Here is a 144,179-nt window from a genome sequence, read left to right on the forward strand (position 1 = left end):
CAAGAGGAATGTGGATTGGCCAGCCGCAGAACCAGCAAGGGATAGAGCTAGAGGAGCACCGTCTCCTGAGGTAATGAAGTATTACTATAACGTGATTGAAATCCTGAAACAGAGAGTTTCGCCACAGAATGTTGATTAGCAAAAGATTGACCTGACAGCACAGGATCCCAAGGAGTCGATACATGCCTATTATGAGAGGTTGTTGAAAGCGTTCAAGAATTCCAGCAGTACAGAGGTTATAGAGGTGAAGGACATGAATCCCCTTGTGTTCAGATTTGTTGAAGGGTTGAGACCTGAGATTAGCCAGATGATTAAGAATCATTTGATCTGTTGGCAAGCAAAGCCAATTGACAAGGTATTGCAGTATGCGAAATACTGTAGTGACGAGATTGAATTTAAGCAGTGGAAGCTGAAGGAGAAAGCAATAGTAATGCAAATTAAGGCAGCACAGTCAGGGTTGCAGGGAGGTTGTCTACAACAAATGGTGCAACAGCCGCAAGGAAACGGGATGTTTCAGGCACAAGTGAGAGGCAGAGGTCGAGGAGGTTTTGTGAACAGAAGCACAGACCTGAATACTGTAATGGTTCAAAATGATGTGCAGGGGATGAAGAAGATGTTACCTTGTCATGCTTGTGGGGGCGTCGGACATTGGAAGCGGGAGTGCCCGATGATGGTGCAGGAGGGTGTTGTTCAACAAAGCAATGATGTCAGTGCATTTCAAAATGTGAAGGGACTGAGAATGAGAGGTCCTAATCCAAACTTTAAAAATAACGTGGTTCAGATGCAGGGTCTCCAACCCATGCAGCAGGTGCAGATGCCACGTGTACAACCGATGCAGATGTAGCAAAGGCCACAGCAGATTCCTATCATACATAGACAGCAAATGTAGTTGCCCTTAGCGACAATGGAACAGCAACAGGTGATACTTCCTCAACAGGTCACAGGTCAAAGAATGAGTCAAAGTAATGCAGTACAACAGTTCCCATTACGTGGTGAGAATGGACGATGAATGGTCGAATGAGAGTTCAGATGGTGAGGAGTGCAGGCTTGCAGCATCCCTAGAAGTAGATCAGAGAGGGCCCTATGTTCAGGGGAAGGTGATGGGTCACAAGGTTTCATTCTTGGTTGACACAGGAGCTACACACTCTACAGTTAGAAGCGCAGAGGTTCCGAAACTGCCTCTTTTGGGACGTACAGTCAAAGTAGTAGGAGTGGCAAATCAACTCCTGACTAACCCGATCACAGATCCGGTTCAATTTGAGCTTTGCGGCTTTCAGGGATTGCACAGATTTGTGGTTTGCGATTCGAGTCCCGTGTCCCTACTGGGAAGAGACTTACTGTGCAAGACAAGGTGTTTGATCACCTGTTCCAATGAGGGGATTGAGGTTCAGACAAACAGTGACGATGAAGGAGATGAATGGCAGGTTTCAGAGCCTGAAACAGAGACCACAGACGAGGAATACCCTCTGATTAACTTCTTCCCAATGTTTACAGTCACTGATCTGCCAGCAGACTTGCAGGGGACAGTAAAGGAGAAAGTCTGGGACCAGACAGGGAAAGAAGTAGGGCTGATAAAAGGAGTAGAACCGGTCAAAGTCAGTGTGAAGCCAAATGCTGTGTTCCCCCAGGTACCGCAGTACCATATGGCGCAAGATGTCCTTATAAAGGTGTTGAAGTTAATTGCAGACTTTGTGAAACAGGGAGTCTTGAAAGAAGTGATGAGCAGCCCATGTAATTCACCAATAATGGGACTGAGAAAGCCTTGTGTGAAAGTTCGAATTGTCGAAGACTTGAGAAAGATTAACAACATAGTAGTGAAATGTTGCCCAGTGGTGCCAAATCCAGCTGTGATCATGTTCCAGGTTCCATGTGATGCAGAATGGTTCACAGTGGTTGATTTGTCACAAGTGTTCTTTTCTGTGCTTCTTCATGAGGACAGCCAATTTCTTTTCAGTCTCAAATTCCTGGATAAGGTTTACAATTGGTGTCGAATTCCTCAAGGGTTTTCGGAATCACCTTCCATATTCAAACAGATACTGAAGAAGGATTTGGAGTCATTGGAATTGCCTTTTCAATCGACTCTAGTGCAGTACATTGATGATCTGTTGATCGCATCCAAAACGAGGGATGATTGCAAGTATAATTCGATTGCCTTACTGAACCATTTGGGAAAGAATGGACACAAAGGGGGTCATTCCGACCCTGGCGGTCCATGACCGCCAGGGCCGGGGACCACGGAAGCACCGCCAACAGGCTGGCGGTGCTTCCAGGGCCATTCTGACCGCGGCGGTAAAGCCGCGGTCCGAAAAGGGGAACCAGCAGTTTCCCGCCGGTTTTCCCCTGGCCCAGGGAATCCTCCATGCCATGGGGATTCCGACCCCCTTCCCGCCACCCTGTTTCTGGTGGTTCTTACCGCCAGGAACAGGATGGCGGGAACGGGTGTCGTGAGGCCCCTGGGGGCCCCTGCACTGCCCATGCCACTGGCATGGGCAGTGCAGGGGCTCCCTAACAGGGCCCCATGAAGATTTTCACTGTCTGCTTTGCAGACAGTGAAAATCGCGACGGGTGCAACTGCACCCGTCGCACCCCTGCAACTCCGCCGGCTCCATTCGGAGCCGGCTTCCTCGTTGCAGGGCCTTTCCCGCTGGGCGCCCTTTTGGCGGTCGCCCGCCGGCCCAGCGGGAAAGCCAGAATGGCATCCGTGGTCTCCTGACCGCGGAGCGGCCATTTGGCGGTGACCGCATGGCGGTCAGAATGACCGCCAAAGTGTTCCCAAAGAATCTGCAATATTGTCAGAAAGAAGTAAAATACTTAGGTCATCAAATCGAGAAAGGGTCAAGAAAGTTGTCCAGGGAAAGAGTGACTGCCCTGTTACAGATGAATCCCCCAACGACACGGAGAGATGTTAGGATGTTTCTGGGAATGGTGGGCTACTGTCGTCAGTGGATCCCGAATTTCTCAGTCATCTCCAAGCCATTGGTAAGACTGACAGTTAAGGATGGGCCAGCTGTCATAGTGCTGTCAGAGAAAGAAATGAAGGCATTCACTGAATTAAGGGAGAGCATGTGCAGGGCTCCAGCTTTAAGTATGTCTGACTACACAAAACCTTTTGTTCTGTTTAGTCATGAACATGATGCATGTTCTTTGTCTGTCCTGACACAGGTCCATGGAGGTGTAAACCGACCAGTAGCATATTTTTCAGCTACTTTGGACCCAGTTGCAGCAGCCTTAACGGGTTGTCTGTGTGCAGTAACAGCAGTTGGTCAAAGCCTCACGCAGTGTGAAGGCATAGTGATGGGACATCCTTTAACCGTCATGGTCCCTCACTCATGATTGCAAGTATAATTTGATTGCCTTACTGAACCATTTGGGAAAGAATGGACACAAAGGGGGTCATTCCGACCCTGGCGGTCCATGACCGCCAGGGCCGGGGACCACGGAAGCACCGCCAACAGGCTGGCGGTGCTTCCAGGGCCATTCTGACCACGGCGGTAAAGCTGCGGTCAGAAAAGGGGAACCAGCGGTTTCCCGCCGGTTTTCCCCTGGCCCAGGGAATCCTCCATGCCATGGGGATTCCGACCCCCTTCCCGCCACCCTGTTTCTGGCGGTTCTTACCGCCAGGAACAGGATGGCGGGAACGGGTGTCGTGAGGCCACTGGGGGCCCCTGCACTGCCCATGCCACTGGCATGGGCAGTGCAGGGGCCCCCTAACAGGGCCCCATGAAGATTTTCACTGTCTGCTTTGCAGACAGTGAAAATCGTGACGGGTGCAACTGCACCCGTCGCACCCCTGCAACTCCGCCGGCTCCATTCGGAGCCGGCTTCCTCGTTGCAGGGCCTTTCCCGCTGGGCCGGCGGGCGCCCTTTTGGCGGTCGCCCGCCGGCCCAGCGGGAAAGCCAGAATGGCATCCGCAGTCTCCTGACCGCGGAGCGGCCATTTGGCGGTGACCGCATGGCGGGCGGTCAGAATGACCGCCAAAGTGTTCCCAAAGAATCTGCAATATTGTCAGAAAGAAGTAAAATACTTAGGTCATCAAATCGAGAAAGGGTCAAGAAAGTTGTCCAGGGAAAGAGTGACTGCCCTGTTACAGATGAATCCCCCAACGACACGGAGAGATGTTAGGATGTTTCTGGGAATGGTGGGCTACTGTCGTCAGTGGATCCCGAATTTCTCAGTCATCTCCAAGCCATTGGTAAGACTGACAGTTAAGGATGGGCCAGCTGTCATAGTGCTGTCAGAGAAAGAAATGAAGGCATTCACTGAATTAAGGGAGAGCATGTGCAGGGCTCCAGCTTTAGGTATGCCTGACTACACAAAACCTTTTGTTCTGTTTAGTCATGAACATGATGCATGTTCTTTGTCTGTCCTGACCCAGGTCCATGGAGGTGTAAACCGACCAGTAGCATATTTTTCAGCTACTTTGGACCCAGTTGCAGCAGCCTTAACGGGTTGTCTGTGTGCAGTAACAGCAGTTGGTCAAAGCCTCACGCAGTGTGAAGGCATAGTGATGGGACATCCTTTAACAGTCATGGTCCCTCACTCAGTTGAGATCTTGTTGACCCATACCAAGACGCAACACATGACAAATGCAAGGCTGGCAAAATGTGAAACGATTATACTGGGGTCACCAAATGTAACGTTAATAAGATGTACAGTGCTGAACCCGGCAACTTTGCTTCCAAATGAAAACACAGAAGTTGAAGATGTTGACGATGTAGAACATGATTGTCTTGAGGTAACAAAAATGTGCACCAAACTGAGACCTGATATTAAAGATAGCCAATTGGAAGAAAATGACAAAATTATCTTTGTTGATGGTTCATGCTTAAGAGACTCAGTAGGAGTGCTGGATACGCTGTATGTACGATCTCAGGTATCCTTGAAGCGTCTTGGCTCGAGAGAGTATATTCTGCTCAAGTGGCTGAATTGGTTGCTCTTACTAGAGCATGCCATGCTTCTGCCCAGCTGAAAGTAACTATCTATACTGATAGCAGATATAGGGGGTGATTTTAACCTTGGCGGACGGCGGAGGCCGTCCGCCAAGGTACCGCCGTGAAATGACCGCACCGCGGTCAAAAGACCGCGGCGGCCATTTAAACATTTCCGCTGGGCCGGCGGGCGCTCTCCGAAAGAGCGCCCGCCGGCCCAGCAGAAATGCCCCTGCAACGAGGACGCCGGCTCAGAATTGAGCCGGCGTAGTTGCAGGGGTGCGACGGGTGCAGTTGCACCTGTCGCGTATTTCAGTGTCTGCAAAGCAGACACTGAAATACTTTGCGGGGCCCTCTTACGGGGGCCCCTGCAGTGCCCATGCCATTGGCATGGGCACTGCAGGGGCCCCCAGGGGCCCGCTGCACCCCCTACCGCCATCCTGTTCATGGCGGGTTTCCCGCCATGAACAGGATGGCGGTAGGGGGTGTCTGAATCCCCATGGCGGCGGAGCGCGCTCCGCCGCCATGGAGGATTCAATGGGGCAGCGGTAAACCGGCGGGAGACCGCCGGTTTACCCTTTCTGACCGTGGCTGAACCGCTGCGGTCAGAATGCCCTCGGGAGCACCGCCAGCCTGTTGGCGGTGCTCCCGTGGTCGGTGACCCTGGCGGTCACCGGCCGCCAGGGTCAGAATGACCCCCATAGATTTGGAATTGTCCATGATTTTGGCCAACTATGGTCACAGAGGGGTTTCCTGACCTCTTCTGGTTCTCCAGTGAAAAATGGTGAAAGAATTAAGGAGTTGTTGTACGCGATTCAGTTACCTCATGAAATTGCTGTGGTGAAATGCAGTGCTCATTTGAAATCACAAGACTTTGTGTCAATGGGGAATGGATATGCGGATCAAGTCGCAAGATTTTGCGCATTGAACTGTATATCGTTTAAAGATCAGTGGGAATTGTTACCTGAAACAGAAAATGAGACATGCACAGGTTACGCATTGAGGGTGATTGACACATTAGAAGAATTAAGATTGTTGCAGGGATGTACCAGCAAGGATGAGAAGCGTTCTTGGGTCAGGTTGCAATGTGTATAAAGACCAGAGGACTTATGGGTCTCAGATGAGGGGAAAATGGTTTTGTCCAACAGTCTCCTGTCACAGTTTGCAAGGTTTTACCATGGGCAAGCACCTATTGGGAGAGATGCCATGATTAGGGTGTTCAAAATTGAATGGTTTAACCCGACGTTCAGACAAGCCGCAGAAGTGATTTTTCATAGGTGTATTATCTGTCAACAGATGAATGCGGGGAAAGGGACAGTGGTGAATTTGAGCCACATAGAGAGAGCAGGAGGTCCATTTAGCAGAATGCAATTGGATTTTATTGAGATGCCTGTGTGTGGAGGTCTGAGATACGTGTTAGTGATTGTGTGCATCGTTAGTCACTGGATTGAAGCATACCCTACATGTAGGAATGACAGTCTCACAGTAGCGAAGCTGCTGCTTAGGGAATTAATATCACGTTTCGGGTGTCCGATCTCTTTAGAATCAGATAGGGGAAGTCACTTCAACAACGAGGTGGTTAAGCTATTGTGTGCAGCATTGAACAGAAGTTGCATTGTACTTACCGCCCTGAAGCATCAGGGCTAATGGAGCAGATGGATGGTACCCTGAAGTTGAGAATGGCAAAAATGTGTGCAGCCACGAATTTGAAATGGCCTGATGCGTTGCCCTTGGTGCTAATGTCAATGAGAAATACGCCCAACAAGAAAACAGGACTGTCTCATGAAATACTCATGGGTCGAACCATGAGACTGCCCGCAGTGCCTGCGAATGCTCTTCTGAATATCACGGATGATATGGTGTTGGACTACTGCAAGGGTCTGGCGGACGTGGTCCGCTCTTTCTCTCACCAGGTGGAAGCTCCCACCCTGCCTCCAACAAATGATCCAGGGCACAATCTGAAGGCAGGTGACTAGGTTGTCATCAAGAAACACGTAAAGAAGTCGTGTCTGGAGCCACGTTGGAAGGGGTCATATCAAGTGATACTAACGACTACTACTGCTGTAAAGTGTGCGGGAATTCCGAACTGGATCCATGACAGTCACACGAAAAAGGTGACGTGTCCAACTGATGAGGAAGTTGAGTTGTTGAAAGTACCAACAACAGAGAAGGGAGTCTCAGGGCCGGAGAGTGATCGAAGGGGAACTGAGAAAGAAGGAGAGCCAGTTGAGGACGGCTTGGTCACTCTAGTAAGAGATGAAGGAGAAGAGACCCAGAGGGGTGACGGTGAGCCTATCTCAACTGAGGCACCAGGAGGACCAAGTCAGAAGGAGGTTCTCCCAGAAGCAGACAAATGTGGAATTGAGCTAGAGCCCCTGACAAACCCAGAAGGCGAAGGAGTTGAGGCGGAAGAGAGTCAGAATGTCCAGACTCCTCCTGAGCAAATTGCAGGTCCATCAAAAGAGAACACCATAGAGTCAGAGGAGGGCGAATGATTGCCCCAGGAAAGATTAAAGACCAGAGAGCCGCTGAAAGGAGATAAGTGGCCGGAATTGCAAGTGACAAAGGGAAAGGTGATCTTCGAAGATGCAATAGAGGAAGAGCTTGATACAACAAAGAGAGAAGATCTGAGTGAAGGAGAGTTGCAAGGTGATCGCAAATTGAAAAGAAAGAGAGTAGCAAGCAGAAGGTACGCAGGTCCTGAATGGGCGTATGCAACATCAGCTGAATGGCAACAAGAGTTCTTGGCGTTTTGCTTTGACCGAGAAGTCCCAGGTCAGTACTTTGGTACCTGAGTCTGGCCGAAGAATTGAATTAAAGAACGAAATTAGGAAAAGAGACTGATATCTTGCCGGATGTGACACTGCTAACTGCAATTGACTTTTGAAAAATGATTTTGAGAAGCTTCTAACCAAAATTGACAAGGATCCTGGGAGTGAAACTGAAAGTTGTAAATAATTGCTGAAGAAAGACTTTTCGCTTGCTTTAATTGTGCTGAAAGAAAAAAAAAGAATAATAAGTTTTAACCATCCTCTGTTGGTTGTTGTTTGAACTAATCATCCTTCACTTTCTGATTCTTTAAAGATCATGGCTAACATTAGAGATGATAATAGGGGAAGTAGGCGTTGTAAATGTTTGGGTGTTGGTTTGGGTGTCGCATGTGTGATATTCATCATAGTTGTGATTGTGGGTATGCCATTGGTGGGAAAGAGTGGAACTAACAATGCTACAAATCCTGAGACCGCTACTGCACTAACAGCTTGGGAGAGGTTTGAGCAGGATACAAAATATTGCATGAGGGAACTAACGCAAAAGGGGAATTATCGACTAGTGTTTTCTATTGTTTGCTGAGTGAGTATGTTGACACAATGGATGCGAAAGATTGTTATGTGTGTACGCAGATCCCTGTTTCGGTACAAGAAGGGGTTACCTATCATAGTTTGCCTTTAACATATGGGATAAGCTGTAGTCTGTTACTAACAAGATTCTATAACCAGGAAGAGATTCAATATTTTTACTCCAATCACAACCTTGTGTTTTCTTATGTGCCTATCATAGAGGATTTGAGTAGTGTGGCTAAATACTATAGTATCAAGTTAGTTAAGGGATTCTTTGAGGCAACACTAATGATTAGTACATCTTATGAACACTGCAATAATTTGACATGTTTGCTTACACCTGTAGAAAAAAGCTTTTTAGATCACACGGAAGATAGAAGGAGGGCATTGAAGGGGAAGTTAGAGAAAGGATTGCAGCAGCAAGCTTTTGCTAGTAGTGAGTGTTACAGTGCGGTTAGGGAACAGGGGAAGTTAGCTTTAGATGCACTACACGTAGGGAAGCTTTGCATATCTAGGCCGAAGTCGTACTATGACAATGTGTTTGTGGGAATGAGTGAATGTAAGCATGTGTTTTTGTTTCAGAGTAAGTGGATGTTCATGTTAAATGGACAGGATCCAGCGATCCCTGGGATCTATTATATATGTGGACTTAATGCTTATTACCGTCTTCCAAAGGGATGGTATGGGACACATTATTTGGGGATAGTTTTCCCAAAGATATATCAATTAGTGGACTTGAAAAGGGTTCCGAAATTGTCTGAATTACATCGTACTAGACAAAGGAGAGAGACTGCTGCTGGTGTAGTAGGAGGCATATTTGGTGCGATAATTCCTTCAGTGGGAGTTATCTTAAACTCCATAAAGATTCAAAAGTTGTCTAAATTTGTGGATAACATGCTGACAAATTTCACAGGGGCTATACTCCTGATGGATACTGAACTTGCTGCGGAGAGGGCTATGACTCTTCAAAACAGGCTTGCTTTAGACATTCTTTTAGCGAAAATGCTTAATGAGCGTCATTGTTGTGCATATTTACCTGACAATAGTAATGAGATTAGAAGTATGCTTTGAAAGAGCCAGGTGTTTGGGAAAAGGTTGGAAAAGGACTTGCTTCAGTGGGAAGTTGGTTTAGTAGTATTTGGCATGGGATATTGGCAAAAATAATGCAGGGAATATTAATTGTTATAGCTTGTTTATTTGGATTATGGCTGTCATGCAAAACTAGTAAAAGAATTAAATTGAAAATGGTGAAAAATAATAAGAGGAGGGAAGAACAGAAAAGGGAAAAATTGTTCAGAGAAAAATCACAGGGGGAAAGATTGATAGAGGAAATTGAGATGAAGGAATTCTAAAACGTAAAATGTAAGGGGAAAGGTTTGTGTGATGACAAGAGTCATCAGAGGAGGGATTGTTGGAGTGTCACCTTTTAAACTAATATTAACATGAGAGACTTGCAATATATTCTGTAATGATGCTGCATAGAAAATGTGTTAATGTAGAAAATAATGTACGCGTCTGAAATGTGCCCACGGGGAATGGCCTCCAAAATGTATATGTATGTAAACTAATGAGACAACTTAATGATGAATTAATAATGTACTAATGTATGGTTTTGTATTAGTGTATCTTAACTAGAGTCATGTATCAGGGTTTGTCAGCTTAAATTATTAGGCCTTAGTTAGCGAGTGTCTTGGCCTAGCTGCCTGATCTCATATTAAACTGTGTTTTTCCTAACGTGCAATGTGCTGTTTTTATAAAGGACACAAAGCTGTACTTTTCCAGGAGCTAGAGATACCTGTGTAGCCGTAGTAAATTCTTTCTCATGAGACGCGACTTGCTCAAGGAGACATTCTTGCCGAATGCAACAGTGTAATTCGTAACAGGTACAAGGTTGTCTAGACTAGGAGAAGACAATGGGACTACTGACTAGAGTGTAAAGTGTAACTTTTCTTACCTGACATTCCTGCCGATGAAGACGTCAATAACAGGAGCCAATCAATTGCATGAGAATTGTGTTTCATGGAAGATTCGAGTAAGGCATGTGGAAAATTATTGGACAGGGATAATGATGCACCAAAATTGATCCAATAGGGAATTAAGGACTAGTTCAATAGTTTTGATATAACAGCTTGACCCGAGGAGAAATCAGCCATTCTCCATTCCTTACTGCCTCTTGCCACTCTATCGAGAATTATTATACTTTGAGACTTTACTGATATCTTAATCATCCTATATTGAATCATTACCTGATACTTACTTCTCCTCCTTATGAGGGAAGTGCCTTATTCTTAGCTATGCCATACTGAGACTTTGCCCTGTCCTGTCTTTGCTGATGCTGAACCGACTGATGTCCTGAGGATGAAGACTGACGCTGATTGCTGAATCATTGGAGGGATAACTATCTGATGATAATTGTAAATTATCTGTTTGCCTTTTCTTTCTAGGTACCAACTGCTCTTTTGATAGAGGCCATAGTTAGATGTTTTCCAAATTTGTGTTGCTAAATTGTTTTGCATTAAGCCCGACATACTGATGCTAATTCAAAGTTAGTTAAGGAGTTCACTAAACTGATGCAAATAGACAAATGACAAGATTCTTGCTTTGTTGAATAATGTACTAATGATACTTTCATACTAAAGTTGATTCACATTAACGTTGTGCTTCATTCTAAATGTTTATGATCTATGCTTTGATAAAGTTTTGCTCTGATTGCCAAGTCATGGTGGTTTTGATTTGCTTGTTGATATTAAAACTAATAAATATGATATTAGATTGTAACTAATAGGGAATACATATCCTAACACTTACTAGATTTGTGTGATTATTCATGGCTGAAAGGTCATGGTGTGTTCATTGTATTGATCTATACTAATGTTATTGATTAGTTTGATTAATTAGTTATTGTGAATATTGATGGGGTTATTGACCTATTGATTGTGATGCCAAAAAGACATCTCGTTCTGGGAAGTCTCCAAACGTGGTCAAAATGTTCATCGGTCTGGGCGTGTCTCCTTGTAAGTTTACTTATCAAGGTTCTGACGTGCTATCACCTCCATTATCTAGCTCAAAAAATGAAATTACTAAGTGCGACTTAGAAGCTCTATAAAAATCTCCTTCTCAGGCCTCCTTTTTTCAAAAGGAAAAAGATGTTGCCAGAATTATTTCTGGTCTCTAAAAGTGGAAACTGAATCCCTCACACGACCTGTACAAATACTTCCTTTCCAGTATTTGACAGACGTAACCGGACTCTTACAAGTGCCTCACAGAGACTCTATGGACCCAACTCCTCTTACCTGATCACTCCTACTGGGGATTGTATCACATCACAAAGGATAGATCGGGATTAAGGAAGAGGGTCTTGAAGTAGGTGGTGCCTTGAGGAAGTTCTGTGGAAGCTGTTGAACGTTTAAGAAAAAGAAGACTCTAATTAAGGCATAAGTCTTCCGTGGTCTTGTATCTTTGTCTTGTTTCCCACCCTCACTCCCATGTCCCAATATATAACTGTGAGCTAGTTTTCATTAGTCCTGCATCAATTGTCTTTTAAATCATGCTCTCTCCTATGGTTGGTATAGTGGTAGCGATAATTCTCACTGCCATGTCTTTCTGCACCATAGGATGTGGCAATTCTAGGGAACCATACATAAGTTTTACAAGCTTTCACACTGCAAACTGTTATACATTAATATATCTAAAAATGTTATGCATTAGTTTTGAAAAACATTGTGCCTATAATTCAGTACCTTTTAGAACTAGCAGACTCTTTTGTACTACATTCAGCAATGTTTCTTCACATCTATGTCTCTTCGTTTGTTGCAAGATTATTTTTAATCTTTACTGTTGTGCAGGGCATGGCTGTCCAGGTGTGGTTTAAGTAGTGCCACACCCAAGATCGCCGTTAAGACTTGTCAAGTTCTCATGGGATTTCAGCAATTCTCTTACTTTAAAGCTGGCACCAATGCCTCACAGAGATGTTATGTAAGAGGGTTTTGAGGTAGGAAGTGCCTTGAGGAAGTCCAGTGGAAGCTGTTGATTCTTTAAGAAAAGGAAGATTGTGATTAAGGCCTAAGTCTGCCATGGTCTTAAAACATTCACAAATGCTGTTGAGATAGATGCCTGCTTTTGTGAATTTCTTTATATGTAAAATGAATCTAGTACTGCTGATAAGTATCAGAACGTCCCATGTATTGAGGATTTTTTATAGCATTCCTTCAGCATGTTTTCAACCCACATCTGAATAAATATTATTGTGGACTTCTCTCAAGGGCTGACATTTGTGTGGAAATCTTATTTTTTATAGGAGTTGCCTTACAGACTATTGGGAGTTAGGTACGTATGTGCAATTTTACCCTGGTTTTTCCAAATATATTCCCAAAGTAATCTGGACAATATATTAAGATCTTCAAATACATTGCTAACTTAATGCCAATGTATATTGTGCACCCTTCTGGAACCCTCATTCTGCAGTGGCCAGATTTTTAGTGGGGTTCTCCCGGGGATTAATGATTCACGGTCTCGGGTTGCAGGGAGTACTACATGTTCTCTGGCCATGTGGAAGGGCTTCGGTGGAGGTTGGGCCAAGCTTATGCCCCATACTGCAGGAGTATTTGCCAGGTGTGTTTTACAGCCATTAAATTTTCATCTGTTATCCACAGACCCATAATTTTGGCTGTACGAACATTGGGCCATTCAGAATTCATAGGGGCAGTACCCCCCAGGGGATATCACCCAGCCAACTTTAAATGAGGGCCTAAATGACAAGCAACGGAGTCATAGTGAATGTGATAAAATATTCTAATTTGATGTAGTGCATCAAGCAAAAATTTAGGACCTAATTACGAGTTTGGTAGTCCGAGGACTGCCAAACTCGTGGTGGCCATCGGACTGCCTCACTCATGTTGGTCCGACCGCCAGATTACGACCCTGGTGGTCAGACTGCCAGGGGACCACTGTCACCTTGATGGTCAAGGATCACACGGGATGGCAGTGGTCAGAATTGTGGTCAGCCATGGTGGCGCTGAATTCAGCACCTCTGTGATGATCACAAGTCCTTTTTATGCCAGCCTTTTCATGGTGGGGTTCCCTCCATGAAAAGGCTAGCAGCAAACCAGTGCCGGGGTAAACAGGGGGCCCCATGGCATGGATATTGCAGGGCCCCCCTGCAGACAGTGTGCTTTCCATGGGTGCCGTTGTGTGACGGCATTGGACTCAGGTAGCTTAAGGGAGCCGAGGCTAATGATGAGGCACTGTTTCCATCAATGCTGTGACACTGTTTGCGCTGAAATGGAGCAAGCCCTCAAAAAATGTCTTAATGCCTGGATGCCCACATCATGCTTAGTGCTAGTATGGAGACTTCCAACGTTGAGAGTCATTAGGGTGTAATTATCTTCCAAATGTATGTTTTCGGTTAATGTTAGGAAGTGTGTAATGTTCTTTATGTAAGCAGGTGATGCAGTAACAAATGGCATAAGGAAGTAATGATTGTCCATGGAGGTATTCTCCAAAAGGGATTCAATAGCAGATACAGTGGGCCCACCCGGAGGATTCAATACATCTTTATGCAGTTTTGATAGTAGATGCAGAACGGTAACCTAGGTTGGGGGCATCTGAATTAAGAGTATTCCTCCCATTCAAGGAGCCCTCTCAATTGCATATAAAATATCCAATCACTATTGGTGATTATTTTGTCTGTGTGGGGGTGGTAATATAAGTGCTTACGCATTAATTGTATGCACACTATTCCATTTTCCGTGCTTCTGCGTTACTGTCTGATGGAGGCTTTTGAAGTAACATGTAGTTACTTGTTATATTATATTTTTTCTCTTCATCTGATTTTCAGCTATTTTGGTTTTGACAGAGTGGCGTACAGGCTATTTGGGAGATATTACGTATATTGACTGTTAACTGGGCAATCATGGCTGCTGCCATCGAAGGTGTCATGACTTTCACATTTTGTTTGATGTCTGTTTTTGATATTCATGAAGGTATGTAATGACCACATCAGTTCCTTTTGTGAACTGCTGTGATCAAGGCTAAGTCCGAAACGCGTTGGTAAGGACATTTTGGGTAAAATATCACATATTGCATCTTGGTGGTGCCCATGGCGTCTTTGATTTATGGATGCCAATTGGTGATTTATCGGCGTTTTCCGGGATCCGACACGGACTGCTGTGACTTGAGCTCCAAGACAACAGAACTTTGTGTGATATGAATGTAATTGTGGTAGGGCTTAATGTGTACAGCTAGTTGTGTATATGCATTTTAAGTTGAGAAATAGTTTGTTTATATATGTTACTACTATGTAATGGATATTTGGAGCTTTTTGTAGGTATAGTATGTTTTTATGTTTTGAGGGTGAGTATATATGTTCTCGGGTTGTTTTATGCTTCGGTCAGATGACTTTTGAATAATATATTTTTTTATATAAGGAGAATCATTTTTTTTTTTCTTCCAATGCTAAAAACATATTTTCCATGGGTTTTGTGGGACTGCTGGAGCATTTATTTGTTGTATTAATATTTATTGGGTCTGCACTGTGTTAATGGAGAAGATATGTCTTTCTCTGATTGAATAAGTATATCTTTTCTAAGCTATTTTTGTATTTGAGGATACCTTGTTTTTACTTTGTTTTTAATGGATTGTGTTTTTTGTTGACATTATAATATTGATCATGGGCTTTTGCTACTGAATAGTAAGTATCTTTTTTTGTTTGTGGAAATTTTAGATAGTATCTGTTTTTAATATATAAGTAATATGTGTATGAATTAATGTATAGTGTAGTGTGTTATGATTTTAAATATTGCATATTTCAAAAATGTTTAATTTTATGAAGGTATGTTTCGCTGGTGTTTAATGATGTTTCCATATTTATTATTTTTTTGGAGTTGTTTGATAAATATTTGTACCTGTGTTCTACTTTGTTTATTTTTTAGTAATTATTAGATCATTTTTTATTTTATTTTTGCAATTCTGGGTGTTTTATCGTTTTTGTTTTAAAGTTTTTATTTTTTTCGCAATGCTAAAAACTAAAACGTAATGGCATTATAAGTCTTACAACATTTTTTGATATGATGGATTGTTTTGGGGATTTTGTTTTGTTTGTTAGTGCAACATGTTAGTTCTATGTGAAGAGTAGGAAAATTGAATATTTTGTGTGCTAGCACTTTTTGGATCTATATATATTCGTTGCTTCAATATTTTGGGTATTTTGTTGCATCAGGGATTGTGTTATTCTAATATTTTTGAAGCTTTTATCTTTTTTTAGTATCTCTACAAATTTACATAGTGTTGGGGGGGTCCTTACAAGTGTTTCCTGGAAGGAATTGTGTCATCCATCTACAGCATTATTGAGTTTTGATCAGGAGGGAATTTGAAACTTGGATTGGCCCCTGTGACGTGTGTAGTGCATGCTGTCAGGGATAAGAGGTCATGTGGAGAACCCCGTTTGTTTCCAGGAATAGTAGTTGTATAGAATCTGTATTAGAAGGCCTGTGAGTTTTTTGAGGACTGACCTATGGTGGCTAGGTTGTCAGTAACACCAAAGGTGAAAGTCAAGTGGAGGAACTTTCAGGTCATGAGTGATAGCAGACTTTATAAGCAGTCCACCACCATTAGGAAGTTGTTGGACAAATTTCAACGTTGTGTTGGCTCCTTTGTCATTTCTTTTCACTGTATTTGTGCTCCTCACTTTTGCTGCCCTTCTCATTTCCTTTGGTTTACTGATCCTGTTGCCTGAAATCTGACTTGTCGATGGATTACCATCTCATATCGGTTGATGTCCTTGTTGCCTGTTTACTAGGCCGCAATGCTCTTCAACAGGAGATCTGAAACAACTCCAAAGCAGATCATGGCACAGCCATTACAGATATTCTGGAAGATTTAAAAACTGTTCGTAATGTGTGAGCCTGTTTACTCAGTCTCCTGAATCAAGTTTCTTCCAAATTCCAGTAATCAGGCTCCAGATTCTTCCAGTTCTATTCTACCTTGGAATTCACATCACCACAGTTATCCTCCCACGTTAGGACTCCTAACCCGACACAATTTACCAAATTCACAGGGGACCAACATTTTTTTTAGTTCTTTTTGGCACAATGTAATCTACATTTCTTAACATGATGAACTTAAACTTCCACTGAGACCGCTAAAGTTGCTTTTGACTAAGGATGCTTTAATTTGGGCTAAGCCTTTAATCTGTAGTAGAAGTACATGGATTCATCAATACGCAACCTTTCTAGACCAAGTTTAAGTGTCATTAGGTCTCAGGGGGATTGCAGAAGCACTGCATTATGGCTTATGAACCACTGGACAGCGGTTGAAAGATAGTATCACTTACATTATTCATTTTCTTCAATTACAATAAAAGGCAGCTTAGACAGTTGATAATTAACCATGGATTAAGAAGGAACTTAAAGACATTCTTTTGTTGGTAGCAAATATATCAACTAACTCAAATGCATAAATTGATTTTGTGCTTCAGATTGACCATGAACAAAAGAAGCAGTGTGCTAAAATACACTGAAACTGTTGTTGAGGTCTTCAGCCTGCTCCGGCTGATCCACTACAAATGTTTTCCACCCAAGAGTCCATGCAGTTCAGAAAACTGCATGAACCATTTTATTTATAAGAAAAACATCAGAGAAGAAAGTGGCACTTTTTTTTAGAGGAAAGTTGGAGGGAACCAGAAAACACTTGACTTAAGTAGCAAACCCCCATTGAGCAATTCCAATGTACAAGTGTCTGCTAAAAGTAGAGCACTTTTTTTGCTCAAAGTTATGCTATCTGCTTCTTCTAGTCCAATGGAGGGGTGGGTATTTCTAGACTTGGGACTCAGCAGTTTTATGGATCATCTGCATGATAGTTCCACAAGAGAAAAAGAAACCCCTGAATCAATTAAAGGCATAGATGGCACACCATTGACTTCAGAGAACAGGTGTGAAGAGACTTTTGATCTCGTAACGGCCACTGATCTTGGACACTATAAACATTTCTGCTTCGTTTTGACTGTTACTCCCAATGTTCATGTAATTTTAGTAATCTCTTTCTTATGACAACGAAACCTGGCAATTAATTGCAAATCTTCTGAAGTACAGGTCACCTTTTCATTATTGCAAAGGTCATTGTCTTCACAAAGATTGAAGTCCTCAATTACATCTATTATTGGTATGTTCGATTTTAACCACAATTAAAAATGGAAATAACTCTCCGGAAGCCATTGCATTGTCCTAAGCTGTATTCAATTAGTAGAATAAGAATTCCTATCCTCCCCACAGAGAACAGTGCCACTGAATTAATTCCAAAGGATAAAGTTCTGCATGGGTGGATATATTATTTCACCTTTAAAGAATATGAACATTTAAAGAAATATACTAGGGAGACGTAGCTAGTGAACGGGGTCATTAGGAAATCTGCATTGTCTGCATTGGTTTCTATATTTTTGTCCTGAAATCCAATGGAGACCATGTGTAAACCACCAATAATTGAACCGTCATAGTAAATAATTATAACCCTTTACCACTGAATTCAGATTTGCTTGATCAAGCCTATACTGTTAAAATCAAGGCAGCTGATGAATTAATGGGAAACAACCTTCAATATTAGCTACAGTCTTTTGAGTATCTGAACACACAAAAGGATTTGTGAGCAATGCTTGCAATACATCTAACCACATGCAATCCCTCGGGTAGCATTCCAACCCTCTGTTCTTTTGCCCACCATGCCACTTCTGTATTGACCAGCCATATGAAAATTAGGCTTGATCCTCTTTCAATAGGAACAGTCCATCCCAAACTGTCAGGCCAGGTCCTCCTGGTTATAAAACGCAAGGTATTCCAGGGCAGGTTTGCCCTGATTGGGGCTTGTTGGTCAGGTGTTGCTTGGTTCCAAACTTAGGATGCTAGGCCATCAGCAGTTAGTTTCCTTCTCCCATCGTTCCCAACCTTTTCTCACTCCAACCATTCACTTCTTGTCTATTCTACCATATGTGCGCCCCTCAAACATGTGCGAAGATAAACTTTCTTACTTCATATCCTACCTAATTGAGCCCATTCTTTGTGACACAGCTCTGCATTTGCTGAAACTGGACTAGGGGCCAGATGTAGCAAAGTATTTGCACGTCGCAAACGGCGAAAATCGCCGTTTGCGAGGTGCAAATGCCTCTTTGCTATGCAGAAATGCATATTGCGAGTCGGTACCGACTCGCAATATGCATTTCCGACTAGCAAATAGTAAGGGGTGTTCCCTTCCTATTTGCGAGTCTGAGTGGTATGCAATACCATTTGCGACCGCATACGCAGTCGCAAATGGCATCGCAGTTACCATCCACTTCAAGTGGATGGTAACCCACTCCCAAATTTGAAGGGGTCCCAATGGGACCCCTTCCAGTTTGTGACTGGACCCACAAATATTTTTTCAGGGCAGGGAGTGGTCCAAGGGACCACTCCCTGCCCTAAAAAAATACCGAAACTAAAGGTTTCGGTTTTTTTTTAAGTGCAGCTCGTTTTCCTGTAAGGAAAACGGGCTACACTTAAAAAAAAAAAAACTGCTTTATTTAAAAAGCAGTCACGAACATGGAGGTCTGCTGACGACAGCAGGCCTCCATGTTTACGAGTGCCAATACTCGCTATGGGGCCGCAAATTGCGACCCACCTCATGAATATTCATGAGGTGGGTCATTGCGACCCCATAGCGAGTTGCAGTCGGTGTCTGAGACACCGTACTGCATACCAATTTGCGAGGTGCAAAGTGCGAGTCGCATGGACTCGCACTTTGCACCTCGCAAATTTTAAATTTGCTACATCTGGCCCTATATCATTTACTTAAAGATAGAGGTCAACACTACCTGAAGAGATTGGAAGACAAGCCTGAGGAATGTCCATGGTGAACAAAGGAGTAATTGGCGTGTGAAGATATAAACAATAATGTAAAAACCACAGTCAAAATATTGATAGTGTCCAAATGCAGACCTTTCTGGGGGGGAGTGTGGAGGGTGGGATCTCTGTAAGATGTGACATTTATATGTATTTTCAGTGCTAGGCACACAGACAGCATTCAACATAAACTGCCCCCAACTACAAGCATATGGTTTCATCCTTGGTATCCAGTATGTTTTATGTCAAATGTACTCATTTGTGAAGCATTGAAAGAAAGTGTGCCATGGACATGACTGCAGTTTCTTATTGAGGGATCTGTGAAGTTAGTTGTCATGTTCTCTTTTTTATCATTAATGCTCTGAGGCAGCCCCCTGATAGTCTGAGTGGCTTGAAGAAAAAAAAAAAAGGTTTGCACACATGAAAATAAGAAAAACACGTTTACACATATTATAACCTATATGTTACTGGGAGATTAATTTTTAAGTGACACAGGGGACAATATTATGGAACAAAAGGAAGATAAGAAAAATTATATTCTCACTGTGTTTGTTCAGAGATAAAATGTTTTCACACCAACACCTAAGAATGAAAGAAGGCTTTAAAGTGTGGCCAAATACTTGTCTTTCATGGGACCTTCAGTTGCGCTTATCCAACTATTTCCCACCTTATTTCAGAGATCAAGCAATGCCGCGTGCCTGGCAGTTCTGTGTGGAGCCTGCAAATTAAAATATTTCCTTTTGTCTTTTGCAGTCCTGCCACACTCCCACAACTCATCCTTTGTCTCACAACACCTGCTTCTGTATATATCCTGAGAGGAACTTATGACCCCCCGAATGCCTGAGGAGTGAACATTGTGTATATTTGTTGGGAGGAGGGCGAATGGGAATGTGCATGGGATCTGTGTGTAGAGTAAGGGGTTATAATTAGTGTGTCTATTTTTTAATCTTTATTTATAGTTTTAAAAGAGATACAAAGATAAGCGAGCTTCAACACGCTCCAGCCTCGTGACATGAGTGCATACAAAAAATTCAGAAAAAGGACTCTTAAATAAATAACAAATAACACATCCTCAATGCAAGTAGAGAGGTAGGACATGCCATGAAGAAGCAGCAAAGGCATGGCTAACATCCACTTAGGGGGTCATTCCTACTTTGGCGGGCGGCGGTCGCCGCCCGCCAAGCGGGAACCGCCACTTGGCCGCTCCGCGGTCAAAAGACCGCGGAGGCCATTCTGACTTTCCCGCTGGGCCGGCGGGCGCCCGCCAAAGGAGCACCTGCCGGCCCAGCGGGAAAGGCCCTGCAACAATGAAGCCGGCCCTGCACTGCCCATGCCAGTGGCATGGGCAGTGCAGGGGCCCCCAGGGGCCCCACGACACCCGTTCCCGCCAGCCTCTTCCTGGCGGTGAAAACCGCCAGAAACAGGCTGGCGGGAAGGGGGCCGTAATCCCCATGGCGGCGCTGCAAGCAGCGCCGCCATGGAGGATTCTCCCAGCAGGGGGAAATCCGGCAGGAAACCGCCGGACCCAGCTGGGCGACCGCGGCTTTAGAGCCGCGGTCGGAATAGCTAAGGAAGCACCGCCAGCCTGTTGGCGGTGCTTCCGTGGTCGTCGACCCTGGCGGTCGATGACCGCCAGGGTCAGAATGACCCCCTTAGTGTGTTAGGTTGGGAGGGTCTAAACGGTTTAAACAATGTGAGATTAACAACAGGAATTGGTATAAATAAGGAGGAAAAGAGAGGAAACTTGGTTTCTTGGTTTGTGTCTTGAGTGTGGCAGAGGGCAAGATCATATAAAATGCATCAGTGTTGAAGACATGTTGCAATGCATTTATCGTCCTGCTCAGCGAACAATGCTGATAAGCACAATTAAGTCAGGCAGCCCCTTAACTCACCATCCCCTTAACAGGACAGTCATGTGTGGAAAAAACGTTTTATGTGCACAGCTTTTGTTTTGGAATTTGCTGGTAGCACAATAGATATATTATGCAGACACTATGCCCAGTGGTTTTGAACAGACTCCATGGGAACTCACAGTTTTCCTATATGCAGTGAAAGTATCCACAAACTGCAACAGCTGTCACTTTTGTATCGTGTGGGGTTGGTTTTATTGCGTGCATTGCAATAGGTGCATTCTAACTTGAATATTGCAATCTGCATGCCTATTGTAAAAGTTCTAGAAATATATAGAAACAGAGAGAAAGAAAACATTGCATGTGTTCAAACACTTGTGAAGTTTTTGTCTGAGGGACACAATCCAGCCGATTGCTACACCAGGTGCAAGAACGGTCCAAGGAGGACCGCCTTATCTACTCCATGTCCGCAGCTGTGACCTCGGGTTGCTACTCAGCCAGAGGGTGTGTGACAGTTCCTAAGCAGTTAAGAATGTGTAAGTAAGTTAAGATGCGTGTAGGCTAAGGAATGTAGCAGGTGATGGTCACCTTATCCCAAAAATGCAGAGGAGGTATTTTGAGGCACCCGAACACTACATCCCCCAAACACTCACGCACACTCCTGCAGACAAGTAGTTTTAACCAAATATCTGCTACCGAGCGGGCATATCTTTACCATACCTATAGCTATCAATGGTGCAGCAAGGGCTTTGGCATCAGGATCCAAGGACCGTAGGGGTCCACCGCATCCCAATTACAGCTGTTTTTACTTCCAGATGAGGCAGTTGGGGACCATTTTCCTTGCTTGTACAGGAGTTTATGGCACTTTTGCTACATCATTGTAGCATCAGATACAAAATTTGATAGGCCTTTTATAACCAAAGTCATGCCTCCTCTAGGCTGGACGTTTCATAGTTTCATAAACATTAGCACTCTTGCTTGTAGCAATCACTAACAGACTAACATAAATCACCCCAAGCAGATTGCAAAAGTACCTTCAAGAGAGACAGGAGGTGGGCGGAGCATCACATGTAAATAATGGCCAGGGAAGGGATGGAATGTAAACGACCAAGTTAGAATAGGAAACAGGTGAACTTCATGTTGCAGCCTATTTTGTTGTTTATGTCCTAACATGCAGTTGAAATTAAAAAAGCGTATTAAAAAACATATCAACTACTTAGCTCAAATACTGATATAGCAACTTGTGTACTCAGCTAGTGGGTAACGGGAAAAGAAAATCGTAACTTTTCAAAGGTTATTTAAATTCACACATATCCCCGTCTTCACTTCTTTGATCATTGGTAGAACGCTGCATAACCTGTGGGTAAAGTGCTTGGGAAACAATTGAAGAAGTGGCGGTCTCTGCCCATAATACATCGGAGTGACAGAGACTCTTTGCAGAAAGTTTGCATAAATTACCTTAGTGTGACGAAAGAGGCACAGGATTGCTGAATTCTGAAACAAGGCTCTTCCTGCAGGCTGGCCATTTATTACTCACAACCCAAGTGTTCCCTTACCCATCATTCTCCTAGCCATGGCCTCATTACAAGTTGCAAACCAAACCAGTGCTGGAATTAGAAAAAAATGCACTCCAGATTGAAGGTGTGGCAGAGGAAAGAGGGTGGGGCCAAGAGGGGCGGAGCTTAAAAGCCAGAGTCTGAAAGTCATATTTATTTAAAAAAAATCTCCTGCAAAGACATTGGCAACAAGGACAAGTGTGACAGTAAATCTGTTTTAGCTTACTTAATTGGTCAGAAAGAAGCTGCATTTTAAAATACTTTAAAACCCCTGCTGCAGAGATCTTTGTGTGCCTTGCACTTTCGAGGAGATTATAATAGCATTAGGATAACTCTGGTGGTTGCTGCGGTTCTGGGAGAGTTCTGTGTTTTGTCCATTCACAGTTTTGACTCATAAAGTAGCATAGAGGGTTAATGTTCCTGCTTCAAACCACATTGTGTAACATGCAGAAACAGATTTGTATTTTATGTAGAAAGGTAGGTGGTCTACTACTTTCGGCATTGAGGTAATTTTGTTACTTTCAAATTATGAGGTGCAAGCCTTCTAATAGAGCACAATGATCTATTTACCAGCATCAATAAGCTGTATGCAAACTATAGGTCATGAGTTTAGATCCTTATTGTTTTTTTTCAATATGTTGTTATCCTAAGAATGTAAAGAAGAGTTTCGTGGGAAGTAATAAAGTCTTGATAGTGCCTACAACCCCAATCACTATGTTACATTTTATATTTAGACTCTGGGCCTCATTACGAGTTTGTCTGTCGGACCGCTAGACTGCAACAGTGGTGGCCGCCAAACGACCGCCATGTTGGTGGTCTTAGAAACTGCCATATTACGAGTTACACAGGCCGGACCAACAAAAGACAACCAAAAACCCAACACCGCCAGGACTCTGGAGGGCGGGAAACAGGCGGTCCGACCACCGGCACCGCCAGGCCATCAACCAACCACTAAACCTATTTTATTATAAGTCGAAAATCGCTATGGCGGTCTTGGCATGGCAGTCGTCCAATGGCAGTTTGAACTGCGGCGGACAGCCATCATCACAGTAATACACAATACTTCATTGGATACATTTGAAAACAACACAGCTGACACATATTCCCAAACTCGACACACATGCAAAGCACTCTATAAAACACACCCTTTCACACACCACAGTCCTTTGCAACTCCCATGCAAAAAACACCATTCAGCGTGCTCACCAATACACATTTTCCAATTAAATAGGCACCCCTGCATCTCTCAATCAGCAAACATCCCACACCCTCAACACCCCCATATCAGACACATTTGCAGATCTCCACTGTACATACTCCCCATCACCTGTTTAGCACTCAGCACTCACCCGTTTTGTTTTCCATCACCACCATTTCATCCCCAGAAAAACCCCTGTTTCACAGATGACGAGTTAAGAGTCATGGTGGATGAAATCATCAGAGTACAGCCACAACTATTTGGAGCCCAAGTCCAGCAAACTACTATGGCTAGGAAAATAGAAATGTGGCAAAGGATAGTTAACAGAGTGAACTCTGTAGGCAGCTTCCCACGCACAAGGGAGAACATCAGAAAGAGGTGGAGCGACCTCAGCTGCAAGGTCCATTCCATGGCGTCCAGGCACGAGCTTGTGGTCCTGAAGACTTTCAGTGGTCCCCAGCTCCTTCCCTACAGCTCACATCGTGGGAGGATAAGGCCTTGGCCACCATGCATCCTGAGGGCTTGACAGGAATACCTGTGGAATGGAGCTGGGTAAGTCACTACTATACTAACGGCACAAAAATGTACTGGCATACATACTCACTGATCATCTTTGACCACCTTCACTGTCAACCCACTCACATGGGAACTAAACCCCCCTTGGGGAACTACGTCTTCTTATTCTGGACGTAGCACAGGGAAATTACTGCACCACAATTCCCAGCAGACACTGTACTACCATGAGTAAAACCAGAACTGTGTACCACACTTAAGATTACCATGTCCTGCAATTCCCTAGTGAATTGCCCAGGGGGCAAATGTAGAGTTACCACCCCAGCCAATATAGTGTGCCTAGATACGAAACACCCTTCTCCCTCTACTCACCCATGGAAATGTACTCACATGAAAGGAAGACATCTGCACAGTGTGTGTGAGTGGGACATGAACTGGCAGGAGTGCCAAGGCCAGGGGGCACATGTACTGTCACCCACCCCCAGCAAATTCAGAGTACACCCATGCAAAACACACTTCCCCCCTTCCTACCCATTGAACTGTACATCAGACAGTGGAACAACTCTATAGTGTGTGGGATACAGGGAGTGAAATGGTTAGTACTCATAAGAGGATACCTTACCCACACTCTAAGCAACAGTACACTATGCACCCGCCAAAATACCTTTACATGGGAACACACACATGACGTGCACAGACCAGGGAGAGTCAAATTGAAAAACTGCACGTAGTACAGGGAGTCACATGACTTCTGAGGCCTGGAGTCTTTGTCTACCCAATCCAATTGCCCAGCCAACTCTGTTTATGGTCCAATATCCCTGTTGGTATGCCTGTTATGAAAGTCCACTCACCTCAGAAGATGGGCGATGTGAACTGTGAGTTGTGATAACAGTAACATCTAAATAAATTCAAAGAGGACCAGGCCATGCAACCACAAACACCAGCCCACAGTCCATATGGCATTGTGCCACAGTGCCCAAACCCACTAATGAACATGACACACGTGGGAGAGACAAGGATACAGATCATGGTACACCCTGTGATGTGGCAACACACCCAGATCCATCTAGAGGTGCGATGCCAAGATGAAAATAATGTAGACAGGAAGGACAGCTCAAAATGTTTGGAAAGAACTTCCTACACAGATCAAAGGTCCCAAATTGTCTCTGCTGTGTGGCATTGGCAGCAGTCACATCAACAATGCACTGACCACAGGATGACAATTACCACATATCATTCAAGGTCCTGACAATGCCTGCATGACAAACAAATAGCTTTCAAGATGACTCAAACACCATCCTGCCCAGCCAATGTCGTGCCTAAATTGCTGGCAACATATGGAACTATTACCATCCTTCCAACAACGAATGATTCCAAACAGTGTAAGGCTAGGTCACTGAACAGGAATTGGTATGTGGCAACAATGTCAGCTCACTACAAATGACAATATGTGTACCTGTCATATAATGGAAATCAGCAAACACAATGTGAACATTGCCCTAGCCCAATGGCACACTCAACTATTGGAAGTAGATTTCACAATACAACCACTAACATGGTCTCTCCTGATCAACAGGTTGTGATGCCACTGCAACTGTTACTGCTACTACTGACACCACAGTGGAGACTGCCACTACCTCATGGATGAAGCCCCAGTGAGGAGAACATTCCTGGACTGCTGGACATTGAGGATGGTTCTGGGCCATCTGGGCAACCTGGCCAGACAACACTGGTCAGCCTCAGCCTGACCACATCAACTCCTCCCAGCCCTGTGGCCTCTACATTAGAGGCAGCCAGTCACTCCCAGACCTGCGTCCCTACAACAGTCACCAACATCTTGTGACCCCTAGACTAGGTGCCAGAGTCACAACCTGCCAACCCCGACAATGATGGACCTGGAAACAGTGGAAGGAGGTAGGCTGCACCAAAAGCACAGGCACATGCGGGTTGGGTGTGTGGGAGGGATGGTGTGGTACAGCAGTAAGAAGCTGCTGGTGATGCCCCTGGCCAGGATACCATCAGCCAGGTTTTGGGAGCATACCAACAGTCCCAAGGCGTGATGGGCCAAGTACAGACAGAACTCAGGGAAATCAAGGAGCTACAGGGGGATTTCCATAGTGAGATGCGGGAATAGTGGTAGGCCCACAATTCCAACATGGCCTCCCTAAAAGGGGTGCTGAGGGACATTAACAGTACCATGAGCAGGGATAGGCAACAACATCCGACCCCTTCCTTTCGTGCATCCACACCAGGTCCTTCATCAGTGCCAACCATGGAAGGGAGGCCCTGTCAAGAGAAGCACCTGCCTCAGGCACCCCTGCCTCTGTAGTTCATGAAACCCCCCCCCTCCGCAAGCGGGGACGTCCAGCCAAGCATCCAGGAGGTGTGGATGGCAAAACACCAGCCAGTGTCGCCAAGTGACCACTTCCTGATATCACTCCTTGGTGTGCCATAGACTCACTCTTTTGACTGTTCCTTAACCACTTTTCATTTTCCATGGTAGTAGGACACTGGACTCTGGACCTCAAATGTTGTGGCTTCCTCTCTACTGATTGCATCTACCATGACTGTTCCCTTCACCTCATCAATTTTTGTTTTTTCCCATTATCACTAATGAGTTCTGTTGTAATGTACATAAACACACCCACCACTAAAACACTGCCTACTACCTCTTTTTTATAACTGTCTGGAATGTAGAAAGCTAATCACATGTAATGTACATGATTAAGACATAAGAAGGCAATGGATGGTGGGAGATGCCTCAGGTAGTCTCATGCTGAGGATGACTAGCAACACAATGTCACAAGTGTCTGGTCACAGCAAACATTTATTTTATTATACTGTATTGCACATAATGTGTTAAGAATGTCTGCACAGTCATAGCCAAGAATGTCCTAGCCATGTGGAGTCAGTCCAGAGATCCTATTACTTCTGTGCCCCAGACCACATCAGAAAGGGCTTGTACGGCATTGTCCTATAGATTAGGCCAACAGAGTATGGGATGCTTTCTCCAGTTTGACCCTTATCACATACCAAAACCAGCCTACCAACTTAACATTAAGCATGGAACAGACAGAGGGCAGTACAACAGTCCCTGAGTCCAGGCCCTTTCCATAACAATGAGCAAGCATGTGGTGGAATGTCACAAACCTTTTTTAGTGTTGTGACACAGGCACACTGTCCTGCAATGAGGAAATACATTGACAACCACTAACAGGTCATACAGGATCAGTGCCAACACAATGTGTAGGGAGCATGCATGGATTGCACAGGAAAACATGTTGCAAGGCAACATGATCACATACATAAGACCATTGGACCAACACACTACAGCAAAAAGGTATATTGTGTAGCTCAGATTCATGCCATCACATTGTCCAGGCAGCCTGGGCATGGACTCATACACCACAAATTTGCGACCAACATGGATCGATCTATGTCCACTTCACATGTCAGACCAGCAACAGCCACCTACCAATGACACAACAAGAAGTTTAGGCAGGTAACGGCATACATAAGACACAAACTTCAGTTGCTTCACTGACAGAGCAATGTGAATGCCCCAAACAGAGGAGATCATTAAGAAAGTCTAATCTTCAGGTCTGCTGTAGCCAGCAAACATTGGCTGTATGATGTATTGCATGAGATACCCTATCCAATGGTGACAGAGATACTCTACCCAACAAATCCTGACCCCTACAGTACCCCATTCAGTCACACTAATCACAGAACATCACATACTTACACTCAAGTCAAGACGTGATTGATGAGATCTGCCTGCATGTCTCAACCTTCATCCTCATCACTGTCATCCTCACTTGGTATTTCAGGAGGCTCACCCAGTGACACTGCCAGCTCCCCCTCATCAGGGATGTAGGGGATGTTTCTCCTCACGGCAAGGTTGTGGAGCATGCAGCAGCCCACAATGATCTTGCACACTTTTCTGGGTGAGTAGAGGAGGGCTCCACCAGTCTTGTCAATACTACGAAATCTGGCTTTCAGGAGTCCAAAAGCCCGCTCCGCGACATGGCGTGTCCTTCTATGTGCCTCAAAGAAGCAGAGTTCCCCTGTCTTAGTTGGGTTCCTTACCGGTGTCAACAACCATAGACGGTTTGGGTATGCAGAGTCCCCTGTAAGGAAAAGCAATATGTGTGCAACCATGAATCCCAAGTATCTTCTCTCTAGCAGCAGACATAACATATAAACACACATGACATACATGAACACACATGACATATGGAACTTACCAACCAGCCAGGCCCTCTCTGGGTACAGTTGTGTCATCAGCTGTGGAAAAGCTCTGTTTCGCATGATGAAGGCATCATGGACTGAACCCGGGTAACAGGTACCTACTTGGGAAATGTAGAGGTCCACCATACAGATTACTTGGACATTGATGGAATTGTGGTTCTACCTAGTCCAATAGACCTGTTCATTGCCATGTGGTGGAACCAATGCTACATGGGTATAATCAATGGCTCCCACCACATGTAAGATGTGTGCAAAAGCATAGAACTCAGCCTTAACATGGGCAAAATCCTCACGTTGAGGAAACCGGATGTAGCTGTCCAGGTGTTTTAACCTTGCTGAGAGGACATCCCTCAAGAAAAGACAGAGCTTAGGCTGGGACATCCCAGCAGTTAGGACCACTGTATTTTGGAAGGACCCTGTGGCCAGGAAATGCAACACTGACATGACTTGTGCAATAGGTGGTATGCTATTTTGATGACTGATGGCTGGCAGCAGATCTGGCTCCAATTGCAGCAAAGATCCACAATTGTCTGCCTCTCCATGCAGTATATTTGGATTACACGTCTGTCCTACATGGCCTGCAGATCTATCAGTGGACAGTACACAGGAGGTTCTCTGATCCTTCTCCTCCCAGGGTAACTATGTTGAACAAAAGGAGACTATGGCTGTCATTCTTTGTGTCCATTGTGATTTATATAACACATGTCATACATGAACTGTGATGTCATGTGATTCACTGAGGACATGATACACAGCACACATCACCACTAACAATTACACATTAGTAACTCGTTACCCCCTTGCTTTTCCATGTATGTGTACACATCATCCATCTGGCTAGCAACACTATGTGCATGTAACTTACCACTCGGACTGTGATTCAATGCTGCAAATTCAGAATTGCCCATGAGGGAGGGGGTGGTGGCTGTGCCCCCAATTATGTTGTCATATGCGCTTGACCATTTACCGATATGATCACTAAAATGATTGACATACATGAAAGGACAAGGCCAGCGCTCAAGGTTCGTCAGGGCAACATTTTCCGAATTGTGACGCATTAAAAATAAGCATTTAATTGCATTGTATGCCTCTAAGATGGCAGCTGCTTTACCTGCTCAACTGGGCATTAGGAACGGTCAGCGACCACCGGCGCAAGTTGTCACGGTGGTAGGCGGATGCTTCTGCAATGGACACTGCCATAGGATAACATTGCTGCCTGTGGCGGTCTTGGGCCAATGGCAGTGTCCGCCAGCGGTGACGGTCACATATGTGACCAGCATCTTCTGCTGGATCCCTCACTTAACTCCTGCCACTGCTGCCAGGAAGGCCTCCAGCACCAGAGATGCTGTGTACCGCCTCTGGGAGCAATCATGCCACGTCCTACAGTTGATAGGGCCCCTGCCTTCCCGTCAATAGAGCTGGAGAGGCTTGTGGATAAGGTCCTACCCCTGTATCGACAGCTCTGTGGTGCACCAGAGGAGCAGGTAAGTGCCCCATGTGCACACTTTTCTCAGTACTTTTACTTAACTTAGATTTAGTTAGCATAGGCTTAGGTTAAGATTGTCAGATTGTGTAGTCAAAGCCTTGTATGAGTTGTCAGTGTGCATTAATGGGTGAGTCAATGGGCATGTTTGTATGTCAAGTGACAGATTTGGAGCCCTGAGACAATGTGATGCGTGTGTATTGAGTGTTACCCAACCCAACTAGTGTTGGATGCACATGACTAGGTGAAGTGTCATGACAGTCGTCTCCAGGCAACTCTCCAGGAGATGTAATCAATGTGTGGTCACATGTAATTGCATGACAGCAGGAGGGGTTAAGGCATGTTGTATGTGTTCTTGATCACTATTTGAGTTCTGTCTATGTTGGCACAGTACTCTCAGGCAACATCTGGCCTTGTTGGCCTGTTGTTCGGAAGCCAGGTAATGACTCCCTCTGCCACTCATCTCTGCACATAGACACCCAATGGCAATTGGCTGTAGGCTACATGATGTTCTGTGATCCATGTGATTGTTGGATATGAGTGTTTGTGTAGGTCTGTCTGCTCTGATGTTTATCTTAAGGTACTCTAGGTTTAGTGAACACATGTGAGGAAGTGTGTATTATAATGTTGATATGACACACAGATACCCACCCCCTGAAGCAGGTGGCGCATCTATATCTGCACAGGTCCACACATGGACAGGCTTCACTTTTTTATGCCAAACATGTCACTCCCTTCATTGTGGTCCAAGAACGATGGGTCAGTCTGTAGGCTGACTGTGACCTGTAGGGACTGTATGCAGTGGGTAACATTCAAAGGTAGTGGATGTTTGTGTGCATTATTTGCTGGGTGGTTTACCTGTCACTTTCCACTTTATGTGATGTTTCCCATAGTGTGCCTGTTCAATGTCATGTTGCTAGTTCATGTCCCACAAAAGTCACAGTTGGCCTGCCTAGTCAGTGCAGGGCCTGAGCTGGGGGTTGAGTAGGGCACTGTATTGAGGAGTGTTTGTTGTCATGTCCCTGTGTCCAATTACTGCTCTGTGCCACAGGTAGACAGGATGGTCAAGACAGAATGTTATTATCTTTCTGCACTGACATGTTTGTGACTCAGCCATTTTGTATGGGGCTTGTGGACATGATATCCTGTCTTTTGCATCCACGCAGGTCCACGCCATCAGAAGAAGGGGATCTGGAGAGCCATTTCCAAGAAAGTGCGGAACCTGGGGATCCACAGCCAGCGGAGCGTCCACTGTCGGAAGAGGACACAAGAAAGTGGAAACCTGAGATGCTGGGCCCAGAAGACCACAGAAGCCTAGCTGGGACTAGGACGGGGTGCCAGTCGGACAATGGCCCCCCTAATTACCTGCATTTTGGCCGTGGCCTACCCGACCTTGGATGCGTGTTTGAGGGCAACACAGCAGCCACAAGGGGTTAAGTACAAGGCAAATTCATTCTTGACCCTTTGCCAGGTGATTGAGTGAGGGACTGACTGCTCCCCTTGACAATGTAGGATGTGTCATGTGTCACAGATAATCTGGGATCAAATTGGTATAAATGGACCAATTGTTTCAAACAAGTGTGCTCATCCTTTTGAATCTGGGACCTAGGACTAGGTGTCAGGAAGCCGATCTAAAAGCACAGGTTATCTTTCTTCGCAGGATGGAGGTCAGAGTCAGCAGTGCTGCATCTCAGTCACAGTGGTTCCATGTTAATTCAGCATGAAGTGCTCCTCACAACAAGTGTATCAAGGAAGCTGTTTATATAATAAAACACTTTCCTTACCACATTTAGTTCATCTAGCATAAGCAGGTTGTCTCCGAATGAGCACAGAATGAGAAAACAAGGGCATCACATTCTGATTGTATGTCCCTGGACTGAATGTGCAGACAAGAGGGAAACAAAACCTAACAAGAATAAATGCATGTGTGGCACATTCTTGTGTTAGTAAAAAAATATGCAAAAGGTCATCATCAGTAAAAGATGTCAAGCTAAAACTAAAATCTAAAATGGAGACTAAGTGTAGGCCTCACAACAGGCTATCCAATTAAAACCCAGGTTGTGCTTCTTTTATAGTAACCATTTGAACTCATCTTGAGCATGTGTTATTTTACTGAGCTAAACATCTGTCTGTGTGCAAAAGTTGTGTAATTTTCCTAAGAAACTATTTTGATAAATAGTGACACTCTTGTGCCACTTTGAGAATACCGCTTCAATGTGAGGAGGTGCTGATTCTGCTAATACACATTTGAGTCTTTGCTAGTTTCCTCAAGATGTTTCATGGACCAAATTTTAAAAAATCCCTTCTAGATCTGTATTCTTGTCTGCTCTGAAGGATGACAACCCAACTGATCCCCTGATGAGAGCACAGTCTCAGAAGTAAGGAGGAACTTGCCTCACTTCACTTGTCTCATTTAGCTTTATCTTTTCTTTTTCCAAATAAGTTATGAAAATGGCCACTGTTGTCAAATTGCATGATACGTCCCCTATTGTCTTCTCTGCCAACTGACCAGAAATTAGCAAAGTGCTAATTGCCCCTGCCGCCATGCCCCTGGTGATAGCACATCCTTTGGATTAAGTATATATGCATAGGTCATGCCCCCGCGACCAAGAAAGGAAAGAAACATGCCAGTTTACAAATCATTGATGTCTGGCGGTCTCTTTTAGGGCATGACCTCCCTGAAACACTGCCCCAATATTGCTTATAGTGTTCCTAAATTAGGTTACTCCAAGCCTGTAATTGTACTGTTAAGGACACTTTACCATTGAGGCAATGTGTTGTTGACCCCTAAACTACACTTATTTGGTCTATCATACTCTTAGGCTTTTTTAGTAAATTTACTACTTTTGACTGCTCATCTTTTCCGGGTGTAGATTTACTACAAAGTGTAGACTCACATGTCTCCACCTACTGACACAAGGGATGGAGCCAATTTACAAGCGTAAACTTACTAATAGTAACTTTTCACATCTAGGTGGAGGTATCAACCACTGAGGTGGAGATTTCCCTTTGGTAAAATTCGGCCATTATTTTCTATGAATGGGTGTTGCGCTACAGGTGGTTGGCCAAGTGTTGTGCTCAGTGTACTCCATGACTTAGCTAGAGAACATTCATGACTGTTTTGTGTCCTTTTTGGCTGTAGTAACTTTAGGTGTACAGTTTGTGAATAGGAATGGGTTTATTTTGTGGGGTCGAGTGCATGTCCTCTTCCTTAACCTTTCCTAAATCCTTCCTTGCTGCTCCCTAAACTCCTCTCATTTTGTTGTAACTATTCCCCACTTTCAGGTCACTCCCCAGTTCCTCACAAATTCACTATTAAAACATAGGCATATGTGTGCAAAGATCTCTCCAGTTGGGGTGGACATAAAAGATACCAGAGACACAGAGAGCGAGACCTCCATAAATAAGTTAGTGAAAAGCATTTTGTAACATGTGGCTAATTTTCCTGTAGTACTACTAAATGTAGTACAAAATGTAGTTTGCAAATAGGCCGTTGTTTGGCTCACCTGGACCTCTGGTGACTCAGCAAGCATCTAAATGCCCTTACTAGGGGCACTTATCTTTGTCCTTCTGGCCACCAGTGAAAAGCTGCTTTAGGAGTGATGCAGAAGGTCTGTGCCTCACCCTATTTCTGTTGTTACAAGATGGACGACTATTGGGCCACAGGGGCCGTAGGACCCACAGGCAGATATTGGGGCTCCCAAAGGATGGCCATATATTTTCAATTTCATACATCTTACTACAACTGCTGCCAACTGCTGCCTTATCTGGGGCCCATTCTCACTGTTCACCTTTCTATTTTCAGGTTCCCTCAAAGGCATTTTAAACTTTAAACAGTACAGTATTGATCAAGTACTAATATTGTTTCACAGTGTTGTATGGTTTTACCTTACACTGAAGTATCTGCCCCAACGTTCGAGCAAAAAAAAAAATTTCATTCTACACACAGGACAATGGTAAACTGAAGACTTGAACACTTGCTGTCCACACTGATCACAAGCCATTGTTGTTAAAAGGACACTGTTAGACCTTGAATCCTTACAGTCGGTCCTACCACAGAGCCTTTACCTCCTGTTGTGTTGCTTTATCTTTTTGTTGGACTTGGGACTCTGAACACTTTACCACTGCTAATCAGTGCTAAAGTGCATGTGCCTCTCCCTTAAAACATGGTAACATTGGTGTATCCACCATTGGCATATTTAATTTACCTGTAAGTCCCTTGTAGAGAGTGGTATACCACATACCCAGGGCCTGTAAGTTAAATGCTACTAGTGGGCCTGCAGTACTGATTGTGCCACCCTAGTAATTAGCTCTGTAAACATGTCTCAGGCCTGCCACAGCACAGCCTGTGTGTGCAGTCTCACTGCCACCCCGACATGGCCTCAAAAACCTCTTGCGAAGCCCAGAACTCCCCTTTTCCTACATATGTCACCCCTAAGGTAGGCCCTAGGTAGCTCATAGGGTAAGGTGCCTTGTAAGCAAAAGGCAGGACATGTACCACTACGTTTTTCATGTCCTAGTAATTAAAAAATCCTAAAGTCATTTTCATTACTGTGAGGCCTGCCCCTCTCATGGGCCAGCATTGGGAATTCCTCATAAAACCTTTAAGCTGTAATTCCTGATCTGAGAGGAGTAGCTGCACCATGTTTTGTGCCATTGGAATGGTAACAATAAATCCTTTTTGCTGGTAAAGTTGGATTTATTATTACTATTTTAGAAATGCCACTTTTAGGAAGTGGACATTTCTCTGCACTCTTCCTGTGTGCCTACAGCCTATCTCCAATACATGTCTGGCTTGGGCAAGGTGGTAGCTACACTTGTGTATTCCATTAATACACCCACAACACAGGATACTCAGTTACATCTGCATTCATCTGCAAACTGATGGGTCTTCCTGGGGAGGAGGTTGGGAAGAGCGCACACACACATTTCAAAGAGTAGTGACTATAGTCCTCACAAAGGGGCTGATTACCTCCCACTTGTAGTCTGGAGCTAAGGCTGACTTGAAAGAAGAACCTGTGTACTTCACAAGAACTTTTTTGTAGTCACCCCCCACATGAAAGGCACTTGCCAGTATAATTACTGGGTCTCTTGACCCACTCAAGAAGTACACTATTGGACCTGTAAGAAACTCCACTGGAGTAGAGGCTGTTGCAATAGAAGGATTGCCACTCAGCCATTGCCTGACTGTTCCCAGGAACTCCTGCCTTGCTCTGCTGTGCCACCCTATTGACCCCTGCCCTGCAAAAAGGACCTAAAGACACCTCCAGAAGTGACTTCAAGTGCTTGCTGGCTTGCCCCCGTTCTCATCTAAGTCTCCGGACCATGAAAGACCTCACTTTTAGTCTCAACTATTTCACCCCTGCCAAAAGACTGTCTAAAATAACCCCGGCGCTCTGCTCTGGGAGAATCAGGAACCTAGCATTGGACTCAGCACGCTGTGGATGACTTGGCAGAGATTCTGCGTGGCAACCTCCTTGTTTGTCCATACACAGCCTTGCCCTCAGAGATGAGCGGCCCAGCTAACCTGAGTGCTGAATGAAAATACGGCCTACCGACTTCCCTAGCTGCCGCCACATTGAGGGGATCCCGCAGCTTGGCCTCTTCTGCCAAGCAGGCAGGACCAAATGACCGCTGCCCCTCAGGGATGCCCCACTGCAGCACCCTTCAACACCCTAGGAGAGATTCTGCTTGGTGGCCCTTCGCTTTCTTGTGACTTCTTACCCCAGAAACGCACGTCCCATCAACCTGGGGGCGAAGTGAAGGCACAGCCTGCCCACGTTGCTAGCCACTGCTGCAATAAGCAGATCCCACTGCGCAGCCTCTTCTGCCAAGCAACCAGGACCAAAGAACCGCTGCCCCTCATGAATCCTCCAGCACACCCCCTTTCAACGTTGTGGGTCCCCCTGTAACCATCAGAGCTGTTGTTGTGCCACAGTGCCCCGGAACCAAGCATCGGCATCAGGACAATAACGGTGTTGAGTGTGGTGGGGGGCCTCAGGGTGATCACCTTTGGCTCGCAATGATCTCCCGGCCTGCACTGAATTGCTTTAGCAAACTACGTGGGTTGCGGTTCTAACAAGTCTCTTTCCTGTTTCAATGCTTCTTGAAGTTACTGCACGCTCTTTGCACCCAAACTGAATCTGTATTAGTGATTATAGCACTGCTCTTCCCTGGCCGCATTTGAGAAAAACGGCTAGTGATATTACTAAGTGGATCTTTGTCAATTTGATAGTAATCACTTTTACAACTTTAAAAAAGTGCCTATTTTTTATGTAATCCTGTGTGGAGCCTCTCTTTCTTTTGTGGTGTCTCACTGCAAATATTGCCTGCATGTTACACAAAGACTTTACACATTGCCTCTTGAGTTAAGCCTGACGACTCTGCGTCAAAATACCAGAGAGTGGGCACATGTTAACTTAGGGTGTGTATCTGACTTACCCTGATTAGACTGATGGGTTCTGCCTGGTTTAGGTGTATACCCTAGCCAACCAGAACCCCATTTCTAACAGACTCTCACCCAAAAAGCAATTAGAAAAGTAAGACATAAATTAATGTAAGATGTGTCTCAAATACAGTAACCAAGTTTAAAAGTACCCATGCCACCACCAAACAGGTTGCCCCAAGTACACTTTAAAATGTTTTATGTTGCCGTTTAGATCCACACTCCACCCCTCAGTTCCAAGCCTGTCACCCATACCTCACCCACATTGACACGACACATAACAAAGCATCAGCCAATACAGTGGTTGAGAAATGCACCAAATCAGCACACACCTCAGGAAGCAATAGACAAAACCAAACTGACATACGGCTGCCAGACGATGCAACAAATGCATCATCCAAAGTAGACACTATGCCAATTGATAGAGATGATGATCAGAGCTATAAGGAGACAGGCAAACAAGAAAGGCTTCCAGTATCTTCAGTACTTTCCAAAATGTTTTTTCCTTTGACATAAAAACATATGAAATGCAAGAGGTCTGCATCCTGGTATACCTAGGACTTGCATTATGAGAAAAAAAAACTTTTCTTGATTACACACTCATGGCATCTTAATCCATCCAAAGCTAACCTGCGTACTGCAAAAATGTCTTACAAAACATGTTTTCTATGCTAAATCCTCACCCACCAAAGCTCATATTGAGTTGCTTAAAAAATGCCTAATACACTCTTACAGGTAAATTAATTCACTGTGCATACCATACTAATGTTTTGCCTTTGGTTACTACTGAAGAACATCAATGGAAACGTGAAAAAATAATAGATATGTTTTTCTCTCAAGTTAAAGCTATTGAAGGGTCTCTCCCCTCTCTCTCTTTTATTCTGCATTTGAAGATAGTGGCAGAAAATCTCCAAATATTTGTCTTGATTTTAGGTAATCTCTCAGTCTGAGCTTTTATACATCATAGCAAATCTGAAATCTAATCCTGTGAATAATCCAATATGTGCTCACCTTTCTAAGGTCATGCTTTCCAGCCTGAACCATATTAGGTAAAATTGATTAGGCTGTATTTCTCTCAAGGGACTTTTCTGTATTGTTTAAAGCCAGGAAATTCACCAAGCTTCTAAAAACAATTGGCCAGCTGACCAACGAGACCTTAATAACCGCCCTGTTTCCCGCCTTCCTTTTTTACCAACATTCTGGGAAGTTGTGTCAATAACAAATTAACAACATTGTTCAGGAGAATAAGCTCCTGGATTAGTTCCAATCTGGTGTCACTATAGGATGCAGTACCAAAGCATTCTTGTTACAAATTATTGGTGATGCATTGTGCACTGTGCATTCTAGAAAAAGGGAACTACTGCTACTTAATCCTATTAGATCTCTCTGCAGCATTTGACATAGTCAGTCATGACAACCTCATTCTCACTATAAAGAAACACATTGGCTTCAATGATAAAGTTCTACACTGGTTCAAGTCTGATCCTACAATCAATCCCAAGTGACCATAATGCTGCTACCTCAAGGCATCCCACAGATGTCTGTGCTAGCATCAGCTCTTTTCAATCTCTACCTGGGAGCTCTTGGATAAATCACCAAATAGTCTGGGATTTCATATCATCAATATGACTGCAACACTCAATTTTACCTTAAGGCCACCACTCTTAATGTTATTACCTTATCCACCTGACTCAAGTTGGGTGAGCCACTGAAAACTTGAGCCAGGCTTGAGCTATATGCCTGGCTCTGGCTCAGCTTAATGTCCTCTAGGAACCTTTAGCCCAAAATGAGGTGAGCTTTACGGGAAGCAATTCTGGCCTAATGGCTACAGCTCAAAACCATCTAAAATGTGGAACCAGGTTTCCCAACTCCTAAAAGCATCCTGTGCCTCCCCAAAAATGTACATGTGCTTAAAAAAAGGTGTAACATAGTCTATGCCTGTTGTGAAGTGCTCTTACCTCCATGCGCAAAGTTCACAGTATGAAAAAGTGGTAAAATATATGCATTCTGCTTGTCACCCACACTCTCTTATGCCGACAATTAAACACCTTTGATGTGAGAAAGAGATTCCCATCTAGTGACTGATTGTACAGAATCAAACTGGAAAATCTGGGATCAATTCCAGCGACCCTGTTTGACCAAACTGTGTGATCATAGGCAAATAATTTATCTCACCGAGCCTCCTTTTTGTTCATTTTCATATATGAGAGCACTTTCAAATATGTGAGTTTTAGAGGTGCGCTATTCAAAACTTTTCATGTTTAATTTAATATTCTATAATGTTGCTCCATCTATAACAAGTATTGAATCCACATATAGGGTACACAAAACAAATAATGTGTCTCGTAATTCACTAGGAGCATTGTCATCAGGGCAGTGGCAGGAATATCTCTCAGTTCATTTTTAAAAATGCTCACTTTTAATAAACACTTCTCAATGCAGAGATATAGGGGGTGATTCTGACCCCGGCGGTACTAGACCGCCGGGGCCAGGGTCGGCGGGAGCACCGCCAACAAGCTGGCATGCCCCGCAGGGCATTCTGACCGCGGCGGTTCAGCCGCGGTCAGAAGAGGAAAACCGGCGGTCTCCCGCCGGTTTTCCGCTGCCCTTCTGAATCCTCCATGGCGGCGTAGCTCGCTGCGCCGCCATGTGGATTCAGACACCCCATACCGCCATCCTGTTCCTGGCGGTTCGCCCGCCAGGAACAGGATGGCGGTATGGGGTGTCGTGGGGCCCCTGGGGGCCCCTGCAGTGCCCATGCCAATGGCATGGGCACTGCAGGGGCCCCCGTAAGCGGGCCCCACTTTGAATTTCACTGTCTGCATTGCAGACAGTGAAATTCGCGACGGGTGCAACTGCACCCGTCGCACCTTCCCACTCCGCCGGCTCAATTCTGAGCCGGCGTCCTTGTGGGAAGGGTTTTTGCACTGGGCTGGCGGGCGGCCTTTTGGCGGTCGCCCGCCAGCCCAGTGCAAAAGCCAAAATACCCTCAGCGGTCTTGCGACCGCGGAGCGGTATTTTGGAGGGGGGAAGTCTGGCGGGCGGCCTCCGCCCCCCGCCAGACTTAGAATGACCCCCATAATCTGATATATCGGGGGAAACACTTCCGCATGTTATGGAAATGCACTTTTTAAAAATTTTTAAGACAACTTACTATAATCTAACCCATGGGTACTCACAAACATTTTCACAGGGGCCAAAAAGTTTGGTCTGTGACGTGCCTGGGGCCGCATTGATGGCAGGGCAGTGGCGGTCGGGTGGGATGACTAGGGGGATTGGTGGCAAGGTAGGTGTAGGGGAAGCAAAGAATATACATCTAGTTGCTGAAATAAACAATGGGCAACCAGAAAACCTGGAATTAATCCCGGCTTACCCACTTTTCCAAATTGTGTGATCCTAGGCAATTGTTTAGAGTCACTTTCCTTCCTTTTTCTGCATTATCACATTTAAGATGACCTCGAAATACATGATTCATGGTGTGTGCTGCACAAAACTTGATTCTGCGTTTGATTTAATAAACTATAATGTTGTTTATGTAGGATAGGAACCCAGGCCACCCGTAAAGTGCACATACCAAGTGACTTGCCTCTTTAGTTTATTATCAGTGGTGTTCTCAGCGGAAGAGGAATAATTCATGTTTTCCAATTTATGTTTCCAAATTTATGTTTGAACACTATCACTTATAAATGAATACATCTCAATGCGCTGATAAAACAAATTGTACTAAGGCGAAAAGGTTCTGCATGTTAACTAAATACACCTTTTTAATTTTGAAGAGACTGTCTTGGTTTTACACTTATGCTGCAAGATGTCTTTAAAAATGAAGGCGTTTCTAAAATTAAGTGCAGGAGTCCATAGTTACTTCCTTTCTTTAACACCAGTTAAGTTTGAAATAAATGATTGTGGGGGTCATTCAGACCCCGGCAGGCGGCGGGCGCTGCCCGTCGGGCGGAGACCGCCAGAAGACCGCACCGCGGTCAAATGACCGCGGCAGTCATTCTGACTTTCCCGCTGGGCGGGCGGCCGACCGCCAAAAGGCCGCCCACCCGCCCAGCGGGAAAGCCCCAGCAACGATGAAGCCGGCTCCGAATGGAGCTGGCGGAGTTGCTGGTGTGCGACGGGTGCAGTGGCACCCGTCGCGATTTTCAGTGTCTGCTGGGCAGACACTGAAAATCATTATGGGGCCCTGTTAGGGGGCCCACGACACCCGTTCCCGCCATCCTGTTCCTGGCGGTTTTTACCGCCAGGACCAGGATGGCGGGAAGGGGGTCGAAATCCCCATGGCGGTGCTGCGAGCAGCGCCGCCATGGAGGATTCTTTGGGGCAGGGGTAAACCGGCGGGAAACCGCTGGTTGCCCTTTTCTGACCGCGGCTTTACCGCCGCGGTCAGAATTGCCCATGAAGCACCGCCAGCCTGTTGGCGGTGCTTTCGCGCCACTCTGCCCTGGCGGTTTTCAACCGCCAGGGTCAGAATGACCGCCTGTGTGTGTGTTTAATATTTTTGAGCTAACAGCTGGTCCGTGCTCCTGTTCTCCCAGGGGCCGCATGTAAAGGTCAGAGGGGCCGCATGAGGCCCGCGTGTCGTACTTTGAGTATCCCTGATCAACCTGATGTTTTTTATGTGATTTACATGTCAAATATTTTCAAGGCTTAGCTAATGCACGGGCTCTTAAAACCAGAGCCAAACATTTGCTCGATTCTCCCTCTTTAATCGTTAGTTTACCCACAACTACACCTGGCACTTGATCATATTCAGAAGTGGATGGCTGCACATCCTTCCCATCTTTCAAGGGAGCAGTTTTCCCCTTCCTCTTTATACCCATGACCAAGTCTAGCTCTTATGTGCCTTTGAGCCCGCCCAGATATTTGCTATTCGGGTTTCTCTGTGATTTTACTTCCTCAACAGGATAATTGGCATACTCTTTGTCACGTATTAATGGACCTGAATATAATTATGTTTTTTTCAGTTTCTGTTTTACATAATTTGTTGTATTAGTTCTCACTACAGATACTGGTATGTTACTATTGCAAATACCCACTGATCATTGATCTTAGTATTATGTATGCTATTGTTCTACTTATTCTGTATCAAGTGTTTTGATTAGGGTGGCCAGGTGGCTCTATATCCCCAGGATACTGCTTTGATTTTACATGTTATTGTTGACAGGTGTATTGATCCAATTGGCTAAAAATACCCAAGACAACTCCCAGAATGCACTGATATATAAAAGCAAAGTATTGGAATCGAAAAGTGGTGACATTGAGCCATCTAATCACCCTAGCTTTGATGCACCCGTTTTTTGCTCATGACTCCTGGGCCCATATTTACACTTGTTTAGCGCCGCGTTTGCGCCCCTTTTTGACACAAAAAAGGCACAAACTTACAAAATAACAATTGTATTTTGCACGTTTGCGCCGCTTTTGCCTCACAAAATGACGCAAATGCGGCGCTAAAAAAGTATAAGTATGGCCCTTGATGTTTTAAATCTAGTCTTTAGTGTGACATCACTTCCTCGAGGTCTCTCCTGTTACAAAACCACCAAAGCATAGAAATGAGCCCCTCGTATAATTAACTTTTCCATATATTTCCATAAGGTTCCTTATATAACCTTTTCATTATTTTGTTTCTCGTTTTAGCCAGTAAAAGCTTGTGGCATTATCAGTCACAGTAAAAATTCAGTGCCTCTTTGAAAAAATATATTTCTATTCTAAGGAAATATATTAACAGAACAACTGTGAGGGCACTCTAACAACTTGTGAAAGTTGTGATTGTCATACTCACTTCCCTGTAGAAAAACATCATTGGCATGATTATGTAACAGTTATTGAAACAGAAATAGACATCTTCAGATGGTGGCTTCCTTTACAATTTTGAGAAACATATGTTTGTTGATATCAAGATTAATCAGAATTGCCAAGTACTTGAGAAACGAGAGATCTAGAAAGAACACAAAAGAAAAAGGCAAAGTGTTCAATTATTTTAAAAAAAACTAAAAATGCGACCTGAAAAGTAGCACCTTGGTCGATTTCTAAATGTGCTCCTTCCCTGATGTGAAGAGTGGCCCTATTGAAACAAAAAACACACTTCACTGCCTATCGCATTCGTTTCAACCCAGGGGCTACTGATTATGAAAGGAAGCGCAAAACAGAATAAAGTGTCAAAAATGGCATCAAGTCCATACATTTGCACAACTACAGTAAATTAAATCACGCCCTCGTTTCTTTTTTTTGACCAGTGCAAATACACAATTTGCCCTGATGCGAGATCTGACTTGTGCCCTGGTTGGGCGGTTTTTCATGAGCTGATTCACTCAGTAGGCCATCAATCTCCGGGTATAACAATAAAGAAGGGATGCCTGTGGTAAGAAAGCGTTTGCATCCAATTTTAAGTGCAGCCTCAATTAGACCCAGGGTGCGGGTGCAGTTTACTAGTTAATTAGCCCAGGGATGTGGTCCTTTCATGTGTAATTCAGAACAGGAACACCTGGTGAGCAGCACTTCAAAGCGCAGGGGGAGGGGAAAACACAAACAATGCAGACGAGGTCACAAAAGAAGCTGCAGCAGAAGAACAAACCCAGTCTGCGTCTGACCTTCACCCTGATGTATTTAAAGGGCACCTTCCTCCCCGCCCCACCACGTCCCCCTCCTCAGCCTTCAGAGAGAAGAAACCGCGCAAGGCCCGCTGAGGAGCTTCCGAAGAATATTGCGTAAGCTAATTGTTTTAAAACCTAATTAAAAAGAAAACAGAATGAGACAAAAAGGCCTATCATGACTGAAATAATGGCTTCCAGTCTAGCAGGAAAGCAGGGCGCTCTGTCTATTAAAGCGCCACATTTTGCCTCGCGCGCGCCGGGGAGTGCTAGAATTTTCCCACACCTGCCAGTGCTAACTCCAGCTTAATTTGGAGGAAAGGCACTGTCTCATTTCAGCCCTTTGTTTTTATTGTAATTGTATCTATATAGCGCAGGGTTTACTACTCCTGATGAGGCGATTCCCGACAGAATCCATCGACACCGGTGCTAGGGAGTTAATTATCTGGACAAGGCAAAGAACAAGTAAAAACTTTTCCTCACTACCAACGTAAAGCTGCATGAGTCTGCTGAAAACAATATACCAAACAAGAAAGCAAGAAAAGAATGACCGTGCGACTAGCAAGAGTGACAGCAACCTGCACCAAGTGTCCGAGTCAAGAAGGACTGATTAATCTAGTGTAAGTAGGCTAGGGACGCTTTTTTTTCCAGGACTTCGGTTATTTCTTGCAAGAATAGAAAGGTTTAAGAATTAAATGTGAGTCGGGCTTTCACATGAAAACTGGTAGTTTAGCAAGTATTTTGTATGGGAGTGTAATTTCTGCTGACTCACGTGCGAGGAAAAGGTAAGCAGGGTATGCAGTTGCATGAAAAAGCTGTCTGTTACCAGGGTAACATGATTTCGATTTCTTGAGCAAAAACGCTTAGCAGGGTATATACTCATATATAGAAGACTAGCAAGTTTCCGGTACCAGTGAACTCTACTCCAGTGGTTCCCAACCTTTTGACTCCTGAGGACCTCCCAATGAATCATTACTGGAAGCCGGGGACCCCCAGCAATTAGTACGATTTAATTTTCAAACATTAAAACAGTAATTCGCAAAAAATATAACAAGTACACACCAAACAAATACTGAAATTACTAAAGATAAAATTATTTTGTATTGAAAAAATATGCAAAAATCGAAACATTTTATTGGGAAGGTTGGTGCTGCATCTAGGCAACTACTTTTTCAATGTTTGGTTTTATTTAGGAAAGGTGAATCCTTAGGTCAGATTCTGCATTTCCAGAGCGATTTCTGTATTTATTTTTTAGGTATGCAAGATCTGAGAAAGCTTTTTCACATAAATAAGTGAAGGGGAAAGGAAGTAAACCATAAGGGCCTCTCTCCCTACCCTGTCTGTCACGTGTACTTCATTTGTTTTATAGCACCTCTCATACCACTGTAGAGTGTCGGGGCGCTTTACAGAGGACTACAAAGTGTAGGATTTACATGTCATCCACACTGGTAGGCATTTTCTAAGAGTGCTTGGTCCAGAGAAGCTTAGGATTCAGAACACAGCACAGTGATTAGCGATGACGTTAGCACAGTGCTTACTTTGTAAATAAAAACGTGTCGGTTCACAAAGCCCTCCTCTTAAACATGCGGCTGCTGCAATTAAATGTGAGTACACGGAATACTGAGGCAGCATAATCCTGAAGCCATATCGAGACTCTTCAGTCCATATAAAGCCACTTCAGCTCACTCTAGCAGCTTTCTACTTTCTCCCTTTGTGACGCTTTTTGTTTTTCACTTTCTCCATCTTTCCCATATGTGTCTTTTGCTTGCAGCAAATGCTTGAGGCAGAAGAATAAGCCCGGCCCTCAAAAATAGGTGCCGGTGCTCAGCACCGGAAACAAGAAGCACAAATTAAGCACTGTGTTAGCAATAGGAATGTATTTCTACACAAACAAACCTTTTTTAGCAGCATAAGGAAAATGAAAGACTAGGAAAAAAACAGCTTTCTAATTTGTGCCATGGTGTTTGCATGCAGCTCTTTAATGGCAGTTCACAGCTCACTGTGCTAGATTACGATTATGAACTGCATAGTAACAAAATAATCTCTGTGATAAAAGCAGTAACCCACTGTGCCATGCACATAAAATACTGTTCTTTGCATGATACACATTCTTTGCAGCAGGCATATTAACCATCTGCTCTACCTTTGAGTCAAAACTGCCACTGCACAAAACTCCCATCTCTCTCCAGCAGATACATTAATCACTTGAGTTAGCTTGACTCTTTTATTTTTGCAGGACAAGGAGCTTTGCAGTGCGTTTAAAACTGCTCAACAAAGGAAGTAATAAATATAAAAACACGCATGCACGTGTTTGTCAGAGGCCCCATCTGGAGAAGTGCCTTCCTTCCAGCCCAGGCCTGCGGACCCCCTGGGAATGTGTCACAGACCCCTGGGGGTCCGCGGACCACAGGTTGGGAACCACTGCTCTACTCAACAGTGTGAGCATAACAAAAGTAGCAATCTCTCTGATCTACACGTAAAGCACTACTTCTACTTCCTGCAGCCTAGTCCATCCATTATTTGTGAAGCGAGAGTATCCACCTTCAGAGAGAAAAGTACGAGCCAGGAAATTCTTTCACAAGTCCCACTGAGGCACCATAAATAGCTTGGCTTAGCCTCCCTCCTTCTGGGTTTCTTTATCTGTTTCCGACTGAGACAGAAGCTAGAATAATGCAGAAACACTGGCTGTGCATGGGTCTTTCCTTTAGAATTCTCTTTCCTGATTGTCCTCTGCCAAGGGGGTGGTCCTATGTAAACAGACGAATCATGAAGAAATTCAAAGGAGTATGGAATTGTGCAGGTATTGACTTGTGACACAGTGAATAGGTGGCAGTATGCCCATCTTTAAATATGAAAAGTCAGTCGGACTTTGTGAGTTTGCTTCTGCTGGGCCTTTTTTCTCACATTGTAGAGGACTCATCAGTCGGGACTCCCATGTTCATACTAATCTTAAGTGTTTCAGGATCACAAAAGTGCTGTATTCCAGATGAACCTGGCAAGCACAAACTTTCATATTCTACATTGCGTATGTGCACTCAGCATATAAGACACTGGATTCAGACCCAACTATAGCATGGAAACAGTACACCTTGCTGCTACAGACAACATCCGTATGATTCTGAACAGAGGAGACATGATTGCTCTCATTCTCCTGGAGGTCTTTTTGCATTTGCTACAACCCCAGCATGAGATGGAAATTCAAATTCTTGCTCTCTGCTTGATATGCTCCTTCCTCACCAGAAGACGACAGCCTGGCCCGTACACTTCGACATCTGAAAACTCATCTGCTGAGTACCGCCAGGATCATACCTTAACCCAACCCTCTTCAACACCTACATGACCTCACTTGTAAGCATCACCCGCATCCATGGTGTCAAGGTCCTAGCCTACGCCAAACAGCTTATACCTTCCCTCTATGGCAAGATTCTCAACAGCTGGAGCAAGTTTGCTGTCTGCATGACCAAAGTCACCGATTGAATCAACTGTCTCAAACATAACACTGACAAGACAGAAGTTGTGATCTTCAGGAAGAGATTATTGCCATGTGATTACACCTGGTTGCTTTTTGAAATTTGATATGCACCCATGCCAAAAACCTTGGGATCATCATGGTCAGCCAACTTAGCGTGACCGACCAAGTCAAGCTGGAGTATCAGAACTCCCTCTATGCCTGTATCAACAAAAAAAAAATAGCCATACAACTTCAAACCATTCAGAGTTCAGTAGTCAGAATCACAATCAACCTACCATGCTGCGTACAGATCACATCACACCTTAAAGAGCTCCACTGGCTCTCAAACACAAATACACCTATTTCAAACCCCTCACACCCACATTCAAAGCACTACATAACACAGGCACAGCCTACCTCAACAGCTGAATCTTGTTTCACAAACCATCCAGACACTCTGCCCAGCTCCCACTTACATACATCCCATGCATACACAGAATAAGTGGTCAGTTCCCCCCCCCCCCACACATCACCACTAAACCCTAGTACGTCCTGCCGCAACACAAGAGCATTTCTTCATTTCCAGAGTTGAACCTGAAGACCTGGCTGCCAGCCCTAGGCCAGGCTAGAATTACAGCGACTTCAGTGCCAGAATACCCGCCTGGGTGATGGTGCACTGTTAAGGATAATATAGGAAAAGATAACATCTTTCTCAGGTTTGTCTGGCTCTGAGAGTGAGGCAGCAATTTTATCAGATGGACAAAAGTGCAAGTACATTGGAAAGTATATACCTCCAATGGCGCTTGCACAAGTGAACCAAAACCTGGGGTTTTCATGAGTGGAGATGCAGCCACCTACATTGCACGCTCTTCTAAATTAAAATAAATCTGCCATTCCAACCATGTTATGGATGTGGTTTCACAGCAATGGAAGATCCTGACAAAATTAGTATGCCTTGGTTTATGGAAAAGATGTATCATTTTAGACCGGCTTTGGAGGACAAAATCCCAAACTCGGAAATTGTTGATTCTTTTTAAGGTGCCTTATGCAGATGATGCACATGGCTCATAACATCATCAAAAAGGCATTTGAATAAGAGTCTGAATTTTGAGGTCTCCTGGTAGGAATGGAAAGTTGGATCGAATTTACTGTGGATGTTTCCTTCGATGTTGTGAGATCATCTTCCCTGACTGAAGGAGCAATTGTTTCAACCAAGAGGACCTTGATATTAAGACAAGTTTACAGAGCTACCCCAGAATGTAGGCGCTCTTCATATGCTTTTTCTAGGAGTAATGCAGTTCATTTCTGAATGGGAAGAACAGCTACTAAATGAACACTAGCTTTCATTGCCATCCAGTTAGCAGCAACAAATGATAAATCTGTGCTTGACTTCTTCACAGAAGTCTTCCTTTAGACAGCCATCTAGCAAGTAATGCCAGGCCTCTCAATAAGGCAAACTAGGCAAGAGCTACACAGTCAAAGCATAGCAGAAGCCAAAAAACGTGTTCACTGAGTAAGCAAGCTCACTTGTGCATCTGCCAGATTTGTCCCAGCACTTCCAGTGGGAGGATGAATTCAGCAACGTGAAAAATTGCGTTGGGTACGTGACGAGACACGTGCTTCAGGTAGTTCAAAATGGATACTGCACAGATTATATATCTTTGTATCCATACAACACCATGGCCCAGGAGCTTGGAGAAGAGTAGCCTTCTGAAAATCAAGCTTGCAACCGCAGAAGGAGACATTGAAGTGGAACTTACTCAGTAATCTTTCTTGTGACAATGGTGCCAGGGGGCTACAGAATGGTAATACATCTAAAATATCTTAATCACTGAGTGATATCTGTACAATTCAAGATGGATATTCTTCAAATAACTATTCTGATTCCACTAGGGAGCATTTTAATAACTAAAATCCATGACTCTGGATTTACTAAGTTTGCAGAGTCACACAAGGTGACTCTGCATGGCTTACTGTCTTTACCCTTGCATGGCCTTGCATGATGTAAGGGAGATATATATATATATATATATATATATATATATAGCCACAAACTTCAACAGTAAATGCACACTCCGGAAGTCAAAAGCTAATAATGTTTATTAAAACACAACGCGTTTCGGCTGTCAAGCAGCCTTGGTTACGTGTATAGTCTAACCAATACACACAACTTAAATACCCTACAAACACAGACATAGAAACAGGACAACGTTTTTTTTTCGTGTAAGTATATACAAATGGGTGGTATATAGACTACTTAAATAGGAGTAAATATATACATATATCTATATGGTGGTAAATTATCCTGCTATATTACAGGGAGAGCAATAATAGTTTCACATGACAGATGACAATATAAATAAGGCTTATATACATATATAATAATAAAAAAAAAATTACATGCAAAAAAGTCAACATCTAAATATCATTCCCCTCTACATATAGTATTGAACTTCACCTGGTATATATATTATAACCCCTAAATTACTATATAATGCAAATATTTTTCTTTTACTGGAAAATTAGAAAACACATTCTCCATATAAAATTATTGCAAATATATATTGTAAGGAAATGGCTCCTTCTTGCAGTTACCCCCCACTTTTTGCCTGATACTGATGCTGACTTGACTTAGAAGTGTGCTGGGACCCTACTAACCAGGCCCTAGCACCAGTGTTCTTTCACCTAAAATGTACCATTGTTTCCACAATTGGCACACCCCTGGCACACAGATAAATCCCTTGTAAAAGGTACCAGTGGTACCAAGGGCCCTGTGACCAGGGAAGGTCCCTAAGGGCTGCAGCATATGTTGTGCCACCCTAAGGGACCCCTCGCCTAACACATGCACACTGCCATTGCAGATTGTGTGTGTTGGTGGGGAGAAAAAGGCAGTGTCGACATGGCATCCCCTTCAGGATGCCATGCACACAAAATACTGCCTGTGGCATAGGTAAGTCGCCCTTCTAGCAGGCCTTACAGCCCTAAGGCAGGGTGCACTATACCACAGGTGAGAGCATAGCTGCATGAGCAATATGCCCCTACAGTGTCTAAGTCTATTCTTAGACATTGTAAGTACAGTTGTGGCCATATTATTAAGTATATGGTCTGGGAGTTTGTCAAAAACGAACTCTACAGCTCCATAATGGCTACACTGAATACTGGGAAGTTTGGTATCCAACTTCTCAGAATAATAAACCCACACTGATGCCAGTGTTGGATTTATTAAAAAATGCACACAGAGGGCATCTTAGAGATGCCCCCTGTATTTTACCCAATTGTTCAGTGCAGGACTGACTGGTCTGTGCCAGCCTGCTGCTGAGAGAATAGTTTCTGACCCCATGTGGTGAGGGCCTTTGTGCTCTTTGAGGACAGAAACAAAAGCCTGCTCTGGGTGGAGGTGCTTCACACCTCCCCCCCTGCAGGAACTGTAACACCTAGCAGTGAGCCTCAAAGGCTCAGGCTTCGTGTTACAATGCCGCAGGGCACTCCAGCTAGTGGAGATGCCCACCCCCTGGACACAGCCCCCACCTTTTGGCGGCAAGTCCAGGGGAGATAATGAGAAAAACAAGGAGGAGTCACCCACCAGTCAGGACAGCCCCTAAGGTGTCCTGAGGTGACCCCTGCCTTTAGAAATTCTCCATCTTGATTTTGGAGGATTCCCCCAATAGGAATAGGGATGTGCCCCCCTCCCCTCAGGGAGGAGGCACAAAGAGGGTGTAGCCACTCTCAAGGACAGTAGCCATTGGCTACTGCCCTCCCAGACCTAAACACACCCCTAAATTCAGTATTTAGGGGCTCCCCAGAACCTAGGAAACTAGATTCCTGCAACCTGAAGATGAAGGACTGCTGACCTGAAGCCCTGCAGAGAAGATGGAGATGACGACTGTTTTGGCCCCAGCCCTACCGGCCTGTCTCCCCACTTCAAGAAAAACTGCAACAGCGACGCATCCAACAGGGACCAGCGACCTCTGAAGCCTCAGAGGACTGCCCTGCATCTAAAAGGACCAAGAAGCTCCCGAGAACAGCGGCCCTGTTTAACAACACTGCAACTTTGCAACAAAGAAGCAACTTTTAAAGACCACACGTTTCCCGCCGGAAGCGTGAGACTTTCCACTCTGCACCCGACGCCCCCAGCTGGACCTGCAGAAAACCAACAATACAGGGAGGACCTCCCCGGCGACTGCGAGCCCGTGAGTAGCCAGAGTTGACCCCCCTGAACCCCGACAACGACGCCTGCAGAGGAAATCCAGAGGCTCCCCCTGACCGCGACTGCCTGCTTCAAGGAACCAGACACCTGAAAACCACACTCCACCTGCAGCCCCCACGACATGATGGAACCGAACTCCAGTGCAGGAGTGACCCCCAGGTGACCCTCTGCCTAGCCCAGGTGGTGGCAACCCGAGGAGCCACCCCTGTGCCTGCCTGCATCGTTGAAGAGACCCCGGGTCTCCCCATTGAATCCTATTGAAAATCCGATGCCTGTTTGCACTCTGCACCCGGCCGCCTCCGTGCCACTGAGGGTGTACTTTCTGTGCCTGCTTGTCTCCCCCCCCCCCCCCCAGTCTGCCCTCCGAAGTCGCAGGTACTTACCTGCTGGCAGACTGGAACCGGGGCACCCCTATTTCCATTGAAGCCTATGCATTTTGGGCACCACTTTGACTTCTGCAGCTGACTGGCCCTGAGCTGCTGGTGTGGTAACTTTGGGGTTGCCTTGAACCCCCAACGGTGGTCTACCTTGGACCCAACTTTGAACCCTGTAAGTGTTATACTTACCTGTGAAACTAACATTTACTTACCTCCCCCAGGAACTGTTCATTTTTGCAGTGTCCATTTTCAAAATAGCTTATTGCCATTTTTTGTGCCAAAACTGTACATGCTATTGTGAGGATTCAAAGTTCCTAAGATACCTGAGTGAAATACCTTTCATTTAAAGTATTGCTTGTAAATCTTGAACCGGTGGTTCTTAAAATAAACTAAGAAAATATATTTTTCTATATAAAAACCTATTGGCCTGGAATTGTCTTTGTGTGTGTTCCTCATTTATTGCCTGTGTGTGTACAACAAATGCTTAACACTACCCTCTGATAAGCCTACTGCTCGACCACACTACCACAAAATAGAGCATTAGAATTATATCTTTATGCCACTATCTTACCTCTAAGGGGAACCCTTGGACTCTCTGCATGCTATTTCCTACTTTGAAACAGTACATACAGAGCCAACTTCCTACATATATCATAGAAAAACTTACCACTATTTCTATATGACCAATACCCATAACACCACGTGAAGAAAAAAGCACTAGTGAAGTCCATCAGGAATCCATCCGGACCCCTCCATTCTGAAAAGACATAATCAAAATAAATATATTAAAACTTATTGAAAAACCACTACTGATCACAATATAAACCGCTACTGATCACAATATAAAATGTAAGATGCAACAACAGCAATTCACTATACCATGACATATTAATCCTCAAACAAATGAGCATTAAGCTCTTCACCAATATTCAAACCCTTTGGTGTCTTAGTTTCTAAGTCCAAAATATATTTGGATTCTTTTTTACGTAAAGTTAATTCCCTATAGCCACCTCTATGGTGTGATGGCACATGTTCAATACCAAAGTAAGACAGCAAGGTGGTATCAGAATTGTGATTGTCCTGAAAATGTCTGGCTACTGGATAGTGTGATAGCACGCATGTGTTAAAGAATGCGTTTTTTTACGACCTGTTTGGTACTTCCTACATACCAACGATTACAAGGACATTCCAATACATAAATGGTAAATGCAGTACTACATGTCAGAAACTGCTTAATCTGTCTCTTCATCCCTGGTTTACTTGTGGGGTACTCTTTTCTTATCACACTATTGCAACATGCTTTGCAATGGCCGCATGGAAGGAATCCCTGCAAATTATGTTCCTTTATATGAGGGATAGAAGTGACATAATTCGATCTCAACATATCATGAAGATTACTCCCTCTTCTATAGGTGATCTGTGGCCTTCTCTAAATTACTTTGCCAATAATAGGATCGCATTTCAAAATATTCCAATGTTTATAAATAAATTTTTTTAAATCTGTGTTGTATCCTCATTATAAGTTAAGATCAATCTGATGTCCTCATTACCCTCATTTTCTATTTTAGCAGTATTGTCAAAAAGAGTCTGAGTTTTTTCTACTGTTCTGATTTTTTTTCTGTAGCCTTTTTAATTACCCAATCCGGGTAACCCCTTTGCTTGAACCTTATAACCATGTCTTTCTGTTCTCGTTCAAATACTTCATCTGTATTACTAATTCTTTTGGCCCTCAATAGTTCTCCATATGGAATGCTCCATTTAAGTTTATCAGGATGTCCACTGGTAGCATGCAATAGACTATTCCCTGCTGTAGTTTTTCGAAAAAGTTCAGTATTGATCATCTTATCTTTGATCTTAATTTTCATATCCAGAAATTCAATGGAGGATTGGCTAATGTTGTATGTTAATCTAATATTGCGATCGTTATCATTAAGTTTCCCAATGAACCGTATAACCTCATCCTCAGATCCTTTCCAAATTATAAAGAGATCATCAATATATCTAAGCCACAAAGTGGCCTGATTTACTTCTGGATATTTTTCCTCATCTTTAAAAATCTCTTCTTCCCACAAATCCAAAAATAAACAGGCAAAGCTGGGAGCAAAGCAAATTCCCAATGCAGTCCAGAGGATTTGTTTATAAAGCACTCCATTAAATAAAAAAACATTGTTAGTCAAACAGTATTTTATCATCTCAACAATCATATCTGTATGTGCCAAATATCGTAAAGACTTTGTATGCAGGAAACGTCTACATGCGTGTATGCCTTTCTCATGATCAATGATGGTATACAGAGAATTAACATCTAAAGATATTAACAGGAAATCCTCTTCCCAAACAATACCTTCCAATTTGCATAAGAAATCTTTAGTATCACGAACATAAGAGGGTAAGCTCATAACACAACTTCCATCAAAAAGAAATCCACATATTTTGACACGTTTTCCAATGCATTACCACATGAGGAAACTATTGGTCTCCCTGGAGGGTTGTCACTATCCATGTGAATTTTTAGGGAGAATGTATAGTATAGGTAACTTGGAAAAATCCTTTTTCAGGAAACCATATTCTTCCCATATTAGAAGACCCTTATCCTTCCACTCAGTCAGAAGGTACCAGATTCCTGTAATACTATTCATATATACATCTTTGGTCACAGACATATAAAATTGTGTATTACTTATTTGTCGCATAACCTCATTGATATATCTTTGTCTCTTCCAAAGTACTATATTCCCTCCCTTATCAGCTGGACAGATAATGGTATTGCAGTCTTCTGCTAGTGATTTAATAGTTTCACTCTGTTTATATGACAAGTTGTAATTACATCTAGGTTTGAACCATGTTCGATGTCGATAATGTGTCAAACTTTGAACTGCCATATCATAGAAGGTGTCAATATTGTCATGATTCATATTCGGAAAAAATGTCAACTTAGGTTTAAAGCCAGATGGAACTGTAAAATCATATACAATACCCAAATCATCTAGGGTCTGATATAGATCCTTCCCCCTTGTCTGTACGGGTTGATCTTGTTCTAACTCATGAAGGGTTAACAAAGTATCAACATCACTAATGGATAAAACTTGTTCACCATCATCATTATTAGTAAAAGGTTATGAACAATTACCAATGTTTCCTTTCAATTTAAACCACTTTTTTAGTTAAAATTTTCTAATAAATTTAAACAAATCAAAGCGAGTTTCAGCATAATTAAATCGTTCGATAGGGCAGAAGGAAAGACCTAGACATAATGTTTTTTTATCTTCCTCAGTTAATTGATGATCTGACAAGTTGATAATAGTCTTATTCACCATCTCATTATCCATTATATCTGTACATTGGAGCCTCTTGTTGTTTTTCCCACTTGCTCCGGCTTTAGATCTGTTCTTGTTCCAGGCTAGTGTCAGGGGCCCCTTGTTGTGCCACAGTGTCCCTCCTGGTGTTGACAAGGTTCTTCAGCATCCCTACAATGGTGACCAGGGTGGTGTTGATGGACTTGAGTTCCTCCCTGATCCCCAGATAGTGTTCCTCCTGCAGCCGCTGGGTCTCCTGAGACGTGGCCAGTACCATTGCCATTGTCTCCTGGGAATGATGGTAGACTCCCATGATGTTGGAGAGGGCCTTGTGGAGAGTGGGTTCCCTGGGCCTGTCCGCCCCCTGTCGCACAGCTTTCCTCCCAGTTCCCCTGTTTTCCTGTGCCCACTGCCACTGCCCCCAGGTCCCTGATTTTCTTGGGGTGGTGGGTTTGCCTGGGTTCCCTGTAGTGGTGGACACACTGCTGCTTGATGTGTCCTGGGGACAGAGGGATGGGCCTGCTGGGTGGGTGCTGTGCTGGTGTTTCCTGAGGGGGGAGGCTCTGTGGTGGTATGTGCCAGTGTCAGGGGAATCGACTGTCCCGAGGTCCCAGATGGGCCGGGCTAGTCATCTTGATCGAGTTGTGCAGAGCTGCTGTCATCACTGTGGGCCTCTTTTGTGGGGGGAGTGGACATGTCTGGAACCTCCTGTCTGGTGACTTTGGGTAGGGGTCCTGCAGGGGTGTAAAGGCATGGTTATTGCATCTGTGTGTGCCATCGTGTGCAATTGATGAGTGACCCTGTACTCCAGTGCTTGCACTCTTGTCTAGACCCTTGTGTGATAATTGGTTTGGGGTCTGTGTGGGTATCTGTTGTGGACATGCTTTGGTGATGGGTGTCCATGCTTTGATGTTGCATGCAGGGCTTGGTGTTGAGATGTGTGGGTTGTGATAGTGGGGCATTTGTGAGGTGTTGGAGTGATGGGGGTCAGGAGGGGTATGTGATAGCATGCAGGTAGAGTGGGGGATGTAATAGTAAAGCTTTGACTTACCAGAGTCCATTCCTCCTGTTACTCCTGCGAGGCCCTCAGGATGCAGTATAGCCAAGACTTGCTCCTCCCATGTTGTTAGTTTTGGGGGAGGAGATGGGGGTCTGCCGCCAGTCCTCTGTACTGCAATCTGGTGTCTTGAGACCACAGAACGCACCTTCCACCATAGGTCGTTCCACCTCTTCCTGATGTCATCCCTAGTTCTTGGATGCTGTCCCACTGCGTTGACCCTGTCGACAATTCTGTGCCATAGCTCCATCTTCCATGCAATGGAGGTGTGCTGCACCTGTGATCCGAATAGCTGTGGCTCTACCCGGACGATTTCCTCCACCATGACCCTGAGCTCGTCCTCGGAGAACCTGGGGTGGTGTTGAGGTGCCATGATGTGGTGTGGGTGATGTGTGAGGGGATGTGTTTGTGTGTGTTGTCTGAGGTGTGTGGATGGTGTGTGAGTGATGGTGTTGTGTGCCTGTGGATGCTAGTAATGTTTCTGGTGGTGTCTCTCTGGCCTTCTTTCTCAATTTTCGTAGTAAGATTTTGTGGGTGATGAGGGTGTGTGTTTTATATTGGATCGGTGTGTGGGAGTGGTCTGTGTATGTGTATCAGGTGTGTGTGTTTGGAATTGCCCAATGTGGTTGTGTTTTGTAAGTCTGTGTGTATTTTGAGCAAGGTGGTGTGTACCGCCAATGGAATACCGCGGTTGAAAGACCGCTGCGTGGATTCGTGGGTCGTGATAATGTGGGTGTATTCCTGTTGGAATGACGGTGTCGGATTTGTTATCGCCAGTTTATCACTGACCTTTGGTGTGACGGACTTGAGTGGGTTTATGGATTTACTCCAACATATCCTTGCTGTAGTAACACCCATTCAACTGTTATTGGTAACCAGAGTATTTATGCCCGAACAGTTACATGTTTGTTGACCATGCCACGTCGGATATCAATTGGTATTCATCCATTTCGCGTGCTATGATTATATGTTTAATGTTGTGTTTTCACACTATCATTATTTGCGGCAAAGGCCTTATCGCTGGCATTGGTTTAAAGAATTGTTGATATATTTAAAACATTTTGGCAATTGCTTAAACACAGGCACTGGGATCGCCTATTTCCTTCACTCTGCTTTACACTGGACGATGGAAGTATTTAGTCTATTTTTGTTAAATTTGTCAGCAAATTTCGGGGCACACATCGACTAGCTTCAAGGTCTACCTATAAAGCACTCAGTATACTTGTTTCCGCTTATGGCGCACCTTACAATGATACCCATTGGAGAGGCTGTCTATGCTCCCAGATCGTTCTTGCAAGGTAAATGGTGTACTTGGAGGTATTGCTTTACTATTTTAATTTAAATTCAGGGGCAGTAGTTTAACTGTTGTTTATCGCTTTTCTGCATTTTGCCCATCTCACAATGTCTTAGCGAGTCTTAATGTTTTGGTATGGTAACATTTGTTCCATTACTCAATACGTGGTTGGCCCATTGGTTAACTTTGTGAGTTTGAAGGTAAATGCTTTGGACCTCTTTTTGAGTTTGTACTCCCACCGTGTACAATATAGAGCAGAGTCACTTTGGCTACTGTTTTTCACAGATTGTTGTTGTATGGCATACGTATCGACTGTTCACTGTCTGTCATATGAGTGAATGCATTTGTACCGACTCCTTTCCATTACCGTGCATGAGCACTGTATCACCATGAGTAAGCACAGTGTTGCGCATGGGGCATATTCCCACTTTTTTTCACATATGCATTTTTTTTACGCAACCACTTGGTGACTGCTATCCTGCTCATCTCTTATCGTCTTCTAATGGTTCATTACAACTTAAGTGTACAGTTTTGCGCATCAGCACTACTTTCCTGGCCCCCCCCCCCCCCAACCCACCCACCCACTGGTCAACTTTGGGTCACAATGGCCAAGTATTAATCTAAGATTGTTTTTCTGTGATATGTTCTGATAGGGCCTTTCAATTTTTTGCTTTGCAGTTACCCCTGACCTAGGGTTTTCTTGAAATGCATTGGGTTTACGATGAAACTGTTACTCATGGTAAACTTTTAACTGTTATATGTTGCAGATACAAGTTTGGAGCAGCATCCTGTATGCATTTTGAACAGTGGCATCACCAAGTCTTCAATAAAGACATTGAGGCACTGGACATTATCATCTTGTTTAGACTAATGGCACCAGTGGTGTTGAGACTGTTCAAGTTTAGAAGCCTGTGGGCTCGAAAGTTGTGATCCCCGGGTCTGGTCCACTACCCAGTGACCATCTACTGACAAAAGGTTTATTTTGCCAGGTCATAATGGCAGTTTAAAACTGCACTATAGGCTGAAGTGGTAAGCTTAAGACACGTTTGGAGGTGCTACTGAAGTGAGTGGCACAATGAGCGATGCAGGCCCACTAGTAGCATTTCACTTACATGCCCTAGTCTCTTCATATGCATTAACTTATGACCAAGGCAGTGCTCCAAGGTCAAGAGAATTCCACCCCTCCCCATTTCTGAACAATGTTCATGACACAATGATTTTATACTTTACGTAGAATCTCTCGACAACTAATGCCTGCTTTTTTTTTTTTTGCTTTTTTTTTTTAACAAGACCCCAGATGCCTGTGGTCATGTGACACAATCCTGCATCAGTAAATCCACATGATCATTTTGATTGAGTGTAGTAAGGTTTACACTCCACACCTTCGTAAAGGACCAGTGTACGAAAGAGGACCGGAAAGTGAATTGCTGAAATTGGGCAGAAGTGCATGTTTGAATCCCCATGCTGAGCTGCCAAGAAGAAACTACCAAAAAGAAGACTGGAAAGCGAGTCTTCTGATCAAAGCAGCAGCAAATGTTTCGGTCATCAAGCCGGCTCCAGAGAAAGAAGAGTGAGGGATCAGTATTACAGGACATACCTGAATTAACAAGCAGTGTTAGGATTTAAAATATCCTAAACCCCATGCAAGGATGTCAATATAAGTATTTTGAAAATATGTTCACTTTACAGGTTATATCTTGTCTTGAGAGATAATTAAGCCCTTGAAGACATCAAACAGTGATTGAACATTTAGGACATCAGCAAAACTTCAAGGTCAAAATGCATCTGTGTCATAAAATTGGAGTGAGGGTGGCCTGTTTCTAATATAAAGAAGGCATAACACTGAAAGTATATCCCACCACTGGGCCAATTGAGTTCCAGAAATCAATAACAATGGGACTTTTCTTTTGATTAAAAGAACGGACTGATATGTAAAAGACAATTTTTTACGTTCTCTGATATAAGGTGTACATTGGACACGTTTTTATGTATGCCATTGTAATACTGTGGTGTCAATTTGATTTCCCCATGATTTAGGTATTTTGTACGTTAAGGATGAGTTTCTAGTGGGTATTGAGAGATGTTTAAAGTTGTGATAAGAAACTGAATGTATATACCCAGAGTAAGGATGTAGGGGGCAGAACAGGGAGAGGAAATGAGAAACACTTGATTGATCGCACTCTCAAAATGGATTTGTGGCAGGATGAGACAGGCACTGGGTAACCTCAATGGAAAAAGGATGGTAAAGCATAAACTGGCTGTAAGGTAGGCTTTACACTACAGTAAAATACTCTGATACAGGCCAGAATAAGAGCAAATAGTAATACTCATGTGTACTAGTATCGACAGTGGAGGTTGCCATTTTTAGCCCCAGACAGACAGGGATACCAGATGGAGACCCTTGGGAGCCACTGCAATTAGACCAGGAAAGAGCAGAGGTAATAAGTAACAGCCAGCATGCCCAAAGGTATAAATAGAGCAAAGAATGAAGAAAAATAGACTGGACCAATAAGGAACAAAACAACAATAGTGAGAGAAGGATAAATTGGTGTGAACTAGCACATAGCGGAGTACCTCAACAGCTCATTAGATATTGCGAGGCATAGTTTCCATGTCGGAAAGCCTTAAATTCTTACTTTACCATTAATGCCCCAGAAGTTCATTATGAACCAGCAGGTTGTATAATGATTGTAATTTTATTTTCACTTTTCTGATATCTAAATCTGTGTACTTTCACTATGATTTCCTTTCCTCCACATATTTTGAATTTACTTTCTAATATGCACCAGTTACATGTGTGTATGGACAGTCTATTTTGCCCTAGCCATTTTCTTTTTTTCCCCTCATATCCTTATCACGCTAACATGCACCCACTGGTTTGGACGCCAGCATTGTTTTCAATGTGGTGTTTCCAACTTTTCATCTGAATCAATTACATTTCAGTGGCACAATGGCATTTGTAATATTCCGACACTCTTAATGTTCTTATTGCTGCACCCATTCATTGCTGACTTTTTCTCTGCAGCGTTGATCTTCAGGCCTTGGGGCACATGTTCTTTTAGATTCGTTATTTGGAAGCCCACCTCCCACATATTCCATTCCTGGTAAGTCTCTTGATAGTCGTACATCCAGTTTCTGTGTTTGTTTTTTTTTTGTTTTGTTTTTTTTTAGAATTTTTGATACAATACAGTATGCAAGCCAGGTTACAGATGGCATCATGCCACTCGCAATGTACTGCGGCTCCCCCTCTGTCCCTTCTCGACCATGTTGTATCACAACAGTTAGGTTGTGTGCTTCTCTCCTAACACGCACAACGCCCCCACAGTTGGCATAGTAGTTCACTGAGTCTGTGATACAATGTGCATAGCAAAAACAAAACTTAACAAGACAACTAGTGTTCTATCCCTCAGCGCAGACGGCGAGGATTGAAAGGATTACAGACATTGGATCAACTCACCAAACCCTGATGCTTCACACCTAGCCATACCCATCTCCCTGCACGCTGATCTGGCCCCCTACACTTGGAAAAGATGCAGAGCCCTAAGGCGTAGGCTACAGGCTGTGAGAGGCAGGCCCTTTGAAAGGAATTGCACCAAGGAGTCCCAAATGTAGTCAAAGCTTCTTCTACATTCATCCATTTTATCTGCTAGACATTCCATGACGAGGCCGCGCCACAACCTGTTATAACACAGTGCAATTGGAGGTGGGTCCGCTTTTTTCTAGCATGATGCCAATGCCGTCTTCGCAGCCTCTAATACCAGCCACATTATGGAGCAATTTCCCTGCGTTTAATATTTCAGTTCTGGGGTGCGTAGACCCGGCAGAATATGTGCTGGAGATGTCGGTATGGGGTAGCCCAGCATCTCTTTTAAATGAGATGAGATTTTGTTCCAGTAAGGGCGAATGGCAGGGCAGTCCCACCAGATATGTCTGAAATCCTGCAACATACCCCAGCCCCACCAGCACCTGTCAGACACCTGAGGATATCTTTTTTAATTTTCTCTGGGTAGAGGTACCAATTGTAAAGTGGCTTATAGTGTTCTTCTCTAGCCTCCATGGAACGGTTGTATTTGGTTATATCCTGAAACAGGTGATTCCAGAGGCCCTCCTCCACTGAAAAACCCTATACCTGCTCCCAAAATGGGACATGTCGGGGGGGGGGCATACACACGTTGTGCCAAAGCCAATAATTTGTACAGTGTGGAAATATTACCTCTCATCACACCTCCCTGCTGAACACATCTCTCAATGGGGAGGAGGTCCCTAGTGGCCGCTGCTCGCATGTGAGGCTAAGTAACCCAATGGATTAACAGAGTGTAATGGAAGCATTCAGAGTGGCCCAGTTGAAAGTAACTACAGCAGTTGTCGAATGCGCATATCTGTTCCCCCATGATACAGATCTGCAATCGGCAGACAACATCCCTCCCTCCACCTATCAATTGGACCCAGTGAATTCCCTGAAGGAAAGGCCATATTAAAACGTATGTGGTGAGGGAAAAGTTGTAATTTCATAAGCTCTTGTCACCGTGTCCCACATTTAATGGTGGTAGAGATGGGGGTACTGAGGTATGCATTCTTCATGCCCCTTTGGGCTTCCAAAGTACGTCCCATAATGTCTGTCCAGTCACTGCCCTGTCCATATGGAGCCACAACTTGTCCGACTCTCGGAGGGGCCACTGAGGGATGACACTGAGTTGGGCCGCTCTCTAATACTTGAGGAGATCGGGGAGTGCCAAACCACCCTTGTCTCTGGCGCACATAAGCACTTTATTGGAAAGCCTGGCCCTAGGTCCGTGCCATATAAACCGCATGAACATCGTACGTGTCTCTGTTAAATTTTTTTTTTTTTTTAAAAGTCTGTAGGAATGTCAATGGGCAGGCTTTGGAACGGATATAAAAAGCATGGGAGTACCGTCATCTTAATGATATTAATACGACCTAACCATGTAAGCCAGAGCGATGACCATCTTTTAAAGTCCGCTCGCAAGGTCCTAAGTAGGGGTGGCTAGTTGGCCCTAAACAGGTTGGCAACCCTAGGAACGAGCTTGTTTCCCAGATATGTAATTTTCTTTTTTGGCCTAAATAAATGGAGACATGGATGCTATCACTCCCATCTCAGCAGTGGGTATGGTCAAATAAAGGATATGATTTCCCCTTGTTCACCTTAAAGTCTGCCACTTCCTCATAAAGAGCCAGCTCCTCTTGGATTGTCAGGAGGGACGTATGGGGTTCAGTAACAAACAGAAAATGTCGTCGGCAAACAGGGAACTTTTTATGATGGTCGAGGCCCAACTGGATGCCCTGAAAGTCCGGACAGGCCCTAAACCTTGCCGCCAGAAGTGCCACACTAAGTTGAAAAAGCAAAGGGGAAAGAAGACATCCCTGTCTCGTTCCCTGAGACAAGTCAAAGTCGGATACCACCCTGTTTACCAGGGACAAGAGTAGTTGCTCAGCACCATTGCTATGAACTGATCCCCCATACCCAAAACGCCACAGAATCGCCACCAGGAAGGACCACTCCACCCTATTGAATGCTTTTTTTGGTGTCTAGTGCCAGCAGCAGTGCGGGTACCCGTTTCTTTGTTACTTTTTCCATAAGGTGTATGACTCGTCTCAAATTATTGTGCATTTGCCGGCCCCTGATAAAAAAAAAACTGATTGATCAGGATGAATCCGATCAGGCAGCACCTCTTCAAGTCTCTGGGCTAGAATTTTGGAATATCATTTTGCATTGAGGTTGAGTAGGGCGATAGGCCTATAAGAGGCACAGAGCTGAGGGTCCTTCCCTGCTTTGGGAATAAGTGTGATCAGGGCTTCTCCCGTAGTAGAGGATAGTGTACCCTCCATAATCACATAATTGAACAAGTCAGTAAGGTGTGAGGTTAGATCCGCACTGAAGGATTTGTAGAAATGTGCAGTGTACCCATCGGGACCAGGTGCTTTGTGTAGTGGAAGAGTCGATAGCCGCCAGAACCTCATTAGCCTCCCAGGATATCTGCGGAAGGTGGGTGTGTTGTAGGTAGCTCTCTTGAGCCAGGGTGTTCGGCTTATCCGATTGATATATTGGATATAGAACTCCCTAAAAGCTTGCACCTTCTCGTTCAAATAATGTTCCCCTGTCTCATCATTCCCTTGAGCTATATAGTCCTTGGCTTGTTTAGCGCATAATTGCCTTGCAAGGAGTGTGCCTATTTTATTCGCCTTTTCATAGTTCATTTTCTGAAGTCTCAACAGTGCTATTTCTGCTTTATTCGTATATATGGATTACAGTTTGCCTTTAATGGCAGTCACCTTCCTCTGGGCCTGCCAAGTAGGGGAGAGCTTATGGGCCTGTTTGGCTACCTTCAGTTCGCTTTCTAAAACCTGTCTTTCTTTAGCCACCAATGAGATGCATGTGCCCCTAATGACCGCCTAGAACGCTTCCCAGTTATTGGGGGAAGGGGGGGCAGTGTCTACCACTTTATTATTCTGGAAGAATTCTCTGATAGCTCTCAGCAAGTCGTCGCGGGTCAGTTGGTCATGGATTAAAATGTTTGGGAAGTACCACCGCCTGACTTTTGAGCGTGTGAGGAGCACCCCAGTCCCACCTCCACCAGAGCATGGCCAGATATAATAATCGGATGAATAGTTGCAGATCGGAGAGTCTGCCAAAGAAGTTGACTCAAGAATATATAATCTATCCTTGAATTGGATCTGTGAGAATGGGAGAAGAAAGTGTAGTCCTTCCCTGTGGGATTAAGGGTACGCCAAGAGTCAGAGACCTAACCTGTTGAGAGCCTACTTAACTGATTTTGCAAAAGCACTTGCAGGCATTCTCTGGGGATGAGTTGTCCTGAGCGGCATCCCAGATCAAATTAAAGTCACCCAATAACACTCTCTCTCCCCCTGCAAAGCCCTCCAACCCTTCCAGGAAGCTCAAGAGAAACTGCGTGTGTCCACTGTTGGGAGCATAGAGAGTAGCTACCATACAAACCCTCTTCCACCCCCCACAACCCCCAGGTTGCCCTTTATCATTAGAAATCTACCCACCCTTATCTTGTTTTGTCCCCCAAATCTGAAAGTGGATAGACCTGTGGAAGAGCAGGGCGACCCCACAATGCTTTGTCGCTGAAGCAGTGCATATCTGTGGGTACTGTTTGTGGTGTAGGCGATGACCCTCTTAAGATGCGTTTCCTGCAAAGCCACAATATCCTAGTGGTGATTGTCAAAATACTTTCTCAACTGCGACCACTTATTGGGTGAGTTCAGCCCCTTAACTTTCCACGATAGCAATTCAAACATCTCACCGTTGTGACCAAAATTCCCTCACCTGAGTGAGCATCTCCCCTTGGCTGCTATTCAGACCCCTCCCTGGCCTCCCTGATGGCCCTCCCATGCTAAGTAGGGACAGTCAACAATAATGAAACATAGGAAACACTTCAGAACAAGAAAAAACCCATAAACAGGTCACTGGTTCTCAAACCTCCCTGCGATCGTCACAGCATAGAAGGGGTATTCATCCACTGCCACCCCCTCCAGACCTCTTACGAATCCATGTCAGCGTCACATATGGGGTCCTTCACCATTACTCTATTGTGATGTGATAGGGACCACGCCAGACCCGTTCCTCCAGTGGTTGAACCTGTCTCCAACCATCATGCCCTGGACTCCCCCATTGAGGGATTTCCCCTCCTCCCCCGCACATTGAGAACTCCTGTATGGGCCCACCCAGGAGTTCCTCCCCCTACACTCACCCCCCCCCCCGAGCCACTCACTTGTCCTGCTGCTGTCACATGCCATGCGAAGAGTTTTATTTCTTAGGGGCCTTCCTTCCCCCTCCTCGGCTGCTTCCATTGATCCGCAGAGGTGGAAGGACCCTCCTGTCTTTGCGAGTCTCCTGGTGCAGTGAGCTCGACTCCTGAGCTCTTCTCCTGTAGTCACAGTGAGGCCGCTGCCTCCCTGAAGTGCAAGCCTTGTTGTTGAGCTCAAAAGCCAGGCCAAAGGGGAACGTCCATCCGTACCTGATATTTTTAGATCTCAGTACATCTGTAACCAGACGAAACTGCTGCTGGCGGGCCAGTGGTTCTGGAGCAATATCCTGAAATAAGGTGCTCTGTGCACCCTGAAGGGACACAGAATCCTGCCGCAGCGCCCGTTGGAGGATACGTTCCTTGACTTTGAACGAGCTCAGTTTCACCAGTATGTCTCTGGGTCTCCTTCCCTCACCGGCGGAGCGACTCCCCCTCCCTCTGTGCACCCTCTCCACCAGTACTGCAGGTTGCTCATTGCCCAGGAGGGTGGAGAAGAGACCCACCACAAAGGCTTCCAGATCCGCTCCCTCACTGCCTTCCTCCAGCCCCCTCACTCTAATGTTGTCTCTGTGGGCGCAATTTTCCAAGTCTTCACGCTACAACATGGAGAGCTGGAGTTGTGTTTTGATGTGTGTGTGTGTGTGTGTGTGACCTCTCGCTCCATAGGGATGACTTGTTTCATCTCTTGGACTTGCACTTCAAGATCCAAAGTGCGTGTCCCCACTGAGTCCAAATCAGCTTGGAGAGAGGCCAGCTGACTATTAATGTCCGCCCGGAATGTATCCAATGTAGCCTTGTTGTCTGCCATAAGCTCCTCTCTTAATTCCGCCTTAAAGGTGCGAAGGTCCTTCATTAGTGCCATCTCTCCTGCCTGTGGTGAGGCAGGCCCTCTCGTTCTGGCAGGCGTGAAATAGTTGGAGATCCTGTTAGGTTGTAGTCTCCGTCGAGGCACAGGCGCTCCCAGGGTCTTGTCGCTTAGGAGCCCATGTCACTGCCCTTGCACGCTGTTGCCTTCACTGCCACCACTAGTCTGCTCACTGTGGTACTCCTCACCGTGCAGAGAAAACCATCTAGGTCACCTTCACAGGAGAAGGGGGGGTTTACCATGTCGTCCCTCGGCCATGGTCCCCAACAGGATACTCTTTGCGGCCTGCCTCTGGGCTCCATCTTGAGGTCAGGCATCCACTACCATTGCGCCCCACCATAGAATAATCGGGGGCCTGCCGCCACCCCCTCACTCTCCTCACCGGGGCTGCAGGCTGATTTTCCCCCCCCCCCCCCTTTCCGGTGCTCCGGTCTCCGCTATGCAATGGGCTGCTCCGGGCCCCAGCGCCATCCAGGACACAGCCATGCTTTTCCTTTCCCGCGAGGCCTCTTGGTGCACCAGGGGAGCCCGTTGGCCCCACGTGCCACCAAAGGGGTCCTCCGTGCCCCTGTCCTGGGCCACTCTTCTTGGCTCCCTGCCCACCTCCTCACTTGCCGTCCAGAGTGCCCAGCTTGTCCGTCGGGGGGCCTTCTACCACATCTCGCCTCACCCACGGTTCTCTCAACACCGTCGCCAGGGCATTGCTGGTGGCTAACTCCCCCAATGACACCTCTTTTAACGTGTCTGTGGGGAGTTTCTGTAGAGCCTCTGGGATTTATGTCCGGTCGGCCATGTTGGTTGGCCCCAACCCCCTTGTGGTTTTTTGTTGTTTAGGTTTTTTTTACCTCTATTCATGTGTTATACTGTACTTGCATTGACTTTGACAATATCAAATCAAACAACATCAATTTCAATTTTAGGAGACAATAATTTAGATGCACCATGACCTATGTGGCCATGAAGCACCACACCAATTTATTAAAGTTCAAAGATTTATTGCCCTTTAGATTAACAATACTAAAATCCGGTAAATCAAACGCAAAACTAAATGATATAAGTCCAAGAATAACACAGGCTGACCAAATCTTCGGAAGAATCTTATCCTAGACATAATATTTATCATTAAACATTCTTAATTTACACAATTTTTATGAATAAAGCTTGCACTCCAACAGTCCCTCCTCTGACGACTATGTGTTGTCACAGAATATACTTATTAATACGTGTGTTAATACCTGTGAGTCAGTTCAAAATTTTGGTTTTCTAATTCTCGGTTTTATCCAGTTTTTTTCAAATCATAAAAGTATCTCCTTCTCATCTTTTCTAGCTTAATTTCTACTTTCCTCTGTTCATTTTTCATCCTCTGTCTTTCTATCAGTATATACAGTTTGTAAAATCTTATTATACAGATGACCCCTATAACCACAATTAATAGTTTTAATATTATTCCTCCAGTGCCCTGACTTAGATTCCCCATCTAATTTTTTACTTTAAAACGCCTTTACCAATTTATTTCCCATACCCCCGGATTTTTCAAATCTTTATTATCAGAATTTGAATCTGTCAGGTTCTGAATAAAATTCCTAATTCCTTTACTGTTGTCAGGTATATATGTGCAATAGTGTTTCACTTTCAGCATCCAGCAGACTCTGCCTTCCTTTGCTAAGCGAATATCTAACTCAAGACGGTTCTGGAGAACCATTGAACGGAGCGCAGCCTCCATTAAAATTATGGCTCCTGAAAAATCAGTCAGCATGTTATCCACAATAGTAGACAACTTTCACATTTTTATTGCATTCAGAACAACTCCTGCAGAAGGAATATTTGCTCCAAATATATCCCCAATTCTTTCAGAATAAGTTGCTCTTTTTGTTCTTGGTCTTTGCAATTAATTTGTGTAGTGTCATCTATATTGTCAATCTGGTAAATCTTCGGAAAGACCACTCCCAAATGGCAAGTTCCACACCATCCCCTTGGGAGACGATAATAAGCATACTTTCCACAGATATAATATATCCCGGGAATCGTAGGATCTTGTCCATTTAACATAAAATCCCATGTATTCTTAAAAAGAAATGCATGTCTGCACTAAATCGTTTCCACAAACTTAGTATCAGTTCTGGATTGTGGCCTGTAAATACAAAGCTTTCCTACTTGTTGAAAATCTAAAGCAAGATTCCCTTGTGTTTTAGTTTTACTATATGCATAATCATTTCTAAATGTCCTCTTCACTAACCCTTTTTCTATTATCTCCTTCAATGCCTTTCTCCTGTCATCAGTTTAATCAAGAACAGTTTTTTCTACTGGCGAAAGCAAGCATGTAGGCTTATTGCGGGGAGCGTAAGCCTTACCAAATGTTGGTGTAGGCTCTGAGAAACCTTCCACCATATCAATACTTCTCTTTAGCTTTGTTACTCGAATGTTGGTTAATCAGAAACAAAAGAAAACACTACGTCAGAATAGAAATATTGTATGTAATCTTGGTTATAAAGCCTTGTAAGTAAGACTGCAACTAATTACATATGTTAATGGCAAGCTATGGTAAGTAATTCAGCTCTATACAGATGAAGGAATCTGCGTGCAAACATGACATTCTCTGACATTCCTTGTTTCAAAATATTAATAAATAAGTGATTTAAAAAAAAAAAGTTGAAAAAGATTTCCTCGTGAGTTGTCTGTGCAAATATTTCTCATCCCTGTTAAACTTATATAACATAGTGAAGTAGTCTCTGAAGAAGGTGTATAGTTAGTTTCAGCCTTACTAGAAACACTCATACTCACAATCAACAACAAACTTACTATCACACATATAATTGCTAATTCAACACACATGCACTTGCAACACCTATCGTTTTTAATGTGATTGTTATCCATGGCCTGTAATGATTCAGAAAGTAGATTAAAAATAAAAATATTTAACTATGTAATCAAAAATAATTTTCAGTCTTCTTTACAGAAGCTTTCAGACTTTTCTCCAGAATGTTTCAAAAATCAATTTAGCAGCTTGTCAAAATCAGATTTTCAAACGTCTTTCAGTAGATCATATTCTATGGTTCATTAGTTATCACGCTTAGTGTACAGTGTATCTCTTGTTCAGTTGGCAATGTAGTTTCAAAAGCAATTTCAACTTCCAAAATATTGAGCTGGAATTTCATAATCAAAACAAAAGGGCAAAAATTCACGTTGCCACTCATCACCCATTCAGAACTGGAGTACCTTTGACTTGTGACTTTTTCTTTTTGATTTCTGATTTGCACTTATTTCTCCTTCACTCAGATCTTCATCTGTATCTGCTCTTGTTGTTGTCCCTGGCACTTCATTCATAGTTGACAGCATATCTGGAACCTTTTCATTTGTGTGCACTTTGGCCCACTTGTCTTCTTTCACAGCTTTTCTTAAGTGTCATTTGCAAAACTGGACTTACAACCCTTCTTGAGTCAGCAGGATTTTGACTTGATGTATATGCAACATTCTCATTCAGGAAGAGTCAAACCTGCATGACTTTGATTCAACTCAGCTCCCTCCTCAGCTGATTCAGGAAATGTGATTTGTTTCAACTGATCTTCCTAATCGTTATCTTCTGGGAGAGTCCTCCTCTAACTTGACAGTCCTGTTATGTTTACTGATGCTTGAGCAGCTTCAGGAACCTCTATTTCATCTCTCGGTTGTACCCAGACCTTCACTAGTTTGTACTGTCTTTTTTTTTTTTTTTTCTTCTATCTCCACAGTCATTCTTGCTTCTTGAGACTGTATAGTAGTTGTTGGTGCTCTCAACAGCTCTTCTTAATCATCCAAAGGATAAGGCACTTTTCCAGTGTGGCTGGCGTGAATCCAGTTCAAGATCCCAGTGTACTTCACAGTAGTCGTTGTTACAAGTACAACTTGGAATTACACCTTCCGCCTAGGTTCTAGACAAGTTTTCTGCATATGCTTCTTGATGACCATCTAATCACCAGCTCGCAGACTGTGACACTGATTTTGGGATGGCAGCACAGCTGTAGCTTCCACCTGGTGAGGTAAAGAGCGAACCACATCAGCCAGACTCTTGCAGTAATCCAGCACCATGTCATCTGTTATATTCTGGCAACCTCATTGCTCTGCCCATGAGGATTTCATGGGGAGAGAGACCAGTCTTTCTGTCAGGTTTGTTTCTCATGCTCATCAGAACCAAAGGTAACGTATCTGGCCATTTCAGATGTGTATCTGAACACATTTTTGCAAGTTTATATGCACACATGTTTTGGAAGTTGTGCTTTCAGAGTACCATTTATTTGCTCTACTAATCCAGAAGCTTCAGGGCGATAACTACAGTGCAACTTCTGCTCAATGTTTAAGGCTGAACATAGTTATTTTGTCACCTCATAATTGAAGTGACTTTCTCTATCTGACTCTAAAGAGACTGGAAACCCAAAACGAGGTATCAACTCCAAGTAAAAGCTTTGCTACTATGAGGCTATCATTTCTACATGTTGGGTAAGCTTCAATCCAGTGACAAAAAAATACAGAAAATCACCAACATGTATCTTATAATGCCACACACAGGCATTTCAATGAAATCTCTTTGCATTCTGTGGAATGGACCTCTGCTCTTCCAATGTGACTCAAATTGACAATTGTTCTTTTCCTCACATTTTATTTGTTGGCATATAATGCATGCATCTGTAACAAATTGCTTCAGCAAGCTGTCTAAACTTTGGATTGAACCAGGATTGCTTAAATGTGTGAATCATCGTATCTCTGCCAATTTGTGCTTCACCATGATAGTATCTTGCCATTTGCATCAATAGACAGTTTGGTAAAACCACCTGTTTTTCATTTGAAACCCAGATAACATCTTTGAAAACACTGTCTTGCAAATGTTTGATTTCCTCCCATGCATCAATCATTGCTAAACTGTAACTTAGGTTTACTTCAACTTTTAGTTCTTTCCATTCCTCATTAAAAGAAACACAGTTCAACTTGCAAAACCTTGTGACTTGATCTGCAGAAGCATTTCTCATTGAAATAAAATAATTTGATTTCTGGTGTGCACTGCATTTAACCACAGCAATCCTCTCATGTAATTGTAGGGCTTGTAACAAATTATGAATTCTATCACCATTTCTAATTGGTAGGCTAGAAGATGTCATGAAACCTCTCTGTAACCACAACTGCCCAAAGTAGTGCACTACACCAAATCCATATTGACTGTCTGTGAAAATTGTAACTTTAAGCTGCGCAGAAATACAGCATGCTCTAGTCTGAGCCACCAATTCAGACACTTATGCAGAAAATACTCTTTGAAGCCATGAAACTTCGAGTATACCAGAAATTGTGCTCACAGCATATCCAGAATTCAATGTTCCCGCATTCTCTTAGACAGGAACCATCAACAAAAATAATTTGATAATTTTCCTCTGAGGTATCCTGAATGTCAGGTCTCCGCTTCATGCACAATTCAGTAACCTCCAGATAGTTATGTTCAACTTCTTTCAGTTTCTCTGTTTCAACATTGTCTACTGGGGGCAAGGTTGCTGGATTAAGCACAATACACCTCTTCAAGGACACGTTACGAGAGCCCAAAATCAGCGCTCATAACTCATGAGCCTTGCATTTGTTAATTATTGGGTCCTTGTTCGGGTAAGCAAAACCTCAACAGAATTTGGGACGAGAACAGTTAAAGGATGTCCCATTGCAATACTCTTGCACTGAGTGAGGCTCAATCCAACTTCAACCACAGTCAGCAAACTGCCAGGTAAAGCTGCTGTGACTGGGTCCGAAGTAGTAGACAAATATGCTATTGGGCAATTTATACCACCATGTACCTGTAGAATGATAGGGCACAGCAATCTCGTTCATGACAAAACAAAAATGGTTTTGTGTAATCAGGCATTCCCAAAGCTGGCGCACTGCAGACTCTCTCTCAGCTCAGTAAATGCTTTCATACAAGCTTCATCAAAAGACACTGGGTCAGAAATACCTTTGTGGATCGGTCTCTGCAATGACTTTGAAATAACAAACATTTGAAATCCGTTGGTGACAATAGCTTGCCATTCCCAAAAACATCCTGTCATCTCTTTGTGTAACTGGAGGATTCTTTTGCAAAGTAGCTGTAACTCTTTCTCTGGAAACTTTCGTTGCACCTTTCTCCATTTGGTGACCCACATTTTTCACTTCTTTCTCACAGTACTGTAATTTCGCTTTGGGACACTGTCTGTTTTCATCCAAATGATTCCATAGGGCAACAGTATCTTGCCTGTATGCTTCCTTTTGTCTTTGAAGCAACCAAAAGATCATCAGTGTACTGAACTAATGCTGATTAAAAAGGCATTTCCAATGATTCCAAAATCTTTTTCAACACCTGATTAAATATTGACAGAGACTCTGAAAAGCCTTGTAGGATCCTACACCAAGAATACACATGATTGCAGAACTTAAAACCCGAAAAGAAACTGGCTAGCCTCATGTAGAGCTCCTGAGAAAAATGCTTTTGATAAGTCCACCACCGTCAGCCATTCTGTGTCACATGGGATCTGAAACAAAATCACTGCTAACTGAGATTTGTTTGATATGTCAATAAAAACAAACAATCACTGCTGGATTAGGTACCCCTGGACATTTAACCACTATGTCATTAATTCTCCTCAAATCTTGAGCAATTCTAAATTTCCCACTTGGTTTTCTCAAACCCACAATAGGAACTCTTTTAGAACTCCCTTCTCCATAAAATCTGTAATTCCAGGAATAACTCCCTCAATTACATCTGGGGCCATATGAAACTGCAATGTTTTCGGGAAAAGCTGCATTAGGCTTGACTATGACTTTGGTCTGATCAGAGGTGCTGAACCAATTAATGTCCTTTCCAGAAAGATTGCGAACTTTTAAAGTAACTGTACCTTGTAAGTCAATTGGCAGATCTTGTACTATAAATGCAGGACAGAAACAAATCATTGGAAATTCTTCATTATCTGAAACTCATTCAATTTGCATAGATGAATCATCACCACTGTTCGTCTGAATAGCAATTCCCTCATTTGTACAGGTATTCAAACATTTTGTTTTGCACAACAGGTCTCTTCCCAGTAAGAAAACTGAACTTGAGTCACAGACTACAAATTTGTGCAGACATTAAAAATTGCCAATTTTAACAGGAATCATTTAGTAATCGGGTTTGGCAAGAATTGATTTGCAACTCAAACAATTTGCACTGTTTTCCCGTAAAGTGGCACCTTAGGAACTTCTACAGTTCTTACTGTAGAGCGTGCAGCTCCTATATTAAGTAACACTGAAACATCATGACCCATTACTTTTCCATTTACATAAGGACCCATTCTTCTTCATTGGAACTCGCTCATCAATTCATCCTCACTGTGAAGTGTAAACTGTTGTACTGTCTGATTACTTTGATTTAACGTTTGACCTGTCTTCTACTGAGGCAGCATCCCCTACTGCTGTGCCATTGGAGCTTGAGGTATCTGCATTTGTTGCTTTACTAGTATTTGCATTTGGGGCTGCATTCGCTGTGACTTTGGCACCTTAAAACGTGGCACCTGTATCTGTTGCATCAGTTGGGGACTTTGTATTTGTTGAGGAATCTGCATTTGATTATTCATATTCTGGACATTTTAAATTAGGACCCCTTATTCTTGGTCCTCTCAAATTTTTAAAAAGATTATTTTAATTCATCTGCGTAACACCTTCCTGTACCATCATTGGACACTCCCATTTCCAATGCCTGAGACCCCCTGCAAGCGAGACAAGGTACCATCCTTTTCATTGTCTGCATATACCTGGTTTAAGAATATTATTCAAATCAATGACCACAGTTTCCATTTCCACCACGACCTCTACTTCTTCCCTGACCCTGGTTTTGAAACACCTGCATGTTTTCCTGTTGTGGAAAATTTCCCTGCAACCCTGATTGTGCTGCTTTCATCTGCATCACCTTTGCCTTTTGCTTCAATTACTTCTGCTTCCTTTCAATCTCATCACTACAGGATTTAGTAAACTGTAGTAATTCTTCAACCATTTTCCATGCCAGTAAATCACATAATTCTTAAGCATCTGGCTAATTTCAGGTCTCAACCTTCAACAAATCTGAACACAAAATTAAACCTGTATTTCAGCTCAATTGTTTCTGTACCACTGTAATGTATAAATGCTTTCAATAATCTCTCATAATACGCACATATTAACCTCTTTGCTACATGTGCTGTTCTATTGATTCTCTGCCAATCAATACTCTTGATGGAAATTCTCATCTTCAAAAATGCGGTTACTTTGTAATAGTATTTCATTACATAAGGAGATGATGCACCTGTAACTGGATCTCGTGGACGCTCTCTTGTTGGCCAGTCAACACTCCTTTTGCATCCAACCAACAAATCAGCTGGAACCACCATTTCTAACAAGGTATTCAAATCCTCCCACAGGCATTTTGCGAGCTTCACATATCTGTCGGTACCATTCTTCTGGTTTCTCTCTCAACCTTGGGTAATCATTTGTAAATGACAAAATATCACTTCTGCTCCAAGGGGCATATACATAATTCCCTCCAGGCATTTCTCTCATAGGTAATATCTTTACTGGAGTATCAGTCTTCTGCATATCAGCATTTGAATTCAAACTCATTTTTCTTCTGATCTCTTTTCTTTACCCATCTGTCTTCCCATTTATGCAATGCTCCCCATGTTTGAATAGTCTGAATTAACTAATGAATTTCTTAATATGAATTTTCATTCCCGGTATCTTCATGTTCTCAATATCTTTTAAATCAAATTCCAACATATAACATCTTTTCAGTGGCTTTGATTTCTCAATTTCTATTTCATATTTCTCTGCGAGTTCTGATGTGCCAATTCTGCTCTGTTTAACATTTTTACACATGAAACGTAACTCATCTTCATTATCTGTTAATTTTAATTCAAGTGTTCCCTCAACCGTTTCATTCAATTCTAATTTAAGTCTTGCCAGGATAAATGAATTTCCTCCTTAAGCATTTGTTTTTGCTCCACTCATTTTTACCAGCCAGTCTGTTACCTGCTGACCAGTCAAACCTTGTAATAAGACATTATTATTTATATTATATTGTGGAGTAATACACGGAGTCGTAGGAGTCATCAGAAACTAATTTGAACCTAAACCTGACTTTCCCAAATTCAGTGAAGTCCTAGGATAATTTAAGTCAATCAGTGGACCTTTATTGTCCAGTCTGATTCATTGGAAACATGACTCCTGCAGTAACATTGAGTCTTTCCATTTCTGCATTTGAATTAAAAATATTATGTACATTACTCTCATTATTTCCCTGGGCAAACAATGGTACAACAGGACCAATAGTAACAGCTACTGTTAATGCTTCCAGACTTGAAATAGCATTGTTTTTTCTCAAATAAATTACTCCAGAACTCTGACCTGACAGCATTGAAGAACTCGACTGTGATATTGCTTCAGGTATATCTCTCGGCATTGTCGGAATTTGCACTGGAGTCATTGAACTAGGTGTAGGCTCCACCTGAACCATCATCGGTTTCTGATAAATATGTGGTATCTGTGATGATTGCACCACTGGTACTATCACACTCTGTGCAGAACTTACAACAAGAATTGTAGGATAGACTTCAAGTAGCTCAGGCTGAGTCATAGGTGTTTAAGTAACTGTGATTTGTAGGAACATAAGTTGCAATCTGTACTTGACTCTGTGTTACCACAACTGGTACTGGTGCACTTGGACCAGCACTAATGCCTGGAATTGTTTCTTGTGCTGCATATGGAGGAGGACGACCTCTCAGTAAATGCATTATAAATTCAACATCATCTGAGTCGTCATCATCATCATAAATCAACGATTTCCTTGCTTCATTTGACTTTGTCTCTTCTTCAGAAGTCCTTGTTTTTTTTTTTTTTTTTTTTTTTTTTTTTTTGTCTTTTGTCTGACAATTGTCTTTCTCTTGTGTAATTGCAGGAAATATTTTAGCACCCTGTAAAGTTTCAGTTCTCCAACATTTCTGCTCGTTATCTCACCTTGCCTCTAACAAGGTCTTCCCAACTTTTCTCATTCTTCTCTCAAATTTTAATTTCTCTTGTTGTCTGGCCACTAACTCCCAAATAGCTAAGGCTTCAAATTGTGCTGGTCTTGGAGGAGGTTTTAATTCATACAGAATTCTCAAATTTTCTAAAATTCTCATGTTAAAAGTTCCATAGGCAGGAAATGCTAAGCTCCCTTTCTTCTCTGTAATTTTGAACCATTGTTTTAACCAAATATATACTGTGGTACCTTTCTCTTCAATTATGATACAAGCAGGTATACATTCGGGTAGGGCAATTTCTGCTACTCTAACCGAAATAAAAACATCTCCCTTAAGTGCACTCTTTAACGATTTGAAAAAAATTTTTTTTGCTTTAATCAGGCTTAAAACTACAATTTAAATTCAAAATGGGAAGTAATTCAATGCTCAAATCCTTTTTGCTTGTTTCTCTCAACCAATAATGCTTCACAGTTGTCCACCAATCTGTTTGTAGCTCCTTCTCACCCACCGCTGAATCCCATCGTGGACCTAGTGATGTCGCATTCACACGCACAGTGGCTGACAAAGGCTTGTGGAACTGGAAAAGGCGTCTTCCAGAACTGATTCACACGAAAACTAAATGCAAAATATTGCGAACATTAAAGAAGAATCAACACACTAACTTGTCAGTTTACCACAGGTAGAGAATGCAATCTCTTCAGAAGCTTCGCAAATTTTTGGTTGCGGCTTTTAGCTCTGATAACTACTCATTAAATTTTAGCTGATTGCAAATAAAATTCGACCAGCAAATTTCATCCTTGACTAATGCTAGATCCTCCTTGTGCACTCGGGAATCGCCAATATCTGTCAAACTAATACTTCCTTTAATGCATACTACAGGAATACTATTTGTCAACCACGCCTGATTGATCAAACAAAACAGACAAGTTACAACAACCACGTGTCTTCTAAACTTGTACAATACTCTAGTAGTCTTAGACCACGCAGGGTCTGTATACAACCAACCATGTGGGTAATTTTTTAGCACAAAGCACCACCCCCAATTGAGGTATGATTTCCCTACATACACTCTTTGGAGTACGCACACTCCTAAACAAACTACATTATAGTACACAAACTCCATAATTCCCACAAACATCCCAATTTACCTGCGATTTGCTTTAGCAGTACAAGAGCAAACCCTTTCCCAAACACGAATCACACTAGGATCATCTCTAAACAAGCATTGGCAAAACCAAATTTCCCAAATATTTCCAAATTACATATAATTTATAAAAACAGGATGTTTCCCTCCTAATGAGACAAAACCATCCCTTGCTACCAAAATTGTGGGTGTGTCCAGCCTTATATTTCTTTTGCTATTTAATTGATAAGGTAAAATGTATAGGGTAACCGTCAATTACCTTTAGAGTTCGACACAAATCTTTGGACTCAGATAGGAGTGTGATAATGTCCTAGAATCAGCTTTGACAATATCAAATCAATAATCATTGATTTCAGTTTTTATAGTTAATAAGTTATATGCACCATGACCTATGTGGCCATGAATTACCACACCAATTTAGTAAAGTTCAAACATTTATTGGCCTTTAGAATAACAATACTAAGATTACATAAATCAAACACAAAACTAAAAGACATAAGCACAAAAATAACACAGGCCGACTAAATCTTCGGAAGAATCGTAACCTAGACAGAATATTTATCATTAATCATTCTTGAACCACCATGCATAATAACAATAAAAATTGAACAATAGAAATAGAATACATTTAGTTATTGCAGATGAATTATGGTCAATCAAATTATATGAAACAATTGAATTTAAGATTTTACATCCTTAACTATTATTCCAATTTTATAAGCATGTTTGGGCTTCATGCAAAAAGAAAAGACAAAAATGAATTTGAAATCATCGGACTATGGCGCTAACCAAAAATAGCAGTTGGGTTTTCCAAAGAGGGAAAAAATAAAAATCTGCAAGAAAGACAAATGTACATTTGGCTATACCTCTCCTAAATGGCTTAGTAAGCAGTGGCGGCTTCATCAGTGGAACATCTTTGATCTTCCCTCAAACAGGACTTAAACCGGGGCACAGTTCAGTAATGTTTGCCCTTATTGTATCTGAAGTGTCAATGGCAGAAAGCTAAAGACACAACAAATCATTACACTAGCAGAGTAAAATAATCACTCTGTAGACAGCTGAGAACTGCAAGGAACTGCCATTACATAACCTAAACTTTACTTTATTGAATCCCTTGAATGCAGTTAGCTAAGGTGTGTTTTTTTTTATTTTTATTTTTTATTGGTCAGACTATGGGGTGTTTTAGTGTTCAGCAAATAACTCCTGATCCATGTTTCATAAGTATCTTTCTTCACTTTCTGCACTCCTGATTGGCTCATCTTCTCTGCTCCTGGTCACTAGTTTCCGCAGTAGAATACAATTGTTGCAGGTTATACATGAGCACTGAAGACTATTGTTCCTGGGTACACATTATCTCATCCCAGGAAGACAGACAAATGTTACAACAAGAGAACATAACTTTTCCACAGTGAGCAAGTCACACCGTATGCTTAGAGAAACATTATTTTGCAGATTTAACACTTTTCAAACATTGTCTATTAAAACCAATGCTAAAACATGAAGAATAAAACATTTCATAATATTTAAACTATTAATCCTTTTAGGCCATATTCATAATTTTTCAGTACATTTAATGAATAAGCAAAATACATTATTTTCTCATGTATATTGTTTATGGTGTCCACCATACCCGTTACACGTTTTTATTAATACACAATTTCAAATAGGCTTTTAATATAGGTTTTCATTATGTTTAAGTGACACGACTTTATTATTAAAAGTTTGCACTCCAACACTTTCACTCACACGTCCTTACACACAAATTCTTACTTGCATACACTCTCTCGCATAAACACACTGCCACCCGCAAGTACACTCACAACGTACATTTAAAAACATTTTCACTTACCTCAGCTGCCATGGAAGGGTATATGCCAGCTAATTGTGCCCCATTTTTATTCCACTAATAGCGAATAAAATTCTATTATTCGCTATTAGTGTAATAAACAATTGAGAGAAAACAAAGAGAATGGAGCCCCAACTGACGTCTGTAAGGGTGAGCTGCCACTGTGTTCCTGGCAGTGAATTGGCCACCTCTGACATCAGGGGTCACAAAGGCAGTGGCAGGGTGCACAAAGGCCAACTGCCAAATTTACTTCCATGTCATCAATGGACATTATATTTAGCCACTTGAACCATGTAAGAGTCTTCTTTCTCTTCTACACAACCTTTGGGGATCTCTCGTTACTGTCTTCCTCATGAATGTGGCAGCAAGAGACTCTGTGCCATGCTGTATCAGAACTTCATTGGTGTCAGTGTCCCAACTCCTGACAACCTGCTGCTGCAAGGCATGCCTGGCATGATGTATTAGCAGTTGGTGTTGTGGTATGCTTACAAGCAGCTTTCTAAAACGTGAAATATACTCATTTATAGCGATTAAGGTGAAATCTTTAATTCTGCGACAGTTTTACACAAGGTGTGTACCTCTGTCATTTTGTATTTTTTAGGCTTGTTCTAAAAAACAAATGTACACTTTATACTGGTATGTAAGCATGCTCTGTTTGTAGGCAAGACACTACTCTGTTCCTCTGTGAGTACTATGCATGTGGTACTTTTTCAGAAACATTTTTCCATGCTTGCTACCAGTTCCTTACCTCTACTCTGTTTTCCATATAACTCTGAAAATTTCCTTGTTTTGGCTCCTCCCCAACTGTCTAGTGTGACCGACTGCAATGTCCGAACTGGTAAGTTTATTTCACCTCTGCCATTTCCTACCTTTTCACCGTTTCCTTGTCTCTTTACTTTTTGCCATTTTCTCTCCCTTCTATTGAGCTATATTCTAGTCACTATTTGTTGTTTTCCTCTTAGGAGTTGGTTCTACAGCCTACTCTAATGCACTGCTGTCCTGATGATGATGATGATCCTAATGATGATCCTAATTTTGAAGGGGTTGAAAATGACTATAGTGTTTATTGGCATGTTATAATACATCTGTCAACTGTGTCCAGTATAGGTAGAGGCCTGAACACTCTAATGGTAATGTCATTACCCTGTTCCTATATATACACGTTTGCACTGCACTGCTTGACTTCACTATATGAGAACTAGAACACTGACCACCACCACCATCATCTAATTGCCATAGCATACTTGTGTTCTCTTATAGCAAAGTACTTGTAATTCATTCTTCCGTTTGTGGTAATCTCATGCTTTCTCGATTTACAAAATTGTTCTAATCCTTGTATAAAGTATTCAATTGGTAGAATGTGGTCTGTCTCTATATGCACTATGTGTGAACAAGTTCTCCAACATAATTCTGATCAAATCATAATCATCAAATATCAATTGAACATATTAAAAATGTCTTGCCATTAAAGAGCACTTAAATTCTGGGACAGACATTTCTCCATCTTCACACAGATGCTTGGGTGTAGCCATGTCCATTTGTATAATTTCCCCTAAGCCCATGCAGGCACCAAAGCAACCATACAACAGAAGGAATGGGAGCCACATAGTTATTTGAGGTTGCACTAATGGTTTTGCTCAGGCCAGAGCATCCCCAGATAGGGATCCACTCAAAAACCCTATCTTCATATGACATGAGCATTCATAAAGTCTTAAGTTTCAAAGGGTCTGCAGAAAAATGAACAGTGAAAAAAAGGAACCACTGGCATAAAAATAAAGGAAATTGTGAGGGTCTGCTTAGAGGCTGAAATCCCTGTGACTGTTGTTGCAGTGCTGGAGTGCAGGCCTCTCAATCACTGCAACGTGCCTTGAGTTGGATCCATGGTGTAATTGGCTTAGAAGGTGTCTGTCAATGGCTGTTCAAAGTAAACTTTCTCTTCTGTTTATACTCAGTTGCTTGAAGAAAGGACAACACTTCATAGTGGCCACTGTGCCCCCCTGTGCAGGTACACTGTAAAGATGACTGCCTTCTAAAGTAAACACAAAGGAGGACACAACTGGAAGGGACAAAAAAAAATATCCTAGGAAATATTGACTTACTTGACTGCTCTGACCTAGGGAACACCTTTAATGACCCCATCTGACACATGTCCATATAGCTTTGCTTCATTCTTTGAAGGGTTTGAGCTTCCTGATGTTTAATATTATGCTAAAGAGGTGCTTTGTGATATCCATCAGGGACAATGGGTGTTTTCGCCTATGTCACTCACTTCCAATCAGATTGTGGTTGGGCCCGTTTTGTTTTCATTGATTCTATTTTACATATTGAGTCAAGACTCCAAGAAAAACATAATGAATAGAGAAAGTCCTGAGCTACAACTTCTAGCTCCTTCCGAACTTAAACTTTGCATAAGGGTAACATTACTAATTATATTTAATTTCAGGAAGAAACAAGGCAATTTAGCCTCGCTGGAGGTCCTTTGACTGAAGGTGAGCAAGAAAGATAGCAGAGATCATTGAGCCCCATACACCTCCAACACTATTCACAAAATGTCAGTACATGTCCCTTGTGACAAAGCAGTGGGTTAACATTTATTCCTGTGTTAGGACACTTCCATTAATAACTCTGGTCAATTGTTCCTTCTAAAATGTGTCTGAAGACCAAGTAAGGATTGGCTATTAATACTAATGCCCTTTTGAACTGTGAAGTCTGAGGTATGTTTATAGAACATGTTAGAAATGGGGTTTCTGGTTGGCTAGGGTATGTACCTAAGCCATGCAGAACTTTCCACTCTAGTCAGAGCAAGTGAGTTACACACCAAAGATGACCTGTGCTCACCCTCTGGTAACTTGGCACAGAGCATTCAGGATTATCCGAGGCAATGTGTAAAGCATTTGTGCAACACACTCCCAGAGTAACACAAAGGATACACCACAAAAGAGATTCCACAAGGATTATATATAAATATATACTTTATATTGTACATAAAGTTAGACAGAAAATGGCATGGATCATAAATACTGAGATTACTCTGCAATTACTCAGATAGTACTCGCTATCCTGTCCAATGCAAGAATAAAAACGAGACACATCAGAAAATACTTTGCAAATTACGGAGACTCACTTGAAGGCTCATGGGTTGCAAAACAACATGAATTATATACTCCACGCAACAGGTGCAAGTGAAAAGCTTACATGGCAAAACAAGGTAAGCCTCATATGGGTCAAAGCGACATGAATCATATACTCAGTACAAGAGATGCAACTTGTTTAGAAAAACACAGAAATCAAGATACATAACCATAGGGCACAGGAGCACCTGTGCTCCCACCAGGATAGTTACAGTAGACTTTGTGAGCCCTACTGAATTGATGCTGGATAGGCATAACAAAACGTAGGCCACAGGCACACCTGCGAGCCTACTACACATTTTATGGCAATTGGAGATCAACCTTCTCCTAATGTCAGGAAAAAGGCTTCCTAATGCTTAACCACTGAACAAGTGTCCCCAATGTACGTTATGCCAAGTAAGGGAGAGGCACAAACTGCAGGATTCATTGAGAAGACCTGGATAATGCAGTTTCTAAAAACACAGTGCATCCTCCATTGCCAACAATGAGCCACCTGTGAAGAAGAGCGGGCAGCTGTATCTCCCATCAAGAGACTCCTGTTATTCTTGCTCCCTGTGCTCATGAGGGATGCAGCAGTATGTTGTGGCACTCAGAGCTCAGCACACAGTTACAGCGACCTTTCCTCCCACATCTGCCGAGCAGCCAGCCACGTCGAAAGCCTCTGAGTTGCTGCCACCACCCAGTGTGCTGCTTTTGCCAAGGATTCTCCTTTGGTGTAGTGGTGTTTGAATGCACCACGAGACTCTGGCTCAGGAGGGCAACCAGCACTTGATCTTCTCCCGACACGCTGGAAATCGGTCACACACTGCCAGGGTGAAGTAAAAAATTCTCGCACTTGTCCTCAGGCAGAGCGCTTGTCCATGACTTCTGCCAGAGTTCCAGATTGGAGTCTGTAAGACCTGACATCCTTAGCGTGGTCTCCCCTTATCTTTTTGCCTCTGCTTCCCAGGTTGTTTCTATGTGTTTCTTACTCTTCTGACCAGTGCTGAAGTGCTAGTGCTCCCTATGTGAAATTGTATGTGTAGTTGACTTTTCCATAATTCACTAGTAAGTCCCTAGTAAAGTGTACTTCAGGTGCCTAGTGTCAGGAATCTCCAAGGTGCCTACTGCGTTATCTGTCCGCATCCCCAGGGATACGGGTTAAATCAGATCTCTGTTCTTGGTTAAACCTTCATGTTTCTAAGTAAACATAATGTGCTGTTACACAATTGGTTTTATCAATGCTTGTTTGCTAATGTGAGCAGATGTAGACATGTGCTTCTAATTGGGTGTGGTGACTCATCCACATATGGAAACTCAACTGCTTTCCTGATATAAAAAGCAGAGTGAAGCATGCACCCCTGCTTAGCTTTGTTTTGCTTCCTGATCTCAGTATCTGATTTGGCAGTCCAGCCCCTGCTGTCATCCTCGTAGTCATGGCTTTTGAGGCAATTATTTTCTTTGTTCCTGTACCAGCTGGCACCAGGCATTACTCCAGCATTCCAGAAAAGATTGCAGCTAAGTGACTAGTATTCTACAGCGAGTTTGTTCTTTGAGCGCCACGCTTTCCTAGAACAGCTGATGGATTTCAGACCTCGTATTTTGGCAGAGTGCTTATCTTGAAGAGACAAATGCATTTCTGAATATTCTACATTATTCTTGTAGTTACTTGCCTAAATGTGCTTCATGAAATCTGCTTGAGCTCAAGTACTACAAAAAGTGACAGTGCAATTTTAAAAGAGCATTTACGTGACTTTTCTTTCTCTAATAGCATAACTCTTGGATTTAAATTGTCATTCATGTCTGTGTTTCAGGTTTGAGGAACTTGCTTTTGAAGGATTTTTCACACACACAGTAAAACCAAACCAAACTGTGCCACCCTAACTGTTTAAACCCAGAGTGGATGTTTGTATTTCTTGGATTGTTTTTGTTCCTTTTAGTTTAACCCTATGCATGCAGGAAAGTTAAATGTGATATAATTAATGCCCTTGTTTGTCCTTCTTGTGCATGATAAGTGCAACCACAGTTCTAATTGTAGTGTGCAACAGTGAATTTCTGTGAAGCCAGCCCTAGTGTTGCAGTACTTATTGTTATGGTACTCAGTTTGGGTTTTTGGTAATGCAGCGCTAGTAATTATGCCAACAGTTATTATCCAAGAAAAGTGCTGGAGCGTCCCAGGGTTCTTCTGCTGCTTCTGTACCCATATCAGAAAGAGAGATTCAGTTTCAAGGAAGTTGAGTGCACTAACTCTTCTATCACTCTGTCAACAACGACCTGCCCTCTGAAGATACAGGGTGCCTGGCTGGACCGGCAAGACGTGGCAGTGTTTTGTCTCTTTCTCCTCCACTCCCCCTTTCCTTTTGGAACACCTGCCGTGGTTTCTGTGTCCACCAGGAAGTGCTGAGAGGTGTTCCAGGAGGTCGGGGGCATACCATCGCCCCTGCAGACATCGTGCTTTTCAGGTGAGCGGCCCGTCTCAACACCCATGGCCTGGATATCAAATGCTACTAGTGGGCCTGCAGCACTGATTGTGCCACCCACGAGTGGCCCTGTAAACATGACTCAGAGCAGCCACTGCAGTGTCTGAACATGCAGTTTTACACTGCCCATCCGAACTGGCAAGTGGAAACCTTCCCTCTTCATACATATAAGCTAGCTTCATGGGCAGGGTGCAGTTTATTCTAAAGGCGGGACATGTACTTATGCGTTTTACATGTCCTAACAGTGAAATACTGCTAAATTTGTTTTTCACTGTTGCAAGGTCTTTCTCTCTCATAGGTTAACATGGGGGCTGCCTTTCAATATCCTTAAAGTTTAGTTTCCCTTTGAGAACAGATAGAGGTATGGAGTTTGGGTTCTCTGACCTCAGAATTTAAAAATACATATTTTAGTGAAGTTAGTTTCTAGATTAATAGTTTGAAAATGTCACTTATAGAAAGTAGGTGTTTTCTTGCTTAAACCATTCTGTGCCTCTCCCTACTTCCTGGATTCCCTGTCTAGGTCCGACTGACAGTTGGGCTGTTTGTGAATCTCCTCTAGACAGTGACACAAGGGACCTGGGATGTAGCCTGCATATCCTGATGAGCCATCTGGTCTAGACAGGAGGGAGGAGTGGTCACCAACACCTGAATTGGCTGTGCCTGCCCTCACACAATGCAGTCTCCAACCCCTAGGTGTGTCTGGGGCCTGGCCTGGGCAAGGCAGGATCCTGTTAATGTTTCTTGGAAGTTGGGCAACTTCCAACTCAGAAAGGGGTGTAAGTAGTGGACCCAAAACCCCAGACTTTAGATTTCTTCAAGACTCACTTCTGGAACCAAGAGGAACCTCTGCCAAGGAGAAGAGCTGAGGAGAAATGCTGCCCATGCCTGTGACTGGGCTTTGTTGGGCTATCCTGCAGTTGCTGTTTCTGCCTGAGTAATGGGACAAAGACTGGACTTTGTGGTATATTACTGCTTGAAGAATCTCCAAGGGCTTGGGCTGAGCTTGCCCCTGTTCGGAAGCCTCAGGGCCATCAAAGACTTCCTCTGCTAGCCCCTGGACTCTCTGCTGAGACTCCTGCCCTGCCAAGTGGTGCCTAATCTAGTCCCTGCACCCTTGAAAGGAGAAGCTGGTGGAAAATCAAGAAAAACCAAGTGTGTCGACTTCGGATGACCCCGGACTGAGGCTACTGCTGGATGCCGCCTGCGCCTGGAGCTGTAGTCCTCGCTTGAGTGCGACGACCCCTGCAGGCCTGACCCTGCAGCAGCTCCACTGAAGTCCATGAGTCCCGAAGTGCTGTGTCACCGATGTTCGTGACACCCGACTTAGCCACACCACGCTGTGACTGCAGGATATCCATCCCACCAGAAGTGCGCAGATCTGGCACTTTGCACCAACTCCACCACCCTGCAGTAAGGACCAGACGCCGCTTCATGACTCCTTTGCTCCGCGATCCCCCGACTCCATGCCCCGGCTTGTTTCCTCATTTTCGTAAGGTACTGTACCTGAGGTCTGCATGACTTAGTGACTGGCGCCATTGGCGTCAGATTGTTGGGAACGACTGTCACAATGCTGTGATATCACCAATTCAAAAGAATTTGTTTCTGAGCCCTATATTGAAGTTTAATCTTTTAAAGGAGCAGTAATGGAACTCAACAGGATTAGTCATCAAATTACAGACATGGTGAACTGTATAACGAAAATGTGATATACTTGATTATATGTATGTATCAAGAGGTATGTAGTAGAGGCAAGTAGAGAGAAGAGATTACGGCTGAATGAACATAGATCAGCAATGAGAACCAAAAAGAAGAATGCACCTCTAGTAGAACATTATTTTGAACAAAATCATAAAGAAAATGAGCTCTGGTGGTGTATTTTAGAAAAAGTAAAAGGTACAATAAGAGGGGGAGATATAAATAAACAAACGTTTGCAATGCGATGGGTCTCGCGTTTGCTCGATTTAGGAGTTTACAATGCTAATAGCTCTAACTGGACTTTTCTTGCCACATAAATTGAAAATAAAAAGTAAAACTGTTTCACATAACTAACCAGACTTTTGTTGCCATATAAACTGAAAAGTAAAAGTTCCACATAAGCGAGCCGACAGCCGCCATCAGCGCAAAGTAGACACACAAAGTGAAATAAAGGTTCACTAGCAGTGAAACCTATTGGCAAAAGTGCAATTACCTATGTAACAGGATCAGTGTTTTGCAAAGCACTCGACTACTGCCCAGTGATATTGCATTGCTAAATAAAGAGAAAAAGTAGTTCAGAAACCGGATGGAAAACATTGAGTGTTGTTTGTTTTCAGTAGTTGGTCGGTGTGCTCAGGGAGGGCTAAACACCGGAAAAGGCATGACCTATGCATGCTTTTCACTAATGAAAGCAGGCTGGTTTTTAAAGGCAAGCCCACAAACCAATGAAAGTGACTGACGTGGGTGTGGCTAGAAGCCCAAAGACAGATTACATCACAGGATGGAGCGCTTTGCACTAGCCCCTAAAAAAGGAAAAGGCGAGAGCAGTGCTACATGTGTAAATTTATAACATATAAGGAAGGTTTGAACAACAGAGAAGAATTGGAATATCTGGTGAGGTAATATATACTAATGCTAGAACCATGATGGCAACAATACCATACTGGTTAGTCGCCATTGGTATTGCATCAGTATATGTATTATACCCTCCATTAAGCAGGAAGAAATATTTTGAGTACAGTGGTTTATTATTGGAGGGTATGAGTTTTTGGAATTAGAATTAGCAGAAATATATGACTTAAAAGGGCATTATATAACTTGGTTAACATCTCTAATCACAAGGGTCACTTGGTAATAAAGTAAAGGATGGGAGTAATGAAATGGCCTAATGTTAAAATGGTGTCCAAGTGTGACACCTTGCAGAAATACATATGGAAGCATAGTTCAACTTGACGTAGTTGTTATGATTAATCATATAAATCCTCTGAACATAAATATTCTATAAATGTCTTCAGGCCTATATGACAGATTAATAGCAGTGTCTGAAAGTGTAAGGGTGCGGAGAAGATTTGTTTCCAAAAATCTTCTCTAACATTTACCCGCAATCAAACTGGTGGCCATGCCCATTACACAAATACGGGATATAAAAAGGGCGGTAAAGATGAAACATTTATCAGCAAATTATAATTTTAATTGTAATTTAAACTTATTTGCATGGATACGTTGATCTCATCCTTCGAAAAAAGGAAATCATCACCCACTTAGGGCTGTCAGTAATTAAAATGGTGAGATCGGAAACTAGAGTAGATATCTGCCCACGTCAAGAACGTGTGGTATAAATAGGGTGGAAAAGATGGCGGCATTCGAAACAACAAGCTAATACAATACACAAGAGATTGTAAAACGCCATTTCACTGGTGAGCAGAGAAATAGAGGCATTTTCTCTACTGGGCATCGTTTAAGAGAGATTGAGATATATATATATATATATATATATATATAATTTAATCTAATCTAATCCAAACCAGTCTGAAATAGCTGTTCGTTCCACGCACACTACTGCCGGTGACGAAGGAGACCGTCCTTGGTTTACATAAATATTGAAAATATTCACCGCACTCCAGGAGGTATTTAAACACTCTATTTTATTGTTCCAGCAACCACCAATGCGTTTCAACTTCTGACAAGTCTTGCTAGAAGTCAAAAGGCGTTGGTGGTTGCTGGAACAATAAAATAGTGTTTACCTCCTGGAGTGCGGTAAATATTTTTTATATATATTTATATACATATATAATAGCTATGGGACAGATGCTGGTGATGGGGTGAGGTAATTAAAGGGGAGAGGGCCCCCGTTTGTCTTGTAGATCGCAACTGAGATACAGAACACGAAGGAAACGTATGGCGTGAATAGACTGCTGAAAGAGGAAAAAGTGCAGGAGGTGCGACTGGGGGACGGTTTGGGGTATTTAAATTGAACAAAATTACAGAATGGCAGAAGAGAATAAATGAAGGACACACTTACTACCTAATTGGTAGGGAACTTATAAGTTTCCATTAGGTAAAAAAGGGCTTGAGGTATTGAAATAAAAAATAATGAAAATATTTATTTTTACCCTTGCAGAAATAAACAATAACATGGAAGGCAGTGTGTAATTCGAAAATCAGATGCCATCATAACATAATAAATCAGTAAGTATTATGACATTTACAAGATAATGTTAATTTAGGGGTATGCTGGCACTTGAAAAAGATCATAGTACATTATTTGATCACCATAAAAATACTTGGGGACTTGGTGCAGTAAATCCAAAAAAACCACTAATTGTAATAAAGAGGTTCGTTTTTGCAATTTAAGGACTGGAGAGATGGTTTGGGATGATGGTTAGCCGTTGTTAAACCTTAGCCTTACATAGTATGGGTTGTAATACCAAATTTTTTTGTATTCCTTTTAGTGATTTGCTGTATATAGAGTTTTCTTTGTCCTGACGAAGGTGGGGTGACCCATTAAAAAGACCACCGAAACTCTGCATCAACACTTTTATATCAAAACACTTTTGTATGAGTAATCGCAAATTTTATTGTATAATGATATTGTGCATTAAGTTTTACAGACAAAAGTTTTCATGCAAAAAATCAATGAAGGAAGAATTAATATCTAGAGACTGGTTTGTATAAATTTGTATTTTTTTTAAACTACTACACGAGTATAAAAATAAATATAAGTATTGTTATAAATGAGAAAAGGGTTGAAACGGGTGTGCTTATTATTGTATGAAAGGTTTTAACACGCTATAACACAACCAGTACATCACAGTTGATAAACGATAGCGGAGTGCCAGCAACGCTCTTTGGGTAATGTACTGAAACATCCATAAATGGAGCTTTGTGTTTGTGTATATATATTAACCCTGTCCCTTTATTTGTGTAGGGGGTTCCTCTCCTTATTTTTTGGTAATCTTTTTAAAAGTCTTAACTTTGCCTGTGTATGTTGGATCTTTAACGCTTTGGTCTGGTTTTGTTTAGATACATTTCGGGTTTTTCCTCTAACCTGGTGTTGAGTCATTTTGTAGTGTTTTCACTGTATTACTGACTGTGTTGATACAAATACTTTACACATTGTCTCTGAGTTAAGCCTTTCGGCTCGTGCCAAGCTACCAAGGGGCTGAGCGGAGATTAACAGGGTGTGTTTCTCCTTTGCCCTGAGTGGAGTGAGGGTCCTTGTTTGGACAGGGGCAACCTAACTGCCAACCAAAACCCCATTTCTAACAGAATCCCACAGCAATGGGGAAGTCTTTAAGAACCCTGAGACTTCGGAAACAGAGGGTGACAATCAGCCGGCCTGTTGGAGAGCACTCTTGGGTGCACAGTCCAAAAATGCTGCAGGCCAGCACATAAGTCAGTTTGCAGAATGGTAGTCCCGCCTGCAGTCTGAGCAGGTAGCACAACAAGCTTGTAGTTCAAATTCCAGTTCCCCCTGGCAACCCAGCAGCCCACTGGCAATGTGCAGATGGTAGAACCAGCAGTGTCTGGTTACAAGTTCCATGCAGTGTCTGAAAGGTTGGGGTCAGAGACCCAGTACTTCTCCTCAAAAATGTCTTTGATGAAGGGTGACTTCAAAGAGAACCTTTAGAAGTGTGCAACAATCCCTTTCAGCCCACCCTGGCTCCAGGCGATTATTAAGGGGTAAATCAGCCCATTGTGTGAGGACATGACACAACCTATACAAACGTAAAGTGTGAACCACCTCTACTTTTCCCAGCCCAAGAAGGCTATTAGTATTTAGATGAATGCAGATGTATTCCCTGTCACACCATGCCCTTCCTGTGATGTGGCTGTCTAGAGAGTATGCACAAAGTGTAGCTATCACCCAGGCCAGAGGAGTATTGGAGACAGGCTGCCAAGCACCCAGAAGTATAAGCAAAGAAAAATGCCCACTTTCTAAAAGTGGCATTTCTAAAATAGTCATGTAAAATCCAACTACACGAGTAAGTAGGATTTATTGCCACTATTCTAAACATAGCAAACATGACAAAGATACTCCTTTCTGATCAGGAATGAACACTTAAAAGTGTATTAGGGAATTCCCAATGCTCACCTCTGAAAGGAGCAGGCCTAACAACAGTGGAAAACAACATAGGTTGTTTGTCACTATCAGGACTTGCAAAATATAAAAGTACATGTCCTACGTTTTTACTTTCACATCGCCCTGCCCATAAGGCTACCTAGGCCTACCTTAGGGGTGACCTATGTGTAGTAAAAGAAGGGTTTAAGGCTTGGCAAGTAGTTTTATATGCCAAGTCAAAGTAGCAGTAAACTGCACTCACAGGCCCTCCAGTGGCAGGCCTGAGAAGTTTGAAAGGCTACTTCTGTGGGTGACACAGTCCAGTACTGCAGGCCCACTAGTAGCATTTTTATTTACGGGCCTAGGTATATGGGTATACCACTTTACAAGGGACTTAAAAGTAAATAAAATATTGCAAACCAGTGTAAACCAATCGTACTATGTTTAGAGGAGAGAGCACATGCACTTTAACACCGATTAGCTGTGTGCCTAGAGTCCTAAAACAAACAAAAAAGAAGGTCAGGAAAACAGGATGGGGAAGGAAAAAAAGTTTGATGGTAACCTTACAAGAAGGGCCAGGTCCAACAGACCATAATTGTGATATTCCCAATACTATTCCAAAAACATCTAAAGCAATCTTTTGACTTAATAAGCTCTCCAAATTATAGGATTTTATTTAACTTGGTTAAAAAGGCACAATCCATATATTAAGTGGGCCATTAGAATGATTTAATTGCATTCACGGGACTTTCATTACCACTTCCATGCCAAAGTAAGTCCCTGGTCACCAAATAAGTAAGCTAAAAACTTTGAGACACCATTCTTAACTCTCTATTGTCGCGTAGGTTCTCATTATCCTAATGAGACTACTGGATTTGGGTGGCAGAATCACTTGGACTGCACAGGACTGTCTGAACCTGCTCCAGGTGATGCCTGTCAGCCTAATCTGGGTTTGTTCTGGCTAACTAGCAGTGCCTCATCTCCACCCAGGAGCAGGTCTGATTTAGGCAACCGGGCGCATGACATCTTTGACTCCTCAGGGGAATCATGGTCCCTCAGATCTCATCAGTTTCTCTCAGTTACATTAGTCTCACATGTGCAAGGACATTGAGAGGCAGAGTAAAGTTCAACAAGCTATTATTGAAGTAACTGCATCTTAGATAATAAAGCATGTATTGCAATAACTAGGGCAATAAAGCACAACAAGATTAAAATTGTGACCGAGTGAAACACAAAAATATCGCTATCATTGTGTCACTAAGATTGTGAAGGATAGTTCCAACCTAGGCTATGTTAGAGCACAGCATGATAAGCTCTAATTCTGCCTTTCAGGCTCCCCCTGGGAAGACCTCATCCCTCATACCTGAGCAAGAGGTCTTTAATCTACATAAGCGCTGCAGCGAAGCATTCAGCAAACAGCATACAGTCATGGTCATCTGGCTGAAATCTCCCTCTAACTTACAAGGGTCAAAGTAGTGTTTTTATAATAAAACAGTAAGGAGTGTGTATGTGTCTATGAACATTGGAGACACAGCATACCACTTTTGCGGCAACCTATCTCACTGCAGCCTTGAGAAAGCACAGAGTGAAATAATTGTCTTTATTGAAGAACGCCGTGCTGTCCTAGGCGAGGAGCAACTAGATAAAGAAAATAAAACAAGACCGCAAATGTGTCTTTATTAAACTAATATAACGAGGCTACAATAAAAACATATTTAGGTTAAAGTGCACAACGACAGGCCTAGTTAGCTAAAATAACTTGTGTAAAGCTATAGCTAAAATGGCTACACAACACTATGGGCCCCTCTGATTACAGCACATTTTCTGCAGTTTTTATTTTCCGTGGCTTCACTCCCTTACTCCTCATTGGGAGAATGACTTATCCCTGCCTCTTGAATAACTTTCTATCTATTTCTTATCAGAAAAAGAAAAACAGTTACTGAAAGTTTACTTGCAGGACAACCTGTAGAATTGTATTTATTTACCTCAAGGTGCACTAATCCTATAATTCAAATCAGTGGGATGTGTTCTTCCACACTTCACCAAACCCTCTGGCCACCAGGCACTATAAACATTTAGGCCCTCATTACAACCCTGGCGGTCGGTGATAAAGCGGCGGTAATACCGCCAACAAGCCGGCGGTAAGAAAAATGGAATTATGATCACGGCGGAAACCGCCAACACAGACTGCCATGGTGGTAGCAACAAACACCGCAGCGGTAACCGGCAACAGCAAGGCGGAAGACAATGTACCCCCTACAGCATTACAACAGGCCTATCTGCCACCTTTTCCGGGGCGGTACCAAAGCCATCAAAAGCACAGCGGAAACAATACACTGAAGGGAAATGACTCGACACTCAAGGAAGAACCACAACCCCATGGAGCCCGAGCTGCACATTTTTCCAATGCTGGTGTACCTCCTCATACACCAGGAACACAAATGCCGGCGAAGACGACCACAGTGAGTACTGCACCTAGCACACAAGGGGGGGGGGGATAAAGAGTGACACACACAACACCCCCACCCCCACCCCCAACACCATACACACAAACAGATGCAACAATATTACCTATGCACCTCGTAGCCCTCAGGAATAATGCAAGGACAAAAGAAATGGTTTAAAATGTGTAATAGTACAATTTTAGATAAATACATCCTTAAAGCAATAAACGATATGTACAATATACACAAAAAGAGGGACAATGCCCACGGGACCATAACATATAGACCTAGACCACATTTGACTCCTGCCTCAATATGGAGAGAACACTGCATGAGCATCAGGTCGAAAACACACAGGCACCTCATGGGGATGGGGAATGGGGGAAAGGGGCACCTCAGCCGGAAGATGGTACAAAGCCATTGGCCTGGAGGGCCCACCGCTTGGTCCTGGGGAGTGCAAAGCCACAGTCTCTCAAGTGGGTGGTTTGCCCACTGCTTGCTCCTGGGGAGTGCAAAGCCACAGTCTCTCAAGTGGGTGGTTTGCCCACTGCTTGCTCCTGGGGAGTGCAAAGCCACAGTCTCTCAAGTGGGTGGTTTGCCCACTGCTTGCTCTTGGGGAGTGCAAAGCCACTGTCTCTTAAGTGGATGGCTTCTCCACTGGTTTTGGAGGCGGCTTTGTGCCCAGTGTGCTTCATCCTGCCAAGGAGGGGGTGAGTGGATGCCTTCTTCCACTGGTTCTGGAGGGGGTTTTGTGCCCAGTGTGCTCCATCCTGGATGGTGCAAGGTCAGTCTCTCACCTGGTTGTCACGCCGACAGGTGTTGCAGGGGCCAAGATGCACTGCAGCCCATGTATTCACTACTACACACTGCAGCCCATGTATTCACTACTACACACTGCTCACCGGAGGTGACAGCTGCCCAGTGGATGGCAGTTGCGCTGCAGGTGGCACTGCTGTCAGTGGTGGGGGGAGCCTCCAGTCCTTCCCCTGCAGCCTTGTACGGCTGCCCACTGGGGCTGCTGCTGCTGGCGGTGGTGCTGCTGGCGGCAGGGCAGGTGGCGGTGCTGGCTGCTGTGCAGGTGGCGGTGCAGGTGGCAGTGCGGTCAGTGGTGGGGGAGGCTCCAGCCCTTCCCCTGCAGCCTCGGACGGCTGAAGTGCCATGGCTGGTGTTGTGTGCCCTTTCCTGCCCTTTTCAGATGGTGGTGCCTCCTTGCTTCTGCCAGCTGGCTGGTGTCCCCTTCTTGGCCTTGCTAGGTGATAGTTCCTTCTTGGACTTCGCAGGTGGTGCTGGCACACTGGCTGTGCTGATGGGTGCCTCCTTGGAGCCTCTCACACCTGCAGTAGCTGCACATTATTGTGATTCCCAATGGCTCTCAAACTTACCTCTTTAATATTCATGTTGTAGGTCTCTTTGTGACCCACTGGGAATCACAGAGAGAGTAAAAACACACTTTAGTATACTATTGTTTGCGATAACCAAATAGTGAATCCTAAAAATACACAATTTGGTAATGGCAAACTGTAATCTTCATACATCTGACCGTGAGTGATTTAATGATAGTCTGGAAGAGTATCTCTGTTTTAGTAATGCTTTTAAGATATCTGGACATTCTATCTGACAACAGTTGAATTCTCATGTAATGCTACTCACAGTGCCGCTAAGGTCTCTTCAATTTTCTATGTGACAGGCCTTGATGCTACAGTTTTCCTTTCTTCATCTTACATCGACTCTAGTTTCTGCAGCTGAAAGATAAAAGGAAATGCAACTCAGCAGTCTATGCCACTCCAAGATCAAGATGAAGAAAGTCACCAAATAATGTAGATCAGATATCTCTTCCTCTGTTTCTGATTCTCTTCTCTTTTTCTACCTGTACATACCTTGTTGTTCAAATGTCAGCCATAGCCTTTTGGTTCTTTCTTGTATTTCTCATCAAGTCAATTCTGTAATCTTTTACCTACAGTCATCTCAAACCTCGAGTATTCACCTGCTTTTTCATGCTTCACAACTTAAGCTTTACCTCGCTTGTCTGGTTCATCAAATACCTTCTGAACCATCTGCACTTATGGTACCAGTTAACTCTTGAATTTAGAGTGAAAGACATTTTTGATATTCTAAAATGTTTCATTTTCGTCTTTATTTTTTGAGTGAAATTGAGATGCTTCAAGTGAATGCTCGTGGGGAAATCTTTCATTATGCCAAGCTTTTACTGGCCCATTACTTCTTTTGACATCATTTAAATAAATAAGAGCTTCAAAAAAGGGGGCAATATTGTAACCAGGATCTCCTGTTCTGGTGTCGTCTCCTGTATCTCTGGTTCAGCATCCCCGATGCTGGATTGATGTGTGATTAACATCAACAATGGCAGTGTTGGCTCCTGTCTCTTAATTTCATTCCAGTGAAGCAGATATCCTCATGCCCTGTGCAGGTTGTGGATGACCTGCAACTACAAACAAGGAAAGCAGCGGTAACACACCAAATTTTCCCTGCCTTTACACAAGGCTGAGAGGTGACCATAGCGATGGACGATTTCTCAACCACTGAGGGAGCGTGAGGCAGGAGAAGTCTGTTGTTCAGACTACGCCATACCTAGAGTAATATTCTTTGCCTAGAATTTTCCATAGTATCTTTTTTTTTTTTTGGTCCTGAAAGAGGGTGTGGACGATCCTCTTATGTTTTCACTGCATCATGGTTACTATTTCTGGTGTGCCAATTCAAGATGGATTCCCATGAACATTCTCTGTCATCCCATTCTGTAGAAGACACATAAAAGGAATCCAGTGCCAAAGATGGATACATTGCAACACATCCAAAGACTAATGTTCGTCACATTCACCCACTTGCTATCATTTTTGTCCTTAATTTTTGTTTCAGTTATGTTTTTCTGCAGCTAACTGACGAATTTTAGTACCTAGTTTTTCAGTCGCTTTTCTGAATCCTGGTTCAGGGTTGCTTTGCGGTCTGCTATTCTTCTGCTTCCTTGTTTCTGAAATCAAGCACTTCAGGATTGTCCTGAAGGTTTTTACCTTTGCACCTATTTCATTCTTCAGGAACACTGCTACAGGACACGCAACATTATTCACATTCTAACTGTGCAGGTTGGCACCAAGGCTACCAAAAAGGATTGCCAGTTCGTTAGCAATTTAGATCTCTGCTAATGCCAGATAAAAGTCCAGACACATGTCCAGAAATTCAAATACTGGCTGTCCCAACACATGGCAAACACTGTTACTTGTGAATAAACTAAAATTATGGTATCCATGTACTGCCTCTAGCATAATGCATCTGATCACTCTGGAAGTAAGTAAAAAAACAAATGAATTCCCGGTCAATATGATATCATAGATTATGTATCTTTGCAAGATGTTAGCTACGTTTTTGATAAATTCTCAAGTATCAATAATGAATAAATACATGTGCAGTTGCAGAACTAGCCTTTCATGTGTCACCCCTGCTACTCATACATATCTAAGCCCAGCTGTCACCACCTGGAGTATTGATAGGAGATCTCAAAATTTCCCCCAGCACACCTCCCCTCCGTGATAAAGGAAGAATACGGTCCCTCCCCTCCACATTACCTTATGCGTTTCCTGATTATGTTAGTTTTTTTCCTATTCACATATAAAACACACTTTGGGCTTGATTACGACCTTGGCGGATGGGATACTCCATCACAAATGTGACGGATATCCAGCCCACCATAGGATATAATGGAACTTATAATATGGCGGGCGGGATATTAGTCACATCTGTGATGGAGTATCCCGCCCGCCAAGGTTGTAATCAGGCCCTTTGTCTGTTTATCTCTCCTATAGTGGCTTCACATGCCACAATGCTAACATGATTTCAGCCATATCTAGTGGTAGTAGTTCAAACCTGTATGTGCAGCAAAACAGTTAGGTCAATCCATCTATGGGTCCAAAAGCACATAGCCTATATTTGACTGGCTAGCACCATACAGCCCCACCCTCTTTATGATTTAAGGGCTAAATTCCGATCCCTGTGCAAATAAACAAAGGGATTAGAATTATGAGTTACACTTCACAGTTTTCGAGAGTTAATCCTGGCAGGTGCAACCTCCCGGAAATAATCAAGGTGAAAATACTCCGGGGAAAAAAAAGTCATAACACACTACATAAAATGCAGAATTCGGTGTGTTTAAAAAAAATTGCGCCTGCATTTTATGCCTTATTTTTCTGTTGAAAACTTGGAATGGGAGGTATTTACCCCCACATGGTAAACACCATGGGGTAATTATATTTACCACGTGTGGTAAATATCCAACTGTATCCGACAAACTTGCAATGAGGGCCTAGTTGGGTATTTCATCCTTTACCGCATGAAATCACAAGCCTCACAAAAGCACCTATTGATTTTGTGTCTTAGGGGAAAGAGGAACATAATTTGTGTAAGAATGGTTGTGGTATTTCTGTGCCCCACTGCTACTGTATTTCACCCCGAGTTTCTATAGCAGAAGACGACCAATTTGCGGTTCTCCTACCAGAGCTCTTGGATAGATTCCTTATGCAGGAATGTCAGATGCTATTACAAGCTCTCGAGCGCACAATATATCTCCATCCCACGGTTTCCCCTTACTCTACGCAACAGCCGACAACAGCCATGCAAACTGCTCAGCTGCAACTGTTCCAAGTCGAATAATTACAACTTGTCAGAAAGAATTAATTTTCCCATTTCTCATAAAGATGTGTAAAAATTACCATGTTATTATACACTGACACTCTCTGGAGGCAGACACAAAATTTAATTTTGAATTCTTTCCGCATATTAAATTAAATCCATAAATAAGAGTTTAGGCATTCACTCGGAAGCATATGTTCGTAGGGAGCGAAAGCCAACACGCGCCCGGCTGTAATGGCTGTTGTAATGTTTTAATAGCTCGCTTCTTCTAAGCACCAATAAATTTACATGATCATAACAGTCGTGGGCATACAGGAAGCCCATTACTGTCTGGGCACCGGCATCCGCGCTAACAGGATGGAAAAATGGGGACAGAAAAAACTCTTCTATAAAATTAGGCAACTGAACTTGTCAGCTGCTCCACAATTGCATTTTTAATGTTGTGGTCAACTGGTCAAAACAAATAATAGGATAAAATATCCCAATGTATTTCAAACCTCCTCCTGCCATTACCACAGCAATGTCTCTCTCTCTCTCTCTCTCTCTCATGGAGGAAATTCTTGGTGTGTGATTTTCACTATCCCATTGTCCTCTGTCAATGGTAACCTACACTTATTTAGCAACACAAACTGGGTCTGAGGTGGAGAGCAAAATAAGGATGGATTAAACCCAGATCTATGACTGGGGTGAGTGTTTGAAAAATGTCAACACTCTGTCCATCATTTTATGTGTGATGTTGCTAGGTGTGCCATAAGTGGCTAGGGTATGCCCAGATGTGGGTCAGTTGCCTGCTGCGCCACTGAATGAGGGGGTGATACCCCAAAACCGGTCCCAGGATGCTTACTTCAGGTCCAGGGAGGACTGTTCCCGTGGGGAGCAGGGTCAAGACACATTTGCACATGTCGGGGTCCAAAAGGTATGACGTGGTGAGCAAAATAAGAACAGATTAAGCACCGATCTGAGCTGAGACAGGGAGTGAGAGTTTGAAAAGTTTCAACACTCCGTCCATCATTTTATTTTGTAATATTGCACCCTAAGTGGCTAAGCTATGCCCAGACGTGGACTCCCTGCTTGCTGCACCACTGGATTCAAGCTAGCCTGGCTGTTGAGGCCCCAGGATTAAACCCATATCTGTGAGTGGGGGTGCATGTTTGAAACACTTCAACACTTCGTCCATCATTTTATTTTGTGATGTTGCCACATACTTATTTAACATTACTGAAACCCAATATGTTAAAAAGTGGTCCTGTACACAAATACTAAATCACAATTGCTCTTTAATTGATTGTTAGTGCTTTGACCCTGGCCTTTGCATTTATTTCCCTTCTCAGTATAAGGCTGCTGAAAATAAGTGCTATCCATGTTAGGGCTATATTTAATGTGAGCATTTAATGTATGTTGGGTCAGGGTTCTGTGTGCTCCGTGAGAAGCGTATCTTCATATTCTGACCCTTTCCAAGTCTCGAGGATAAAATAATCAATACAGTCTTTCATTCATGTTTTTCCAAATGTATTCAAATATAACTGTTATTTGAAGTAATAGAACTTACTTGCCCTTCCTTGCTTTACCTTATTTGCACTTTGTTGTGTGCCCGTGGAACGATTTGAGTACTGTTTGGAGCAATTAATATTGGGCGATTACTACCAGGAATAAATAGATCCTTCCTATAGGCATAAATAAGTCTGAAATCAGTACCCATATATAACCGCATGACATATGGCCTGATTGATGCACAGCAACACAATGTTGAGAGGACAGAAGTGAAATAGATTGGAAAGTACAGTGAGGATCTGGCACCATATGAGATTAATTTTAGCAAGGCAGCTGCACTTTCATATTTCACCCTTAAAGACCTTCGTCATGTCTCTCAGCAGTTTCCCACATTGTCAGCTAAAGTGTCTTTAGCCTCGTCTTAGGCGGTGAGGAGGCGGGTATGGGAGCAGAGGCCAGTCTAGCCTCTTTGTTACTCCTCTTACCACACTACCTCATGATTCTCTTATCCATATGTCTATAAATGAATGTACAGACATTCAGCCCTTTCCCAGCATGTTCTGACAGACATTTTTCTAGAGTTATGAGCTTCATTTCCATGCATTGAGGAGCAATTAGCTCTAGTTCCATGTGGTTGTTGAGCAATTAGCTCTGGATCTCTGCACGTCAATTCCACCCATTATTATTAGTATGTATTGTCTCCATTTGTATATTTTGTGCAGGTTCTACTTTACCTTTCTGACCTATTTACACATGGCTGCTTTTATGTTTGTAAAGCTCCAACTCTAAACTTGAAATATTTCATTGTTTGTTCATCTTACCATAGAACAATTGAGCTTTCCCTAGAGGACCCAATCAACAGTTTTAGCAGCAAACTTTAAACGGACCGTTAAAGGTAGGTGGATCAAAGGGTACTAAAAATTTTAAAGTCTGTAAATGATCATTTTGCAATAAAGTGTAAAGAAATGTTAACTTCTTCATCTGGAAAAAATTGTTGCGCTATCTGGATGAACCGGGCTTTCCACTTCTCCATCATCTAAGGATGATAGGCTCAGAAAGGGCTAGGAAATTTGAGTTTGAGTTGAAAGTTGGACCATGTGAATGCGCCTCATCTGGGTATTCGGAGGTATCAAAATGAGCAAGCGCATTGATATCCTAACTAAATTATCATCTAACAAAATTATTGTTTATTAATATCGTTTATCACCACATTGGAGTTCAGTACAGAAAATCTACTCTCAGTGGGATCATAGTTTTAAAAGCAATATTTAGGACACCATATTTTTTACCAACATTTTTGCTAACCATATTCTGACATACAACTACAAACGAGTGGGAGGCACAAGTATTTTAATGAGATTTATTTCCAATGTCTTAATAGTTTCTCTTAAAAAAAATAACACAGTTGTAAGCAAAAAATACCAGTAAACAATACACGTTTAGAAAACCTGTCACTACATTGTTGACTAAAAATTCTGAAAAGTGTTCCTCTGCATAAATACTAAGGGCCTGATTTAGATTTCAGTGGAGGGGTTACTTTGTCACAACAGTGACAGATATCCCGTCTGCCAAAATCTAAATCCCATATGAAACAATGGGATTTAGATTTCAGTGGATGGAGTATCTATCACAGTTGTGACTGGGTAACCCATCTGCTGAAATCTAAATCAGGCACTTAATCACAATCTGTCATTAATTGATTGCTAGTGGTTTGAATCACAATCTACGTTTTAGACCCTGGCTCCTGCAGTAACTTTCATTCTCATTATAGAGCCGCTGTTAATACGTGCTACGCACATTTGGACTATATTCAATGTGAGTATTTAATATAGGGTGGGTCAAACTCTGCTGCATATTCCATTCCACACCACTTTTTGTGTGCTCCCTGGGATAAGTGTCTTCATGTCCTCGCCACCTTCAAGTCTCAAGACAAAATAATTAATTGCTATATCCTTTCATTCATGCTTTACCATATGCATTCATCATATTAAAATATAACTCTTATCTGAAGTAATAAAACTCATTTTAGTTTTCTCTCTTTGACTTTATTTGCACTTAGTTGTGTGTGCCCCTTGTTTGTATAGACTTTCCGAACCAGTCTGACATCAGATTCAACATATAGCTCGTTATAAGGCTTCTGAACAAATGTAAAACAGAATATTAGAACTACTTCCAGGGATCAGTATAAATAGCATACCATTAAATGACATCTCAACTCACAAGCACATTGAATGTAATCATTAAATACCTGCAGATTTGAATCGCTCTTCTCAATTCCTATCCACTTTCTTGAAATAGAGGGAATTTATATCTCCAGCCATGATCAGCATGCTAAATCCATGTGGTTGTACCCAGAAATTAAACTCCCCATGCATGTAGTTTTCAGTTTCCATCTGAATTGCCTCTTTAGTCTATATGCATTTCAGACAAAACATAGAACTTCTGGACATGCATTCACATCCTCCTAATGCACACATGTGGGCATGTAATCATGGCTGAAGAATTCCTTGCATTTTCTAGAGACCTGTCAAGCGGCTGGGCTGCCACACTATGTGAACACTGACACATTCTAAGATTGCATTGGACTACAACAATATTTATAAAGCAGGCAAAGCCGATCTGAGACGATTTACTGAACAAGAGATCACTGATGAAATACAATTTTTATAGAAATGCTAGGCCTGCAGTAGTTTTCTGAGCTAGTAGCCAGTTTGAGCCACCATGTCTCAAACAGTAATTTTCCTAATCCTAAAGGAGCAGAATCATCTTTTTGACTGAAATAGCCGGCACCCAATATCTCTGCAGAAGGTTGACTTCCTATTCTTATGAAAATTAAGAAATACATTTCATATTAACATAATCCCCCATCAACATGCTACTTTATTTGTCTCAAGATTCTCCACTGCCCACCTGAGATGCCTCATGCATAACATGCACAAAGTTCCTATACTGGGCAGACACACCGCATATGTCCATCAACAGTGAAAAAAACTTTTAATCATGTGACTGGACTTATCAACTACACAATCTTAAAGAATTTGCTTATGCAGCAGAGATGTGGTCCTTAGGGGAAAGAGCTTTATGTGAGACCCAGAAAGATGAGGGTTGTGACTGGTCAGAATTTGGTGCATCCCTTTTTGCTGGAAAAGGACAGAAGACAGAGGTACCCACTCATTTCTACTATTAGCATGGTATTGGAACCACTTACATGCTGCATGTTAGAAATGTAGCCTCTAGTTTGCAGTTATTTGCACCCTGTTCATGCAGGTACCCTCACTCTAGTCAGGGTAAGGGAGCCACACAGTTCAGATAACCCCTGCCCACCCCTTCATATTTTGGCAAGAGCAGTCAGGCTTATCACAGAGGTAATGTGTAAAGTATTTGTACACACACAGTAACACAGTGAAAATGCCCCAAAAGTACTCCAAATCAGTTTAGGAAAATAGCCAATATTTATGTGAACAAAACAAGACCAAAATGACAATTATCCAACATAGACTAGCAAAGATACCCATTTTTAAAGATTAACTCTGAGAAAAGTGCTTAGAAACACAATAGCTCCATCTGGGGCTATCCCCATGTCTTGGCAGAGTCATTCCCAGCAGTCCGAGATCACTTGCGAGGGAGAGTGGGCAGGTCACGGAGTCGCATGGGCCCCAGGTATAGTACCTTTGGAAAATGAGGAAACAAAGACGTTGCATTGAGTTGGGGAAGTGAGGCGTTGCTGGAGACAGCGCAGCGAAAGTTCCTTACTGTTACCGGGGAGGTGAAGCATTAGTTCCTTACTGCTAGGCAGGGGAGGTGAGGCATTTGTTCCTTACATTTGGGTGGGATCGATGAATCCAGCAGGTCAAGACACGAGGTGTCGATTTTGCAGTGTTAGCATCACACAACAGGGCTACGGGTACTGCAGCGGAGTCTGGTGTCCCAGGCATCAGGGACACAGCACTTAGGATTTGTGCTGTGGTGGGACTTCAGAGGCACTGTGGCGATATTGGGCCTGTGTGGTTGGTTGTGGTTGTTGCACTCAGCGGGGATCGTGGCTCTGGTGCAGGCAGCTGCATGGAGTCGGACAGCGGCACTGGTTCTCAAGTTGCTCTGGAGTTGATGTACATGGTTTCTTCTGGGTTACATCAGGACTCAATCTGAAGAGCCCAGGAACTGGATTTAGCACCACTTGGTGAGTCAGGAGTCTCAGCAAGAACGCCCAGGTGCTGGCAGATGAAGTCTTTAATGTCCCTAAATTTTCTAATAGGAGGCAAGCTCAGTCAAAGCCTTCAGAGAACCTTTGGAAGCATGATGTAGAAGGCAAAGTCCAGTCCTATCACTCCCAGGACAGAAGCAACAGGCCAGCACACCAAAGCAACAGGCATTGTGGCAGTCTCTCCTATAGCATCTAGCTCTTCTTCCTGGCAGAATGTCCTGCATCAAGAGGTGTCCTGAAGTTATGTTCTGAGAGGTCCAATACATATACTCATTTCTGGCTTTGAAGTAGGCAAACTTCAAAGGAAAGTATTTATAGTGTACTGGCCTCTGCCTTTCCTGCCCTGGCCTCAGACACACTTCAGAGTGGAAGGACAGGTATAGTCCTAGTCAGGTGCAAGTGTCAGCTTTTCCCACCACTCTAGCCCAGGAAGACCAATCGGGATATGCTGGGCACACCTCAGCTCCCTTTGTGTGACTGTATAGAGTGAATTCACAAACAGCTCAACTGTCATCCTGACCCATACGTGTATTCCAGGAAGAGGTACAAAATGGTTAAGCGAGAAAATGCCCACTTTCTAAAAGTGGGAGTTTCAACCTTACAATTTAAAAACCAACTTCACCAAAAGATGTATGTTTAAACTATGAGTTCAGAGACCCCAAACTTCAAATCTCTATCTGCTCCCAATAGGAAATTACACTTAAACTATATTTCAAGGCTATCCCAATGTTACCCTATGGGAGAGAAAGGCCTTGCAATAGTGAACAACAGATTTAGCAGTATTTCACTATCAGAGCATGCAAAACACACCAGTACATGTCTTACCTTTTAAGTGCACTGCACCCTGCCCATGGGGCTGCATTGGGCCTTCTTAGGGGTGACTTACATGTAGTGAAAGGGAAGGTTTGGGCTTGGCAAATGGGTGTACTTTCCAGGTCGAACTGGCAGAAAGATTGCACCCACAGACACTGCAGTGGCAGGTCTGAGACAGGTTTACAGAGCTACTCATGTGGGTGGTACAGTCAGTGCTGAAGGCCCACTAGTAGCATTTGATCTACGTGCCCTGGGTGCACATAAAGCACTTTACTGGGGACTTACATGGGTACACCAATTTCCAATAATATTTTTGACAGAAAGCACTTGTATTTTAGCTCTGGTCAGCAGTGGTAAAGTGGCCAGAGTCCTAAAGCCAGCAAAAACGAATTTCCACACAGGATCAAAAACAGGAGGTTAGAAGCCTAAAAGACAGGGGAACCCATGCCAAGAGCTGACCGGTCTAACACTGCATATGATAAAATCAGCCAATTGAACACCTACCCAGGGACATGCTTGTCTTGCAAATGTGTTTTCTATGCAGACTTCAATTTGTTTCTGATTATCACTCCAGAAGACAAACTACTACATATCTTGAAGATTACCAAGCATTTCAGCTCCACTTTTGAAAACAAAATAATCTGAAGGAAGACTTAGGGAGAGAAGCTATCAGCAGAACCACCTGACTCAACAATTCTCAATAAGATGCTGCTTCGAGAATCGCCTTCATGGATTTTATGCAATGTTACCTGATATCTCTGAAGCAGACAGTGTCACGTGTCCTTTGGACACTTACTCTATATAACAACCCATTTTATATTTTAAAGAGTGGATGTACAAAAGTTAATCTTCAGCCCTCTGTGCCTCCTGCTGAGCATATTGCAGGCTGAGGGCCATTCAGTTGAGAGGCCCTAAAATTTGTATACATTTCCCAGGGTTAATGAGTGAGAAGTATACAATGGGAGGAGTCCATCTTTTTCCTCCCAGTGTCTCTATCTTTTGGTTTTCACCAGCTTCGGATTGTCAGATATTTAAATCTTCTCTTTAGGGGAAAGGGCTTCATCAAACAAGGGTCTTTCTCCCTCAAGCAAATTCCATAGAAGGGTTGTGAAATTATTATCTGTACCTAAATTACCCTCTTCAGGTAAATAGGGTAAATGGCTAGATTGACCAAATGTTTTTCTCCAGAAGGAGTTACAATTGGGATTTTTGCTAAGGCATATTCCTTTTGATCCTCCTGCATGGATCTAATTATAATTTTGTGGTGAGGAATAATTTGAGGCACAATTAAGGCTTCCCTAATTATAGACTGTCTACATCCTGAGTCAAATAGAAATAATACCAATTTGTGATTCACCTGAAGAGTCATATAGCAGCTTGGGTTGATTTCCTGAATGTGATACATAGATCATTGCCCCAATTCAATCTTCATTGATTCCTCCTTGTGCTTTTTTTTTTCTTACAGAACCTAGTGATTTGGCCCCAGTCACCAAACTGAAACACTGGGGACCAACTGCACTGCAAAGAGATGGCTAAATTGGCATGACTGCTGGTGCATCATAATGCAATGACACCTGTTGTCGAACATTTCCTTCTGTAATGGGTGGCAAAGTATTTTTAACTGAGTGACTCCACAGCCAGTGAGACTGACTGGGCATTAGTAAATGTATTAACCATTTCATAGAATATTCAACTATTGATCTATTCTATTCTATTCTATTCTATTGGACTATTGATACTCAACTATTAATCTTTCCCTATACAACTTAAGTTGAAATATATCTTTGTCTACCCCATGTCTCTCAAAGATAACTTTTTTTTAATGTCTTGGTATGAGGTATTTCCCATAGGCTTTAAATCCTGCCTGAGTGTCACCAACCAATAAGGGAGCCAGGTACTTCAGCCAGTGATCTTGAGGCCAGTGCTTAGCTTGCGTAGCTCTTCCAAAATTCACAAAAGAGGCCACTAGATCCTCACCTAGAGTGAATTTGTGTAGGGTAATTGCCAATCCAATGGGAAGTAATCTTTTACTTTGAGCCAGTCCATTAGTTAACTGGAGTTGACTTTCCGAAACCTTATTTAGCTGGTCAGCTTGATTTTTAAAGTTTTTGTATAGGAACTCCTCTCCTGATCAGCTGAAGGCCCACTCTAATTTTTTTTGCTCTTTCACCAATTGTTGCACAACATATTCCATCATGTAAGAGATAGAAGGAATCCCACTTCTGACACCATTTGCTAAATTGATAAGGCTCTGGAGGTAGAAAACTCTTATGAACCATAAAATAAATTATAGGAACACGTAAATAGCTTGTCATTCTTTTAGTTTCTTTATCGATGTTGGTTTCCTCTATTTTTTGATAGACAGAAATGAGGGTCAAGATCAAAACAAACAAAGGCTTTAAGGTTAGATCAGAATAATTTGATTAACAAATATTTTTTTAGTCTGAGACCAATGTATGAGCCCTTCTCTTTCTTCTCCTTTGTAGGTTCCTACCACTTGGGACCGGACTGCCTCAGGAAAAAGAAAATATGCGTAGGTGAGTATTTACTCAGGTACCAACTTCTCCTTTCTCTTTTACTACACAATTTTTCCTCTTGCAGACACACAAAAGAATGTTAGTTTTCCTTCCTCTCTGTCTTGGTCTTTCAGTCGTGGGTCCTGAGTCCCTTCAACAAACTCTGAGATAGTGAGAAGATTGCAGAGTTCTTTAATTTTTTTTTTTTTTTTTTTCCAAAGGCATTTGTCTTTCAAATTAGTTAAGTGGTTATGCAAGGGTGCTGGATTGTATAGACATATTGTCCTTGAGACTCAGACAGAAATAAAGTTGCAGAGCAAGCAAAAGTTTGATCACAAAATAAATAAGATGACAAGCATTTCTCAGGATGCTACATTTCATTTTTGGAGCACATGTCAGTCAATCAATGCTAGGCTATTTTACAGAAATTATGAAACTATGTTCTATTAACACATTCCTTTGTTCAATCCAAATTTAAAAGATGTATTTTTAAATACCTTATTCAGATTTTTACCGTACTATTTTCTGCCTAATGCTAAGGTTGTCCTCTGTGTCTCAGCTGTTGGGTTGTGGCTTACTGTGATGTATAGTTGTCAGTCACAGCCATTGCAGATAAGGTGCAAGGCAAAGCAAGCTCTACACTTATGTTGAAGGAATACCACTTGTTAGTTAAGATAGACACCGCCTGTAGAAGGCTGGCCTGGTTTGTAGTGGTACCAAGGGGTACTTACACTCTGCACCAGGTCCAGTTATCCCTTATTAGTGGATGGTAGAAGCTGTGGGTTCTGCAAGAACGAAGGGGACTAGGGACTTCCCCTTTGGAGGATGGATGTCCCACATCGTGAAGAAGCTTGCAGAGGTGTTTCCGTGCAGAAAGACCGCAAACCAGCCTTGGTAGCTGCAAGGGTCGTGGTTAGGGTTTTTGGATGCTGCTGTGGCCCAGGAGGGACCAGGATGTCGCCAATTGCGTGAGGAGACAGAGGGGGCGTCCAGCAAGACAAAGAGCCCACTCAGAAGCAAGCAGCCCCCGCAGAAGTGCTGGAACAGGCACTACGAAGAAGAGTGAACCGGAGCTCACCGGAAGTCACAAAAGCAGGTCCCACAACGCCGGAGGACAACTCAGAGCAGAGACCCTAAATAGCCAGAAAAGGAGGTTTGGCTACTTAGGAAGGTGGATAGGCTAGCAACACCGGTAAGAGCCTATCAGGAGGAGTCTCTGACGTCACCTGCTGGCCCTGGCCACTCAGAGCAGTCCAGTGTGCCAGCAGCACCTCTGTTTCCAAGATGGCAGAGGTCTGGAGCACACTGGAGGAGCTCTGGGCACCTCCCAGGGGAGGTGCAGGCCAGGGGAGTGGTCACTCCCCTTTCCTTTGTCCAGTTTCATGCCAGAGCAGGGCTGGGGGATCCCTGAACCGGTGTAGCCTGGCTTATGCAGAGATGGGCACCATCTGTGCCCATCAAAGCATACGGAGAGGCTGGGGGAGGCTACTCCTCCCCAGCCCTGACACCTTTTTCCAAAGGGAGAGGGTGTAATACCCTCTCTCTGAGGAAGTCCTTTGTTCTGCCTTCCTGGGCCAAGCCTGGCTGGACCCCAGGAGGGCAGAAACCTATCTGAGGGGTTGGCAGCAGCTGCAGTGAAACCCCGGGAAAGGTAGTTTGGCAGTACCCGGGTCTGTGCTAGAGACTCGGGGGATCATGGAATTGTCTCCCCAATGCCAGAATGGCATTGGGGTGACAATTCCATGATCTTAGACATGTTACATGGCCATGTTCGGAGTTACCATTGTGACGCTATACATAGGTAGTGACCTATGTATAGTGCACGCGTGTAATGGTGTCCCCGCACTCACAAAGTCTGGGGAATTTGCCCTGAACGATGTGGGGGCACCTTGGCTAGTGCCAGGGTGCCCACACACTAAGGGGGTGATTCTAAGTCTGGCGGGCGGCGGAGCCCGCCCGCCAGACTTCCCCCCCTCCAGAATACCGCACCGCGGTCGGAAGACCGCTGCGGCTATTCTGTGTTTTACACTCCGCTGGCGGGCGACTGCCAAAAGGGCGCCCGCCAGCCCAGTGTAAAACTACCTTCCCACGAGGACGCCGGCTCAGAATTGAGCCGGCGGAGTGGGAAGGTGCGACGGGTGCAGTTGCACCCGTCGCGAATTTCAGTGTCTGAAATTCTTTTTGGGGCCCTCTTACGTGGGCCCCTGCAGTGCCCATGCCATTGGCATGGGCACTGCAGGGGCCCTCAGGGGCCCCGCGACACCCCACACCGCCATCCTGTTCCTGGCGGGAGAACCGCCAGGAACAGGATGGCGGAATGGGGTGTCAGAATCCTCCATGCCATGGAGGATTCATTTGGGCAGCGGAAAACCGGCGGGAGACCACCGGTTTTCCACTTCTGACCGCGGCCAAACCGCCGCGGTCAGAATGCCCAGCGGAGCACCGCCAGCCTGTTGGCGGTGCCCCCGTCATTTTAGCCCTGGCGGTCTTGGACCGCCAGGATTAGAATGACCCCCTAAGTAACTTAGCACCCAACCTTTACCAGGTAAAGGTTAGACATATAGGTGACTTATAAGTTACTTAAGTGCAGTGGTAAATGGCTGTGAAATAACGTGGACGTTATTTCACTCAGGCTGCAGTGGCAGGCCTGTGTAAGAATTGTCAGAGCTCCCTATGGGTTGCAAAAGAAATGCTGCAGCCCATAGGGATCTCCCGGAACCCCAATACCCTGGGTACCTCAGTACCATATACTAGGGAATTACAAGGGTGTTCCAGTATGCCAATGTGAATTGGTGAAATTGGTCACTAGCCTGTTAGTAACAATTTGGAAAGCAAAGAGAGAGCATAACCACTGAGGTTCTGGTTAGCAGAGCCTCAGTGAGACAATTAGTCATCACACAGGGAACACATACAGTGCACACTTATGAGCACTGGGGCCCTGGCTGGCAGGGTCCCAGTGACAAATACAACTTAAACAACATATATACAGTGAAATATGGGAGTAACATGCCAGGCAAGATGGTACTTCCCTACACCGCCTTTGTTGTTGAATTAATTGGTGAAGAAACCAAAAACATCCCTGTAGCAGTTTCATTATGAATTCCATCATCAAGGTAGCCTTCTTGGGAAAAGAAGTGTGATACATTCCAACTTAAATCACATTTACCAAACATATCAGTTCACCATTTCAGATTTTATGACTTGATAGTACTAGGCCATTTTGATTCTGTCAAAGTATAACCTTTGTGATTCATATACTTCTAATAAAGATGAGAGGACATAATACATTGTTTCACAATATGGTGTTAACCACAATCTGGTATGCCCACAGCAAAGTAGAGGTCTCTGCTAGAAACATATGTGTTGAAATACCTGTGAGGCTGTAGAAAACACTTCTGGTTGTGGTCATTCATCTGAGGTGAGCTAAGGTTCTGTTCAGTGTTGTTAGAAATGTGGTTTGACTGATGCCTCCTGTTGAGACGGGTAAATTAATGCAAGCAAGGTCAATGCCTGCTTCTTTTAGATCATTCTCCTAGACAATTATCTGGAGGCTACATTTCCAATTACAATGATTTAATGTCTGCCTTTCTTTCTTTGAGAAAGTAGTAATCAAAGAAACAAAATACCCTGCCTTCAACACGAAGACAATAGAAGGTAAGATCTGTCCAGCAAAGGTCCGCCTCAACATTCAAGGAGAGGTGGAAAAACTAGAAATGCACCAGAGAAAGTCATCAGTGAGGCTAATATAGTCCAAAAACCACATGCAGACATTTCGTGGCTCTCTTACATAGAGCTTTGTTTCCTTGTCCCCTGTGTCATATCTAGGGCTGGTTGCCCTATCCCCTGGGGAAAAATAGGGGAAGCAAACCAGCCCTGTGTAACAGAGGAGACCACAGTTACATGAATACAATATACCTGGCCCTGTATTATCAATAAGGCACATTGTCCCCATTTGAGCTTAGTCCCACCTTTAATTAGGTATCTGAGTGTAAACAGGGACAGTGAGCACTATTAGACATAATGCACTGTCATGGCCTGAGGGCACTGTGAAATTGGGCTGAAAATGTGTGGGGTATATAAAGTACCCAGTAAATACCCACCAACTTGGGGGTGCAGCATTTTTTTGGATATAGTAAACACCACCGGTTTTGAGTTATTAGCCTACGTGCAATCAGAACTTTCTGTTCTTATCTTTGAGCACAACCCTGTTTCCTATCCGCCACAAAGGCTCATTCTTGCTTCTTCCAGATCTTCTACTCAAGAGAAGTGTGCTAAGCATTCCAGAGACTAAAGTTAATGGTTGACAGAGATACCACAGGCTCCTAATGTGGTGATGTCTTCATCTTGAACTGTACACTAGTCTGGGGGAGGATACATAAAACCCCACCAGCTACCAGGGAAATGCACTTTGGTGAGGCTGTATCTCAGAATAAGACCATAAATTCTGCTTAAAGAGGTCTGAGCACTTTCCATTCAACAGGAAACATTCACACTGTCTCCCTTAAACAGGAAGCATTCAACTTGTATCATGTACTCGCCTGCAACAAACTCATACATGATATGTACTCTATCATTCAGGTTTCATTCAGTCAGCTTTCTATCACCAATCCGTCTACTTAACCCATGTTGTCTGGGAGAATTAGAGCTAAACTAAACTCCTCTCCAGACCTGTTGCTAAATATTACCTTTTGCTACCCGCAAAGGCTAGTTGACCTTTTAGGCAGTTTCCATGCAACGAACAAATTAAAAATCGGGTACCTAATCAAATAACAATGAGAACTTAACCCATATGAGCCTCTTTTTGTCCTATAACATGCACATTGTGCCCTGTAAAGAAAGCACTGATTGTTCCACAGTAGTGTTGAAGTCTATGGTTACTCAATCACATCTTCTACGGAAAGAAATCCAAGAACTCTAGTGGGATGGTGGTCAGGATTCCATGGTAACCTACATTTATGGGCAACCCTTAGGTGTATCTTCATGTGAGTGAGGTACATGGGAGCTTTGCAACTCACCAACTTCACCAGTCACTGAGGGCTGTCCTCTGTGCAGCAAACTGCATTATTTTCCTCCACCGCTGCCTCTGCAAGTAATGTATTATTGAGTCAGTGGCTTTTAAAGCTTCTAGTAGAAGGATCTGGGTTTAGGTTTTTTTTCTACTTCACAATTTAAGGTGCATTGAGTAGTTTGTGACATCTGGCATGGCGCCCAGCTGAAATCAGGCTTCTCTGGCCATTGTACATCTTGAAGTATTTTACCTAGAGGATATATGACTACCAACACTATGTTTCCATAGAAAGAAACAGGACAGTCCTGGGAATAACAGGATTAGCCAGTTTTTTTTTGTTGTACTTTGTCCAGACATTGTTTGTTTTTGGCTTCATCCCTTACTCAGACCTTCTATTTCTTCGTAACTTCCTAGACTTCTGACAAAGGGATCAAAACTTAAATAATTTGAACAATTAGCCATGTACGGAATAGTTGAAGTTGGGTAGAATACGTTTAGACAGAAGCGCAGAAGAGCCAACAAAAGAATTAACCTCTCCCTCATTGGTGCACTTTTTATAATACGCCAGTGTTGCTACTCTGATCTAAACCACACTTTACATCTGATGTTCAGAATGCTTCTAAGGCAGGCTCCGAAACTCCAAACTTCCACCCTGCAAACCACTACTCAGTGCTATCTGTTTACCCAGGTCCATATTTCTGTTACTACTACATCCTAATATAACTAGCAGACTTTGTATAGGTTTTGTCATGTACAACACTCTTTAAATGTGGGGGTTCACTTTTCACGGTATTGTGCAAACCGACTACATCAAATCAAGTATTACTGGGATTAATAACTTAAGTGTACAAACTACTGCTCACTGATGCCCATTTCCTTCTGCCTACCCCCATCACATGACACCATTAAGAAGTATAGACGCCTGTATTATGGCCAGAATAATTCTCTTAACATTGTTGACAACCTAGTGCTCTGCAAAAGACAACTTTCTATTGTATGATAAACAAATTAAAAGATTAGTTATTTATGAAAATAAGATGAATGCAGGGACCTAATTTGGGTTGCCCCCACACTAGCTCAGTCCAACTACAGCTGTCCAAGAGACATCACTCTCTATTATGTGGTACATCTGTTAAGATACACTTATTCCCCCATGGAATGTTTCCTTTGATTCTATCGTGCGGTTTCTTATGATGTGAAAATGCCATTCGGTACCAATACTTGTGTCAAGTATCTCTGTCCCACCGAACTCGGCTGGACAGACCACCGCTGCATCCACTTCTACCAGAAACCAGCTACCCACCACCACTGCACACAACCTCCTGACGCAACTGGAGCAAAATCTCAACAGAAGAACTGATCTCCACCCTCGCCCAGACCCCACCGCCAAGAACCACGCACCCCGACACAGCCGCTACCGATCTGCATCGCTGGTTAGCAGACTGCTCCAACACCCTCACACCGCTCAAAAAACCCTCAAACACCGTGCACAGCACCAAACCCAGCAGGTTCACCCCAGATCTACAAAACTCCAAATGAGAATGCCGCAAAAGAGAAAAAGCCTGGTGCCTGGATCCCACCAAACACAACCACATCGCACTCAAGGAGTCCATCCGCCAGCATCACCATCTCATCCGCACCTCTATAGGGACCCACTTCAAAAACCGCATAGACAACAATGCTCTCAACAGTAAAGAACTCTTCGGCATCGTCCGAGAACTCTCAAACCCCAGGACCTGCTCAAACAAACCCCCTCCTACGCAAGAGTTCTGCAACTGCCTCACCACCCATTTCTGCTGCAAGATAGAAGAAATCCACGACAGCTTCAACCCCAATCAAACCACAGACACCCTCATACCCGACGCCCCGAGCAACACCAACCTCCTTCACACATGGACCCTCGTTAACAAAGATTACATCGCACACACCATGGCCTCCATCCACTCCGGAGCCCCAGCGGACCCCTGCCCTCAACACATTTTCAACCAGGCGAGCAACATCATCGCCCCCCACCTCTGCGACACCATCAACAGCTCCTTTTGAGTCAGCCACCTTCCCTGAAATCTGGAAACACGCAGAAGTCAACGCGCTACTGAAGAAGCCCAAGGCAGACCCTGATGACCCGAAGAACTACCGGCCGATCTCCCTCCTCCCCTTCCCGGCCAAGGTCATCAAAAAAGTCATCAATGCCCAAACTATCCTGTTTCCTAGAAGACAGCAAGGTGCTCGACACCTCCCAATCCGGTTTCAGAAAAAATCACAGCACCGAGACCGCACTCATCGCTGCCACTGATGACATAAGGACCATTCTCGATAAAGGCGAAACCGCAGCACTAATCCTGCTGGACCTCTCTGCAGCCTTCGACACGGTATGTCATCACACCCTACATACACGCCTTTACAATGCCGGAATCCGCGACAAGGCTCTCAACTGAATCTCATCACTTCTCACCGGCAGAACCCAGAGAGTCCACCTTCCGCCATTCCTGTCAGAAGCCTCCAGGATCATCTGTGGCGTCCCCCAGGGATCCTCCCTCAGCCCAACGCTCTTTAATGTATACATGGCCCCACTCGCCAACATTGCACGGACACACCACATCAAAATAGTATCATACGCAGACAACACCCAGCTGATCCTCTCCCTTACGAAAAGACCCAACAACTGCGAAAAACAACCTCCACCTCTCCAGCTGGATGGAATCAAGCCGCCTCAAGCTTAACACCGATAAAACTGAGGTCCTCATCTTCGGCCCCAACCCCTCAGCATGGAACGACTCCTGGTGGCCCAACTCTCTAGGTATCGCACCCTCGCCCACCACCCAGGCACGCAACATGGGCATCATCTTGGACTCCGCGCTCAGCATGACTCAGCAGGTCAACGCAATCTCCTCCTCCTGCTACAACATTCTCCGCATGCTCGGCAAGATCTTCAAGTGGATCCCCGTTGAAAACAGAAAAACAGTCACCCACGCCCTGGTCAGCAGCAGATTGGATTACGGCAACGCCCTATATGCAGGAACAACAGCCAAGCTGGAATCAAAGCTACAATGAATCCAGAACGCATCCGCCCGTCTCATCCTCGACGTCCAACGCCGCAACCACATCTCCCCCCCCACCTCAAAGACCTGCACTGGATACCCATACCAAAGAGGATCACCTTCAAGCTCCTGACCAACGCACACAAAGCTCTCTATAACACAGGTCCAGCCTACCTCAATGACACTCGCCTTCCACACTCCCACACGCCATCTTCGCTCCGCCAGCCTCACTCTCACCACCATCCCCCGCATCTGCCACACCACTGCCGGAGGAAGATCCTTCTCACACCTGGCCGCCAAGATCTGGAACTCGTTACCGCTCCAGCTACGCCAGACCATGGACCTCCTGACGTTCAGGAAATGCCTCAGAACGTGGCTCTTCGACCAGTAGCACCACCCCCCACCAGTGCCTTGAGACCCTAATGGGTGAGTAGTGCGCTTTATAAATATACTGATTGATTGTTTGAGAATGTGCATAGAATTACTGTAAAGTAACTCCAGGTTGCCCTTGAGAATGTTATTGGTGAGTGGAAACATTGACATGAAGGTGAAATGGGCGTGGGTAGGAAGACTTTACTTTATGACGAGCATTGTTCCTTCAAAGGATGGTAGAATTACTCTGGAATAGAACATATGACATTATAAGAACATTAAATGCCATCTTTTTCCACCTTCTAATGCCAAATTGTGTACAGAGTTATAGTAAAGTAACACCAGGCAATACTGTACGAGGCTAAATATTAATGGGAAAGGGAAATAGAGAATAATTATGCAAAATTTCTTTAAATTTTACTAGTCGATAGCTTTGGATTAGAGTACAACACAGTTTAGTAGTGGAAATCGTGGAAGCTTCACTGAAGACTTAAGTGGTAGGGCCATCAATGGCTGTATAGGCCTTTCTGCTCCTACAATCCAATGCATGGTATGCATTTGTCCTTCTTTAACCTAAAGTCTTCTACCCTCAAAGCGTGGAATGTTCCAATAGTATTATTAGCCTGCCACCTTGACCCATACTATAGCTAATATTAAAATCCCCTCAGGCTCCATGAGGCTTTGTTCACAGCTATTGCTGTGAACAAAGAAGATTGGAATGTTGGCGCTCAGGCTTTTACCAGCCAGTAAAAGCCCTGAGCACTCCATTGTCTCACTGGATCACCCAACATTCCAATGTCCTAATGGTAGTTAAAGGCCCTTACCTTTGTGGTGTGCACAAACTGCTGGTTACAGGGCCTTTGAAGACAGGTCCGACCCTCCTAGGCAAGCTATATTACTATAAAAAGCAATATAAATATAAAACATATTATTATAGCATTTGATGTAACCTACGCCTTTCTTCTCTTAATGTGTTATGGAAAGTACTTAATTTCTAATAGATTAATCACTGATGCCCAAAGCTGAGGTTAGAAGCCGACGGCCGAGCATGTTAGCACGCCGAATACCAATGCTGCATAGTCCTGAATCTGCCTCATGCCTCTTTAATCGGCTACCAGACAATCCCTCCCTCTTTCTATCACCCTTGCAGATTCTCGCTTTCTTCCTATGTCATGGTATTACCATCCTTCGCATTCTTCTTCTCTTCACCCTTGGTTTTCACTCTCGGGTGTTGTCCGTTGACGCAAATAACGTCCGGTCTGCAAAAAAGATGGCAGTGGGCCCCACGACAACCACCGGCTCGAATTAAGCACTGGTTAATGGAATATGCGACGGTGCTGGGAATTCCAGGGATTTGGAAGCATTCATAGTTTGATTCAACCATTGCCCAAGCAATGCCGTGTTTTCGCGCACTTCCATCTACCTTACATTTTTTTCATTGGCAACTTAAGGTTGCGAAATAAAGTTCTCTCGCCATAACTTGTTGAAACTTCAGCTGCTTCATGACATTAAACACAACATGTCCTTGATGTGACAGCAGAGTCCTGGAGGCATCGCGGTAGCCGCTCGGTGTTTGAAAGGCGGCTTCTCCAAACCGCTCAAACACAGCAAAATGAACGCAATATACTCTCCAGCAAACGCCATGCCCTGGAGCTCAGGTCGGACGTGGAAGGAGAAAACTTTGTATTGAAGCCCGTCTTAATTAGGAGCGCAGAGAACAGTGTGAACCAGGCCTTTGCTTTCCACGCCCGCGCTTCTGGAGCGTTGGGGTTAAAACGCAGGTGAAAGACAAACAGGAAACAAGCAAGCCACGTTTCTCGCTGTTGCAGAAGAAAATCACAGCAAGTATTTTGATTCAAAAAAGAGTAACCAAAGGCTTAAGTTGTACACTTTGGATCTCATAATATTTTTATTTTAATGGCTGCATTCTGAGAGTTCTGTCGCACTCACAAGTTGAATTTTAGAACTGTTGTTTCACAATGTCACACGCATCCTTAGAGGACATAGCATGGCTGGCGGGACCTGTTGGCTTGCCTTAATGTCCGAGCTGTCGTTCATTTATCGCTTTGTCAGAAAGTTGTACTTACCGATGTAGTGTGTTATAAGTATTGCATTCTAAATATCCTTTACAAAAAATGTCCTAAAATCTTGTGTAGGTTTTCTTTTTATTTTAATGGGTGATATTTTTGCAGTTGATATTCAAAACTTGATATTTATGTCAGACAATATTATTTCAACCATATTCTGGTTGGAAACATACTTTAAGCAGGGCTGGAAATGGAAAAAAATGGGGGTTACAGGATGGCTGCAGAAAGGGTGTCGAATCATGAGGGGCAGGAAGATGGACAAGCAGCATCATGAACAGCTGAACTGATGACGGCTTTTACATTTTTTTTTCTAAAAACTGCTCCTTCAAATTGGCAACAAGGACTAATGTAATAATACAATTGGCTTACTTGACTAGTCGCATGTAGACTGCATTTTAAGACATCTGAGAGGGTCAGTGCACCTTTTGCGGATATCTTTGTGTATCCATCAATTTCCAGGCTATATTAGAAATAATATAGCTCCGTTGGTAATTGCAAAATGCTAAAGATATCTGCACGCAGTCTGGTCATAGATTTTGCTCGTTATCAAATACCGTAGAGGGTTGATGTTCCTGCTGAAAAGCCAGCAATAGCATGCTGATGAGAGATTTATATTGTATGTAACATCTTAGTGGTTTAATGATTTGTTGCAGTTATTGTGTTACATGTGGGCCATACATTTTAATTGTGGTAATATAGCTCAGTGAGTTATGCACCTACGTTTAACAAACTGCATGTAACCTGCACAGAATACATTTAGGGCCAGATGTAGGAACCGTTTTGCATGTCGCAAACTGCAAAAACCGCAGTTTGCGACATGCAAAACTGCCATGGCGATGCTGATTCCCATTTTGCGAGTCGGTTCCGACTCGCAAAATTTGAATCCGACTCGCAAATAGGAAGGGGTGTTCCCTTCCTATTTGCGACTCGCACCGCGATATAGTATTGCTTTGTGACTGCGAAAGCGGTCGCAAAGCAATTCACAGTTAACACCCACTTGAAGTGGGTGGTAACTCATTCGCAAACGGGAAGGGGTCCCCATGGGACCCCTTCCCCTTTGTGAATGTCGCTGAAAATATTTTTTCAGAGCAGGCAGTGGACCAATAGACCACGGCCTACTCTGAAAAAATGAAATCAAATGGTTTCATTATTTTTTTGTATTGCAACTCGTTTTCTGTTAAGGAAAAGGGGCTGCAATAAAAAAAAAAAAAACTGCTTTATTAAAAAAGCAGTCACAGACATGGATGTGGATGTCTGCTGTCTCCAGCAGGCCACCATCCCTATGAGTGCAGGGACTCGCTATGGGGTCACAAATTGCGACCCACCTCATTAATATTAATGAGGTGGGTCTTTGCGACCCCATAGCGAGTCACAGAAGGTGTCTGAGACACCTTTCTGCATACAATTTTGCAGTCTGACTCGCAATTTGCAAGTCGCAAAATTTTCGATTGCTACATCTGGCCCTATGAACCTGGGAGGTGTTTTTTCAACCTTTCATTATTTTAAGGTTGTTAAACTTGTTAGCTAGGGATTGGAAGGATACTATCACAAATGCACCGGGCACAAATTGGGTGGTACACATGGCTGGACAGTGTCCACCCACTAGTTTCACAGGATAGATGCCATCTACCCTGCCACGAAGTTGGGCCCCAGTAAAATATAGTAAATTTGTCCCAGTGTAGCGGGGTACTTTCAGCAAAGCCTGCACCGTGTTGACACAGATATGCTAATAAAAAATTATTAATGAATGATTGTGTTTTGATTAACGAAAAGCTCGTAGAGAAATTAATTGTAGGGAAAATAATGTGCACGTTGAAGATGTGCCCACGGGTTATGGGTATGGCAGCCACTTATATGAAAGTTGTACTAAAATAACAAAAAATGTGTTAAGTAATGAGAATATGTAAGAATAGTGTAGTTGTATGTCATGTTGAGATGTATAACCTATGTTTTGCATTAATTTGTAGAATTAACTTAGCTGAAGTTATAGCCTAGTCTTTTCCAGGCCTCACAAAAGAAGCTGAATTTTTAGCACACTGCAGAGAAGCTGATGCCTTAACCTGACCCTGAACCACCCATGTTAAAGTTGCTTAGCTAGAATTTTCTGCAATGTACCGACGGACAGGAGATTGTGGTTCTAAAAATTCTGGACCCATGTAATTTACTTTGCCACAGCAGTACGATTTTAGTATCAAAAGACCGATAATGACTAGTACACTAAGCATGAGCATTTTCGCTCAATTCCAGCAGCGTTTTCACCTCGAAATCGCCATTTTCGTCCTGCACTCGTGGCTCCCATTTTATACACGGCAGCCATTTTAAAAGTTGCCCTCACATAGGCTTATAATACAGTCAGATTTGATTCCAAGGACACGTACACCTTGATTGACTTTTCTCTGACCTGGGCAAGCTGGAACCATTGCCTCAGGCCAAACCTGTTTGGTCAGTCCCTCTCCCAGTGGCCGAATCAGATAGCATCAAGGCACACCAGGCCATAAAACCCTTATTATCGCTCACACACCCTGCCTAACTTGCTCACACCTGCACCTGCTCTTTTCTTCTTCTTACTTTACGAGGGGGAGGTGCCCGTTTTTATTAGGGGTCCACACTTATCTGATGTAAAATACTAGGCCTTGCCGGGTAATTTATTATGGGTTGGATGACATGAAATATGAGGTTTCATCATGACACAGTTTTTTCCTTTGTAGTGAAAAACATGTGAATGACCAACCAAAATGTCAAGAATGTTTGCCTGAAGCTTAAAAAACTGTATATAAGGAAACCTGACTTTGCATTGAAACACAGTCTCCTGAGAACATACAAATCGTGCTGTTGTACTTCTAGGACACTTGTCAATTGGTTGCAGCCAATAAATTCGATCTTTGACTTCACCTAGAAGACTCTGAGTTTCTGTAGTCTGAATCAGGAAAGTACCCGAGGTCTTTGGGTGTACCCTGGCACCGCTGGGTTACCGGATCAGTACCGGTTCTGAAAAACCCAGTACCTCAGTTGGCGCCCAAACGTGGGGCGATACCAGTGGTACCGGTCCAAGCCTGAGGTCCGTGGGGAGCTTCGTGTGAAAATTCTGGAGGAAGGCCGCCACTTCATCGACCCCTGCATGTCGACGTGGTCCGAAAGTCTTTGTTGCGAGGTTCCCCGCTTCCCGACGGCTATGAAGGACTGCTGCCCTGGCTATCGCCCTGATTTGGACCCTTGATTTTTGGTAGAGCGAAACGATAAGACGAGTCTTCTGGTGAAGTCATTGATATTTTCAGTTAAGTATAAGTGGAGCGTCTCCCAGTCCTTAGTTGGACACTTGGTTTGGTCCTTAGTTGGACACTTGGTTTGGTCCTTAATTGGACATTTGGTTTGGTATCCCTTTGGGATCACTTTGATTTGGAACTTGCAAGTACCAAAGCCGAAGGACTCGTGTATTCACGAGTGTTGGACCTGGCTTTTTGACAGGGACATCCCCAAACTTTTTGCCTCCTTCCTCCTATTTTTTCTGACCTGCTGTTGTTGGCTTTTGACCTCTGAGCACTTTACCACTGCTAACCAGTGCTAAAGTGCATATGCTCTCTGTGTAAATTGTACTATTGATTGGTTTATCCATGATTGACTATTTAATCTACCTGTAAGTCCCTATTAGAGTGCACTACATGTGCCTAGGGCCTGTAGATTAAATGCTACTAGTGGGCCTGCAGCACTGGTTGTGCCACCCACCTCAGTAGCCCCTTAACCTTGTCTCAGGCCTGCCATTGCAAGGCCTGTGTGTGCAGTTTCACTGCCACTTCGACTTGGCATTTAAAAGTACTTGCCAAGCCTAGAACTCCCCTTTTTCTACATATAAGTCATCCCTAATGTGTGCCCTAGGTATCCCCTAGAGCAGGGTGCTGTGTAGGTAAAAGGCAGGACATGTACCTGTGTAGTTATGTGTCCTGGTAGTGTAAAACTCCTAAATTCGTTTTTACACTACTGTGAGGCCTGCTCCCTTCATAGGCTAACATTGGGGCTGCCCTCATACACTGTTGAAGCGGCAGCTGCTGATCTGAAAGGAGCAGGAAGGTCATATTTAGTATGGCCAGAATGGTAATACAAAATCCTGCTGACTGGTGAAGTCGGATTTAATATTACTATTCTAGAAATGCCACTTTTAGAAAGTGAGCATTTCTTTGCACTAAAATCTTGTTGTACCCTTCAATCCACGTCTGGCTAGGTTTAGTTGACAGCTCCTTGTGCATTCACTCAGACACACCCCAAACACAGGGTACTCAGCCTCACTTGCATACATCTGCATTTTGAATGGGTCTTCCTGGGCTGGGAGGGTGGAGGGCCTGCCCTCACACAAAGGACTGCCACACCCCCTACTGGGACTCTGGCAGACAGGATTGAGCTGAAAGGGAACTGGGTGCATTTCTTAGAGACTCTTTGAAGTCACCCCCACTTCAAAGGCACAACTTAGTATAAAACAGGGCCTCTGCCCTACCTCATCAGACACTTGCTGGAGAAGAAACCTGAACCAGAAACTACATCCTGCCAAGAAGAACTGCCTGGCTGCTCAAAGGACTCACCTGTCTGCTTTCTCCAACGGACTGCTGTCTTGCTGTTGCCCTGCTGCCTTGCTGAACTCTTGTCTGGCTGTGAAAGTGCTCTCCAAGGGCTTGGATAGAGCTTGCCTCCTGTTCCTTGAAGTCTCAGGACCAAAAAGACTTCTTCCTTTCACGTGGACGCTCCGTGCGCCGAAAATTTCGACGCACAGCTTGTTTCGCGGCGAGAAAAACGCCGCACACCGACGCTGATCAACGCGACGCCCTCGGGACGATCGAGACTTCGACGCACAACCTCGCAAGGACAAAGCCGCCCGACTTCCAAGGAGAAATCGACGCGACGCCTACCGTGAGTGCGAAACTTTGACGCACGGCCTCGCAAGGACAACGCCGCCCGACTTCCAAGGAGAAATCGACGCGACGCCTGCCGTGAGACCAAAATTTCGACGCACGGCCTCGCAAGGACAACGCCGCTCGACTTCCAAGGAGAAATCGACGCGACGCCTACCGTGAGATCGAAACTTCGACGCGCAGCCCCGCAGAACGACGCGCAGCCGGAAAATAAGCAGGAGAATCCACGCACAGACCCGGGACATCTGGTAATCCTCGCGATCCACAAAAAGAGACTGTCTGCGCGCCGGAAAACGACGCCCGACTTCCCCGCGTGGAAAAGAACGACGCAAGTCTGTGTGTGCTGAGCGGAAAACGACGCACACACCACTTTTTCCACGCATCTCTTCTCCTGTGGCCCTCTGAGGAGATTTCCCACCAGAAACCAGGTACTCTGTGCTTGAAAGACACTTTATTGCTTTTTAAAGACTTAAAGACTCTTAATATCACTTTTCAGTGATATCTTTACAAATTCGTATTGCAACTTTGATCGTTTTGACCTACAATTATCCAGATAAATATTCTATATTTTTCTAAACACTGTGTGGTGTATTTTTGTGGTGTTATACTATGGTGTTGTATGATTTATTGCACAAATGCTTTACACATTGCCTTCTAAGTTAAGCCTGACTGCTCGTGCCAAGCTACCGGAGGGTGAGCACAGGCTGATTTTGGATTGTGTGTGACTTACCCTGACTAGAGTGAGGGTTCTTGCTTGGACAGAGGGCAACCTATCTGCCAACCAAAAACCCCATTTCTAACATTGGTGATCAGCGGTGAGGATAGGACTTGTGTTTGTGCAGTGACATACAGTAGCTAAGTATTTCACTACCTACCCACAGTTGAAGGTCAACTTGATTTTTTATCTCTTTTTTGACTTTTGGTCTCTGATGTCCTCCTGGATATACTATTGATATTTTGGACTTTGGATTTTGGTTTTTGCTGGTAAGATCCTATCAGAATGGGATCGCTTACCTACTTATTCTTTTTGCCTACTGACCACCTCACTAAGGCTGACCTAAGGAAGCTTTGCAGAGAATGTGGCCTTCCTGTAGCAAAGAGATCTACTAAAGCAGAGATGCTACATGCCTACATAGTCTGGGAGGAAGACAGATGGGCAGAGAGAGAGGCAGCAAGAAACCAAATGACTAAGTACCCCTCAGAGGAGGAGGAGGACGACTCAGATGAGGAAAGAGACCCAGTGAAAAAAGAATGGCTCATGGCTCAAGCACGGTGGATGGAAGAGCTAGATGAGTTTATTGAAAGGGCTGAGGCAGCAAGTCTCTTAGCCCTGGAAGAAGAAAAGATTGCAGCTCAAGAGCTGAGCTGTAAAGAGCTGAAACTGGAGGCCGGAAGGGCTGAGTCCAGTTCAGATGGTGGCAGCAAAAATCTTGCATCTAGTACTGCTGAAGAAGGGCACAAGCCCAGAGATGTGGTACCCAACTTGAAGAAGAGAGTTGACACACCCCAGGCGGTTCAAGGGTATGAGGTAGTTCCCGTTATGCACAGGGTCCCTGAGAAGGATTGGGGAACTGGCACAGGGAGTCATATTCCTACTGGGGGGAGGGACACTTTACTGACTCTAGCAGAGAGTGACAGAGAAAAGGGTTCCCCCCTGGTGGACGTCCTGGATATAGAGTGTAGAGACATCCCAGAAGAGTTTGGGTTGAGTGTCAGGGACAGACAGATACTGTCTCACCAGTCTCAGGAGGGTGAAGTAGAGTGCTTTTCCAAGGTTGAGTTACTAGGTGGTTGGGTGAAGGGTACTGTGGTTAATACATGTGAAGGGCAGAGTGATGTAATTGCTGGAGAGCATATGTCTGGTCCTTATTTTCCAGAGCTACGCCAACACCAGGTGGAGTGTGAGTTCTCTGACCCCAGGGAACTTACAGTGGAGGCAGACTTTTGGGTGAGTACCAGAGAGTCTGAAGAGGCATTTGGGGGTGCTCCTGAAGGGAGTGGTCTAGGTGGTTCCCGACCAAATGAGGTGGGAGAGGATTGTAGTGTCCCAGGTAGGTCTCAGAGCCTAACCTGTACCGTAGGGCCACCTTTTGAGGGAAGCCCCGCAGTGTCAGAAGAACTTGGGGGGATGACTGTAGACAGCATCCCAACAGTTCTGGTGTCTGGCAGTACCACTCCTAGTGAGGGGGTGCAGAAGTCCAGACATAGGGTTGAGAGGGGGTGGCAGACCCCAGTGGAGGATCTTGAAAGTCAGGGGTCAGCTCTGAGAGCAGAGCCCCCCAGGAATGACCCAGGTGAGACCGTTTCTGGTTTGGGGGAAACCCAGACTCTGCCGGATGGGCAGAGGTCGGGAGACCTGCGCCAACCAGACTCTTGTGTGGCCCTTGGGGACGGCGTGTCCCTTGTGGGGGGTGAGAGTGCCCCCCAGGAAGTCCTGGCATGCCAGGCAAAGATTCAACCTCAGGGTGGTGACTCTGGGTTGGATAACCGGGTTCAGAGGTTAAACTTTGACCTGGTGGGGGGTAGATGTGCCCCCCAGAAAGTCCTGGAATGCCAGGCAATGGCTCAACCTCAGGGTGGTGACTCTGGGTTGGCTTACCAGGTGAAGAGGTCAAACTCTGACCTGGTGGGGGGTAGGTGTGCCCCCCAGAAAGTCCTGGCGTGCCAGGCAGTTGTCCAACCTCAGGGTGTCGACTCTGGGTTGGATGGCCAGGTTCAGAGGTTAAACTCTGACCTGGTGGGAGGTAGGTGTGCCTCCCAGAAAGTCCTGGGGTGCCAGGCAATTGCCCAACCTCAGGGTGGTGACTCTGGGTTGGCTAACCCGGTTCAGAGGTCAAACTCTGACCTGGTGGGGGGTAGGTGTGCCCCCCAGAAAGTCCTGGTATACCAGGCAATGGTTCAACCTCAGGGTGGTGACCCTGGGTTGGAGAACCAGGCTCAGAGGTTAAACTCTGACCTGGTGGGAGGTAGGTGTGCCTCCCTGAAAGTCCTGGCCTGCCAGGCAATGGTTCAACCTCAGGGTGGTGACTCTGGGTTGGATATCCAGGTTCAGAGGTTAACCTCTGACCTGGTGGGGGGTAGGTGTGCCCCCCAGAAAGCCCTGGTGTACCAGGCAGTTGTCCAACCTCAGGATGGTGACCCTAGGTTGGAGAACCAGGTTCAGAGGTTAAACTCTGACCTGGTGGAGGGTCAGTGTGCCCTCCAGGAAGTCCTGGCGTGCCAGGCGATTGTTCTACTTCAGGGTGGTAACTCTGAGTTGAATGGCCCAGTTCAGAGGTTAAACTCTGACCTGGTGGAGGGTCAGTGTGCCCTCCAGAAAGTCCTGGCGTGCCAGGCAATTGTTCAACCTCAGAGTGCTGACTCTGGGTTGGATACCCAGGTTCAGAGGTTAAACTCTGACCTGGTGGGAGGTAGGTGTGCCTCCCAAGAAGCCCTGCTGTGCCAGGCAATTGTCCAACCTCAGGGTGTTGACTCTGGGTTGGATGACCAGGTTCAGAGGTTAAACTCTGACCTGGTGGGGGGTAGGTGGGCCCCCCAGAAAGTCCTGGCGTACCAGGCAATTGCCCAACCTCAGGGTGGTGACCCTGGGTTGGGGAACCAGGCTCAGAGGTTAAACTCTGACCTGGTGGGAGGTAGGTGTGCCTCCCAGAAAGTCCTGGTGCGCCAGGCAACTGTTCAACTTCAGGGTGGTGACTCTGAGTTGAATGGTCAGGTGCAGAGGTTAAACTCTGACCTGGTGGAGGGTCAGTGTGCCCTCCAGGAAGTCCTGGTGTGCCAGGCAATTGTTCAACTTCAGGGTGGTGACTCTGAGTTGAATGGTCAGGTGCAGAGGTTAAACTCTGACCTGGTGGAGGGTCAGTGTGCCCTCCAGGAAGTCCTGGCGTGCCAGGCAATTGTTCAACTTCAGGGTGGTGACTCTGAGTTGAATGGGCAGGTGCAGAGGTTAAACTCTGACCTGGTGGGGGGTAGGTGTGCCTCCCAGGAAGTCCTGGTTTGCCAGGCGGTGATCCAGTCTGAGGGTACAGACCCTGGGCTGGAAGACCAGGTTCAGGGTGTCCCCCCGGACCTGGAGGGAGGGGCTACTGATAACAGTGCCCCTACCATGTTGTCTTCTGAGGAGGCCACTCCTAGTTGGAGGGTGCTGGACCCCAGAAGGGAGGGCAGGGGGAGGGAAGCCTCACCCCGGGCCCTAGTCCAACCTGAAGGTACAGACCCCAGGTTGGAGGGCCAGTGGCAGCTTAACAGCCCTGCACTGGTGGAGGAATGGTACAGGGCGACTTCTGTAAGCCCCCTGGCCATGTTGGACTCTGGGGGTACCGCTCCAGGAGGGAGGGTACAAAGCCCCAGAGGGGAGGACCAGGTTCAGGCTGTCATCCCTGACCTGGTGGAAGGGAGAGTGGTTAAAGGGTGCCCAGCACCTGGGGCTACCGCCCCCCACTCTCCACAGCCACAGTGGTTGGAGAGCTTTGAGAGGCCTGGGGCCTGGCTCTCATCCCTGGCAGCTGTCAGTAATCACTGTGGCTTGCTGTCCGGGTGGACAGAGTTATCCCTGGGGAGGGGACAAGTGTCACACCCCAGGGGTAGAGTGGGCAACACCACTATGTTGGTCATGGGGGTACTATCCTGCTCCTGGGATACATCTGTGAGCCAAGTAAGGTTAGGTGCTGCACAGATGGGATCCGCAGGAAAGGAGAAAGGTTCCCCATGGATGGGCTTAGTGGGCCCTGAGAGTATGGACAGAGGGATCCAATGGGAGTCAGGAAGGCGAAGAACTGGAGCATGCCCCTGCTGTTGTGGGCCTGGGTCCTTGTTCTGTCGCCTCAAACAGGGAAGTACATCAGGATAGTGATTGTTCTCCCCTGGCTTTAGGCTGGTGGGGGGTCATGTTGGACCTGGCTTTTTGACAGGGACATCCCCAAACTTTTTGCCTCCTTCCTCCTATTTTTTCTGACCTGCTGTTGTTGGCTTTTGACCTCTGAGCACTTTACCACTGCTAACCAGTGCTAAAGTGCATATGCTCTCTGTGTAAATTGTACTATTGATTGGTTTATCCATGATTGACTATTTAATCTACCTGTAAGTCCCTATTAGAGTGCACTACATGTGCCTAGGGCCTGTAGATTAAATGCTACTAGTGGGCCTGCAGCACTGGTTGTGCCACCCACCTCAGTAGCCCCTTAACCTTGTCTCAGGCCTGCCATTGCAAGGCCTGTGTGTGCAGTTTCACTGCCACTTCGACTTGGCATTTAAAAGTACTTGCCAAGCCTAGAACTCCCCTTTTTCTACATATAAGTCATCCCTAATGTGTGCCCTAGGTATCCCCTAGAGCAGGGTGCTGTGTAGGTAAAAGGCAGGACATGTACCTGTGTAGTTATGTGTCCTGGTAGTGTAAAACTCCTAAATTCGTTTTTACACTACTGTGAGGCCTGCTCCCTTCATAGGCTAACATTGGGGCTGCCCTCATACACTGTTGAAGCGGCAGCTGCTGATCTGAAAGGAGCAGGAAGGTCATATTTAGTATGGCCAGAATGGTAATACAAAATCCTGCTGACTGGTGAAGTCGGATTTAATATTACTATTCTAGAAATGCCACTTTTAGAAAGTGAGCATTTCTTTGCACTAAAATCTTGTTGTGCCCTTCAATCCACGTCTGGCTAGGTTTAGTTGACAGCTCCTTGTGCATTCACTCAGACACACCCCAAACACAGGGTACTCAGCCTCACTTGCATACATCTGCATTTTGAATGGGTCTTCCTGGGCTGGGAGGGTGGAGGGCCTGCCCTCACACAAAGGACTGCCACACCCCCTACTGGGACTCTGGCAGACAGGATTGAGCTGAAAGGGAACTGGGTGCATTTCTTAGAGACTCTTTGAAGTCACCCCCACTTCAAAGGCACAACTTAGTATAAAACAGGGCCTCTGCCCTACCTCATCAGACACTTGCTGGAGAAGAAACCTGAACCAGAAACTACATCCTGCCAAGAAGAACTGCCTGGCTGCTCAAAGGACTCACCTGTCTGCTTTCTCCAAAGGACTGCTGTCTTGCTGTTGCCCTGCTGCCTTGCTGAACTCTTGTCTGGCTGTGAAAGTGCTCTCCAAGGGCTTGGATAGAGCTTGCCTCCTGTTCCTTGAAGTCTCAGGACCAAAAAGACTTCTTCCTTTCACGTGGACGCTCCGTGCGCCGAAAATTTCGACGCACAGCTTGTTTCGCGGCGAGAAAAACGCCGCACACCGACGCTGATCAACGCGACGCCCTCGGGACGATCGAGACTTCGACGCACAACCTCGCAAGGACAAAGCCGCCCGACTTCCAAGGAGAAATCGACGCGACGCCTACCGTGAGTGCGAAACTTTGACGCACGGCCTCGCAAGGACAACGCCGCCCGACTTCCAAGGAGAAATCGACGCGACGCCTGCCGTGAGACCAAAATTTCGACGCACGGCCTTGCAAGGACAACGCCGCTCGACTTCCAAGGAGAAATCGACGCGACGCCTACCGTGAGATCGAAACTTCGACGCGCAGCCCCGCAGAACGACGCGCAGCCGGAAAATAAGCAGGAGAATCCACGCACAGACCCGGGACATCTGGTAATCCTCGCGATCCACAAAAAGAGACTGTCTGCGCGCCGGAAAACGACGCCCGACTTCCCCGCGTGGAAAAGAACGACGCAAGTCTGTGTGTGCTGAGCGGAAAACGACGCACACACCCCTTTTTCCACGCATCTCTTCTCCTGTGGCCCTCTGAGGAGATTTCCCACCAGAAACCAGGTACTCTGTGCTTGAAAGACACTTTATTGCTTTTTAAAGACTTAAAGACTCTTAATATCACTTTTCAGTGATATCTTTACAAATTCGTATTGCAACTTTGATCGTTTTGACCTACAATTATCCAGATAAATATTCTATATTTTTCTAAACACTGTGTGGTGTATTTTTGTGGTTTTATACTATGGTGTTGTATGATTTATTGCACAAATGCTTTACACATTGCCTTCTAAGTTAAGCCTGACTGCTCGTGCCAAGCTACCGGAGGGTGAGCACAGGCTGATTTTGGATTGTGTGTGACTTACCCTGACTAGAGTGAGGGTTCTTGCTTGGACAGAGGGCAACCTATCTGCCAACCAAAAACCCCATTTCTAACAACGAGACTATCGTAAACGATAATCCTTTGAAGTTTGAAGCTAGACTAGTGAGCGAAGATGCCTGGTCTTAGCAGACTTGGAAATTTGTTTTGTCTTGGTTGTAAAAGGGACTCCCGGTTGGAGGACTCATGTCCGGTTCCTCCGATTGGAACTCCAACCTTTGAACTATATGTGAAGCACGGAGTGGGCCCCATCACGTTTAATAAAGTATGGGTCCGCTATTCTCGGAAATAATTGAGAAAAGTTTTTTTTTTTTTTCTTGTAAATATGACTTACAACTAGGATCTGCAAACGGTTCTGTAAGTAAATTGCGACGGCGCTATTTATGAAAAATGGCTAAAGCGCGCTGTATTGTGTGTCCTGAGTGTTTTCTGTTTATATCTGAAATGAGCTCAATGTGTGTTTGTGGGTCTTCTTGATGTTTTCAGTTTGTTAAGTAAAGTGTTGGTTAATTAATATTAAGTAGAAACTTAGAAAAAATCCAGAAATGAACCATGTGATGTGCTAACATAGCTATATGTTGCTCTTTAATTTATAGAATGAGCAATTGTGCACATATACAAAACTGCCGTTAAATGCTTAATAAATTAGAAAACACATTCAATAGATATAAAAAGCCCCCCCCCCCAAAAAAAAACTAAATTATCTATTTTCAATTCAGCCAGCACTTTCCCAGTTAAACATGGGTGGAATTTTGCATAACCTTCCTTTTAAATGAAAGTGGCGCAAAAATGTGACGCATTTCAAGTTAGGCTTATGCGCTTAGGCTTGTGAGTTAATGTATCCCAAATAATAGGCAAGGGATGCAGCTTGCTTTTATATGTGGAATTATCACAAAAAAAAGAATAATTGGGTTTTTATTTTTTTTAAAAGAAAATTATTAATTATGGAAAAATTATAAAAAAAAATAAGTGCCTTTCAAAATCGTTTTTTAATATTTATAAAGCTTAATACCTATACTATGACCTCCTAACATTACAATTTAATTCAAGTTATGTTGCACCACTAAAATGACATTTGTATGTGCAATTTTCCCTTGGCGCAGGAGCAAACAAGCTCATTTCTATAAAGTATAAGTTAATATTTTCAATGGCTGACTTATGGATTGTGTAATAGACATTCTGGTAATGCATATTATGCAAGAAAATTGTAGGATATTGATTTTTTCATGCCTAAAATATCAAAGTCGATTTTGGGCAAAAGCACTGTTTAAACTGCATTTTCTTTCATTCAGAGTACTTTTTTAAAGTGTCTCAGGCTTCAGTAAATGCATACATTTAGGTTTGATATATATTTGCAGGTTGTGCCTTCTTATGATTCAATGAGTCAATGTGCCAGTACAAAGGCTTGTTTTAATATCAAGGTTGAAGGTTCTAACTTCAGCTGGGCCTACTGAGACGTTCATTCATTCGAGGTTGATGAAATATGTACCATTGCATGGGATTGCAACAAGCATTTATTCTAACAACTGGTATGTGTGTTATTAAGGTTTGTGAATTATTCACAGTAAATGTAGTTTAATAATCTGGAAATAGAGAGAGTTTTTTTTTAGCGCCTAAAAAGGAAAAAATATATTTTTTAAATAGAGTGAATTATTGCAGGTTAGAAGGAAAATAGAAAGCCCTACTGTCTTTGACAGATTCAGAGTGGCAGAAGCTAGGAGAGCTACAGAGGCTGGCTCAAGTCACGCTGCTGAGATGCTATCTTTAGTTTTCCCATAAACAATGGAGGAGGCTGTCATGTTGACACCTGTGACCTTTTAACTTAGGGCCTTTTCTCTGTGAAATGCAGAATGACCCTACAGGCCTCTAAAAGTGGGATTTCTGGTTTCTCCAGAAGAACATCAATACAATTAAAGAACTTAATTCCAAAGGGAAAATATAAAAAAAAAGGGGTTTCTTCGAATGTCCCAACATCATGTTAAATGCTCTGCAGAACTGATACATTTGTGTCTCCGCTCTAAAAAAATAAAACGATGCCTGCTAGTTGCTTTTATTTGACAGAAAACGAAGTGTTGCATTAAGTCTTAGACAGAAAATAAGATGCAGCCCTTTTCTCAAATTTTGAAGGCTACATGCCTTAATGAGAACGATTTGCCAATTAAGACTTATTTTTCACAGTGGAAATTGTAGGTGCCAAATTAATATGGAGTGTCAGTGTAACAATTTTTACTTTTAGAAAGGTAAAACTAAGGTGGCTTGATGTTGCGAAGTAACTGACAAGAGGGTAACAGTTAAGTAATGGAAATTTATTTTCATGTATTTGGTCCTATCATGAATTGTTCTTGCTGGTCCTGTATGTTAGAAGAGAAACAGTAAAGTTATATTTGACAGCAGATTTCCATTGCCTGGTGATCTACTGTCAAAAGGAGGGTAAGGATTTTAAACCTGACAAATTAAACAGGCCCAAATATTGGGTTTTGGGCTGCAGGTTTACAGTGCATAAAGTACATGACATGGTGTTGTGTGTCACCGCTTATTCACACATGCTATTGTTTTGTCTATGCTTTTTGTGCTTGATACACAGCAAGTATATCTGATGGCTTGACGTTTTGTGCGTTTTTATTATTTTTTATTTGTTTTTTGCATGTTTGTTGCTGCTTTTGATACTATTACAAGCTCCCCTGTGTTGTGAGGGGATGGTCATGACGATGCCCATCGCTACGCAACAGTTGGTTGAACTTGTTCTGGTTACTAAATTCCACAGATAATGATATTTCATGCTGTGAACATAAAAGACAACACTTCACCAGTGAATGTCTATTTGGCTATAATGGTATTGAAGGAAAATAAAAAGAGATATACAGGATCAAAGTGTGTCACCTGCAGTTAGTCACGTTACTGCCCCTTCCCTTAAAGGAACAGGCAGCCCTACATTTATGTATCCTTGATTGGACCTAAGGATGAAATTATAGATCTGTGACTCAATGTGGCCTAATTTCTATATTACATTAGTTAATGATGTTCTGTTTCCTAAGTAGCATATGGCTTTCGTTCCTTAAAAGAAAACCAGGTTTTCATTTTTTCCTGAAGAAGGAACTGAAACATTAGCTAGGAGTACCGTATATGTTGTAGTCGCCAACGGTAGAGTTAAAATTTGTGTAACTTTGTCCTTTGTGTATCACCCGTACTCTCGGTGTTGTGTCACATGCCTGACTATCACCCAAATAATTTTTTTTTGTTCTTCCTATAGATTTTTTCTTTTGTTACTTCCCCTGACCAATGTCGCATCATGCTTAGTTATTGAGATTTTAGCTATGTCCTAGTCCCATTTCTCTTTTTCGAATTCCTTTCACCAGTCAGCCCTTTTATTATTATTGATGTATTGTTCAGGTTCACATTTCCAGATTGCAGTGATATACCAGGGACCCCCATGTTATGTATAATTCCCTTTGGTATGACCAGACTGGTTTTCAAGAATTTGCCTTAGGCCTGCTTCAATGTTTTCCAGCCTGACTGTCAGGGTAGCGATAGACTGGTTAACTGACTCAATATTATAGTAAGACAAGTTTTCCATCTCAATAGGAGATATCTTATGTTTACCTTTTTGAACATGACGAATTTTCAATGTCTATTTTAATTTGGTTTTCGGTTCCCTTCTGTTCCTGCTACTTTAATTTTTTGTGGGATCAGATGTGTCCTAATCATGCAAATATCAGGACCCTCTAGTTCTTGTCTTTTTGTTTGCACATTTGACTATTAGCCTGTGTATTGCATAGTGCACCCGATGCACAGTTTTTAAAGGAAGGTTTCTACATGTCCCTGATAATCGGTATCATGTGATTTCTCTATTGAGATGTTCTAAGGTAAGGAGGAACACCTAGACTTAATAATTGAGGCAAATATGTGTTTACCCCATTAGACAATGCCACTGTGTGAGGAAATCCATTCAGATAGAATTCTCATGTAGCTATAGATGGCAGAGAATAATGGAGAGAACTGAATTAAAGATGCTACAGACCCTGTTTTGCCCTTCTGCCTTTGTCTTTGTATTTTATGCCCATGGTGTATGGCTACTCCTTTGAAGATTGCAGACCACCTGCTTGCAGTCCCCTTGTTAAAAACCATGAACTGTTTTTGTACTAAATTGAAGGAAACTAACAGCTGTGGCACACTTCCTACGTCACTAGATTCTGCAGGTATCAAGTCATAATAACCTGCAGGACATTGATTTAAGCCTAATTCCCATCAGTGACAGCTACAGATGAAAGACGGACGTCTTGGCCCTACAGTCTCAGCACCCAGAAAGTAGCAAAGCTGGACAGCGATCGCCAGCGCATGGTATCGTACTTGCTCCATCAGACGGCGTTGGACATCACAAAACCAAAGTTTCAGTGTAAAAGAGCTAAAGAGAAGGATTCCTGTTGTTGATGGCAGAGCTGTTTTGAGGTTTCATTTCTCTACCTGTCATGTGCTGGTAACCTCTGACAGTGTGCAATCCCTTGAGCCCCTTGGCCTGAGTTTTGGCCACACCCCCCCTTTTCTTTGCTCCAACGGAAGAAGGGCAGTGCACCGGAGATTTCAAGTTTGGAAAAAGGCACTATATTGTGGTGCCCATGAAAGAGCAGCTTGAGCGTCCTCTGACACTAAATAAAGAGTGTTGGAGTCTGAAAGTGCTGCTGAGCTTGAGCTATTTCCCAATTAATGGTGCTTGGGTCTGCACGAGATGATTTGTGCCCTTGATCAATGAAGAGCACATTGTTTGTAGTATCTGCCACAGAGGAGAGACACTGGTGCATTGCTTTAAGACATTGAGACTTTCGAGTGAGCTGTGGGTGTTTGCCAGGAGGGCACTCCAACTAAGCAGTACTTTTCTCACGAAGAGGCCTGAATTGAGAGGCCCATGCGAAAGAAAACAACAAAAGAGAATTTGATGGACAATAGAAGCCTGCCAGAGAGGCTTTTTGAACGGACTCTGGGCATAGTTGGTTTCACAAGAGGTTTCCGTGTGATTGTATAGACTAGGTGTTAGGAGACTGATTGTTTTGCTGGCATTGTTTTAAAGTACTATTCTGTTTAGTAAAAGCAGAATAAAGTCCATTTTCTGTGGAAAGAGTACCCCCTTTTCACCTTAGAGCATTGATGAGAGTCACCACTGTTCCACCTGAACATACAAAAATTACTGAAATGCAGAGGAGCCCTAAAAATGTTACTAGATAATTTTAGGATTTGCTTTTTGGTTGGGGTTGTGAAAAATTATTATTTCATTTGTAAATAGTGGTCACTACTTTCTCCCGTTGTCTATATGTTCTTAATAACGTGTTTTCTAGTGTCTTTTAAACATGACGTTGTCATTTATGGGTGGGATTGTTTTTCTCTACTCAATTGACTTCTGCACCCACTTCCCAACCTATGTCTTTTCCTACTATTGTTTCTTTGCACTCTTTTCACCCTTTTCCTGAACATGAGCACGTTAGAAGATCAGAATTTGTAAGCAATTCTTTTGTACAGCTTCTGCATCAACACTAGTTAGTAGTGAACATCACTAATTGTTGGGTGTGTGATCTTATGCCACCTACTGCAGATAGAGGTATTCCTTATTTTGTCCTGCCATATGTGGCCTTTTGTGCTACTTCATGTTCGAGGAGACCTGTCCAGAGAGAGTTACCAAGTACTAGAATTTTGCTCCAGCAACATCTCCATGGCCTTATAAACATAGACCTGGACTCAGATTAGCATGAGAATAGGTTTATTGCCTATGTAAGGGCAAAATGAGGGTTTGTGGTTCTAAAAATTCTGGACCCATGTAATTTACTTTGCCACAGCAGTACGATTTTAGTATCAAAAGACCGATAATGACTAGTACACTAAGCATGAGCATTTTCGCTCAATTCCAGCAGCGTTTTCACCTCGAAATCGCCATTTTCGTCCTGCACTCGTGGCTCCCATTTTATACACGGCAGCCATTTTAAAAGTTGCCCTCACATAGGCTTATAATACAGTCAGATTTGATTCCAAGGACACGTACACCTTGATTGACTTTTCTCTGACCTTGGCAAGCTGGAACCATTGGCTCAGGCCAAACCTGTTTGGTCAGTCCCTCTCCCAGTGGCCGAATCAGATAGCATCAAGGCACACCAGGCCATAAAACCCTTATTATCGCTCACACACCCTGCCTAACTTGCTCACACCTGCACCTGCTCTTTTCTTCTTCTTACTTTACGAGGGGGAGGTGCCCGTTTTTATTAGGGGTCCACACTTATCTGATGTAAAATACTAGGCCTTGCCGGGTAATTTATTATGGGTTGGATGACATGAAATATGAGGTTTCATCATGACACTGTTTTTTCCTTTGTAGTGAAAAACATGTGAATGACCAACCAAAATGTCAAGAATGTTTGCCTGAAGCTTAAAAAACTGTATATAAGGAAACCTGACTTTGCATTGAAACACAGTCTCCTGAGAACATACAAATCGTGCTGTTGTACTTCTAGGACACTTGTCAATTGGTTGCAGCCAATAAATTCGATCTTTGACTTCACCTAGAAGACTGAGTTTCTATAGTCTGAATCAGGAAAGTACCCGAGGTCTTTGGGTGTACCCTGGCACCGCTGGGTTACCGGATCAGTACCGGTTCTGAAAAACCCAGTACCTCAAGATGATGACGTCAAATTGATACAATTATGTGTAAAGTAGGCTAAATGTACTTTCCCAGGACTTGAACAATGGGAGCACTGACTGATGAGTAACATGCAACATTTTCGATACCTGAAGAGCCGGATGATGAAGACATCATACAGTGCACCAATCCGTGAACTGAGAAAGAAGAAATATTAGAACTCATAGATTTGTAAAATTATTATTATTATAGGTTAGTCATATCTGCCGATTGACTGACCAATTAGGAATTAAGGGGATGGACTGAAAGCCTTTAATAAAAAGGGCTCATACTCTTGAGAGCTTGATGCGTTGCTGATCTTTTTGATCACCTGAAGATGAAGACTGACTTTGTTGCTGATCCATTCTGTGGATAGGTTGCTATAGAAATGCGACTGACTAACTGTGTGCCTTTTCTTCTAGGTACCAACTGCCCTGTTTTATAGTTTTTCTCTTAGCTAGATGTTTTTCCAAATTCATGTTTTTCTACATTGTTTTGCATGACGTCTCTCATGCTAATGCCAATCTGGGTTAGTTAAGGGTTTTTTGGGTGACTTGACAGTGACAAATGATTGACGGACTGATTTGCTTAACACTGCTATTAATGCTGCTATATTCATCCTTATTGGCTTATGCTGAAGCATTCAAGCATATGTTTTTACAAGTTTTAATTAGATTGTGTTATTGGTGGTCGCTAATAAACTAAGTCTGAGCTGATTAAAATTTGAGTTATCCAAATGCATTAGAATTGTAACTAATAGGGAAATAAAATTGTTAAATGCTTTGATTTGTGGTTATTCATGAATTGTTGGTTATAATTGGCTATTGACTAATGATTTTCTTAGTGGTTATTGATTGATTACATTGGTTACTAATGTCACTGATCATCACATGACTAGGATACTCCATGCGATCCCAAAGGTTCATCGGCCTATACACGTCCCCTTGTAAGTTTACTTATTAAGGACCAGGCGCGTTAGCAGTTTTGGTAGCAGCTTGATGGTTAGTTTCCTTGGAGAACTAGTTATGTAGTGACCGATGTTTATGGTGGTAGTTTAATTTAGGGTTAGTTGTTTGTTTTTTATGAGGTTTGAATTACGTTTTTCTGAAACGGCAATTGTAGCAAAGATGGTGTCCCCTTAAGCCCAGAAATGGCTTTCCCAGATCTTGGATCCCACTAGTAAAGATGGGTATGTTCCCGGCGTACTTGTGATAGTGTGAAAGTGGTAGGTTGCACTTGCAAAGGCTTATGCAAATCGCAAGTGAATTGTGATGTATGAGAACTAAAGTAGGGAGTTTGCGTACTCCAGTTGAAGTTTAGTAGGAGTGTGCGTACTATGCAGTATGAGAGTAAGGAAGTCGTCGAACTTCACATGTGTATGACGCTTTGTGCTAAAGAATTGTCCACATGGTTGTTGATTATGTATGGACCCTGCATGGTCTAAGACTCCGAAGTATATTGACAAGTGTAGGAGACACTTGGTTATAAGTTGTAATCCGTCTGGTTTAGTAGGTTGATCGGGGCGTGGTCAACAAGTCGGTGTGTGAGTTAAGCGAGTAAGAGAACTTTTCGACTGAGATTTGGCAAGTCCTATGTGCACCAGGACAGACTCATTGATCAGTTGAGAGTGGGTCGAATTTTACTTTCAAATGTGGGAGACTGAGAAAGAGGAATAGCTACACGAGCGAGAGGGCCATTGCTGAAAATCCGTAAGGTCTCTGAAGCGATTGTGTACCATTCTGTACTAAACAATCAGATTTTGTTTCTGGTTATTGGTTTTGGATTAGTGCTTGCAATGTTTTGCATTAGTTCTGTGTGAGTTAAAGTTTAGGAAGACAAGCTGCAAGACTTTGTCAGCCGCAGTGTGTGTGAGTGTGACAAAAGAGTGTGCCGCGCTGGGATAGGTTGGTTAATGAGAAGAGTCGCGAGCAGATTGGCAGCTGTCCGTAAGAGGCAATTGGATGAGCAAGCAGGCGAAGGGAATCTTGGTAGTAAAAGTTATTTCCTTATTGAATCAAATACACACAAGACCGAGAAAATGAAGTTTTTCAAAGCGTTCAGAAGTGCCATGAAGGGTGATTCTTGCATTAAGGCAACAGTTGGGGAGCCAACCCCACTGGAAAATTCTCTCCCATATATTGTGATGGAGGAGCGAGGTGTCGCACCATGCCTTTTGTTAAAGCAGTGGTGCAAATTGACAGAGAAATAGGGAGCTTTAGGGTTTCCAGCGCATGGAACGTTTAATTTGAGAATTTTGGGTCAGTTGCGAATGATATTAAATGAAACTAAGCCACTTCCGAGGCCAGCACAGCTTGAGGCTTTAGCAGTTTGGGAGCTTGTAGCCAGACAGCAGCAAGATATGAAATTCCAGAGGACAATAAGAAAGGTAGAAAAGTCTTTGGCAGAAGCAAGGTGGGATTGGGAACAGAAGAAGTGGAGAACTGAGATGTTACAGGGTGTTAAGTTGTTTCCTGCTATCACAGAGGAAGATTAGTAGGAAAAAGAAGATGCTGGCAAGAGTGATAAGAGTTCAGGGAGTAAGAAGAAGAAAAAGACCTATGTAGAAGGAGAAGATTCAGACGTTGAGTATCTTATTACACAATTGTTGAGGGACCGACCTCTGCCATATGCAGCGCATGTAGGGGGTCCAAGTACTAATTCTGCTCCAGCACAAGTGTTGGGGACAGTGGAACCAGTGCAGACAGATAATGGACAAGTACAAGGGGTAGTACAGAGTACTCCTAAAACACTGACCTCTTCAGTGGGCCAATCGTGGATGCACCCACCATTGATACAGAGAATTTATCCAGATGTACCACTTCTTGAAACAACTTGAAACTTAGTGGTCCAGAGGGAGCAAGTGGTTCCGAGGGCAATGCTAGTTCAGACTGAGCTGACTCCAATGTTGTTGCCTCAGGCACAGACACAGGGTTTGCCAAAGTTTACACCAATGACAGGGACACAGTCAGATGTGACACCAGTGATGAATCAGACCATGGAAATAATCCTTCCACAAAATGAGTGTCAGAGCAGCACCAGATGCAAAATAGCTGGCAATTACAGTTGGTCCAGAGGTACCATTGTTTGCGCTAAAGAAAACAATTGCAGGAGATCAGGGTGAAATATCACAGAGCCTCGTGAGGAGGGAAGTGAGTGATCATGTGCAGGTGGTATTGTCTATGGTTTAGACCTTTGATGGATCCAGACCTTTAATGGATCTTAGTCCACTTGTTGAACTTCCAGATGCGGTAAATGGCCCAAGTGCAAGTCAGAGCTTGAAGCTTTTGACACCGCAGACTCCAAGTGCAGTGGTACAACAGGTGCCAATGCCGATTGCGAGTAACAACTCAATACAGGGATTGACAGCACAGCAATTGAGTGAATGGTTGGATAGTTTAAATACTCCTCGAAATACTTCCAAGGGTGAAGAGCAGATAAGTCGTGTAAGATTAGCTACAGAAATAGCTGAGCTTGTTGAAGGAATGATGGGAGTGAACAGATTGGAATCCTACACAGAAGAAGAGTTGAGGTACTTGTATCCAAAGATTACAAGGGAGGTGAGCAAGATACATCAGAACTTGGCAGATCTGGCAGACAACCATGACATAGAGATTGAGAGAACCAAACATTTGAAAAGGAGTTACAGGTTAGATTTTGAGGTGAAGGATTTCAAGCACATGAGGTCAGCAGGGATGAAAACGCATCTAAAAGAATTATTGCATAGTGCTCAGATTTAGGGAGCATAAGAGAAGTGGGAAGGCAGATGGGCAAAGAAGAAGGATAAATGGAAACGAGATTCACAAGAAAGGTCTGAAGGTGTTCAGAAAGAAAAGGATCCAGTAAAGATATTACCAATGAGGGTAATTCCAGGGGGGGCAGTTTGTTCATGTCCCATGGCATAGGAGTGATATACTGTCATTCACAGACGATTATCCAAAACTGAAAGAGAAACCGGTTGAGTGGTACCAGCAGACAGATAGATTTGTGAAGCTTTCTAAATGTCTGTGGGAAGACTTGAACACATAGATGGAAATAGTAGTTCCAGCTGACTTATGGGTTGAGTGCAAGAGAGCAGTAGATTGGCCAACAAGTGAACAGGAAAGGGACAAGGTTACAGGTGAACCTTCACCTGAAGTGATGAAACATTATTATAAGGTGATTGAGTTCCTGAAGACGAGAATCTCGCCTAAAAATATTGACTGGCAGAGGTTTGACAGGACAGTGCAGGAGACGAAAGAGTCAATACATACCTATTATGAGAGATTGTTGAAAGCATTCAAGAAGTACAGTGGTAAAGAAGCAATTGACCCGAAAGACATGTTGCACTTTGTGTTCAGGTTTGTCAAAGGATTGAGACCAGAAATAGGGCAGATGATTAAGAGTCATTTGATTTGCTGGCAAGCGAAGCCAATTGAGGAGGTGTTGTAGTATGCAAAATACTGTAGTGATGAGATTGAGTTGAAGCAGAGAAAGTTGAAAGAGAAGGCGATGGTGATGCAGATTAAGGCAGCTCAAACAGGAGTGCAGGGAGCTTTAGTGCAACAGATACCGCAACCGCAGGGAACTGTCATGTTCCAACCTCAGATGAGAGGTAGGGGTCGTGGAGTCAATATGAATCGTAGTCCAGATTTAAGTACTGTAGTGGTTCAAAATGATGTGCAAGGGATGAAAAATAAGTTACTTTGTCATCTGTGCGGAAACGTGGGACACTGGAAGCGGGAGTGTCCGATGATGGTTCAGGATGATGTTGTTCAGCAAGGTGGTGATGTCAATACATTTCAAACTGTGAAAGTCCCCAGAATTTAGGACTTAATCTGAATGTCCAGAATCAAGTGCAGAATTTTCAACCCATAAAGCAGGTGCAAGTGCCGTGTGCACAAGTGATACAATTGCAACCAATGCAGCAGCAGGTTCCCATGGTACCCAGACAGAAAATGAAGATACCTCACGCCCGATGGAACAGCAACAGATGATGCTTACTCAGCAGGCCACAGGTCAGAGACAAGACATAAGTAATGAGAATGAAATAAACAATGAATGGATGAGTATTAGTTCAGATGAAGAGCCATGTATGCTTGCAGCTTCCTTGGAGGTAGATCAGAGAGGACCTTTTGTGAAGGGAAAAGTGATGTGTCATAGAGACTCATTCTTGGTGGACACACGAGCTACACGCTCTACAGTGAGTAGTGCAGAAGTTCCCAGTTTACCTCTTTGAGGTAGAACAGTTCAGGTTGTGGGAGTAGCAAACAGACAATTGACAAATCCGATCACAGATCTAGTCCAGGTTGAGATTGGCAACTTCCAGGGACTGCATAAGTTTGTAGTCTTTGACTCAAGTCCAGTTCCTTACTGGGGAGAGACTTACTGTGTAAGACAAATGCTCCATTAGTTGTTCGACTGCTGGAATAGAGGTTCAAACTAATCGTGATGATGAGGAAGAACAGAAGTCTGAAACAGCAAAGTAAAATGTTTATAAAGAGTACCCATTGATTGAGTTTTTCCCGATGTTTACTCTGAAAGAATTGCATGCAGACTGGCAGGGAACAGTACAGGGAAATGTGTGAGACATGACAGGTAAAGAAGTGGGCTTAATCAAGGAAATGGAACCAATTAAGATTACTTTGAAGCTGAATGTAGTGTTTCCGCAGCTTCCACAGTATAACATGGCACAAGATGTTCTGATGAAAGTGGCATAGATAATTGGAGATTTTCTAAAACAAGGGGTTTTAAAAGAAGTGTTAAGCAGTCCATGTAATTCACTGATAATTGGCTTAAAGAAGCCATGTGGGAAAGTGTGCGTCGTGCAGGATGTGTGAAAAGTGAATGACATGGTGGTCAAGTGTTGTCGTGTAGTGCCAAATCCAACATTGACACTGTTCCAGATTCCTTTTGATGCTGAGTGGTTCACAGTGGTTGACTTGTCACAAACTTTCTTTTCTGTGCCTCCTCATGAGGATAGTCAGTTTCTTTTTAGTTTCAAATCCCTAGACAGTCTACAGCTGGTTCAGACTTTAACAAGGGTATACGGAGTCACAGTCTCTGTTCAATCAGATCTTGAAAAACAATTTGGAGTCATTGGAACTACCATACCAATCAACTCTAGTGCAGTACATTGATGATTTGCTGATTGATCCAAGACAAGGGACGAGTGTAAGTATGACTCGATTGCCCTGTTAAATCATTTGGGAAAATTTGGACATAAGGTGTCACCTTTAAAATTGCAGTACTGTCTGAAGTCAGTGAAATACTTGGGACACCAGATTGAGAAAGGGTCAAGGAGAATCTTCAGAGAAAGGATTACAGTGATACTGCAGAGAAGTCCTCTGACTTCACAAAGAGATGTCAAAATGTTTCTGGGAATGGTAGGTTATTGTCGACAGTGGTTTCCAAATTTTGCTGAGGTTGCTAAACCATTGCAACAGCTGACACGCAAGGATGTCACAGATCCCATTACACTAGATGAAGATCAGATTAAAGCATTTACTGAATTGAGAGAGAGTTTGTGCAGAGCTCCAGCGTTGGGAATGCCTTATTACACAAAGCCATTCACATTGTTTTGTCATGTGCGTGATGCTTGTTCTTTGTTTTGACACAGGTATATGGAAGTGCTTATCGCCCAGTAGCCTATTTTTCAGCTACCTTGAACCCAGTCGCAGCAGCTTTACCAGGTTGTCTGCGAGCAGTTGCCGCAGTTGGTCAAAGCCTTTCTCAATGTGAGGGAGTAGTGATGGGTTACCCTTTGACGGTAATGGTACCCCATTATGTTGAGATTTTACTGACAAGTACGAAAACACAGCATTTGACTGGTGCAAGACTGACAAGGTATGAGACGAGCATACTAGGTGCTCTAAATATAACATTGAAAAGATGCACAGTGTTGAACCAAGAAACATTACTTGTAAGTGATACTGTTGAAAATTGAAAAAGAGGAAGACATCAAGCATGATTGTCTTGAGGTAACTGAACTGTGTACAAAACCAAGGCCTGATATCAGTGATACACGATTAGAAGAAAATTATCAAATTTTCTTTGTTGATGGCTCGTGTCTCAGAGATGGTACAGAGACATTAAGAGCAGGATATGCTTTATGCACAGTCACAGGTACACTGGAAGCTTCCTAGCTTTGAGGTGTATATTCTGCACAAGTGGCAGAATTGGTAGCTCTTACTAGGGTATGCCATGTTTCTGCAAGACTGAGAGTCACAATCTATACTGACAGCCAATATGGATTTGGAATAGTTCATGATTTTGGTCAATTGTAGTCGCAAAGAGGGTTCCTGACCTTTACTGGTACACCAGTGAGAAATGGCAACAAGATAAAATAATTTTTGTTTGCAATACAGTTACCTGAAGAAATTGCTGTGGTAAAATGTAGTGCACATCAAAAGGCCCAAGATTGTATCTCATTGGGAAATGGATATGTGGATCAAGTCGCAAGGTTTTGCACATTGAACTGTATATCCTTCAAAGACAAGTGGGAATTGATGACAGAAGATAACAACACATGTACAAGTTTTGCATTGAAAGTGATCGATAGTCTGGAAGAATTGAAAACATTGCAAAGTAATGTTGACAAGGAAAAGAAACATCTATGGGCTAAATTCAAATGTGTTCAACGACCTGATGAGATTTGGGTGTCTGAAGAGGGTCAAATGTTCCTGCCCAATAGTTTGTCACAAATGGCACGTTACTATCACGGACAGGCACATATTGGGAGGGATGCTATGGTTTGATTGTTTAAAATTGATTGGTTTAACCCTAAATTTAGCCCTAAATTCAGGCAGGCAGCAGAGGCAGTATGTCATTGCTGTATAGTTTTTCAGCAACTAAACGTGGGAAAAGAGACAGTGGTGAATTTGAGCTACATTGGAAGAGTAGGAGGTCCATTCAGGAGAATGCAACTGGATTTCATTGAAATGCCTGCATGTGGAGGTTTGAAGTATGTGTTGGTGATTGTGTGTGTCTTTAGTCACTGGATCAAAGCATACCGTACAAGGAGGAATGACGGTCTTACAGTGGCAAATCTGTTGCTTAGGGAGTTGATACCACGTTTCAGATTTCTGATCTCTTTAGAATCAGATAGGGGAACTCACTTCAATAACTAGGTGATTGAACTCTTATGTGAAGCAATAAACATCGAGCAAAAGTTGTCTTGTAGTTACTGCCCTAAAGCATCAGGACTGGTGGAACAAATGAATGGTACCTTGAAATCAAGAATTGCAAAGATGTGTGCAGCTACAAATCTGAAATGGGCAGATGCATTGTCTTTGATGCTGCTGTCCATGAGAAACACAGGAAGAAGGGGCTGTCACCCCATGAAGTCCTCATGGGCAGAGCAATGAGATTACCAGCAGTTCCAGCCAATGCACTTGTCAATACTACAGATGATATGGTATTGGACTACTGCAAGGGTCTGGCTGATGTGGTTCGCTCTTTCTCTCAGCAGGTGCAGGCCACTACCCTGCCACCCATCCACGATCCAGGTCACAATCTGAGAGCCAGAGACTGGGTCGTTGTCAGAAAGCACGTTCGCAAGATCTCTTTGGAACCGCGTTGGAGGGGTCCTTACCTGGTGGTGTTCACAACTATGACAGCTGTGAAGTGTACAGGACTCCCGAACTGGATACACGCAAGTCACACAATGAGAGTGGTATGTCCACCAGATCATGAAGAAGCGTTGTTGAGAGCACCAACAACAGGGAAACAGGTTGCCATACCTCAGCCAGAAAAAAAGCCAATAGAGCCTGAAGTTGAACCAGAGCCTGTGGAAGATGGTTCCTTTACCGCTGTCAGGGACGAAAGTGAAGGATTACAGGAGAGTGTGCAGGAACCTATGTCGACGGACACAGCAGGAGAGTCTAGCTCAACAGAGGTTCTCCCAGAAGCATACAGTCCTGAAAAGCAGACAGAGCAAAGAGGGTGAAATAGTTAAGACAGATCAAAGTCAAAGTAATCCAA

The 144,179-nt window shown here is 43.6% G+C and overlaps 1 long non-coding RNA gene across 2 annotated transcripts; it reads left to right on the forward strand.

Moving 5' to 3' along the window:
• Nucleotides 1–43,005: 43,005 nt before the first annotated feature.
• Nucleotides 43,006–88,549, forward strand: LOC138288517 (uncharacterized). 2 transcript variants are annotated; one of them, XR_011202428.1, is made up of 3 exons: nt 43,006–43,132; nt 88,036–88,103; nt 88,367–88,549. It is a non-coding gene; the product is annotated as an uncharacterized lncRNA (long non-coding RNA). The 2 variants fall into 2 exon arrangements; XR_011202429.1 differs by lacking the exon at nt 43,006–43,132 and adding an exon at nt 43,265–43,635.
• Nucleotides 88,550–144,179: the final 55,630 nt, after the last annotated feature.

The sequence above is a fragment of the Pleurodeles waltl genome, chromosome 4_1 (assembly GCF_031143425.1).
Source record: "Pleurodeles waltl isolate 20211129_DDA chromosome 4_1, aPleWal1.hap1.20221129, whole genome shotgun sequence".
Taxonomy (NCBI): Eukaryota; Metazoa; Chordata; class Amphibia; order Caudata; family Salamandridae; genus Pleurodeles; species Pleurodeles waltl.